The sequence below is a fragment of the Ranitomeya imitator genome, chromosome 2 (assembly GCF_032444005.1).
Source record: "Ranitomeya imitator isolate aRanImi1 chromosome 2, aRanImi1.pri, whole genome shotgun sequence".
Lineage (NCBI taxonomy): Eukaryota > Metazoa > Chordata > Amphibia > Anura > Dendrobatidae > Ranitomeya > Ranitomeya imitator.
In genome coordinates, this window is record NC_091283.1 from 717,404,867 (window position 1) to 717,549,045 (window position 144,179).

The window sequence follows — 144,179 nt, forward strand, 5'->3', positions numbered from 1 at the left end:
AGATCCCCTGCTTTGATGCGTGCTTCGGAGGTGAGCCCGCATCAAAGCCAGTACATGTCAGCTGTTTTGAATAGCTTACATGTGCCCGCAATAGCGGAGGTTAAATCGCGATTCACCCCCCGCTATTAACTAGTCAAATGCCGCTGTCAAATGCTGACAGCGGCATTTAACCGGCGCTTCCGGCCATCAGGCAGGAAATGAGCGCATCGCTGACCTCCATCAAATGATCGGGGTCAGCGATGCGTCGGCATAGCAACCAGAGGTCTCCTTGAGATCTCTATGGTTGCTGATGTCGGCTTGCTGTGAGCGCCACCCTGTGGTCGGCGCTCATAGCAAGCCTGTAATTCAGCTACATAGGAGCGATCTGATGATCGCTGCTATGTAGCAGAGCCGATCAGGATATGCCAGCTTCTAGCCTCCCATGGATGCTATTGAAGCATGGCAAAAGTAAAAAAAAAAAGTTTAGATTTTTTTTTCATATTTTTTAAAGTTTAAATCACCCCACTTTTGCCCCATTCAAAATAAAACAATAAAAAAAAATCAAACCTACACATATTTGGTATCGCCTGATCAATTAAAAAAAAAGCATTAACCTGATTGCTAAACAGCGTAGCGAGATAAAAATTCAAAACGCCAGAATTACGTTTTTTGGTCACCACGACATTGTATTAAAATGCAATAACGTGCGATCAAAAGAACGTATCTGCACCAAAATGGTATCATTAAAAACGTCAGCTCGGCACGTAAAAAATAAACTCTCACCTGATCAGATAGCAAAAAATTGAGACGCTACCGGTATTGGAAAATTGTGCAATTTATTTTTTTTTAGCAAAGTTTGGAATTTTGTTTTTCCATTTAGATAAAACGTAACCAAGACATGTTTGGTATCTATGAACTCCAAATGACCTGGAGAATCAAAATGGCAGGTCAGTTTTAGCATTTAGTGAACGTAGCAAAAAAGCCAACAAAAAACAAGTGTGGGATTGCACTTTTTTTGCAATTTCACCACACTTAGAATTTTTTTCCCGTTTTCTAGTACACGACATGCTAAAACCAATGATGTCGTTCAAAAGTGCAACTTGTCCTGCAAAAAACAAGCCCTCGCATGCCCATATTGACGGAAAAATAAAGTTATGGCTCTGGCAAGGAGGGGAGCGAAAAACGAGAACGCAAAAACGGAAAAGGGCAAGGTCTTGAAGAGGTTAATCTTTATTTTCAGCCTGCCGCACCTGCGCAGTAGCAGCTATCGGTGTATATAGAGGTGATCTGATCGCTGCTACTGCGCCAGCTTGCTAGAGAAAAAAATAATTCCTCCTCCAAGATGGCGCCGCCTGCGGAATAGCAGCTATTGGATCACCATCGGACGCTATTTTCAAATAGCTTTTTTCTTAGGAATATCAGGATAACCTCAAACATATTAATTCTATACCCAGTACACATGCGATTATGCTGCAGAGCAGGTGCCACGGCCGGCGCCTGCCTGCAGAATGTTTTTTTTTCAATATTATTATTATTATTATTTATTTATATAGCACCATTGATTCCATGGTGCTGTACATGAGAAGGGGTTACATACAAGTTACAGATATCACATACAGTAAACAAACTAACAATGACGGACTGATACAGAGGGGCGAGGACCCTGCCCTTGCGGGCTTACATTCTACAGTGTATATATAATATTCATTATTATTAGGGGCAGGTCAGTGAGGGATCGGTAACATGTCAGAAATCATCAGTATGAGTATCTAATCAGATCACCACATGAAGACCCCCCACAGGCCGCCCGGCAGCACGAACATATCTCCAACTCAAAACTGAAAATAAAGATTACACAACACCAAGACAGATTTCATCAACCAAGGTATCACTGTAAATCTGATTATATAGCTCAGTCTAAAATTTTAAAAAGAAAATTCAAGGAAAAAAGATACCCGAAAAATTTGATAAATGGTGATAAATGTTTGAGGCCGGCGTCACACTGGCACTTAAAACGGCCGAGTGCAATGCGATAAAAAATCGCATTGCACTCGGACCAATGTTACCATATGGGGCCGCTCCCAGCAGCCGACTTTTTGTCGGCCGTTTTCCTCGGTCCGAGACAATCGCAGCATGCTGCGATTGTCTCGGACCGAGGAAAACTCTCAGCTCACTCGCACCCATATAAGCCTATGGGTGCGAGTGAGACAGCGCACACCACTCGGATATCATCCGAGTGATGTGCCTTATAAGCGGACCCCAGCAATGGAGGAGATGGAGAAATTAATTTCTCCTCCTCATCCGCAGCTGTGCTCCGATCCTCTCTGTGCGAGAGAATCGGAGCACAGACGCATGACACTCGGCTCCTGCTCTGCTGCGAGCAGGAGCCGAGGGTCATTAGCATATCGCATCGGATGCAATAATACGCTAGTGTGACGCCGGCCTGAAAGGAAAAACCAGGAAGGGGGACACTTTGACTACTGGTAAGGAAAAAAGTGATGATCGCTGGAAATTGAATTTTGTGACAACATTCAATAGAGGCAATAAAATCATAAGAACTGTGCTTTCTAAATATTGGTACATCTTGAAGCGTGACCCTGTCTTGGGAAAACATCTCCCTGATAAACCAGGGATTACATATAGAAGGGGGAAAACTTTGAAAAATGTGGTGGCCCCCAGTAAATTAAAAAAACAGTTGGATCCAAAAAGAAAAAAACATTTATAAAAATAAGGATCAAACTTTATGTGGAGTTCTTCAAGGCACCGGAGTTTTTAAATGTAACTCCAAAAAATGTTGTACCTGTGGGATCCTAGATCATGGGGCTAAAACTATTAAATGCAATAATACTGGTGATGTCTTTGAAATCTCACAAAGACTCACCTGTAGTAGTGATCATGTTGTATATGTCATCACATGCAGTTGTGGTTTGCAGTATTTGGGACGCACTGTACAGACACTGCGGTCCCGCATTAATGGCCACAGAAATAGAGCAAAAAATGGCTTTTTAAAACATAGTCTCTCAAGGCATCTACTACTTAAACATAATAAAATTTTTAACATAAAAGTAACTCCAGTGGAGCAGATACCCTCTGGAGTTGCAAACAGGAATGCTCTTTTAAACAGGAAAGAAACGTTTTGGATATATCGTTTGGGAACATTATTTCCAAATGGATTGAATGATATCATAGAGAGAGTTTAAAGGATATTTTATTTTTATTTTCATTTATTTTTATATTTTTTTTTCTTGTGTTTTTTTTTTCTTTCTTTGAGATATATATATATATATATATATATATATATATATATATTTATTTTTTTTGCTCTCTTTCTTGCATCAATGTTAAAGGGAACCTGTCACCTGAATTTGGCGGGACTGGTTTTGGGTCATATGGGCGGAGTTTTCGGGTGTTTGATTCACCCTTTCCTTACCCTCTGGCTGCATGCTGGCTGCAATATTGGATTGAAGTTCATTCTCTGTCCTCCATAGTACACGCCTGTACAAGGCAAGATTGCTTTGCGCAGGCGTGTACTATGGAGGACAGAGAATGAACTTCAATCCAATATTGCAGCCAGCATGCAGCCAGCGGGTAAGGAAAAGGGTGAATCAAACACCCAAAAACTCCGCCCATATGACCCAAAACCAGTCCCGCCAAATTCAGGTGACAGAGTCCCTTTAACAAGGCTGTATCAATCAGTGGGTGTTTTCCTGAACTTGGTCCACACCCCAAATCAAGGTTCTGAGACTGGGATAAAAGGTTTGATACTATATATAAGTGTAATTGAATTTTATACTAGTAGGATTTGTACTGTGTTTTTATGATACCTGAAGAAGGATATATACTGTATCCGAAACGCGTTGTATCTCTTCTATTTTAAGTTATGAAATAAAAAAATATGAAATATCATCTTTGAATGTGAGTCCTGGGAAGCGCTGCCATTCATGGGCTGGATGTGCTTTTCTTGAACTGTAAATCAGGGTAACAGCGTGGACCTGACAAAGTGTAGGTTACTGAGCACAATCCTAATGACAAGTTCCCTTTAAAAACGAGAAATCCCACTTCTAGAGTAGTGTAAAAAAAAAAAAAATACAAATTAGGCCGGCATCACACTCAGCGTATAAAAATAGGGTCCGTAATTTACGGCCGTAATACGCAGAAAAGTCCCCAAAATAGTGGTCCGTATCTCCTCCGTAGGCAGGGTGTGTCAGCGTATTTTGCGCATGGCATCCTTCGTATGTAATCCGTATGGCATCCGTACTGCGAGATTTTCTCGCAGGCTTGCAAACCCGACATACGGACATACAATGGATCCATGCTCTCAAAAAATCGTAACATCATATATACTGTCTATATATATATATATATATATATATATATATATATATATATATGTCAGTGAGACATATATATATATATATACATATATATATATTAATATTTCATCCAGCGCGAGATAGCTTTAAAGCCGGTAATTCAATTGCCGGCTTTTGCGATCTCCTTCCTAAACCCGACATGATATGAGACATGGTTTACATGTCCAGTATGAATGGAAAGTAGGTCAATGACCTGTCGTTAACTTCATTCGCGGTGATGCGCCCTCTGCTGGTTGTCCTCATATGACCAATTTTTTCCGCCATTTAACCCTTTAATTTAATATTTAGAGCGCCCAAATTTTGCACATACACACTACTAACATTAGTAGTGTGGAATATGCAAAAAAAAAAATGGGGATATGAGATGGTTTGCTGTATGTAAACCATGTCTCATATCATGTCGGGTTTAGGAAGGACATAGCAAAAGCCGGCAATTGAATTACCGACTTTAAAGCTATCTAGCGCTGTATGAAATATTAATATATATACATATATGTGTCTCAATGACATATATATATATATATATATATATATACCTATTGTATGTGTACACATTTATTCTACCTATTCTATTGTAAGCTGTCAGTGTGATTTTACTGTACACCGCACTGAATTGCCGGCTTTTCTCTCTAACACCGCTGCGTATTTCTCGCAAGTCACACTGCTGGTCCGTGTGTAATCCGTATTTTTCTCGCCCCCATAGACTTTCATTGGCGTACTTTTTGCGCAATACGGTGACAAACGCAGCATGCTGCGATTTTCTACGGCCGTAGAAGACCGGATAATACGGATCCGTTAAATACGGCTGATAGGAGCAGGGGCATAGAGAATCATTGGGCCGTGTGTTATGCATATTTTACGGATGTATTTTCTGCGCTCATACATCCGTAAAACTCGCCAGTGTGACGCCGGCCTTAGACCTAGCAGTAATTATATTTCCAGGAGTCCATCATGACAGCACGTCAGGAGGTAGTCCCGTATATCCTCTAGGGACAGGAAAGATACAAGAGGTTAAAAGCACCCCCTTCTGCCTCAACCCGTGTCTTTACCAATCACTACACCAGGATGGATGCAACTCTATTTTATTTAACTCTTACACACAAAATGTTAACTCACATTAGTTTCAAAGTTCAGGGGTGGGAATGTAATGGTGCTGTCATGATGGACTCCTGGAAATATAATTACCTGTAGGTCTAATTTGTATTTTCCCAGGACGTCCCTCATGACAGCACGTCAGGAGAAATACCAAATAAATGGCATTCTAGGGCGGGACCACTGCCTGTAGGACCTTTCGTCCGTAGGACAATTGCTGACATGACATCACATCTAACTTCTACAGAAGGTTGTTTTATTGGACCAAGTTGCTGCCCTGCAAATCTGGTCTATGGAAGCCCCTGCTCTTTCGGCCCAGGACACAGAAATTGCTCTTGTAGAGTGGGCTTTAATTTTAAAAGCGGGGATCTTTTTTTTCTCTGACTCATATGCTAATGCTATGGTAGATGTGATCCACTTAGACAAAGTTAATTTAGAGGCTTTTTTACCCTTATTTTTCCCAGCATATTGCAAGAAGAGATTTGAATCTTGCCTCCAAGAAGTTGTGACCTCTACATAGCGCATCACTGATCTTTTCACATCTAGTGTGTGAAACAGCCTTTCCTTTTTGTTTTTTGGAAGATGACAAAAAGATGGAAGAATAATCTCTTGGCTCAAATTTGACTCTGATACTACCTTCGGTAAAAAGGACGGGTCAAGCCTAAATATTAACCGATCCTCTAGGATCTGTAAGTAGGGATCCCTGACTGACAGTGCCTGTAATTCACCCTATAGGTTTCACCGAGGTAACTGCCATCAGGAATGCCGTCTTCATAAAGAGGAAGTTGATGCTGGATTCTCCTTGGGGCTCATAGGGAGATCTGCACAGTGTATTTAACATAAGGATTAGGTCCCACGGAGGCACAGTTTCTCTGCCTGTGGGTCTTAATCTGGCAATGGCTCGAGAGAACCTTGATACCCAAGGGTGGTTCCCTAAAGGAAAGTCCATGAAGGCACTAAAGGCAGAGATCTGCACCTTCAGTGTGCTAGGCTTAAGGCCCATCTCAAATCCCTGCTGGAGGAAGTCCAATATTCTGGGAAAGTCTGTGTGGGCTGTGCTTCAAGTAGATTCGCCCACGTAAGAACAGAATCTCTTCTGTATCTTGGAATAAATCGCTGATGTGATTGGTTTCCTACTCGCCTGCACAGTAGCTATCACCCTGTCTGATAATCCCCTGGAACTTAGGATTTTCCGCTCAGGGTCCAGGCTGTCAGGCGCAGAAGATGAGGGTTTTGGTGCCAGAGGGGACTTTGCGATAGCAGATCGGGTCTGTCTGGAAGTGGAACTGGATCTTCTAGAGTCATGCGGTGCAACATTGGAAACCAACTCCTCTTCGGCCAGAAGGGAGCTACCAATATCACTGTGGCCAGATCTTCTTTGATTTTTCTCAGTATTCTTGGTATGAGGGGATAAGGAGGGAATGCTTACAGAGGACCTTCTTCCCATGCATGAGATAGGGCATCTATGCCTTTTGGGCTCTTGGCTGGATTTATGGAGAAGAATCTTGCCACTTTCGCGTTCTTCTGGGTTGCAAACAGGTCTGCATGCGGCGTTCCCCATCTCCGGGTCAGCTGGCGGAATACCTCAGGGTTCAGTTCCCACTCTGAGGAAAACAGTTTCTCCCTGCTGAGATAATCTGCCGTTATGTTCTCAGAACCTTTCAAGTGCACGGCGAAGATGGACCAAACGTTTCTTTCCACTCACTGAAATATATTTTCAGCTAAGGTCTGCAGGAGTTGGCCTCTTGGACCTCCCTGGCATCGCAAGAAAGAAACTGCTGATATTGTCTGACAGGACTTTTACAAGTCGATCTCGGACCGTGTCCTGACAGTGTTGCAGAGTCTCCCATACAGCTTTTAGCTCTCTGTAATTGGAGGATCTTCTCCGGTACTCCGGGCCCCATGTGCCCTGTAGAAAACGACTCTCTACCTCTGCACCCCATCCGCTCAAACTTGAATCGGTGGTAATCCGGATGCGGGGGAAAGGATCCAAGACACTCCTATTCCGAGATTGTCCCTGGATGTCCACCATGACAGGTAATGTTTTAGACCGGTGGGGACCGCCATCTTTTTGTCTAGGCCTGGGGGATGCCTGTTCCAGGACTTAAGGACTGCACTTTGAAGGCGTCTTGAGTGGGCCTGACTCCAACGTACATTTGGGATGCAGGATGTCATCAGTCCTAGGATCCTCATGGCGTACCTGATGGAGTTCATCTTCTTCCTCTGTAACGCACAGATCCTGCTTCTGATCTCCTGCTTCACATGGGGTAGGTAGGACATCCTGCGATGGGAATCTAGGAGGACCCCTAAGAACACCTAGGTCCCTGGATGTAAATCAGATTTTTCACAGTTTATTTGCCACCTTAGGTCCTCCAGAACTTTTATAGTGCGGGATAGTGGTTTGAGGTGTATAGTCGAGTCTGCTACCAGCAGGATGTCGTCCAGGCAGGGTATCACGATAATCCCTTTGTCACAGGGTCCTTCTATGGTATCACACAATCAACAGAGCAAGAGAAAAGTGAACAATCCCAAGACCTTGATTTAGGCAAAAATACGAAAGGTCCATATACAATCCACCAGACAAAGGATAAAATAGTCCAGAACCTGAATGCAGTTCAGTAAGAGGATAAAAGCCCTGGGAGATGAGAATCCAACAATCCAGCAGACAGAGGGTAACAGTCCAAATACGCTTCTTTCTCTCTGAGGTGCTGTGTTCACATCATAGTTCCACACATGATCTCAGATTGTCTCAGCTCCCTGATATTTTTAAAAGTACCCCTCCTCACTCACAGGTCAGGGGGGAAGGTTGCAGGGGCTCATTGTTTCAACAAGCTAGGTCAAGCATATTAGCAAACAATACAGTACTGTGGGGACCAATATCAGATGGCAGCAACAGCCATTCATCAATTAGCAAATAACTCATCCTACAAGAGAGCACCATGAAAATAAGTAAAATAGAAATGTACACAAAAATGATACCCACATAGCATATCACACCATCACACCCTTGTTTCCTCAGAAAGGTCACCACCTCAGTCATTATTTTCGTAAAATGATGGTTTAAATTGTGATAGTATAGAGTGAACCTCAGATATTGGTGGTGGTCTGGGTGAATCGGCACATGATAATACGCATCTCCTAGATCTAATGTGCACATGGTGTTGTCTCTATTTTGAATCTTTTGTATCTTACCCACTGATTCAGGGGTTTTAAATTTATGATGTTGCGATATTTGCCCGAAGGCTTTTTTATGGAGAATAGGGAGTAGTAGTGGCCCTGATGTACTTCTACAATAGGTATCGGCTGGACCACCCCCATTTCTAAGAGATTTCTGACATCTGTCCAGAGCCTGCTTTGCACAGAAAGGGATTGGGGTTTGGTGATGTAAAGCCGATGGGGAGGGAGATGGGTGAAATCTATCCTGTAACCTTCTCTTATGGTTCACAGGATCCATTTGTTGCCGGTTATGGCTCCCCACTGTTTGAAAAAACTGCAATCTTCCTGCTAATTTTCTGGTGTCAAGACCTTCAATGTGTGGCGGAGGACAATTGGGTGTCTGTACCTTTACCTCCCTTGGGGTAACTCCATCTGCCCGTATTTCCCTTTTCCTTACAGTCCTGCCTGGATGGCTGACGGGGCCTACGAAAGGAACATTTTTTTGTTTTTACCTCTGGAAACCTCTTTTTGTCATCATCATTCCTCTCTAAAATGTCATCCAGTACAAGACCGAAGACATGTGCTCCTGAAAAAGGGATGGATCAGAGCTTGCTTTTTGATTGGCTATCCCCTGACCATGTTTTAAGCCATATGGCCCGCAGCACCCAGTTGGATAGTACGTGACTTCTAGCTGCAAATCTTACAGACTCTGCTGAAGCGTCCGCCATAAACTGTGCCACCATTTTTAACATGTCTATAGATTCTGCTATAACCTCTCTAGGGGTGTTATTTTATCTGGGTGGACAGTTCGTCAATCCAGACGCACATGGACCTAGCTACCGAGATGGCTACTATGTTGGTGTTAATAATCGCCGCCGTGGACTCCCAGCTTCTTCTCAACAGACCCTCTGCTTTTCTGTCCATGGCGTCCCGCAGGCAGGAAGTCCTCAAATGGTATAGCGGTCTTTTTTGCCACTCTGGCGATAGGAATGTCCACCTTAGGTATTTCCTCCCATTCTTTGATTTCTGAAGGATCAAAAGGAAGACGGGCTTTAAAGTCACGAGGGATGACCAGGCACTTCTCCGTATTATTATTATTTATTTATATAGCACCATTGATTCCATGGTGCTGTACATGAGAAGGGGTTACATACAAGTTACAAATATCACATACAGTAAACAAACTAACAATGACGGACTGATACAGAGGGGCGAGGACCCTGCCCTTGCGGGCTTACATTCTACAGGATTATGGGGAAGGAGACAGTAGGTTGAGGGTTGCAGGAGCTCTGGTGTTGGTGAGGCGGTAGCTCCGGTGTTGGTGAGGCGGTAGCTCTGGTGTTGGTGAGGCGGTATCTTCCCATTCCTCCAGAATCATGGCTCTAATATGCTGGTTGACTGGGAACACTATTTCTTTTTGTTCCGAGACTGCCGAACATCTCGTCCTGAACCGAGGGACCTCTGTTTCTTCAATCTTTATGGTTGCTCTCACTACTTTCAATAGGTTGTCTGTATTTTCAGATGAGAAAACACGGGTATTACATACCTGGTAATGTGTTTTCTCATGAGACATGACAGCACCATGAGAGAGGGGGGCTCCGACCATCAAGGACAGGAAACCTTCAAGATAAAAGGGGCGGCTCCTCTCTCCACATCAGTTGTTTTACAGAGTACGAGAGGAACTCCGCTGGTTAGTGTACACATAAATAATACATCCTATACGGTTCTATTCACTGACACCCGAGGGAGTGTATAATACAAATAATGCTAATAATGCGATCAAAAGAGTGGGAATATAAGGGTGCAGTCATGTCTCATGAAAAAACACATTACCAGGTATGTAATACCCGTGTTTTTCCATCATACATGACGGCACCACAAGAAAGTTACAGAGATTTGTATTTTCTTTTAGGGAGGGATCACTGATTGTAACACTCTTCTCCCAAATGTGAGATCAGAGGTAGCAGATAGGTCTAGCCTATAATGTTTAAAAAATGTAGACGGAGAGGAACAAGTGGCCGCCTTACAGATTTGGTCGATGGCAGCATCTGCTCTCTCCGCCCACGACGTCGCCATGGCCCTCGTGGAGTGGGCTATAAGACCCTGTGCAACAACCCTGCCTGCACTACTATACGCTAGAATATTGGCCTCTCTCACCCATCTAGCAATAGTTTGTTTTGAGGTTTTAAGGCCCTTCCTTGACCCTTGAAACGAAACAAATAAAGCCCTCTGTTTCCTCCAGGATTTTGTCATCTCTAAATACTGTAGGATACATCTTCTGACATCTAGGCAATGGAGTCTCTCCTCTTTCTTGTTACTAGGATTGGGACAGAAAGAGGGTAGGGTTATATCCTGAGCCCTATGGAATCTTGATACCACTTTGGGGAGATATGCCGGATCTAATTTTAATACAACCCTATCGTCCATAATTTGTGTGTAAGGGGGGTCAGCTGACAACGCGTGTAAATCCCCAACCCTACGGGCCTATGTAAAGGTACCGTCACACTAGACGATATCGCTAGCGATCCGTGACGTTGCAGCGTCCTGGCTAGCGATATCGTCCAGTGTGACAGGCAGCAGCAATCAGGCCCCTGCTGTGATATCGCTGGTCGGGGAAGAAAGGCCAGAACTTTATTTCGTCGCTGGCTCTCCCGCTGACATCGCTGAATCGGTGTGTGTGACGCCGATTCAGCGATGTCTTCGCTGGTGACCAGGGTAAACATCGGGTTACTAAGTGCAGGGCCGCGCTTAGCAACCCGATGTTAACCCTGGTTACCATCGTTAAAGTAAAAAAACAACCACTACATACTTACCTACCGCTGTCTGTCCCCGGCGCTCTACTTCTCTGCTCTGGCTGTGAGCGCCGAGCAGCCGGAAAGCAGAGTGGTGACGTCACCGCTCTGCTTTCCGGCCGCTGTGCTCACAGCCAGAGCAGAGAAGCAGAGCGCCGGGGACAGACAGCGGTAGGTAAGTATGTAGTGGTTGTTTTTTTACTTTAACGATGGTAACCAGAGTAAACATCGGGTTACTAAGCGCGGCCCTGCGCTTAGTAACCCGATGTTTACCCTGGTTACCGGCATTGTTGGTCGCTGGAGAGCGGTCTGTGTGACAGTTCTCCAGCGACCAAACAGCGACGCTGCAGCGATCCGGATCGTTGTCGGAATCGCTGCAGCGTCGCTTAGTGTGACGGTACCTTTAGTGCCACTAACAAAGCTGTTTTTAATGTTAGTACTTTATCTTATGTTGTATTTAACGGCTCAAAGGGGCTTTCTGTTAAAGCTGTCAATACTAAATTTAGATCCCATGCTGGAGGAGTAGGGGATGGGACAGAGTCAGCTCTACTACAGGCTCGGATAAACCTCATCACCCATCTATTGCTTGCCAGGTCATAGTTAAATAAGGCTGCTAAAGCTGAAATGTGTACTTTGTGGCTGCGTGCACACGTTGCGTTTTTTTCCCAATAAAAACGCTATAAAACCGCAAAAAAACGCATACAATAAGCATCCCATCATTTAGAATGAATTCTGCATGGTTTTTTTTCCGCGAAAAAAACGCATCGCGGTAAAAAACGCAGCATGTTCATTAATTTTGCGTGTTTTTTTGCGGATTTCCCACTAGAAAATGCATTGGGAAGTGTCCAGAAAAAAACGCGGCAAAAACGCATCAAAACCACGGCAAAAACGCATGCGGTTTTTTGTCGGATTTCTTGCAGAAAATGTCCTGTTTTTCTCAGGAATTTTCTGCGAGAAATCCTGAACGTGTGCACATAGCCTGAGGGTACTAACAGCTAATCTCAGATCTAAGCCGTTTTGCAGGAACTCCAGTATTGCCACTATCGGGACCTCCCCTTCCCGTATTGGCCGTGAGCTGGACAGGAATTTCTTCCATATTCTCCCATAGATCTTGGTCATTACTGGTTTTCTGCTACTGAGCAAGGTGGATATTAAACCAGCTGAGAACCCTTCTTTCTCTAACAACGACCGTTCAAATGCCAGGCTGTCAAATGTAGCCCGGAATTCTGCGAGTGATTGAAGGGACCCTGTGTTAAAAGGTCCTGGTCTTCCGGGAGTACCCACGGGTCCATCACTGACATCACTCTCAGCCAGTAAAACCATGGTCTTTTCGGCCAGAAGGGAGCTATTACAATCACTCTGGCCTTGTCCTCCCTGATCTTCTTCAGAACTGCTGGAATTAGACATATCGGTGGGAAGGCATACAAGAAACCGGACGTCCATTCTATGCTGAAGTAGTCTACTGCCAACGGCCTGTCTGCTGGGTTCAGGGAGCAGAAATTTTGAACTTTTTTGTTGGGTTTTGAGGCAAAGAGATCTACACTGGGTCTTCCACACATGTGTACTATCTGTTGAAAAATTGACTTTTTTTTAGGGACCACTCCCCTTGCCTTAAATGGTTCCTGCTTAGAAAGTATGCCTTTATGTTGTCCACATCTCGAATATGCAGGGCCGATAATGAAAGGAAATGCCTTTCGGCTAGAGTCATGAGTCTTTTGGTTATGTGCACCAGTGACCGAGAACGGGTGCCCCCCTGGTGGTTCACGTATGCGACCGCTGTTCGGTTGTCTGATAGGAATCTCACATGATGCCCTGTCAAGTGTGGAAGTAACCTCCTTAGCGCTTTTTTGATTGCTAGGAGTTCCCACTCGTTTGAGGATAGATTCTTCTCCTCTTGAGCCCAGGGGTCTTGGACCCATAGTGTGTCTGAGTGAGCTCCCCATCCCCATGAACTGGCGTCCGTTGATTACTTTGGAGGCTGTGTATGTCCAGGGAACTCATTTGTTTGATTTTTTCTCTTTTTCCTCTGGGAGGCGACTCTCCTGCGCCACGGAGTCTACTGTGATCCCTAGGAAATTCTGGACCATTGCTGGCTCTAGTTTGGATTTTTTGAGGTTCAGTTGCCATCCTAGTGTCTGTAGAGTGTCCATCACTATTCTGACCTGCTCCTGACAGTAAGAAAAGTTTTTCCCCACTATCAGGAAGTCGTCTAAGTAGGGTATTATCAGAGTGTCTTTTTCTCTGAGATGTGCTGTGACCTCTGCAATAAGTTTTGTAAATACCCGTGGGGCTGTTGCTATCCCAAAGGGCAGAGCCCTGTACTGAAAGTGACGCAACTGGGACTTCATCTGAACTGCCACTCCGAGAAACTGACGTTCTTGTTGTCTGATTGGAACGTGATAGTAAGCGTCCTTTAGGTCTGGGACTGACATGTAACACTGAGGATATAGAAGTGTCACCGCTGATTTTATTATTTCCATTTTGAAAGATGGAATTATTAGATATTTGTTGAGGCCTTTTAAATTTATTATTGTCCTCCAAGAATTGTCCGTTTTTTTTATGAGAAAAGGGGGGGAATAAAATCCTTCCCTCTATAGGAACTTCTTCCAAGACGTGCTTGTCTAGGAGTGATGTTACTTCCCCTTCCAGACTGTCTTGTTTATCTTGGGAGGACTGTACTGGGGTCTGCATGTATCTTTTTGGAGGCCAGTGGTGGAATTTTAATTTTAGGCCTGATCCTATAATCTGACTACCAAAAAATGAGTATAAAATACCCACAGACCACTGTAGCACAAAATGTCATAAAATCAATAAAGTTTATTGAAAATTAATTTAAAATTTGTACATAGTACCATATGAAAATCTTCAAAGAGAATAAGACAATGTTCCATGTACAGTGGAAATATCACATATAGCTGTAATGTTTAACATTGAAACCCATTATAATAAATCAGTCCAATATGAGGTTCCCAAAAACATCCTATAAGGTGATTATATATATTTAGTTCCCGGACGATGAGAATTATAACATAAAGGGCATTGTAAAAGTATAAGAAATAGTTTCAATGCTTACCCATTGTGGTGTGCCGCTGTGGCAACTCTGCTGGCGTTGCAGCATGGCCTCACGTCTCTCGCGCGGTCTTGCCCACTGCTCCGGGCCATGGTGTGGTTTGTTTCGTGCCAGCTCCGTGTTCTGTGTCTCTGCTCTGTGCATGCTTCATGGCTGTGTGTGTGGGGGGCCGGCGCCTGAACTCTCTGGTTCTTGTGGGAGTCAGGTGCATCTGTTTGGTCGGTTCCTGGCCAGTTGCCAAGAGGCCTCCTGTGTATGGTGCGGCTCCACCCTGTGGTCTGGGCCTGTGCGGTGTGTTAGCTCAGTTAGTGTTTAGCTGCTGAGTTTGCCTGGCCTTGCTCTGAGTTACTCCCTCTCTGGAGGCTTTTCTCTATGCTATTGCCTTGATCTTGTAGTCCACCCTCCAGGAGGCAGAATATCCTGGTCCCTGTGTCTTTGTCCCTGTGTCTTGTTCCATTGCCTTGTCTGTACTTTGTCTTTTCTCGGTCTCCTTGTCTGTGGCTTCCTTCCCTGCTTTGTCTTTCCTTGTGATCTCAGTCTGCTTACACTCCGCACTCTTGCGGCTCTGCACTCAGACCTTGCTTCGCACTCTCTGGCTTTGCTCTGTCGCTCCGCTCTTTGCGGTTCTATCTGGCTCCGCCTCCTGTGTTTCTGCACTTGGCTCTGTCTATGCTCTTGGCTCCGCCTCCAGCGTCTCCGCTCTTGGCGTTACCTCCAGCGTCTCCACTTTTGGTTCCGCCTCCAGCGTCTCCGCTCTTGGCTCCGCCTCCAGCGTCTCCGCTCTTGGCGTTACCTCCAGCGTCTCCGCTTTTGGTTCCGCCTCCAGCGTCTCCGCTCTTGGCTCCGCCTCCAGCGTCTCCGCTCTTGGCTCCGCCTCCAGCGTCTCCGCTCTTGGCTCCGCCTCTAGCGTCTCCGCTCTTGGCTCCGCCTCCAGCGGCTCAGCTCTTGGCTCCGCCTCCAGCGGCTCAGCTCTTGTCTCGCCTCTAGCGGCTCAGCTCTTGGCTCTGCCTCCAGCGTCTCCGCTCTTGTCTCCGCCTCCAGCGTCTCCGCTCTTGTCTCCGCCTCTAGCGTCTCCGCTCTTGTCTCCGCCTCGAGCGTCTCCGCTCTTGTCTCCGCCTCTAGCGTCTCTGCTCTTGGCTCCGCCTCCAGCGTCTCCGCTCTTGTCTCCGCCTCTTGCGGCTCCGCCCTTGGCTCTGCCTTCTCTTCGTTCCACCTTCTACTCGTACTCAGCCTCCTGCGTTTCTGTTCTTGTGCTTTCGCTCTGCATCCGCTCTTGCGGTCTTTCTCTACTTGTTACTTAGTCCTCCTGTCTGAACAGGTTCCAACCTGTTTCTCATACCTGCCTGCAGACCGGTCCCTACCGTTTCTTCCTATGTTCCAGCCGTACCTGCCTGCCTACCAGAGAGCCAGTCGTGTCCGCCAGTGTCTGTTGTACCCGTCTGCCTGCCTGTGTCCCAGCCATGCCTGCCTGTCAGCCAGAGTGCCAGCCGTGCCCGCTCCGTTCTTTAGTGGGATCAGCAGCCACAGCCAGACATTACCCTGGAGTGGCACCTGGTAGCTTCCTATTGCACAAGTCTGACCTCACCATCAGAGGCTCCAGCGAACACCTAGGAAACTACTTAGTTACGGCCCTTCCAGGGAAGTTTGGTCTGTGGTCCAGTGGGGCCACACCCCCGTATGCCCGCGCCAACCAGTCTGGGCGAGTGCGTGACAGCCGCTGCAGCGGCACACCACAATGGGTAAGCATTGAAACTATTTCTTATACTTTTACAACGCCCTTTATGTTATAATTCTCATCGTCCGGGAACTAAATATATATAATCACCTTATAGGATGTTTTTGGGAACCTCATATTGGACTGATTTATTATAATGGGTTTCAATGTTAAACATTACAGCTATATGTGATATTTCCACTGTACATGGAACATTGTCTTAGTACCATATGAAAATCTTCAAAGAGAATATGTACAAATTTTAAATTAATTTTCAATAAACTTTATTGATTTTATGACATTTTGTGCTACAGTGGTCTGTGGGTATTTTATACTCATTTTTTGGTAGTCATATGTATTTGTCCACTATTCTTTATACGGTTGGATATTATTAATGGAGAAGTGATTATGAGAATGCTTCTGGCCGAGATTGGTTGTTTCTGCCTTTTGTATCTGTATTTTGACTGATCTGTCGGATCCATCCGCAGGAGGAGATCCTCTCCCAGGCTGGAAGGAAGTGAGAGAGCCTCCCTCCCATCTGAGAAGGACCGTCACTGGGAGGGTTTCTTGGTGTCCCTGGGGGACTTGCCAAAATAAAAACCTTTTCCTCCCCTGGATTGCTTGTCCAAGTTGCTCCTGTCTCGGTCTCTAAACTGCTGCTTTCGGAATTTTCAGCCTCTCTGAAAGGAGCTCCGAAAGGGCTGAAATGGTTGCTTTGGAAAATTTTTCTTTTTGTCACCGGCTTTTTCCAACACCTCGTCTAATGCCGGACCAAACAGGAAGTTCTCACGTAGCAAAGAGCAAAGTTTCATCTTTGCCTGTGTATCTCCTGGCCAGCATTTAAGCCATACCGCACGGCGTCCTGTGTTGGGTAAAGCTGCTGACTTTGCTGCCAGTCTAGCCGAGTCTGCTGATGCTTCACCTAGAAACACTGCCGCTGCTCTCATGGTTGGTATTGCCTCTAGGATAGTTTCTCTGGGAACTTTTTGTTCTACCTGTTCCTCCAGGTTGTCTATCCAGATTTTTAGGGATCTGGCTACACAAGTGGCCACGATAGCTGGCCTTAGTGCCCCTGCTGAGACTTCCCATGCTGTTTTCAGGGAACCGTCCACTTTTCTATCCAGAGGTTCTTTTAGAGAACCTAAATCCTCGAATGGCAGGGAGGATTTTCTGGCAACTTTTGAAATTGCCACATCAATTTTTGGGGCTCTATCCCAAGATGAGGACGCCTCCTCTTCAAAAGGATATCTTCTCTTTAGGGAGGTGGTTATTTGGGACCTTTTTTCAGGTTTTTGCCATTCCCTTTTAATCAGTTCTTGTAAATGTTCATTAATAGGGATTGACCTCTGTTTTTTCTTTTGTAGACCACTGAACATAAGTTCTTGGGCTGTCTTTTTTGCCTTCTCGTCTACCAGCCACATGGTAGAACAAACAGCTTTTATAAGCTTATCCGTAGCCTCTGCTGGAAATGTATCCTCCTCCTCTGAGCTACTATCTGAGCAGCGAGCTCTCCTCTGACTCCGAGGAATCCCTTTGGGATGCTACTGAGGGGCTGGATCTGTCCCTAGACCTGGTATCTGTGTCAGCTGTCTGTAATGCTTTTACAGTTAAATAAATAGGGCAGCACACTGCAGCGCCAAAACATGTAAACTTGAAAAAACGAAATTTGAACTGCATTACTGCACTAGAAATATGAAAAATGAGAGCTTTTAGCGCACAAAAATGGCCAATTTTATGTGTACCTCGTAGCCACGTTAAGGCATCTCTCTTATACGAGGTCCTAAGTTTGACCTACCTCACTGAGAATAAACGTCTCCATCTGAATGGGTACATGCAAAAACCTCTTCTTGGACTCAAATTCTCTCTCTATGTGGAGGGGTATTGGACCTACTATAATTAAAACACCTGAAGCTAGGAGGCGGGGAGTGCACGATCAGAAATGTAATGCTTTTACAGACCTAGAGACCTCTGACTGGATCAGTGATCTTAGGCTCTCCGTAAAGGAGGGTGTTTCCTCCGCCACTGTCTTGTTGATACACTCCTGACACAGTCTTTTACTCCAGGCTGTTTTTAAAGGCTTTTTACACAAGGGACATTCCTTATTTTTAATTTTTGCCTTATACTTTTTGGGGACCTCCTATACTCCACCCCGCCAATGTATGTAAGAAAAGAGGGGAGAGATGGAGATAAGAGAAAAGAACAGACATTAGCGTGCTGGACTTTCTCACAGTTCACTCTCCACTCAGACGCTTTCAAAGTACGGGTACCAGATCCGGAGGTTGGTTGGTTTTCTCCGTGCCTCCCTTAACAAAAAAAAAAAAAAATGCATTTGCGCTTTCATTCCATGCGTGTCACCAGTAGCCATGTCCGGTGCGCGCTACTTAATCAACTATTCACCTGCATCTGCAATCCTGACGCAACGCCTGCGCTGCATAACTATGCCAGAGCGCACACCCGGCAACCACTTCCGGTGCACGCTATTTGATCCACCATTCACCTGGTTCATCCTGCCACTGTCCGAGTGCTGCCGCCGGGTCCTGCGCGTGCATACGGCCATTATTTCCGTTGCATGCTCCTTCAGCGCCCATGCGCGCTTTACTTCCAGGCGCGCCAAAGTTTCTGGCCCCCCTGCCCGCATCAAACATTCCGAGTGCTGCCGTAGGGTATTGTGCGCACGCGCTTACCTCCATTTCCGGGTTCACGGCGCCGGCTGGAGGGAGGCTTGCAGCGCCGGGAGTGTTCACGCAACGGATGTCAGGAAGGCAGCGCAGCACTTACCCTCAGCGTCCCTCAACACTGCCAGACACTGTCCATACTTCTCAGGTACCGACCAGGAAGGAAGGAGGGGGAGGCCTGCTCTTAATTCTCAACAGGGAGGCTCCCAACCTCCGAGGAGACTTACTCAGCCCGGGCACCGATGTGCCTTACGGGCTGCTTGGCCACCTTTGGTCAACAGGGGGGCACCATGTAGTGACCCCCGAGGACAGCAGGATTTTTAATCAACAGGGGGGGAAACGCTATCTGCGGCCCCCGAGGATAATTTTCTATCTGGGCATTGCGTCATGGGTTGTGCCAATGCTTCGCTCGGGGGGACATGGAATACATGACCCCCAAGGTCGACTACCGGTACCTGGTGACGGGTGCAGCAGACCAGCGCCTGCCCAAATCCACCCGACCCAGGCATCCTCTTCTGTCTTCATCAGAAGTCTTCATCTTGAGGGTTCGAAGTCAAGGACAGGAAACCAACTGATGTGGAGACAGGAGCCGCCCCCTTTTATCTTGAAGGTTTCCTGTCCTTGATGGGCGGATCCCCTCTCTCGTAGTGCCATCATGTATGATGGAAAAAATACATTTTTTCCTCTCCTCGGATGGCCTCTGGGAAAAATCTTCTTCCTCGGCTTCAGCCTCTTCCTCTGAGTAGTACGAGTAAAGGTACACTTCCTCTGAGGATTCCACCATCTCCCATCGGGCTCTCTTGTGACGGGAGGTGCTCAGATCTGGCTGTGGCGGCACAAGATTAGCAACGGTGTTCTGGACTTCTTCCCTGATAGTGGCCCGCATATCCGTAAGGAAGGACTACTGTTCCTCTTTTAGGTGTTTTGCAATACATTCCGGACATAATCGTTTTGTGCACGAGTCTGCTAATTTAGTGTTGAATAGTGGGCATCTCCGCATCCTTTTCCGGGAAGAAGAACTGGATCTTAAGGGGTTCCCTTTATCCTAACACACAAAACTGAACTTTTCCCCTTTAACGGACTACTAACATGAGACAAAGCAGGCCTATTGGGCACTTACACTGGCCAAGGACTGCTCAGCTGGTGCTTCTGATCGAGATGGATATACCTCCATTTCAGACTGTGCACATCACCAGTCTAGTGAGTACCCTTTTTAAAAGGGTCTTACCTTGTCCAGATGGCCTCCAGATTATCCCCATAGCTCTCTCATGTGTTCCTGATTGGAACAAAAGCTACGCCGTCCCGATCGGAAGTGTCACTCTAAACCGGAAGTGTGCATCCTCTAATGGCGTCCGACCAGAAACACGTTCCCAGGTGGAACGCATGTTCCGGCGGCGTGGAGCAGAGAACCCTCCGGAGAAGGAAGCGGCAACATTGGGAGCTCCCCCGACACAGAGGCACCCCCGCCCAGTGAGGCATCATCGATGGAGCCTCTTGACAGCGGGAAGGGAGGAGATCCAGTCCCCTCCGATCCCACTGAGCCCCGGTAAGTGTCGCGCTCCTGCGATCCTCTTGTGCGCTCTGTCCTGCTAGGGACAGGAAAAACACTGCATTTCCTGTCCCTAGAGGATATACATGACTTCCTCGTGACGTGCTGTCATGACGGACAACCAGGGAAAATCACAATACAACATTACTGTACTAGCCCATTAAAAAAGACACGAGACAAAATGTAAGAACTTTGCTTAGTTTTTTAAATAATATTGTGGTCTTATTTCTCTTGTAAAATCCAATACTACAAATCTAAAACAGGTTTTTTTTTAGCTGTCATAACACTAAGTCTAAAATAATAAGACAGGAAACGTAAGAGAAGACATTGGGAACAACATCCTTAAAGAAACAAAAAAACAACATGGTTGATTATTACAGAGGGGTATATTTTTCAGGTTCTATAAAAATGCAAATAGGGTGCTGGCTTGGTACAGAAATAGGAGAATCAGCCCAAATATACCTCTTCAACCATGGGAACATAAACTTAAAATCAGTCCTCAAACCACAACATTTCATACATGTTTCAACACCTTCTGAACAACAATTCATCATCTCTAGGTCTCCAGTCCTCTTCTACTTGTGTACAACCACATGCGTGGAGCTGCTCTGTGTGCTCTGGCTTCTACTTTGTGTCGAGCTTGGCCATTTCCTGCACATAGATTCCAATGCTTTCACTGTCAAACAGCAGGAAGTAAATATTCTTCACAGTGGAGGAGTTGGAGGAGCCGAAATGGCTGGAGATGGCTCTCAGAATGACCTGAGCCGCTGTCTGCTTGGGAAAGCCGTTTCTACATGGCATGAGACAAGTGGGAAAAATGTTTAGTCATATTTGTAACATCAGTCCGGTATACAGCAATGTAGCTTTATCCTCATTATATAGGAAAACATAGCTTCCCACACAGTCTTAATAAGCAGCATACAAAAATAAGAGAACATTGGGCTTTAAAAAAACAACAAAAAAAAAACCTTGGAAGCCAGTGTGGCATATGCACATGTACAACTATAGAGTGGCATACGTTACGGCCTTCTAACATGAGCAAGGTTTCACAAGGTATATGTCTGACAGAGGACAAAATCATTAAAGGGTTCATCCAAGACAAATTAATACTTGGGCTCATAGTAAAAAAAAAAAAAAAAAAATTTACCGGGCAGGTAGTTGCTACCTACTTGCCTGATGTGCCTGGCGACGAACTCTGCTGGCACAGTGATCACAGACCGCTCCTGCCGGCAATTCATCGGCTTCCGCTGTGGACATCATGAGCAGTGGCTTCCCTTCTACTCTGCTCTGTTGACACAATGTGACTGCCAAGGTCATGCTGATAAGCAGCAGGGGGCTGGTTGTCAAACTGCGGGAGTCAATTGTCAATGAGTGTGACATCGGCAGTCATACCCTGTAGACAGAGCTGCGCTTTTGAAGTGGAGCAGCTGAATGGCTGGCAGGAGTGGAAAATGGTCTTTAAGCCCATATTAAAAAAACAAACAAAAAAAAACAAACAAAAAAAACAGTTAAGTCCAAGATACACCCCTTTAACTAAGTGAGAATCTGCATATACCTGCCACTGGGGAAAGAAGGAAAGGCCACAGACTTGAGCTTTTTCTCTTCTGCGACCGATAAACAGTTCTTGATGGTCTTTTCCAGCTGTTCTTCACACTTATCTGATCCCCACTGTGGGATGTGGCAGTGGATGATGAACTTGGCTGCCAATCCATTTGCTTGACTAAGGGCAGCTATTAAAGAAAGGGGGAACATACATATAGATGAATGAAAACTATACATTTCCAAATAATAAAATAAATTATTATTGCCGTAATTTCTTAATAAAAGAAAAAAAAATGTGTAACAGTAATTAACACATTTCACAGAAAGTGTTGGGAAAATTTATAGATACTTTACTTGTTTTGCATTGATTTTAAGCTACAAGATGTTTTCTTTTCCGTTAAGATAAGAAACTGAGTTCAGTAGTCTACTGATTTCCTGTTACCACCAATGTACATTGTGTGAGCCGAGAGAAAATAAGTGGCCTAATAACTCCGTTCTATGTAGATTTATTTAACCCTTCAAATATTAGTATCAAATTAAAATTGTGCCACCAAACCAAAGAGGCCTGATCACACAGTGCTGATTCAATGAATTTAGTAGATTTTATTTTCATGTGTTTTCTTTAACTCATAACTGGCAATGGATGGAATTCTTTATATAGGATCTGTAATGGGACTCAACAATCTTATGTGTGTGGTCAGCTCATGTGCATCAGCCAAAATGCTGCAGATCAATTGTGTCAGATCATTAGTATGAACGATCTGACCATGTATGTGGTGAAATAAACTGGGAGCTTGTGTATATTGTTTTTATAAAGCAAAAAGACATACACTTGCATTTATGGCCTCAAAAAAAATCCAACCTCACAGATCAAAATTCTGGCAGATAGTAGTTGTCTATCATAAGTGATACGGTAATTCTCAGATTATTTCCATTTCGGAAAACTTTTACTCCCATGTGAACATGCAGCTTTATACTATTTTGGATTGCAAATGTAAACTATTAAACAGAGTTTGCATCAGCTGTTTCTTTTCAGTATCCATTGACCTTATTAAACACGGAATTAATAAGGCATCACAGAAATAATTAAACATATAATGCATAGAACAACAAGTGTGAATTTACCAAACAACACTACTAGGGCTCATTCAGACATCAGTGTTTTCTGTTGTTTGCAAAAAACTGTCCGCGTTCCATCAGTGATTTGATCAGCAAATCAACAGTTTGGTTATAGTGTCAGTTTTTAACATCAGGGTTTCATCAGTTTTTTTGTGGATGAAAAAGAAAAACCCAACAAAAACAAAACAAACTGATGACGATTTCTTGACCTGCTCATATTAAACAGTCCATGAAATACAGGCAGCACATGAATGGGATCCGAGTGCTGTCCGATTATTTTCACGGACCCATAGACATGCATTGGCAAGTTTGATCTGACACTAGGACCAAAATAGGACTGATCTCTGATTTGGTGAGGACTACTTGGTCCACAAAAACATATGGACATGTAAACAGCTCCATAGACTATAATAGGTATGAGTTATATCTGTTACAAACACAGGATTGCACTTGCACATGAAAAAATGACGTCTGAATGAGCCTTTATTGTGTGAGGCAACATGGCGGGGACTTTCACTCTGTGGATGCTTTACTCTGCATTGCTTTTTGGGGAACTCTGTTTTGCACAATTTTGTGTGGCATGGGTTTATTATAGAAATGATAGAAAAAAAAAGAAAAAAAAACCCCCATAGAAATGGCAACATAAAGGCGTGTGCAACTAGCGTAGTTATGAAACCTTTGCAATGTGCTCACCGATTTGTTTAAACTAAACTTTCTGTGTTGTCCTAAAACTTCAACATAACATCCGTCCACCAATATATAAGTCAAAGACAAGCGGGCAAAAACTCATTTTCTGGTTTTGTGTACAGATATATAGGGCAATTAATTGCACAGCGTTTTACAGACACATCATAATCTCTGTCCCCATTAGGGCTCATAATCTAAATTCCCCATCAGTATGTCTAGTGTGGGAGGAAACCAGAAAACCAGGAGAAAAACCCACGGAAACATGGCGAGAAAATACAAGCTCCTTGCAGATGTTGTCCTTGGAGGATATGAACCCAGGACCCAAGCGCTGTGAGGGTATGTTCCCACGGTCAGTAAATGCTGCGGATTGGATGCTGTGTACAGCCGCAGCAGCCTGATGTTATGGCATAGTGAATGGGATTTTATGAAATCCCATCTCCACTATGCGTGCAGGGACACCCGCGGCTTCCCTTGCGATGACGGACATGCGGCACATCTTTCTAGACTGCAGCATGTCTATTTATCTTGCGGAGACGCTCAGTCTCCGCAAGATAAATATCACAATCTCTGTATAGGATGCGGTGATTACGCATGGTGTAATGAACACATGTGGACTCAGCGCGCATACAAAAACCGTCAGCGCTTTGGACAGAGCGGACATGTGCTGTGTCCAAAGCGCTACCGATACGGACCGTGGAAACATACCCTAAGGCTGCAGTGCTAACCACTGTGCGGTTGCCCCGTAATAATAAATAAAGTGTTAACATTGTGTACGAGTCAGGGAAATGAACATTATTTTACCTCCAGTCAACTCCAAGGGTCCATGGGTTTTACGGAGCTCTTTCACAGCTTCAAGGAACTCTTTTCCTCCAGCTTTTTCCATGGCATTCCCTATATACATGAGAAAAATTATGGCATGGCAGGATCAAGGTCCACACATTACATTCACTGCACTATGCAGTGGCTGTCAGATGAATGACCGTTAAAATGCAAGAACGACATGATAGTGGCTCTCCACTTTAAAGGGGTTGTCTGTCTTTAGGGTACAAATCTGCAGTCACTATGACTGCAGACTTATGAATCCTGACATTGCAATCACTGTGCGTTGTGGGGATAGGTGCAGCCTTGCCCAATGAAACTGTATTGAAGGAGGCCATATACAGTCTAGATGAAATGTGGCCGAAAGTATGAAATCGCATACTTGTGGTCATATGACCGCTCCTGGTGCCTGGGAATGTGCACTGTGAGGATTCGCAAGTCTGCAGTGACTGCAGATTTCCAGCCTAAGGATGGGCAACCCCTTTAAGTCATGCAAGTGGGTCCAAAGTGGGAAGAAACCCCCTGTGATGTCCATGTCCTATTAACCCAACCACATTTCATAAAAAACAAAATGCATTTGTAACAACATAAGAACATAACCGGTAATTCCAGGCTCTATTCTTTAAGACTAAGCAATTTTTATTTATTTTTGTGCATAGCTAATTTGTTTTGGTTCAAAGATGAGCTGAAATCCATTTATTATATAGATCTTAGATAGAACAGGTTAATAACAAAAAAAAAAACAAACACATTTATATTGCAGCAGAGAAGACTTGATTAGTAAATTCCCTGCAGGTCCAGATATGTGATCTCACAGCAATAGTCCATTAGGTTGTGTACATCAGAACATTCCCAGTAACCACACATTTAAGGTACCTTCACACTAAGCGACGCTGCAGCGATACCGACAACGATGTCGATCGCTGCAGCGTCGCTGTTTGGTTGCTGGAGAGCTGTCACACAGACAGCTCTCCAGCGACCAACAATGCCAGTAACCAGGGTAAACATCGGGTTACTAAGCGCAGGGCCGCGCTTAGTAACCCGATGTTTACCCTGGTTACCATCGTAAAAGTAAAAAAAAACAAACACTACATACTTACCTTCGCTGTCTGTCACCGGCGCTCTGCTTTCCTGCACTGACTGTGAGCACAGCGGCCGGAAAGCAGAGCGGTGACGTCACCGCTGTGCTTTCCGGCTGGCTGGCGCTCACAGCAAGTGCAGAGAAGTAGAACGCCGAGGACAGACAGCGAAGGTAAGTATGTAACGTTTGTTTTTTTTAACTTTTACAATGGTAACCAGGGTAAACATCGGGTTACTAAGCGCGGCCCTGCGCTTAGTAACCCGATGTTTACCCTGGCTACCAGTGAAGACATCGCGTCTATTCAGCGATGTCTGCAGGGAGTCCAGCGACGAAATAAAGTTCTGGACTTTCTGCAGCGACCAACGACATCACAGCAGGATCCTGATCGCTGCTGCGTGTCAAACTGAACGATATCGCTAGCCAGGACGCTGCAATGTCACAGATCGCTAGCGATATCGTTCAGTGTGAAGGTACCTTTAGAGTATCCCATTTCCATACTACCTCATCTCACCCACTCTGTTGGTGTCCCTCAAGATTCTGTCCTGGGACCCCGACTCTTCTCCATCTATATCTTTAGCCTGGGACATTTCAAAGTCCCATTGCTTCCACTATCACCTATACGCTGATGGCACTCAATCTCTCTCTCGCCCAAATGTCACCGCTCTGTGACCCAGAATCCCAAAGTGTTTATTAGCCACAGCCTCCTCCTTCTCAAGAGCTTTTTAAAACTCAATGTGGACCAAATCAAACTAATAGTCTTTCTTCCATGTGACTCACCCCCACCTCCCAGATCAATCACAATAAATTAAATGATATCACACTTTTCCATGCATCATAAGTCTGTTGCCTCAATGTAACCCTTGAGTCTGCCCTGTCTTACAACTACACGTCCAATCTCTTCCCAACTCCTACTAAACCCCTTAAGAACAGGGGGTATTTCCATTTTTGCGTTTCCATTTTTTGCTCCCCTTCTTCCCAGAGCTCTAACTTTGTTATTTTTCAGTCAATATGGCCATGTGAAAGCTTCTTTTTTGCAGGACAAGTTTTACTTTTCAACAACACCATTGCTATTACCATGTCGTGTACTGGAAAACGGGAAAAAAAAAACTCTAAGTGCATTGAAATTGCAAGAAAAGTGCAATCTCGCAATAGATTTTTTTTTTCTTAAACCATGTTCACTAAGTGCTAAACCTGACTTGCTATTATGATTCCCCATGTCATTGCCAATTCATAGATAGCAAACACGTGTAGGTTCTGCTTTATTTAAGTAGTGAAAAATAAAATGACGCCATTTTCCGAGACATGTAGCGTCTACATTTTTCAGTATCTGGGTGAAGGCTTATTTTTTTGCGCGCCAAGCTTACATTTTTATTGATACCTTTTTGGGATGGATACAATGTTTTGATCGTCCGTCATTGCATTGTATTGCAATGTTGCAGCGACCAAAAAAAAAAAAACTTAATTGTGGGGCTTTGATTTTTTTCTCGCTACGCCGTTTACCGATCAGATTATTTTTATATCTTAATAGATTGGGCGATTCCAAATGTGTACTTTTTTTATTCTGCACGGGGCAAAGGGGGTGATTTGAACTTTTATATTTGTTTAATACATTTATTTTTTTTACTTGCTTCAATAGTCTCCATGGAAGACTAGAAGCTGCGATCATCCGATTGCCTGTGTTACACACAGTAGGGCGGGGGCCCTGCTATGTGTAAACAAAATGATCATCTGCTATGTGCATCAACCACCGGGCGGTGCTCATAGCAGTTCAGCAATGACAACCACAGGGATCTCCTGCAGACCCTGGGTTGTCATGCCAACCCATCAGCGACCACGGTACTGTGTGACGGGCACCAATGGGCAGAGCTACGATGCACATCCAGTTTACATGAGAAATGCCACTGTCAAAGAGTGACAACGACATTTAACTAGTTTACAGCCGCGGGTGGATCGGAAAAGGTGCGGGCTCATCACCGGAGTTTGCACAAAAGAGGGGGAGGGGACTTATGACGGACATAGTAAGTCTTAGATCGTTAAGGGGTTAAAAAACATTTCCTGAATTTTCCTTTTCTCAAGCCCAAATCTACTAAAATGTTGTATGTGCATGTCCTCATCATCTCCCACCTCAACTACTCCATATCCTCCTCTGTGTCCTCCTAACACTCTATTAATAATCTGTTGCCAGATTAATAAGTCTCCCCTGCCTTCATTTCTCCCCTCTGCCAATCTTTCCACTGGCTTTCAATTACCTGGCACATCCAGTATAAATTACTAAGTAGTCTGTCTCTGCAGTACATCTCCAAACTGATCTCCTGAAACTTCCGCACACGTAATCTCACGTCCTTACAAGATCTCCTTTTCTTCGCCACCCTTGTACATTCATACCCAATCACCTCCAAAACTTCTCCAGCGTATCCCTCATCTTCTAGAATTCTGTGCTCCAACACATGCGATTGTCTCCCACATTCGGAACCTTCAGACATAACATGAAAACTCATCTCTTTAGGAAAGCCTACAATAACCCCGCTGTCATCTGACCACCACCGAAGCTGCTGCCACCCCCCAACCTACGGTCTCCTTCCTCATTACCCTGTGAGCCTATGAGAGCAGGGCCCTCTCCTTCTCTGTGCCAGTCAGTTCATTGTAATTTATATAGAGATTTTGCATGTAAACCCTTTTCACACGTTCACCACCATGGAATCAATGGTGCTCTAAAATAAAGAATTACCCTCTTCCTCAGTATTAGGCTGCCGTCACACTAGCAGTATTTGGTCAGTATTTTCCATCAGTATTTGTAAGCCAAAACCAGGAGTAGGTGATAAATGCAGAAGTGGTGCATATGTTTCTATTATACTTTTCCTCTATTTGTTCCACTCCTGGTTTTGGCTTACAAATACTGATGGAAAATACTGACCAAATACTGCTAGTGTGATGGCATCCTTAGCCAGCAATTATGGAGTTTATGGTTTATGTACCAAAGATACTAAAAGAAGTGTCATAAAGGTTTTAATTTAGAGTCTCCTCATTTGTCGAATGGAAATTTCCTTCTCAGTCTGGATTTCCTGGTCAGAAAATCTGCAGCATATTACAGCACCAGTATTATGGATTGTATTTTATGATTTTTCTCTGCAGCTGAATTTGACAGGTGCTGCAGAATAGACATCCACTGCATGACAATTATGCTGTCAATTTCCACCATACACTTGATTTATCCTTTGTGATACTAATAGGTCACAACATTTCTGTAACAAAATCAGCAGCGGTTTTTGCAGCTGCAGAAAGTTTGTGGCGGATCAGCCTCACAAGGACAATGCCTACAGATATACTGACAACTCAACTTTCTTCGCAAGAAATATGCACGTGTAAATGTTCCTTCAGAATATAAAATTGGAGAACTTAGATTGTAAATTTCTGTGCAGAACAGTCAGGGGAGATTGAACACAATTGACGTTTTGCAATGATCGGCGTATATCTGAGCCTGAATGAACAGCGAGGGATCTTCATTCTACAGGTAAAAAGGGTTTTGCTTGAAAATGCAGAGTGTTGAGTATAAGCGATTGCGGGCACTCCTTCTATGTTCTGTAACCATTTGATTTCCTGGCCAAATTAACAATTTCATTTTTCATTGGCTTCCTATGGATCAGCACTGTTGGATAACAAATTGAACCAAACAGATATATCTCTTTTTAACCTCACTAAATATGTAACTATGTAAATAGCAGTAAAAGACTCATCAATGACTATAAAACCTACCTATATCTTCCTTCAGGTCGATTTCAGCTGTTGTTGGATGTATAATACCTTCAACTTTCATTGAGCCTATATGACCGAGATCACTTTGAGTCAGGGACAACTAAGTGAAAAAAAAAAAACACACAAAGCAAATGTTTTTAGTATGTTGTCTTTAGACGTGTGGTGCCATGCCAACAAGTATGTCTCCCACTGTCATGATACAAAATTATACGGATGATTAAAGGGGTTATACCTATAGTGTCTTTCATAAATAGCCATCTTTACACATTAAAGACTTCTGTAATGTGTTTTTTTTTATAAAATTTCGCTAGTATTTGCGATCCAGCTATTCACCACATTTGCATTTGATTTTTATTTTGTTTCTGTGACGTTCCGACGTCTAAGGCATGTGCACATGATCAGTAAACGCTGCAGGTTGGATGCTGCGTACTTGTGCAGCGTCCAGATGTTACAACATAGTGGATGGGATTTCAAGAAAACCCATGTCCACCATGTGTCCACAGACGCCTGCGGATCACCCGTGGAGATAGACACGTAGTGCGTCTCTCCAGACTGCAGCATGTCAACCTCTCTTGCGGAAACGCGAGTCTCCGCAAGAGAAATTTCACCAATAGAATGTATTGGACGCGGTGAATCCACACGGTTCAGTGATCACATGTGGATTCACCTGCGTTCAATAGACGGCAGCGCTTTGGACTTCCAAAGTACTGCCACTTCCGGATCGTGTGCACCCGGCCATAGGAAGATGGCCCTACAACTTTTTTCAACTCCTCCCTGAAACAGGACATTATCAGGAGGTGTCACTGTGGTCACTTATCACAGCTTACGTCTCCTCATGACATCTTGTTTCAGGGAGGGTGATGGAGAGGTGACCGCAGCTTCGGTCCCTGCTGCCACACTTCTTCTGTCTCTACCTCCAGCATTTTTAGTGGTCGCCGTCACAATCTACAGTGGGTACGGAAAGTATTCAGACCCCTTTACATTTTTCACTCTGTTTCGTTGCAGCTATTTGGTAAATTCAAAAAAGTTTTTGTTTTTTTTTAATTTGAGCAAACTTATTACCATGTGATATTTCAGTTTTCCTTTTTTAAGAAATTTGCAAAAAATTCTACATTTCTGTTTTTTTCCCCAGTCAAGATGGGGTGCAGAGTGTACATTAATGAGAAAAAAATGAACTTTTTTGAATTTATTAAATGGCTGCAATGAAATAAACAGTGAAAAATTTAAAGGGGTCTGAATACTTTCTGAACCCACTGTATGTTTCGTAAGCCACCTCTTTCTTGAAACACATCGTTATTGAGGGCGGTGATAAAAGGAGGTGAGTGACACTAGTGCCGTCCCGCTGATGGCAATCATGTGATGGCGGTGATAGAAGCTGTGCAGCACAGTGGCGGCCATTGAAGATGCAGTCACTTCTACACTTTAGTAAGATTTATCAAAGCCTATTACAGTAATAAAGTATTTAATGTCAAATTTAAAGTAAAAACTTACCTTCTGCCCAAGCAAAAGACTCTTTGAGGAAAGGATGGTAAACCCATCTCCTGGTCCATCGTCTGATGTGGCACTGGACGCACCTTCCTTTCCATCTGCCTGTTTTTCCTATTAGGAGGTAAAGACAATCTTGTTTAGTGAACATCACTAAAAGAATACTATACAAGTGGAAAGAGCAGATTAGCCCCTTGAGAATTACAATAATAAAAGATAATTTTTGCCTTTGCACAAAATTCACGAACCACATTTCACAGTGACACAAAGAACAGCAACAAATACCACAGGACAAAAAAGAAAAGGGACTTAAAAAAACCTGCAGATGATGAATAGGGGCCTAAACATCTATACCCCTAGTGGCAGACACCCAAATGTACTTGGCTATAATTACAGCTATTATTATAGTTTGCGCAAATTATCTACAATATTAATAAAACCAGACCAAATTGGCGTAGTATTCTGGATTTTTTTAGGGTTTTTTTCCCACGAACAAAAGCAGATTTAAAAAAAAAAAATAGATCTTGGAATAACAACTTCCACAATTGGATGTTGTTAACCCCTTTCCAACATGTAGCATAATAATACGCCCATGTTGGACTCCTTATTTGGTGGGGGTTCAGATGCGGAGCCCGCACCTTTCTAGGCACATGACAGCTGACATGTGCCCACAACAGCCTGCGGATGGAATCGCGATCCACCGGCGGCTATTAACTAGTTAAATGCCGCTGTCAATCTCTAACAGCGGCACTTAACTCATGCTTATAAGAATCTCGTCGCTAATCCCATCACATGATCGCGGGTCACCGATGGGTCGGCATGACAACCAGAGGCCTACAGCAGACGTCTATGGTTGTCATTGCCAAATTGTTATGAGCACTGCCTCAGGTCGGCGCTCATAGTAAGCGAGCATTTCTGCTACAGAAAGACGATACGATCATCGCCTGTGTGTAGCAGAGGTGATCAAATTATTGCAGCTTCTAGTCTCCTATGAAGACTATTAAAGCATGCGAAAAGCAAAAAACAAGAAAAAAAAAGTTTTTAAAATTTTTTTAAAAAATAAAACAAATATAAAAGTTCAAATCACCCCTCCCCTTTGCCCCATTCAAGTGGTATCAATAAAATGTCAACCAGGCACACAAAATATAAGACCTCATCCAACCCAAGCTCACAAAAAAATGGTGAAGCTAAAAGGGTCTCGGAAAATGGTGCTTTTTTTTTAACCCCTTCAAGTCGCGGCCCTTTTTCGTTTTTGCGTTTTCATTCTTCACTTCCCTCCTTCCCAGAGCCATAACTTTTTTATTTTTCCGTCAATATGGTCATGTGAGGGCTTATTTTTTGCGGGACGAGTTGTACTTTTGAACGACACCATTGGTTTTACCATGTCTTTTACTAGAAAACGGGAAAAAAATTCCAAGTGCGGTGAAATTGCAAAAAAAGTGCAATCCCACACTTGTTTTTTGTTTGGCTTTTTTGCTAGGTTCATTAAATGGTAAAACTGACCTACCATTGTGATTCTCTAGGCCATTACGAGTTCATAGACACCTAACATGTCTAGGTTATTTTTTATCCAAGTGGTGAAAAAAAATTCAAAACTTAGCTTAAAAAAAAAAAAAAAAAGTGCCATTTTGCAATGTCGCGGCGACCAAAAAAAACGTAATTCTGGCGTTTCGGAATTTTTTCTCGCTACGCTGTTAAGCGATCAGGTTAATGCTTTTTTTTTTATTGATAGATCGGGCGATTCTGAGCGCGGCGATACCAAATATGTGTAGGTTTTTTTTTTTTTTAATTGTTTTATTTAGGATGGGGCGAAAGGGGGGTGATTTAAACTTTTATATTTTTTATATTTTTTTCATATTTTTAAAAACATTTTTTTTTTTTTTTACTTGTGCCATGCTTCAATAGTCTCCATGGGAGGCTAGAAGCTGGCATAGCCTGATCGGCTCTGCTACATAGCAGCGATCACCAGATCGCTGCTATGTAGCTGAAATGCAGGTGTGCTGTGAGCGCCGACCACAGGGGGGCGCTCACAGCAGGCCGGCATCAGTAACCATAGAGGTCTCAAGGACCTCTATGGTTATCTTCCTGATGCATCGCTGACCCCCGATTATGTGACGGGGGTCGGCGATGACATCATTTCCGGCAGCTCGGCCGGAAGCGCCGGTTAAATGCCGCTGTCTGCATTTGACAGCGGCATTTAACAGGTTAATAGCGGCGGGTGAATAGCGATTTCACCCGCCGCTATTGCGCGCACGTCAGCTGTACAAAACAGCTGACATGTCGCGACTTTGATGTGGGCTCACCGCCGGAGCCCACATCAAAGGGGAGACACGACACGCGCCGTACTAGTACGGGGCATGTCGTGAAGGGGTTAAACAAATGTTTTGTATCTGAACTCGTAATGGCAGGTCAATTTTAGCATTTAGTGAACATTATAAAACAAAACAACCCAACAATTTCACCGCACTTGGAATTTCCCCCTCCCCCCATTTTCCAGTGCACCATATGTTAAAACCAATAGTGTTGTCTAAAAGTACAGTTTGTCCCAAAAAAAAACAAGCCCTCACATGGCCATATTGACCCGAAAAATAAAAAAAAGTTTTGGCTCTCGGAAGAACGGAAGCAAAAACCGGAAATTCAAAAACTGAAATACCCCTGGTCGTTAAGGCGTTTAATAAAATGTTCTTGTGCCGAGATAATCTAATAAATGTGCCCCTTCCGTGTACTGTGTAATGGCCTTGTCTGACCGTACAGGGAACATGGTCTGATCATATCACATCTACTGGGTAGGGAAGGAAGCAAAAGAGGATACAGATTTTACAGCAGGGGATCACAGCGGATTCTTTCTTCTTTTTTTTAAGTAAAACAATAAAAACAGGCACGGAAATGTTTTTCCTCACAAAAAGAACCATTAGTGATCCTGTGCTGTAATGTCAGTATACTCTTTTGCTTCCTCCCCTGCCCAGGAGCTGTGATATGATCAGACCATGTTCCTGCACGGTCAGACACAGCCATTACACAGTGCACAGCAGGGGCATTTATAAGATTATCTCAGCACAGGAACATTTTATTTAAACACATCCAATTGTGGAATTTATTATTATTCCAAGATCTATTGATTAAAATTAACTTTTGTTCGTGGGGAAAACCACTTTAAGTGCACTCCTATTTCAATTCTGAGGCTGGGTGCACACGATCCGGAAGTAGCAGTATTTGGATACATCTATTAATTGTACTTACCGTTTCAGTGTTGATCTGGTTAGAAATATTTGCTTACTTCCTGTTAAGCCCTCTTTGTAGTAGCTTAGTTGGGAATCATAATTAATATGAAACCATGCAATGAAGAAAATAGAAGTGTCTGAAATAGCAGAGCATCTACTGCGCATAACCTGAGCGCCATAGTACGGACATGTCACAGCCCCAGGTAATGATGCTCACCTTTCTGAGTACTTTGCTCTTCCCAGCTTTTGCCTTCTTTGTCCCTTTGTCCAATGCTTTGCCACCCTTTTTCTTTTTTTTCTCTACAGGCTGAGAAAGGATAGTCTCTTTGCCGCGGGAGCCGCGTTTTTTAGCCAAGAGTTCAGGGTGAATTCTTGGTAGGACACCTCCACTTGCAATGGTCACCCCTCGGAGTAACTACAACAGAAACATATAAAATATAAAGTGAACAGCTTTGGGATCAGACTAGGTGAAACTAACTGAAAATTGCGTGTGTAAGAAAATACTTTTAGGCCATGTTCACACAGTGCGTTTTTTACCGCGGAACCGCGGCGGTTTTGCCGCTGCGCTTCCGCAGCTGTTTTCCATGCAGGGTACAGTACACTGTACCCTATGGAAAACAGGACACACTGTGCACATGGTCCGGAAATTGTAAAAAAAAAGACGCGCTGAATAGCTCCCGGAAAAAAGAAGGAGCATGTCAATTCTTTTTCCGGAGCCGCAGCGGTTCTGCACCCATAGACCTCCATTGTGAGGTCCAAACCGCAGTAAAACCCGCAGATCAAAAATATATCTGCGGGTTTTACTGCGGTTTGATGTGCAGAACCGCTGCAGCAGGAAGTGCGGGGAGCGGGCGGAAGTGCGTGGGCGGAGTGTGGCTGCCCCCCCCCCCCCCGTGTTCCGATCCCGCCCCCCCGTGCTCCGATGCCCTCCCCCAGTGCTCCGATGCCCCCCCCCAGTGCTCTGATGCCCCCCCCGTGCCCTAATCTCCCCCCCTTATACTCACCCGGCGTCCCGGTGTCCGTCCGGCCGTCTTCTCCCTGGGCGCCGCCATCTTGCAAAATGGCGGGCGCATGCGCAGTGCGCCCGCCGAATCTGCCGGCCGGCAGATTCGTTCCAAAGTGCATTTTGATCACTGAGATATAACCTATCTCAGTGATCAAAATAAAAAAATAGTAAATGACACCCCCCCCCCCCTTTGTCACCCCCATAGGTAGGGACAATAAAAAAAATAAAGAAATTTTTTTTTTTTTTTCACTAAGGTTAGAATAGGGGTAGGGGTAGGGTTAGGGGTAGGGTTAGGGGTAGGGTTAGGGGTAGGGTTAGGGGTAGGGTTAGGGGTAGGGTTAGGGTATTTTCAGCCATTTTAACCCTAAAAAAATTCCTAGAAAACACACAGACTCTGGCTAGAAAACTGCATCAAAAAAACGCATCAAAAAACGCATCAAAAAACGCATCAAAAAACGCATCAAAAACGGACCAAAAAAGGACCAAAAAAAGGACCTGCGTTTTCTGCCAAGAGCTGCAGTTTTTTAAAAAACAGTCAGGAAAAAAAAAGGATGGAAATCCTGAACGTGTGAACATACCCTTAAGGCCAAGTTCACACAAGGCGTTTTTGCTGATTTTTTTATGCTAATTTTCAGCTGCTTTTTACAGTACCAGCAAAGCCTATGAGATTTCAGAAATCTCCTGCACACACATTGGTCTTTTTATCATCAGTATTTTGTGCTTTGCTGCATTTTTTGGACATAGAGCATGTCACTTCTTTCAGCGTCTTTTCAGCGTTTTTCACCTATTGACTTGAATGGGTGGTGAAAAAACGCAAGTATCAGGTTTTGCTGCGCTTTTTGTGTCAAAACCTAATTCTATAGAATATGACTTTTTTTTTTCAACACTAAACTTAATCCGTATGCAAAGGAGACAAGTCTAGCATGCCAAAACCGGCAGAAAAAAAATGCAGAAAAAACACCTCGTGTGAACTTACCCTAATTGTAGCTAGCGCTATAGGATGATCTATCGTCTGCAGCCCAGTCACCGCACAGAATTATTTGTTTCCAATGATAAACTAAATCTGTCACAACCCACAGGGAAAAATCCGGCTACAGTTTTGAATGCAGCTTTTCAAGAAAAAGCCAAAATAATCCAAATAAGGCTACTGCGCCTGCGCTGTTATTGTTTTTTTTCGGGCATGCGCAGTTGAGCTGCACTTTGAACTTACAGCGCAGGCGCAGGGGACGCTAATGAAGGAAGAGGAAGCGGCACACAGATGCCATGCGTGACGGCTGTGAGGCGTCTGGATTAGGGGGGAAAGACCTGCCCCCGTGGCAATTTTGAGGTATGAGGGACAAATTTCAAAAACTATTCTTTCAGCAGTGCCAGGGACCCGAACTAAAAGAGCCACCTTATCAGAATGCAGCATTACTGCTGCACAAGGTGGCTCTTTTAGTTACAAACGCCTGGGTGGGTGACCGGTAACAAAGCAAAAAACAAACAAAAAAAAAAAAGCACCAAAAGCTGCGTATGAAACCATTCACCATTTATATTATATCAATCTAATGTATAGACTGCTGGGACCAACAAAGCCTTTTCCCGTTTCCAGCAAAGATTTGGCCACATATGTATCTATGAGAGATAATAAAATAGATGCACTTGACTGTTTCCATAAGCCCCTACAGATCAGTACTGACTTGTGCCACTATCCAATGGATACTAGCCACAAGGTAAACTTCTTTCAGTACAATGTCCATAGGTTTAACTCCATCCTATGTGCAAGGAAAAATTCTACATGTACCTGATTGAGTTCTTCATCATTGGCAACTGCTAACAGAATGTGCCGCGGAGTAATTCTCCCTTTCTTATTGTCTCTGGCGGCATTCCCTGCCAGCTCCAGGATTTCAGCTGCGAGGGGAGAAAATAGCAGTTTATACAAATTACTGTCCATCATATTAATAACTAATGTAGCAATAGTCATACAAACATTTAGCCAAAAATATTATTAGGCATGCAACGAGCAATTACAGTTAAGTCCATATATATTTGGACAGGTACAACATTTTTCTAATTTTGGCTATAGACATTACCACAATGAACAACGAGCAATTACAGTTAAGTTCATATATATTTGGACAGAGACAACATTTTTCTAATTTTGGTTATAGACATTACCACAATGAATTTTAAACAAAACAACTCAGATGCAGTTGAAGTTCAGACTTTCAGCTTTCATTTGAGTGTGCCACCCTGTTTTTAAAGGGACCAAAAGTAATCGGACAATTGACTCCAATGCTATTTCATGGACAGGTGTGGGCAATCCCTTCGTTATGTCTCATTATGTCATTCTCAATTAAGCAGATAAAAAGGCCTGGAGTTGATTTGAGGTGTGGTGCTTGCATTTGGAAGGTTTTGCTGTTTAGTAAACATGCGGTCAAAGGAGCTCTCCATGCAGGTGAAACAAGCCATCCTTAAGGGTACTTTCACACTAGCGTTTTTTGTAAATCCGTCACAATGCGTCGTTTTGCAGAAAAAACGCATCCTGCAAAAGTGCTTGCAGGATGCGTTTTTTCCCCATAGACTTCTATTGGCGACGCATTTGCGACGGATTTGCACACTTCGCATCCGTCTTGCGACGAATGCGTCGTGCTTTGGCGGACCGTCGGGAAAAAAACCCCTACATGTAACATTTTTTTTTCCCGACGGACCGCTTTTTCCGACCGCGCATGCGCGGCCGGAACTCCGCCCCCACCTCCCCGCACCTTACAATGGGGCAGCGGATGCGCCGCAAAAATGCATCCGCTGCACCCATTGTGCAAAGCGTTAAACGCTAGCGTCGGAATCTCTCCCCGACGCACTACGACGGGGAGATTCCGACGCTAGTGTGAAAGAAGCCTAAGATGCGAAAACAGAAAAAAAAAACATCTGAGAAATTGCTACAATATTAGGAGTGGCAAAATCTACAGTTTGGTACATCCTGAGAAAGAAAGAAAGCACTGGTGAACTCATCAATGCAAAACGACCTGGGCGCCCATGGAAGACAACAGTGGTGGATGATCGCAGAATAATCTCCATGGTGAAGAGAAACCCCTTCACAACAGCCAACCAAGTGAACAACACTCTCCAGGAGGTAGGCGTATCAATATCCAAATCTACCATAAAGAGAAGACTGCATGAAAGTACCGTATATACTCGAGTATAAGCCGACCAGAGTATAAGCCGACCCCCCTAATTTTGCCACAAAAAAATGGGAAAACTTAATGATTCGAGTATAAGCCTAGGGTGGAAAATGCAGCAGTTACCGGTAAATGTCAAAAGTAAAAATAGATACCAATAAAAGTAAAATTAATTAAGACATCAGTAGGTTAAGTGTTTTTGAATATCCATATTGAATCAGGAGCCCCATATAATGCTCCATAAAGTTTGATGGGCCCCATTAAATGCTCCATATTAAAATATGCCCCATATAATCCTGCATAAAGGGTAATAAGGGCCCCATAAGATGCTCCATAGAGATATTTGCCTCTTATAGTGCTGCACAATAGTTATGGCCCCATACAGAAGCTCCATACAGTCACTGCCCCTTATAGTGCTGCACAAGTGTTATGGCCCCATAAGATGCTCCATACAGTCACTGCCCCTTATAGTGCTGCACAAGCGTTATGGCCCCATACAGATGCTCCATACAGTCACTGCCCCTTATAGTGCTGCACAAGCGTTATGGCCCCATACAGATGCTCCATACAGTCACTTGTCCCATATGCTGTGGCTGCGATAAAAAAAAATAAAAAATCATATACTCACCTCTCCTTCGCTCAGGACCCCGGCACTTTTACCTGCTCCTCGTTCGGGTGCGGCTCCATCCTCAGCACTGACGTTCAGCAGAGGGCGCGCACTGACGTCACCGCGCCCTCTGACCTGAGCATCACAGCCAGAGGACGCTGATGACGGAGCCGCACCCGAACGAGGAGCAGGTAAATATCGCGTTGCCCCCTCCCACCCCGTATACTTACCTGCTCCTGGCGCGGTGCAGTCCCTGCTTCTCCCGGCGCTGCATATTCTTCCTGTACTGAGCGGTCACCGTTACCGCTCATTACATTAATGAATATGAGGCTCCACCCCTATGGGAGGTGGAGCCGCATATTCATTACTGTAATGAGCGGTACCATGTGACCGCTCAGTACAGCAAGAATCTGCAGTGCTGGAAGAAGCAGGGACCGCACCAGGAGTAGGTGAGTATAATTAGATAGACCCCGCTCCCCCTCCCCTGCCGACCCCTGCGTATGACTCGAGTATAAGCCAAGAGGGGGACTTTCAGCCCAAAAAAATGGGCTGAAAATCTCGGCTTATACTCGAGTATATACGGTAAATACAGAGGGTTCACTGCACGGTGCAATCCACTCATAAGCATCAAGAATAAAAAGGCTAGACTGGACTTTGCTAAAAAAACATCTAAAAAAGCCAGCACAGTTCTGGAAGAACATTCTATGGACAAATGAAACCAAGATCAACTTCTACCAGAATGATGGAAAAAGAAAAGTACGGCGAAGGCGTGGTACAGCTCATGATCCAAAGCATACCACATCATCTGTAAAACACGGCGGAGGCAGTGTGATGGCTTGGGCATGCATGGCTGCCAGTGGCACTGGGTCACTAGTGTTTATGGATGAAGTGACACAGAACAGAAGCAGCCGAATGAATTCTGAGGTATTCAGAGCCATACTGTGTGCTCAGATCCAGTCAAATGCAGCCAAATTGATTGGTCGTCGTTTCATACTACAGATGGACAATGACCCAAAACATGAAGCCAAAGCAACCCAGGAGTTTATTAAAGCAAAGAAGTGGAATATTCTTGAATGGCCAAGTCAGTCACCTGATCTCAACCCAATTGAGCATGCATTTCACTTGTTAAAGCCTAAACTTCAGACAGAAAGGACCACAAACAAACAGCAACTGAAAACCACTGCAGTAAAGGCCTGGCAGAGCATCAAAAAGGAGGAAACACAGCGTCTGGTGATGTCCATGAGTTCAAGACTTCAGGCAGTCATGGCCAACAAAGTGTTTTCAACCAAGTACTAGAAATGAACATTTTATTTAAAATTAATCTGTCCAATTACTTTTGGACCCTTTAAAACAGGGTGGCACATGTTAAGGAGCTGAAACTCCTAAACCCTTCATCCAATTTTAATGTGGATACCCTCAAATGAAAGCTGAAAGTCTGAACTTCAACTGCATCTGAATTGTTTTGTTTAAAATTCATTGTGGTAATGTCTATAACCAAAATTAGAAAAATGTTGTCTCTGTCCAAATATATATGGACTTAACTGTATTTTAGCAACATACAAGGGCAAGTTTCAGAAATTACTTTTCATATTTTTCTTTATTATAAATTAAATGGATTTTCTCAGGTTGAATATGTAAGCGGACATACCGCATTAATGGACACTTATCAGCCACGAAGGTGGTGAGGATGGCATTCCACGCCTCTGCCATAGATTGGTTAATGTTTTTTCCTTTAATTGCTAGAATTTGTTCTTATAATGCAGGGGGGGGGGGGGGGGGGAGTTTGGATACATGAGCTACATTTGCTGTAAATGGTATAAAAAAAACTGCCTCTTGTATGGTTAAACAAGAAAAGCGATTTGCTCCCAATCTATATGCATTCCAATTTGAGGGTGTAACCTCTTAATTTGGCCTCACTGGTGATCTGGCATATCTGACTTTGGGTCACAACGAAAACAGCTATAAACACATCCATTGGTGATTAAGTGTATGAAAATGTAGTTTACATGTATTTTTAATGTATTTATTTGAGAGTTATCCTTCTGTAGCTGCAGTTTCCTGTTAATAGTGTAGACAGGGTTAACTCTAAGGCCGGCTCAGGTCAGGGAGGAGGATTGGGGACTGTGGGTTAGTGATAGGAATAGGAAAGTTCAGTTAGCAAGTTCAACGAGGCAAGAAGGACATTCCTCTGGTCAATGTAATCTTCACCGGAGTGTGTATGGAAGAGAAGAACAGAGAAGGAAAACAACTAGAAAGAGCTTGAGTTGTGGCAGTGGAGTACTCCTAGCAGGCGAGTTGGCGGAAGGGAACTTTGGTTCAGCAACTTTGTGACATTCCCTATGGGCCTCCTTCAGCCAAGTCTTTAGAGCTGTGGGTCTGAGAACAGAAGTCAGCGAGACTAGGGGCACAAACAATAAGGGAGTTAGTCACAGAGTCTTCATTTATGTGGTTTCTGAGAAAGTGGGCTGAAGATGGAAAAAACTGGAAGGAGCAGCTAAGGTGTCATAGCTGTCTAGGAAGCTTTAAAGTCCCTCTTCGCTAGTAAGAAGTTTCTCCAACTGTGCCACAGAAGAGGTTTGTTGAAGACATGCCACTGTACTGTAACCCAAAGGAAGATGTCTGCATCTCCTGTTGCGCTTTCTAGATAAATGAAGCTGACACTAAAGTTGAACTTATTTTTATAGACTGTGGCGGTTTCCCATTTGTGGAGTCGCAAGGAATCACAGCCACACTAAGCGTGGTGAGCCAGACAGTCGGAAAGTGTCCACAGTAACACACAAAATGGAAGCAGTTTTCTGTAATGTGCCGGACACGTCACTCGCCTACAGCTACCGTGTCGGGAACGTTTACAGGAGGATGAGTGGAGTCTCTGTGGTATGCTTTGTACTGATCAGACTTATTTTGCATGTTAAAGGTGTTTTCATATAACTACAAATGGCCTTTATAAAGTTTCATTTCATTTCAAAAGTTTTCTGATTGGGTCTTGCTCCTAGTCAAGTCGGTGCAGTGTGAACTGCACTCTTCCTTCCTGATCTGCTGCTTTTGTTGTGCATGCTTGACTATAGACTTGAATGGGTTCTGCTATAGTCAGTGGAGCCTTCTGTGCAGGAAGCATATGGTGCCAGCAGCGTTGCTCGCACAGACGGAGACAAATTATTGCGCAATTGATTATTTTTAAAAATCCATTATTTACCTTGAAATTCTCTTCTGCAATAGCTAACAATACATTATCAGCTGCTGGGTTACTCTTGCAATGGACCAAAATAAAAAAATAAAAATGTAAGGCCTGCTTCAGACTTACAGTATGGAGTTACATGCAGATGTAAATTTAGTTGAATAGAGTAAGAATACCTACTGTGACTTACCAGCCAAATACTCTATGACAGCAGCCATATACACAGGGGCACCCATGCCTATCCTGTATTTGTGTGTGCCTCTTCTTAAGTAACGCATCATCCTACCAACTGGAAAGATTACTCCAGCCTTGGATGAGCGGGACAGTTTGGTGGTTTTCTTCTTCCCCCCTCGTGCAGACATCTTTGTTTTATCTTGTGCCCGTTTCTATGAATTGTACAAACTGTTTATAAATAGAAATCACTGAAAGAAAAAAAAAAGATAAAATAAATTAGATATGCAACATTACACACTATGATGCTGCTTGGATCTTCATAAAGCCATTTCTGTTTGGAAAATGTATTAAAAGGAAATTGTCAGTGAGGTCCACCCTCCTAAGCCATCTTATGCAGGTTGTAGGAAGCTGAATAAAATGGCACCTTGATATCTCTGAATGTGTTATTCCAGAGAAATCCACATTTTTCTTAGCAAGGAAATCATCTGTAAAGATCTGTGGGTCGTAACAGATCTCACTGAGATTCAGCCTCCAGAGCTCATCTTAAATACAAGGAGGTGTTATCAGGGTGAGACATGTAGAGCAGACTGTCCGTCATTACATGTCTCACACTGGTAACTCTCCCTTTCATTTACAATAATCTCTGGAGGCAGATTCCCATGCAGATCAGGGTCCGGCACATAGTCTTGAACAGCTCATTTGCATATTAAGAAAAATGTGGATTTCTCTCGAATAAGACATCAGATCACAGCTCTATGGGTATCATTTTGTTCAGCTTCCTATGAACTACATGTCCATATTGGCATCTTAGGAGGGTTAAGGTACCGTCACACATAACGATATCGTTAACGATATCGTTGCTTTTTGTGACGTAGCAACGATATCGTTAAGGAAATCGTTATGTGTGACAGCGACCAACGATCAGGCCCCTGCTGGGAGATCGTTGGTCGCTGAGGAAAGTCCAGAACTTTATTTTGTTGCTGGACTTCCCGCTGACATCGCTGGATCGGCGTGTGTGACACCGATCCAGCGATGTCTTCACTGGTAACCAGGGTAAATGTTAAAAAAACAAACACTACATACTTAGATTCAACTGTCTGTCCCTGGCGCTGTGCTTCTCTGCACTCCTCCTGCATCCTGTGTCAGCGCCAGCCAGCCGGAAAGCACAGCGGTGACGTCACCGCTCTGCTTTCCGGCTGACCGGCGCTGACAGTGCAGAGGAAAGCAGAGCGCCGGAGGACAGACAGCTGAAGGTAAGTATGTAGTGTTTGTTTTTTAACGTTTACGCTGGTAACCATGGTAAACATCGGGTTTCTAAGCGCGGCCCTGCGCTTAGTAGCCCGATGTTTACCCTGCTTACCTGGGACCTCGGGATCGTTGGTCGCTGGAGAGCTGTCTGTGTGACAGCTCTCCAGCGACCAAACAGCGACGCTGCAGCGATCGACATCGTTGTCGGTATCGCTGCAGCGTCGCTTAGTGTGACGGTACCTTAAATCCTACTGACAGATTCCCTTTAAACATTCTGTGCTTCAAGGTTACAAAAAACAAAAACAAACAAAAAAGCTTTTTACAACTATGGCAATGAAGTAAAACATTTGGAGGTCAAATTATTTTTTAGTCACAAAATTGAAAAGCAATATTATTGATGTGCAGTCCACGTTCCACTCTACTGTACAGTGACAGGTTAAAACGAGACTGCATAGTACACATGATGTTGCAGCTGCAGGGACAAGGAGCTGGCTGTCAAACACAACTGGACTCCCCATAGAGAAAACAGACAGCTTATCACCAGAAGTACCAGGTGTTCAGTGCTCAGAGACATGGCCAAGATAAGGAATGCTGAAACCCCACCACCACTGAATGGGACACAGAAGTGCAAATGTAAAGAAGAGACAAAAAATAGAATAGACCAAAAATATCTGAAAGCAGATTTTTGAAAGGTTTTATGGACTGATGAAATGAGAGTGACTCTTGGCAGACCAGATGGATCCATACCAGGCACAGATCTCCACTTCAACTCAGGTGCCAGAAAAGTGGAGGTGGGGTATTGTTAAAGCGGAGCTAGTTGGATATTTTTAGGTTGAAGATGGACTTAAAATCAACTTCCAAACCTATTGTCAGTGTTTAACAGACATTTTCTTTAAGCAGTAGTAAAAGGAAAAAAAGTCAGCATCTTTCAGGAAAGCTACGATTTTTATGCCGGACAATGCTCCATAGCAGCATCAAACTCTCCACTGCTTTGCTGCCAGTAAAGGCCTTAAGGAATCACCCCAGTTAGTGATGATCCGAGCATCGGGATGCTCATGCACCCTCGTTACTCAATTGAGTATCATGGGTGCTCGAGGCCACTCCCTGCATGTTTTGCGGCTGTTAGCTAATAAATCTGCAGGGATTGCCCATAATACTCTGTAATGCTGTGGCCATGTTGGCCAGTGGCATTACTGTGATTTGCTGGCCGCATCGTGTCATGGGGTCTTATATAGGACACGATGCTCAGTACACTCTCCTCTGTACACTAATTATGCTGCATTCAAATCCATGTACCATCCATTAGTCTCACTAATCAGGGATGTCGGCAAGTTTTTTCTGAAGGAGGCGGGCGGGTAACCGCTATATAAGGGGAGGGCTCCATGGGGAACTCCAGTCCTGACGAAGAAGGATCGTAGCCTTCGAAATGCGTTGGATTGGTTAATCCTCATACGCGCCCACCCATTAGCCGTGTGACATCACACTACTCGCCACGCCCCTTCCACACTCCGCCACCGCTTCGGCGTTGCTTCCGGCCGGGGCACGCTAGAAGTTGGTGGTTCCTGCCTACCCCCGGTGCTCGTCCAGCAGAGCTGCTTTGCGGGAACTAAGGCGCTACCTCCATCTCTCGATCTCACGATCCTGCAGCACGGAGCCGGTCATCCAGCAATAGGAGGATTCACGCTTGCAAACCACCTTTATTTCAGCATCTAGTAAGTGCACAATTACATTTATTATAAGCCTCCTATATTTACAAGGTATTGCCCTCATGCACAACTCCAAGTGCAACTGTAGGAACCCACATCAGCGCAGGTGATTTATTACTCATTTCGCTATTTCTACATCACTTACAGGGTGGTACACAGACCCTGTTTATCACCAGCAGCTGTACTTGTCTTCCTTCCCCTCCCCTCCCCTTTTCCTTCTATTTTCTGAGTGCCAGTGTATTCTTTTTTTCTGATACTAAAGGGTGTTTAACCTTTTTTTTAAACCTATTAAAATAATTAAAAAAAAAAAAAATCACATGGGGTCCTCCCCTATTTTTTTTTTATTTTTTATTACCAACCAAGTTTAAGTAGACAGCTGGGGGCCGATATTATCAGGCTGGAAAAATCACTGGTTATTGGCAACCTAAAATTTGCAGCATCACATAGATGCACCAATTCTGGCATTTTGACTGTCTCTTCCCGATTGCCCTGATGCGGTGGCAATCGAGGTAATATTTTTGGGGGTTGAAGACTGCTTATATAGTGTCAAATGACATCAAGACCCCAAAAATATTACCCAGATTGCCACTGCATCAGCGCAATTGGGAAGAGCCAGGCAAAGTGTCCTAATGATGCACCAATTCTAGGGAGGCTGAGGGTTGGTATTTTTAGGCTGGGAAAGGACAAATATCCATGGCCCTTCCCAGTCTGATAATATCAGCCCCCAGATGTCTGCTTTACTTTGGCTGATTTTTGATTATCAGAGGGAACCCACGTCATTTTTTGTAAATTATTTTAGTGACCAGCAGGGACATGGGAGTCAGAGATGCATCCAGGCTTTTTCCCCACTGCTGTTCCCATTCCATTTGATCGCTGTTTCCAGCCATTTTCCTGCCCCTTCCTCTAGGGGCTTTCAAGAAAATGCTTGAGTTTCCCATTGACTTCCATAAGGCTAGGTTCACATTGCGTTAGTGCAATCCGTTTCGCGCATACGCTAACGGAATGCGCTAACACAATGTCCAAAAAGATGCCTGATCTGCGCTAGCGAAAAACAGACCCTGAACGCTGCAAGCAGCGTTCAAGGTCCGTCCGAAAATAACAGGACATCGCTGACGCATGCCAAAAAAGGCATAGTTAGCGATGCGTTGTTACATTGCGGTCAATGGGTGCGCTAACGGATCCGTTACATAGCGTTAATTGCGCCATGTAACGGATTCCGTTAGCGGACACCCACTAACGCAATGTGAACCCAGCCTTATACTCGTTACTTTGGTCAAAGCTGCCCGAGAGTCCAACCTGTTCAATTTGAGCAGCAAGCAAGAGCATTTTAGTGTTCGCTTATCACAATTCAGTGTTTTGTTTTTTATTTAAGTTCAGTGCTTGAGTGGTATGTTCCTGCCCCTAGCAGTATACTATAGTCTTCTGCTCTTCCTGGCTCCGCGCTGGTCCTGCCGTCTTGTAACAACTTCTAACTTGACTGGAAGTCCAAACTAATTGTCACAAGCTCTCAATGTTCGATCTCGCTGTCATAATTACATTGAGAAATGACTTGCAGCTTGTCCAGCAAACACTGGAGCAGTCAGGTTAGTTACAACCTGCAGAAGACAACTGGAGCAGAGCTAATAACAGAAGAAGATGGTGGCTAGTAAGGCCTCTTTCACACTTCCGTCTTTTTCCTCCCGTCGAAATCCGTCCTGTTTTTTCCCATAGACTTGTATTAGCGACGGATTGTGACGGATGGCCATCTGTTTCATCCATCGTGCACTGGATCAGTCGGAAAATAGCGGTCCGTCGTGCGGAGAAAATGTTCAGAGGAACTTTTTTTTTTTGCACGTCGGAAAATCGCTCAAAAACGGGTCCTGCGCTGTCCATTGTTGGCTATAATGGAAGCCTATGGACGCAGGATCCGTCGCTGACCGTTTAACACTGGAATCCAGCGACGTATACCATTTTTTCATTCTGAGCATGCCTGGAAGGATTTTCCAAATCAGGGAAAAATTCATTCTTATTCTCTTTCATTCTCTCGAATTTTATACCTTAAAATTGAGGCTGAAACTCGTTCGACGCATCCGTCATAACACTGGATGTGTTACACACGCTTTTCCCTATTTTCACAACATCCATCGATACGTCACTTCACTGTATTAGGACGTAGCCCGGACAACGGAAGTGTGAAAGAAGCCCAAGTGTATTATTAGGGACAGAGGACGTACATTAGTGATTGGCCACACTCCTGGTTTTGGCTTACAAATACCGAGGTAAAAAACTGACCAGATACTGAATGTGTGAACATAATCTAAAAGGTGAAAGAATAGTGGCACGGCCCCTTCCTCACCATACCTAAATCCTATTGAGAACTTGTGGGCGCGTCTTAAAAGTGAGATTTACGATGGAAGAAAACAGTCACCTCTCTGATCAGTGTCTGGGAGGTTATGGTTGCTGCTGACAAAAGTTGATAGTCAGCAAATTAAAAACAAGGATGGAAGCCTTAGGACTGTTATAGAAAACATGCGAGGGTATGTATAGTGGTTGCTTAGGGCATATGCACACATTGCAGCTTTGCCTGTTGAATTTTCTGTGCAGATTCTTTCCTCTATTGCCAGAAAAAGCAGGTGCGGATTTGATGCATTTTTCCTGAAGATATGTATGTGTTTTTGAAAGCTAAATAAAGATCCATTATTGAAAAAAAAAAAAAAGAATTGTCCATTGAAGAATAATGTTTACACACACAGATAGATCTATCTATAGATAGACCAAAAAAAGGGAAAGCAGCACTCCAGTTGGAGTGCTGCTTTCCGTTTTTTTTGTCTTCTATATATTAGCAAGTATGGATTGATTGCTGGGAGGTTTTGCACCCATCCAATAATAGTGCTGCTGTTTTCTAACTATATCTATGGAGAGATGGGTCGATCGATGGAGAGATGGGTCGATCGATGGAGAGATGGGTCGATCGATGGAGAGATGGGTCGATCGATGGAGAGATGGGTCGATCGATGGAGAGATGGGTCGATCGATGGAGAGATGGGTCGATCGATGGAGAGATGGGTCGATCGATGGAGTGATGGGTCGATCGATGGAGAGATGGGTCGATCGATGGAGAGATGGGTCGATCGATGGAGAGATAGATAATACCAAGCCCGATGTTTAGTAATAAACATAATAAAATGGTACATATAGAGTTAAATAAAGACACAAAATCTGCGTTGGCCGGGGTCACACTTGCGAGAAACTCGCACCTCGATACCCGGCACTGGGAACAGAGCATTCAGCTACTTAGAAATACATGCAGCCGCACACTCTGGTCCCAAGTGCCGGGTATTGAGGAGCGTATTTTTGCACCTGCAAAAAATAAAAAAAAATAAACCAACTGTACACTCCCTGTCTAGGGCAGTCCAATTAATAACAAGTGTCCCACTACGATCTCGCTTATAGAACAGTGACATTGGGTGATGTCTCGGCTCTATAGGCCTCCTGTGATGCACTGACAGGAGACAATGGCTCCTGCAGTGCATCACTGAAGAGGTTACCCGAGTTCATTGTCTTGCTTTATGGCAATGTTGCGTGGGAATTCTCTCACACAGCGTGGCGAGAGAATGAACTTAAGTGACCTCTCTCCCGGCAGCGGCGGAGTGATATACAGTTAGGTCCATATATATTTGGACAGAGACAACATTTTTCTAATTTTGGTTATAGACATTAGCACAATGAATTTTAAACAAAACAATTCGGATGCTGCTGAAGTTCAGACTTTTCGCTTTCATTTGAGGGTATCCACATTAAAATTGGATGAAGGGTTTAGGAGTTTCAGCTCCTTAACATGTGCCACCCTGCTTTTAAAGGGACCAAAAATAATTGGACAATTGACTCCAAGGCTATTTCATGGACAGGTGTGGGCAATCCCTTCATTATGTCATTCTCAATTTAGCAGATAAAAGGCCTGGAGTTGATTTGAGGTGTGATGCTTGCATTTGGAAGGTTTTGCTGTGAAGTAAACATGCGGTCAAAGGAGCTCTCCATGCAGGTGAAACAAGCCATCCCTAAGCTGCGAAAACAGAAAAAACCCATTCGAGAAATTGGTACAATATTAGGAGTGGCAAAATCTACAGTTTGGTACATCCTGAGAAAGAAAGAAAGCACTGGTAAACTCATCAATGCAAAAAGACCTGGGCGCCCATGGAAGACAACAGTGGTGGATGATCGCAGAATAATCTCCATAGTGAAGAGAAACCCCTTCACAACAGCCAACCAAGTGACCAACACTCTCCAGGAGGTAGGCATATCAATATCCAAATCTACCATAAAGAGAAGACTGCATGAAAGTAAATACAGAAGGTTCACTGCGCGGTGCAAGCCACTCATAAGCATCAAGAATAAAAAGGCTAGACTGGACTTTGCTAAAAAACATCTAAAAAAGCCAGCACAGTTCTGGAAGAACATTCTTTGGACAGATGAAACCAAGATCAACCTCTACCAGAATGATGGAAAGAGAAAAGTATGGTGAAGGCGTGGTACAGCTCATGATCCAAAGCATACCACATCATCTGTAAAACACGGCGGAGGCAGTGTGATGGCTTGGGCATGCATGGCTGCCAGTGGCACTGGGTCACTAGTGTTTATTGATGATGTGACACAGGACAGAAGCAGCCGAATGAATTCTGAGGTATTCAGAGACATACTGTGTGCTCAGATCCAGCTAAATGCAGCCAACTGATTGGTTGTCGTTTCATACTACAGATGGACAATGACCCAATACATAAAGCCAAAGCAACCAGGAGTTTATTAAAGCAAAGAAGTGGAATATTCTTGAATGGCCAAGTCAGTCACCTGATCTCAACCAAATTGAGGAGGCATTTCACTTGTTAAAGACTAAACTTCAGACAGAAAGGCCCAAAACAAACAGTAAGGGTACCGTCACACTATAACATTTCGATCGCTACGACGGTACGATTCGTGACGTTCCAGCGATATCGTTACGATATCGCTGTGTCTGACACGCAGCAGCGATCAGGGATCCTGCTGAGAATCGTACGTCGTAGCAGATCGTTTAGAACTTTCTTTCATCGCTGGATCTCCCGCTGTCATCTCTAGATCGGTGTGTGTGACACCGATCTAGCGATGCGATCCAGCGATGCGTTCGCTTGTAACCAGGGTAAACATCGGGTAACTAAGCGCAGGACCGCGCTTAGTTACCCGATGTTTACCCTGGTTACAAGCGTTAAACTAAAAAAAAAACAAACAGCACATACTTACATTCTGGTGTCCGTCAGGTCCCTTGCCGTCTGCTTCCCGCACTGTGACTGCCGGCCGTAAAGTGAAAGCAGAGCACAGCGGCTGTGCTTTCACTTTCACTTTACGGCCGGCAGTCACTGAGTGCGGGAAGCAGACTGCAAGGGACCTGACGGACACCAGAATGTAAGTATGTGCTGTTTTTTTTTTTTTTTAGTTTAACGCTTGTAACCAGGGTAAACATCGGGTAACTAAGCGCGGTCCTGCGCTTAGTTACCCGATGTTTACCCTGGTTACCCAGGGACCTCGGCATCGTTGGTCGCTGGAGAGCTGTCTGTGTGACAGCTCCCCAGCGACCACACTACGATTTACCTACGATCACGGCCAGGTCATATCGCTGGTCGTGATCGTAGGTAAATCGTATAGTGTGACGGTACCCTAACTGAAAACCACCGCAGTGAAGGCCTGTTAAAGTATCAAAAAGGAGGAAACACAGCGTCTGGTGATGTCCATGAGTTCAAGACTTCAGGCAGTCATTGCCAACAAAGGGTTTTCAGCCAAGTACTAGAAATGAACATTTTATTTAAAATTATTGAATCTGTCCAATTACTTTTTGTCCCTTTTAAAACAGGGTGGCACATGTTAAGGAGCTGAAACTCCTAAACCCTTCATCCAATTTTAATGTGGATACCCTCTAATGAAAGCTGAAAGTCTGAACTTCAACTGCATCTGAATTGTTTTGTTTAAAATTCATTGTGGTAATGTCTATAACCAAAATTAGAAAAATGTTGTCTCTGTCCAAATATATATGGACCTAACTGTACATCGCGGGGCCCCTGTAGAGCGCTGACATCGGCCGACACTCATTAACTGGACTATGGCGGAAAGGTAAGCATAGGTTGATTTATTATGTTATTTTTATTACAGGAGAATCGAGGACTTCGGGAACTAGGTGATTGGTAAGAATGCACTCTATGTTATGTGTTGTATGTTATGTGGATGTACTGTATATTATAAGTTGTATGTTCTGTATTTTTTTGTTTTTCTTTACTACTGAACACAGCCATTGTCTGTTGGGACTGTGAGCTGTCACTGTGAGCATTCATTGCCGGATGGGAGCAGTAATCTCATCAGACAGCGGCTGCTTACACAGGGACTCACACCCGCACACAGACACAGATTGACGCGGACACCAGCACGCACATAGCTCCGCCCACACTCGTCCCCCTCCCGATCTGCAGTGTTTCATCCGCAGCAAAACCGCAGATCTTTTTGACATCTGCGGGTTCGCTGCGGATGTGCCTGACACGATGGAAGTCAATGGGTGCAGAAACGCTGCAGATCTGAAAAAAAATTGACATGGTCCTTTTTTTAACCCCTTTCTGACATCGGACGTACTATCCCGTCGAGGTGGGGTGGGCCCCCATGACCATGGACGGGATAGTACGTCCAGCGCGATCGGCGGCGCTCACGGGGGGAGCGCCGCCGATCGCGGCCGGGTGTCAGCTGCCTATCGCAGCTGACATCCGGCACTATGTGCCAGGAGCGGTCACGGACCGCCCCTGGCACACCGCGATCAAAGATGATCGCGATGTGCCGGCGGTGCAGGAAGCATGTGCCGGCGGTGCAGGGAGGGAGGTGGCTTCACAGAGCCTGCTCAGAGCAGGCACTGTGAAGCAGCCTGCACTGCTATCAGATCGGTGATCTGACAGAGTGCTGTGCAAACTGTCAGATCATCGATCTGTGATGTCCCCCCCGGGACAAAGTAATAAAAATTTTTTTTCAAATGTGTAAAAAAAAATAAAAATATTCCAAAATAATGAAAAAAAAAAATATATATTATTCCCATAAATACATTTCTTTATCTAAATAATAATAAAAAAACAATAAAAGTACATATATTTAGTATCGCCGCGTCCGTAACGGCCCGACCTATAAAACTGTCCCACTAGTTCACCCCTTCAGTAAACACCGTAAGAAAAAAAAACAAAAAAAAACGAGGCAAAAACCGGTTTTTACGTACCGGTAATAGGATTTTACAGAGTCCACGACAGCACCCACAACGAGAGAGAGGGGATCCGCCCACCTTCCGGACAGGAACCTCGCCCTCCAGTTTGTGTTCCAGAGTACAAGGGATACCGCCAATGAATCAGTACATGACAATATTATCTTAAACACTACTAAATACCACCACCTCTATAGAGTGATCTCTAAGGCACACCTTCCAACAGAGTGCAAGAATAAGTAATTAAATACGGGGGGCAATGTATGGGTGCTGTCGTGGACTCTGTAAAATCCTATTACCGGTACGTAAAAACCGGTTTTCCTATCGCCACGACAGCACCCACAACGAGAGACTTTCAAAGACTATTTAACTGGGAGGGACCACAGCACTAAGTACTGAACGGCCAAACTAAGCTGGAATTAGCAGATAGATCAAGGCGATAGTGCTTATAAAAGGTGGAAGGTGATGACCAAGTTGCCGCCTTACATATCATTTCAATGGGGACATCTGCCTTCTCCGCCCAGGATGATGCCATAGCCCGAGTGGAGTGCGCCCTGATGCCTTCTGGTGGTGTTACTCCCCTGGCAGAGTAGGCAAGACATATCGCTTCTCTAATCCATCTAGCGATAGAGTTCTTAGTGACACCAGAACCCTTTTTCCGATTCTGGAAAGAAACAAACAGAGCCCTACTCTGCCTCCAGCTATGTGTCCTATCCAAGTATTCTAATATCGCCCTCTTTACATCTAGGGTATGATATTTTTTCTCCTCTTCTGAACCTGGATTTTCATAGAAAGATGGTAAATAAATCTCCTGACTTCTATGAAATTTAGTTGCTACTTTTGGCAAGTATGCAGGATCAGGTTTTAAGACAATCTTATCCTGGAGAATTATTAGATAGGGAGGATCTACTGACAACGCATGTATATCACTGACCCTCCTGGCAGACGTTAATGCTAAAAGTAGAGCTGTTTTTAAGGTTAAATTTTTCATTGAAATAGAGTCTAATGGCTCGAAAGGAGGTTCAGTCAATGCCTCAAGCACCAAATTTAAATCCCAAGGGGGTATTCTTACAATATGGATTGGGTTAGAACGCTGACATGCCTTAATAAATCTAGCAACCCATCTATTACCAGCTATATCACTGTTATACAGAGCCCTCAAGGCCGAAACATGGACTCTTAGAGTGTTGACTGCTAAACCCAATTCCCAGCCCTTCTGAAGGAATTCTAAAATAGCTGAAATCGGAACCGTATCTCCTAATGGTTGCTGATAAAACATAAGGAATTTTTTCCAAATTTTTGTGTAGATCTTTGTAGTGACCTCCTTCCTACTTTTCAATAAGGTGGTTATCAAAGCATTAGAGAACCCCCTCTCCTTTAGAAGCTCCCTCTCAAGTTCCAAGCCGTTAAGAGTCTCCAAATTTGGATGATGAAATGGACCTTGAGAGAGGAGTCCCGGAACCACTGGCAACACCCAGGGATCGGTCACAGACATTGTCCTGAGGAGAGAGAACCAAGGCCTCCTGGGCCAGAAGGGGGCGATTAAGATCACTCTGGCTCTTTCCTCCCTGATCTTCCTGAGAACTATCGGAATCAGACACATTGGGGGAAAGGCATATGCCAGCTGGAAGTCCCAACGGACACGAAGGGAATCCACTATAAATGGTTGGTCTGCTATGTGTAAAGATGCGAACCTTCTGACCTTCCTGTTCTTCCTCGTAGCAAATAGATCTATTATCGGCAATCCCCACAGATTGACTATCTGATCGAATATCTGTTGGTTTAGGGACCACTCTCCCTGACGAAGGGAATGGCGACTGAGGTAGTCCGCCTCTATATTGAGTTCCCCTTTTATATGAACTGCCGACAGGGATTGTAAGTGTTTCTCGGCCAGAGACAATAGCTGTGCTGTAGTGGTCATCAGGGATCGAGACCTTGTCCCCCCCTGATGATTGATGTAGGCTACCACAGTCATATTGTCTGTTTGTATCTGTACATGCATATTCCTCAGGGATGGTAGTAAGGAAAGAAGAGCCTGATTGACTGCAGCAAGCTCTCTTAGATTTGAGGAATTCTGGGACTCTTGAATCGACCATCGCCCTTGGGATAGAATGTCTCCCACATGGGCTCCCCAACCGAACGGACTGGCATCTGTTGTAACTACGTTGTCCGGAGTGATGGTCCAGAGAACTCCTTTTGACAAATGTGCTAGATTGAGCCACCATCTCAGATCGTGAAGAGTGGCGGGTGATAATTTGAACTTTCTGCTCAGAGCACCGTGAAGATCTTTTTCTGCTTGAAGAACTTCGTATTGAAGCATTCGGGTATGAGCCTGAGCCCATCTCACCGCCGATATACACGCAGTCAAAGATCCTAGTAGAGACATTGCGTCTCTTAAACTTAAGTTTGTAACTCTCCTTACTGCCGTGATCCTTTGAATGATCTTCTGCTTCTTCTCTTCTGGTAGGAAGGATGATTGATCTTCTGAGTCTAGAAGAACTCCTAGGAACATTTGACGTCTTGTGGGTTCCAGTTTTGACTTTTCCCAGTTGATTATCCATCCGAGTTCCTGTAGGGATGATATTATGGCATTTACCCTAGACGTACACTGAGCAATTGAATTTCCAACTATCAAAAAATCGTCTAGATAGGGCACCACAAGGGTTTCTTTTTCCCTGATATGGGCCATTACTTCCGAAACAACCTTAGTAAAAACTCTAGGTGCCATGGACAGGCCAAAGGGCATTGCCAAAAATTGGAAATGTTTAATCTGATGGTTTACCCATACTGCCATCCTGAGGAATTGCTGGTGATTTCTGTAAACTGGAAGATGGTAGTACGCATCTTTTAGATCCAAGACCGACATGTAGCACCTAGGAAACAAAAGCTTAGTTGTTGATTTAATGGATTCCATCTTAAAAGCGTGGTACTGAAGATATTTATTCAATTTACGTAAATTTATGATAGTCCTAAAGGACCCATCAGGTTTAGAGATTAAGAATAGCGGAGAATAAAAGCCCGTCTTCTCCTGATGTTTTGGTACTTCTTCAATAACTCGCTTTGTAAGCAATTGTTGAATCTCTAATTCTAAGGCCTGTTGTTGGGCCGGAGTGTCCAGTGATGTTATCACAAAATGATCTGGGGGAGTTCTCAAAAATTCTAATTTTAATCCTGACTCAACCACCCCCATTATCCAGGCACTAGAAGTAATCTTTTTCCATTTATCTGAGAAGAACTTTAGTCTTCCCCTTACTGGTAGATCTGTTTTATCTGTAATTACGCCTACGTCTTGAGAAAGATGAAGGGTTCTTATAGTATCCACCTTTCTTCTTTTGATCCGATGTTTCCCAGTCGCGATTATATCCCTGCTGGTCTGACTGGAATCTTCTGAAGGGCATGCATCTTCGGAAGGCGTTCCTAAAAGTGGGATTAAACGTTTTAGGAAATCCCTTCTTCCTATCTTCTGCCTTTGCAAGGATGTCATCCAGCACCGGGCCGAATAGGTACTCACCCCTACATGGAATGGAGCACAGTTTAGCTTTAGCCTGAGCATCCCCCTTCCAGGTCTTTAGCCATAGTGCCCGTCTGGCTGCATTCGAAAGACCTGCCGATCTTGCGGCCAATTTCAGAGAATCAATCGAGGCATCCGCTAGATAAGCTGCTCCTTCTCTGACCTGAGACAGGGAATTCAACAATTTATCCCTGGGTACCTTTGCTTTGAGCTGTTCCTCCAGCTGAGTCACCCAGACCATGATTGATCTAGCCGTACAGGTGCCTGCGATAGCGAGCTTAAAGGCTCCAGATGATGACTCCCATAGTTTTTTAAGGAGCATGTCAGCCTTTCTGTCTGAAGGATCCTTGAGGAGCCCTACATCTTCTAACGGAAGTGAGGCTGTTTTCGAAGTAGAGGCTACTGCCGCATCTATTTTCGGAACCTTCATCCACTGGGATAAAGTGTCATCCTCAAAGGGGTACCTTCTTTTTGCGGCTGAAGGTAAAAACCTGTTATCCAGCTTGTCCCACTCCCGTCTGACCAGATCTTTAACTGAATCCACCACTGGGAAAGCTTTCCGACTTCTCTGGCTCAGCCCTGCGAACATGATCTCCTGGGTTGTTTTCGGTTCTTTACTCTCTGCAACCCCCATAGTTGCACGGACTGCCTTAATTAAGGTCTCCATACCATCCGTGGAAAAGCAAGGCCTTCCCTCCTCATCTGAAGAGGATGCCGAAGAACTTTCCGAGCATTCGCCCTCTTGTACCGAAGGGCTGGAATCGGACACCAACTCCACACTGCTTTTTTCATGCCGTCTGGTTTTAAGGGATGATTTTATTTCTTCCCTAATTACCTCCCTCAAATCCGATACCCGGAGAGGGGCCTCTTCTTCAAACATACGGCATATGCATGTTTGGCATAATTTCTTTACATAGGTGTCAGGTAGTGGCTCCGTGCATAATGCACACTGCTTATGCTTAGATTTGGAGACCTTTTTCCCCTATAACAAAGCATAGTATAGAAAAAACAGCTGTATCAGGCAATGGCTTACATATTACACTCACCACTGCTGACAAATATAGAGTACCAGTTTTTGAGGGGGTGAGGTGCGACGTGACGTCGGGTTGCCAGGGTCCTGCTGCCCACGTTCACCGCTATGAGACCTGTGCTCTCCTGTCGGTGTTCGGCGTCTCCTGCCGAAGACATGTTGCCGCACACACACTCACCTGAGCGCTGCTTCCTTTCAAAAGTCCCGCGCTCCTCCTCCCGGTCTCCTCCGGAAGTTGTTACCTCTACTTCCGGGTCATAAGCGCCGACCTGCTCCTGCAGCGTCGCGCGCGTGTGAACGACCCAGGGCGGCGTGCCTTCCCACGGGAACGTAACCGCTCCTTGCCAGACGAGGGGGGAAGCTGGACACAGGACTTCCCCGACGCTGCTTCCGGGCCCCCGACTCTGCCGTTCTCCCCGGACACCGCACAGAGGCTTGGCGGACCCGGGTAAGACGAACGAAACCTGTAGGCTCCCGCCGTCCGGACAGGAACCCAAACTGGAGGGCGAGGGGGACCACCCCTTTTTAACCTGTAGGTTCCTGTCCGGAAGGTGGGCGGATCCCCTCTCTCTCGTTGTGGGTGCTGTCGTGGCGATAGGAAAAACAATGCTTTATTATCATACCGCCGAACAAAAAGTGGAATAACACGCGATCAAAAAGACAGATATAAATAACCATGGTACGGCTGAAAACGTCATCTTGTCCCGCAAAAAACGAGCCGCCATACAGCATCATCAGCAAAAAAATTAAAAAGTTATAGTCCTGAGAATAAAGCGATGCAAAAATAATTATTTTTTCTATAAAATAGTTTTTATCGTATAAAAGCGCCAAAACATAAAAAAAATGATATAAATGAGGTGTCGCTGTAATCGTACTGACCCGAAGAATAAAACTGCTTTATCAATTTTACCAAACGCGGAACGGTATAAACGCCTCCCCCAAAAGAAATTCATGAATAGCTGGTTTTTGGTCATTCTGCCTCACAAAAATCGTAATAAAAAGCGATCTAAAAATGTCACGTGCCCGAAAATGTTACCAATAAAAACGTCAACTCGTCCCGCAAAAAACAAGACCTCACATGACTCTGTGGACCAAAATATGGAAAAATTATAGCTCTCAAAATGTGGTAACGCAAAAAATATTTTTTGCAATAAAAAGCGTCTTTCAGTGTGTGACGGCTGCCAATCATAAAAATCCGCTAAATAACCCGCTATAAAAGTAAATCAAACCCCCCTTCATCACCCCCTTAGTTAGGGAAAAATTAAAAAAATGTATTTATTTCTATTTTCCCATTAGGGTTAGGGCTAGGGTTAGGGCTACAGTTTGGGTTGGGGCTAAAGTTAGGGTTCGGGTTGGGGCTAAAGTTACAGTTAGGGTTTAGATTACATTTACGGTTCGGAATAGGGATGGGATTAGGATTAGGGGTGTGTCAGGGTTAGAGGTGTGGTTAGGGTTACTGTTGGGATTAGGGTTAGGGGTGTGTTTGGATTAGGGTTTCAGTTATAATTGTGGGGTTTCCACTGATGGGGCACATCAGGGGCTCTCCAAACGCGACATGGCGTCCGATCTCAATTCCAGCCAATTCTGCGTTGAAAAAGTAAAACAGTGCTCCTTCCCTTCCGAGCTCTCCCGTGTGCCCAAACAGGGGTTTACCCCAACATATGGGGTATCAGCGTACTCAGGACAAATAGGACAACAACTTTTGGGGTCCAATTTCTCCTGTTATCCTTGGGAAAATACAAAACTGGGGGCTAAAAAATAATTTTTGTGGGAAAAAAAAAGATTTTTTATTTTCACGGCTCTGCGTTATAAACTTTAGTGAAACACTTGGGGGTTCAAAGTTCTCACAACACATCTAGATTAGTTCCCTGGGGGGGGGTCTAGTTTCCAATATGGGGTCACTTGTGGGGGGTTTCTACTGTTTAGGTACATTAGGGGTTCTGCAAACGCAATGTGACGCCTGCAGACCATTCCATCTAAGTCTGCATTCCAAATGGCGCTCCTTCCCTTCCGAGCTCTGCCATGCGCTCAAACGGTGGTTCCCCCCAACATACGGGGTATCAGCGTACTCAGGACAAATTGTACAACAACTTTTGGGGTCCAATTTCTTCTCTTACCCTTGGGAAAATAAAAAATTGGGGGCGAAAAGATAATTTTTGTGAAAAAATATGATTTTTTATTTTTACGGTTCTACATTATAAACTTCTGTGAAGCACTTGGTGGGTCAAAGTGCTCACCACACCTCTAGATAAGTTCCTTAGGGGGTCTACTTTCCAAAATGGTGTCACTTGTGGGGGGTTTCAATGTTTAGGCACATCAGGGGCTCTCCAAACGAAACATGGCATCCCATCTCAATTCCAGTCAATTTTGCATTGAAAAGTCAAATGGCGCTCCTTTGCTTCAGAGCTCTGCCATGCGCCCAAACAGTGGTTTACCCCCACATGTGGGGTATTGGCGTACTCAGGACAAATTGTACAACAATGTTTGGGGGTCCATTTTCTCCTGTTACCCTTGGTAAAATAAAACAAATTGGAGCTGAAGTAAATTTTTTGTGAAAAAAAGTTAAATGTTCATTTTTATTTAAACATAAACACATTTAAACACAAAAAATTCCTGTGAAGTACCAGAAGGGTTAATAAACTTCTTGAATATGGTTTTGAGCACCTTGAGGGGTGTAGTTTTTAGAATGGTGTCACACTTGGGTATTTTCTATCATATAGACCTCTCAAAATGACTTCAAATGAGATGTGGTCCCTAAAAAAAAAAATGGTGTTGTAGAAATGAGAAATTGCTGGTCAACTTTTAACCCTTATAACTCCCTAACAAAAAAAAAATTTTGGTTCCAAAATTGTGCTGATGTAAAGTAGACATGTGGGAAATGTTACTTATTAAGTATTTTGTGTGACATATCTCTGTGATTTAATTGCATAAAAATTCAAAGTTGGAAAATTGCAAAATTTTCATAATTTTCGCCAAATTTCCGTTTTTTTCACAAATAAACGCAGGTACTATCAAAGAATTTTTACCATTGTCATGAAGTACAATATGTCACGAGAACACAATGTCAGATTCACTGGGATCCGTTGAAGCGTTCCAGAGTTATAACCTCATAAAGGGACAGTGGTCAGAATTGTAAAAATTGGCCCGGTCATTAACGTGCAAACCACCCTTGGGGGTAAAGGGGTTAATCTGCTGCGTTTTCCGTGTGGATTTTTCCGCACCATTAGCACAGCATTTTTTCCCCCATTGATTTACATTGTACTGTAAATCACTTGTGGATCTGAAGCGTTTCTGCGTGGAATAAAAAAGCTGTGGATCTGCAGGAAATCTGCAACATGTGCATATATCCTTATATTTTTGTTGAACTATCAGGAATGTATTTTTGTACATTGAGTTGTGTGGTTCTTATGCTTAATTTAACACAGGAAAATGGAAAACCTACGTTTTTCATTTAGTTGCATAAAAAAAAAATGGGAAGGAATTTTTCTAATAAAGAAAAAAATACCTCACTTAAAATATTTAGGTTTATGGTTTATTCACCTATTGGACTAACGGACAGCACTGTAGGTGTTGAATAATAAAATTATTCATCAAAAATACAAATTGCCTAATTGTCTACACAGAGTAAGCCTCAAAACACTCATTTAACTGTGAATCTTGAAATAGGATCAGTGAGTCAGACGCCACCAAATGATATCTTATATGCCGTGTCAGGTACGACTATATCTTATATGCCGTGTCAGGTACGACTATATCTTATATGCCGCGTCAGGTACGACTATATCTTATATGCCGTGTCAGGTACGACTATATCTTATATGCTGCGTCAGGTACGACTATATCTTATACTAGCTATTGAACCCGTTCTACACCCGGGTGGCGAGCATTTATATTGGTATATGGTCTCCATCCTGGTATGTGCTGCTCCATCCTGCGTCCCCATCCTGTCATGTGCTGCTCCATCCTGCGTCCCCATCCTGTCATGCGCTGCTCCATCCTGCGTCACCATCCTGTCATGTGCTGCTCCATCCTGCGTCCCCATCCTGTCATGCGCTGCTCCATCCTGCGTCCCCATCCTGTCATGTGCTGCTCCATCCTGCGTCCCCATCCTGTCATGCGCTGCTCCCATCCTGCGTCCCCATCCTGTCATGTGCTGCTCCATCCTGCGCCTCCATTCTGTCATGTGCTGCTCCCATCCTGCGTCCCCATCCTGTCATGCGCTGCTCCATCCTGCGTCCCCATCCTGTCATGCGCTGCTCCCATCCTGCGTCCCCATCCTGTCATGTGCTGCTCCCATCCTGCGTCCCCATCCTGTCATGCGCTGCTCCATCCTGCGTCCCCATCCTGTGATGCGCTGCTCCTATCCTGCGTCCCCATCCTGTGATGCGCTGCTCCCATCCTGTGATGCGCTGCTCCCATCCTGCGTCCCCATCCTGTCATGTGCTGCTCCATCCTGCGTCCCCATCCTGTCATGTGCTGCTCCATCCTGCGTCCCCATCCTGTCATGTGCTGCTCCATCCTGCGTCCCCATCCTGTCATGTGCTGCTCCCATCCTGCGTCCCCATCCTGTCATGCGCTGCTCCCATCCTGCGTCCCCATCCTGTCATGCGCTGCTCCCATCCTGCGTCCCCATCCTGTCATGCGCTGCTCCCATCCTGCGTCCCCATTCTTATGTGCTGCTCCATCCTGCGTCCCCATCCTTATGTGCTGCTCCCATCCTGCGTCCCCATCCTTATGTGCTGCTCCATCCTGCGTCCCCATACTGCCTCTGACCCGCTCGGCGCCGAGTGCTGGGGGGCCTGAGCAGGCGGGGACACCGGCACGCTGTGGGGGTCAGGTGCCGGTATCGCCGCCAGCTCAGGCCCCTCAGCACTTTCTATACTCACCTGTCTGTCCCGTTCCAGCGCTGCGCGCCGCCATCTTCCCGGTCTCCTGTCTGTGACTGTTCAGTCAGAGGGCGGCGTCATCGCGCCCTCTGAACTGAAGGTCACAGGCCGAAGACCGGGAAGATGGCGGCGCTCAGCGGTGGAACGCAGGACAGGTGAATATGGCCGATACTCACCCTCCTGGCGGTCCCTGCTTCTCTGTTGGAGATCGCGGTGTGCGTTCAGTCTGAACGCACACCGCGATCTCCCGGGAGCGTCACTCTGAGGCCCAGACTGCGCCGGCGCTTGCGCCTGCGCAGTCTATAAAGGCTTCGGACAGAGTGACGCTCCCAGCGTTATATTATAGATGCCGTGTCAGATACGACTATATCTTATATGCCGTGTCAGGTACGACTATATCTTATACAGTGGGGCAAAAAAGTATTTAGTCAGTCAGCAATAGTGCAAGTTCCACCACTTAAAAAGATGAGAGGCGTCTGTAATTTACATCATAGGTAGACCTCAACTATGGGAGACAAACTGAGAAAAAAAATCCAGAAAATCACATTGTCTGTTTTTTTTAACATTTTATTTGCATATTATGGTGGAAAATAAGTATTTGGTCAGAAACAAACAATCAAGATTTCTGGCTCTCACAGACCTGTAACTTCTTCTTTAAGAGTCTCCTCTTTCCTCCACTCATTACCCGTAGTAATGGCACCTGTTTAAACTTGTTATCAGTATAAAAAGACACCTGTGCACACCCTCAAACAGTCTGACTCCAAACTCCACTATGGTGAAGACCAAAGAGCTGTCAAAGGACACCAGAAACAAAATTGTAGCCCTGCACCAGGCTGGGAAGACTGAATCTGCAATAGCCAACCAGCTTGGAGTGAAGAAATCAAGAGTGGGAGCAATAATTAGAAAATGGAAGACATACAAGACCACTGATAATCTCCCTCGATCTGGGGCTCCACGCAAAATCCCACCCCGTGGGGTCAGAATGATCACAAGAATGGTGAGCAAAAATCCCAGAACCACGCGGGGGGACCTAGTGAATGAACTGCAGAGAGCTGGGACCAATGTAACAAGGCCTACCATAAGTAACACACTACGCCACCATGGACTCAGATCCTGCAGTGCCAGACGTGTACCACTGCTTAAGCCAGTACATGTCCGGGCCCGTCTGAAGTTTGCTAGAGAGCATTTGGATGATCCAGAGGAGTTTTGGGAGAATGTCCTATGGTCTGATGAAACCAAACTGGAACTGTTTGGTAGAAACACAACTTGTCGTGTTTGGAGGAAAAAGAATACTGAGCTGCATCCATCAAACACCATACCTACTGTAAAGCATGGTGGTGGAAACATCATGCTTTGGGGCTGTTTCTCTGCAAAGGGGCCAGGACGACTGATCCGGGTACATGAAAGAATGAATGGGGCCATGTATCGTGAGATTTTGAGTGCAAACCTTCTTCCATCAGCAAGGGCATTGAAGATGAAACGTGGCTGGGTCTTTCAACATGACAATGATCCAAAGCACAACGCCAGGGCAACGAAGGAGTGGCTTCGTAAGAAGCATTTCAAGGTCCTGGAGTGGCCTAGCCAGTCTCCAGATCTCAACCCTATAGAAAACCTTTGGAGGGAGTTTAAAGTCCGTGTTGCCAAGCGAAAAGCCAAAAACATCACTGCTCTAGAGGAGATCTGCATGGAGGAATGGGCCAACATACCAACAACAGTGTGTGGCAACCTTGTGAAGACTTACAGAAAACGTTTGACCTCTGTCATTGCCAACAAAGGATATATTACAAAGTATTGAGATGAAATTTTGTTTCTGACCAAATACTTATTTTCCACCATAATATGCAAATAAAATGTTAAAAAAACAGACAATGTGATTTTCTGAATTTTTTTTTTCTCAGTTTGTCTCCCATAGTTGAGATCTACCTATGATGTAAATTACAGACGCCTCTCATCTTTTTAAGTGGTGGAACTTGCACTATTGCTGACTGACTAAATACTTTTTTGCCCCACTGTATGCCGCGTCAGGTACGACTATATCTTATATGCCGCGTCAGGTACGACTATATCTCATATGCCGTGTCAGGTACTACTGTATCTTACATGCCGTGTCAGGTACGACTATATCTTACATGCCGTGTCAGGTACGACTATATCTTACATGCCGTGTCAGGTACGACTATATCTTACATGCCGTGTCAGGTACGACTATATCTTACATGCCGTGTCAGGTACGACTATATCTTACATGCCGTGTCAGGTACGACTATATCTTACATGCCGTGTCAGGTACGACTATATCTTACATGCCGTGTCAGGTACGACTATATCTTACATGCCGTGTCAGGTACGACTATATCTTACATGCCGTGTCAGGTACAACTATATCTTACATGCCGTGTCAGGTACAACTATATCTTACATGCCGTGTCAGGTACAACTATATCTTATATGCCGTGTCAGCGTCCAAATGTTACAGCATAGTGGAGGGGATTTACAATGCTGAAACAACGCAAGGACAACGCAGGTGACCTGCCAGTGACCTCAGGAGCAGATTTGGTCAGGATTTTACCCGAGTAAAATCCTGATGCAATCCGGAATGTGGACACATACCCTAAGGGGCACTTCCATCTGTTTGTCTGTCTGTAACCAACTTCCGTAACGGAAATCCCGTGTCGCTGATTGGTCGCGGCTGGCCACGACCAATCAGCAACAGGCTTAGTCCGGCCGCAAATTGGCCCCTCCCTTCTCTCCTCCAGTCAGTGCCAGTGTGTCGCCCCATCCCGGACCAACTTTTTACTATTGATGCTGCCTATGCAGCATCAATAGTAAAAAGATATGTTAAAAATAATTAAAAAAAATAAATTAACAATTGTGCTATTCTCACCTTCCGCTGTCCACCGATGCGCGCGATACTGCCTCCAGCTTCCGTTCCCAGTGATGCATTCTGAAATTACCCAGATGACTTAGCGGTTTCACGAGACTGCTAAGTCATCTGGGTAATTTTGCAATGCATCACTGGGAAGGGAAGCTGGAGGCAGCATCGCGCGCATCGAAACTTCTTCGGTGAACACCGGATGGTGAGTATATAACTATTTTAAATTTTATTTTTTAACAGGGATATGGTGCCCACTGCTATATACTACGTGGCTGTCTGTTATATACTACGTGGCTGTCTGTTATACACTACGTGGCTGTGCTAAACGCGACGTACGTACGTACATACATACATACATACATATTCTAGAATACCCGATGCGTTATAATCGGGCCACCATCTAGTATCTTATATGCAGTGTCAGGTACGACCATATCTTATATGCAGTGTCATATATGACTGTTATATGCCGTGTTATGTATCGCTGTTATATGCAGTGTAATATATGACTATATCTTATATGCCGTGTTATGTATGACTGCTATATGCCGTGTCAGGTACGACAATATCTTATAAGCTGTGTCATATGACTGTTGTATGCCGTGCTATGTATGACTGCTATATACCGTGTTACGCATGTCTGTTATATGCCATGTTATGTATACTCTATATACAGTATCTTATGTATGATTTCATTGTTCTTGTGTTCTGTGGGTCAATATTAAGACATCTTATCAGTGTTGTGTCCATTACAGACAAATCAGACACAGACTCTCCCACCTTCCCTGCCTGTGATGGCTCCTTGGACACTCACCTTCACCAACTGACACCTTTATAAAATGGAGGTTGTTACTATGGCAACCACATGTCTCAACCTGTTAAGATAATTAAATTTACAGGAGGCAGAAAGAAATACAGGATCAAGATCCTGGACTTGTGCACACACTTAGTGATATAATGTTATACATACTCTTACAGCACAAAGATTTGGGCACGGGAAAAAAACAATTACCCTTCTCAAGAGATAAATCACAAATTGTGTTAATTTTCTTCTCTTGTGCCCACATATGTTGGCCATACACAGAAAACACACCTCCGAATGTCCTGGTTATTATTTCTGGAAAACTGGACTATTAAGGCACTGGACCATTTGAATACAAAGTTCCGGTCCAGTGTCTGAACTGTTCAGAGAACCGGTCACCTGAAAAAGACGCTATTAACCAGCAGAATAGGGGTTAATCTGCAGCTTAATTTATGTTCAGAACCTGCCGGTGCCAGCACCTAGACCCCCGCTGCTGGAGTTAACTTTATTTTTCCCGGCAGTGTCCCAGTCTCATTTACGGGGGCGATGGTGGCGTGGGTTGAATCACTGCTCTGTATATAATGAGAGGCGACTAACAGCGCTCCCCCCTGCACTGACTGACAACAGCAGGGCCAGCTTTCAGTCAGTGTGGGGGGCTTGGTTACAGCTATTGCTCTATATACACAGAGCGGTGACTGAAACCGGGACACTGCCAGGGGGGAATAAAGTTCATTGCTTCCCAGCAGCAGGTGTCTAAATGTGGGTGCTGGGCAGATGAAGAACACAAGTAAGGGTACCGTCACACAGTGGCATTTTGATCGCTACGACGGCACGATTTGTGACGTTCCAGCGATATATCCGTGACGTTCCAGCGATGTCGCTGTGTCTGACACGTTCCTGCGATCAGGGACCCCGCTGAGAATCGTACGTCGTAGCAGATCGTTTGAAACTTTCTTTCGTCGTCTAGTGTCCCGCTGTGGCGGCATGATCGCATGGTGTAACAAAGGTGTGCACGATATTGTATACGATGTGCGCATAGTAACCAACGGCTTCTACATCGCACATACGTCATGAAATTATCGCTCCAGCGTCATACATTGCAAAGTGTGACAGCAGTCTACGACGCTGGAGCGATATTGTTACAATGCTGGAGCGTTACGGATCGTGCCGTCGTAGCCATCAAAATGCCACTGTGTGACGGTACCCTAACCTACAGATCAGCCCCATATCTGCAGGTTATTATCCTTTCTTCAGGTGACAGGTTCTCTTTAAAGCTTCTCCAGAGGTGGGGTAAAATATCCCAGACATTGGGAGGTATGATTAAGAACACTTGCACAACAGGTCATCAAGTTGGTATTATCTCCTTGTGTTGATCCCAGGAAACTTAAAAAGCATTTGGGAATCTGTTCTTTTTTTCTACCGCACCCTCCCCAAACCTCAATAATAAAAAAAACTAACAAAAACCTTACCGTAAGTCTTTCATTATACATTTCCAAAAATTGTGGCATTAAAAGTACAATTTATCACAAAAAACAATCCCTTATACTACATCACTAAATAAGAAATCATTATGAAAAATAAATGTGTATATTAGAAAAGCCTACGTTCTGAGAAAGCAGTAATGAGAAATCTCAAAACATGCTGCTCCTAAATTGCAGCATCTCAAAGGAATTCAATATTAGGCTTGCGGGAATAGGACAAATTTTTATACAGGGACCAATCTCTTGTAAAGTATAGGGGCCGGTTTGTATCACATTGGATATTCAATGTCTAATACATATCCAAAATAAAGCCAAATGCAGGATATTAAAGGGAATCTGCCATGTTATTAGATGTCATGCTCACACTGACTGGTGGGCATGAGCTCGGGGGGTTTGTGGCCCCACTGAGCCACAAACCAGAAGGGGCATGACTGACAGCTGCCTGGGTTTTCACTGGAGCCTCTGATGGTGAGGTCAGGCTTGTGCGGCAGGCAGCTGCCAGGTGCTACTCCAGGGTGGTGTCTGGCTGTGGCTGCTGCATGGGAAACAGGAACACAAGGATTGGTGTGGGCATCAGGCAGGACAAGCAGATGAGCATGGATGAAACTCAGACGAGTGGGCTGGCAGGCAAGGCAGAGACACAGTTCTGGCAGGCAAGGCAGAGACACAGGGCTGGCAGGCACAGCAGAGACACAGGGCTAGTTGGTGTGGTGTATGAAGGAACAGGTAAGGATCTGTTAACACAAAAGGTGCAGGTACGGACATGTAGTATGAAGAAACAGGTAGGGACCTGTTCACACAGGAGGTGCAGATAAGAAAACAAGCAGAAGGAAAGGAGAATGAAGGAACAGGTTGGGACCTGTTCACACAGGAAGAGAACCGCAAGGCTGCGGATAGGAGCAATAGAGCAGCAAGAGATAGCGCAGCAGCTAAGCAGAGTGGAACCGCAAGGAATGTGGAGCTGCAGCAAGAGATATCTGCAGGAGCAGAGTAAAACGGAGCAGAGGCAAAGCTGCAAGAAAGCGGAGCACAGGCAAAGCCTCAAGACCAGCAAGAGTGTGGAGCACAAGCAAACATGACACAAGGAAAGAAACAGCAGGGAGAGAAGCCACAGACAAGGAGACAGAGGTAGGACAAAGTTCAGACAAGGCAATAGAACAAGGCACAAGAACAAAGACACAGGGACCAGGATATTCTGCCTCCTGGAGGGCGGACAACAAGATCAAGGCAAGAACACTGAGAAAAGCCTCTAGAGAAGTAGTAACAGAGCAAGACCTGGCAAACTCAGACGCTAAACACAAACTGAGCTAACAAATTGCACAGGCCCACTCCGCTGGGTGGAGCTGCACTAAATACTGGAGACCTTTTGGTAATTGGTCAGGAACAGATTAGACAGGTGCACCTGATTCCTATAAGAACCAGAGTGTTCAGGCGCCACCCCCTATGCACACAGCCAGGAAGCATGCAGAGAGCAGAGGAACAGAATATGGAGCTGGCAAGAAACAGAAACCACATCATGGCCTGGAGCAGTGGGTAAGATAGTGTGAGAGATGAGAGGCCATGTTGTGATGCCAGCAGAGTTGTTACATTAGATCAGCAAGTTGTAGGGACAGAGACCATGATTCTTGTGAAGTGTCACTTACAGGGCTACATGCTACAGTTTTGATCAAACAGTGACTATGAGTTCTCTGAATGCTGAGCTCCATGTAACCCCGCCCACATCAGTGATTGGCAGAACGCTGCCAATCAGGGGTTAGGGCAGAGATACACTAAGCAGGAGGACTACATGGCACTAGACAACTAGTCCTCTAGAGAATCTTCTGGTGATAAACTAATTTTATTGAAACTACAATACACATCACAGCAAGTGACACATTACTGGAATCAGGGTCTTTGACCTTACATCACGCTGCTCTCAGATTACATAGCAAAAAGCCTAACAACTGTTTAGTTACACATTTCCTTAAGCATACTGAGTTAGGAGATGATGCCCTTATCACTATGCCCTCTATTAGCTATATAACTGCCCATCCTGTGCAGCATTTATCGCTGGGGGTTCTTGGACACACTTTCATTTCAATGGTTGAACTGCAGTACCCTGTCCTTCCACAAGTAGTGTTGTATGAAGAAGAAAAGTTATCACACTGAATCTAAGGCCTCTTTCACACTTCTGTTTTTTACAATCAGTCATAATCTGTCAAAATGTTGAAAAGACGGATCCTGTGCAGATAGGAAAAAAACGGATGCACTGGATCTGTTTTTTCTTTTTTTGACGGATCCGTAGCGTTTTCTAAGCGATCTGTAGCATCGCTTGGAAAACTGATTAGACAGGTTGGTCACACTTGTCAAACATAGTGTTTGACAAGTGTGATCAACTTTTTACTATTGATGCTGCCTATGCAGCATCAATAGTAGAAGATAGAATGTTAAAAAAATCTTGATATCCTCACCTTCCGGCGGCCCCCGATGCTCCCGTTCCCAGTAATGCCTTGCGAAACGACCTGATGATGTAGCGGTCTCGCGAGCCCGCTACGTCATCACAGGTCTGTTGTCTCGCAAAAACGTGCACAAAAACGTTCCTCTGTGCGTTGTCTCTGCCCGACGGACAGCGATTTTATGACAGATCAAGTGCACGACGGATGAAACGGAAGGCCATATGAAACAATCCGTCGTTAATATAAGTCTATGAGAAAAAAACGGATCCAGCAGAAACATTTGCTGGATCCGTTTTTTCACAAAATGACGTATTGTGACGGAAAAAGTGACGGAAGTGTGAAAGTGGCCTTAGCATCCATCAATGCAGTCCAGCAGTGGGGTGCCCTTGCCTTGGAGTTGGGGAGTCCCACTGGACCCTGGAAAGTGCTTGGAGATTGACCATGCAGAGTACAGCTATAAGGCAGATCATCCACATGCTGGCTCTGTTCACACTTAAGGCTATGTTCACAGTAGGCGTTTTGTCCTGCAGCAAAATCTGCTCTCTTAGGGTATGTGTCCACGTTCAGGAATACATCCGGATTAGCTGCGGATTGAACACTGCATACAGCCGCTACTTACAACCGCATAGTGGAGGGGATTTTATGAAATCCCGTCTCCACTATGCGTACAAAAACACGCATCCGGCGGCCCTGCGTTAACGGACATGCGGCGTGTCTTTTTAGAATGCAGCATGTCTGTTTACCTTGCGGTGACGCTCCGTCGTCACAAGGTAAATCACAGGGCCCTATGTATGGGGTGCGGTGAATCCGGATGTGTTCACTGAACACTTCCAGAAACATCGCAGCACAGAAGTGGGCGGCGCTTTGGGCGGAGCTGGGTTTCCGCTCCGTCCAAAGCGCAGTCATTACGGAACGTGAATACGCACCCTTAGCAGTAAAGAAACTGTAGAAAAAAAAAAGCAGGTTTCGTTATGCTACATTTGTCTCTATCTCATGCTGATAAAGTTAAGTGCAAAAAAAAAAAATCTGCTTCTACTTTATCAGGTTTTGGCACAAAAAAAAACTCAGCACAAACTTCTTATACCTGCGTTCTTTTTGCGTTTGTTTTTTTTTCACCATCCCTTACGTTCAATATGTAAACACAGAGAAACACAGAGAAATGACATGCTCCATTCTGCAAAACCCAAGGTTTTGCACAAAATACTGAGGATAAAAAAAAACAAGCTGTGTGCACAAGATTTCTGAAATCTCATAGACTTCACTGTAAAAAGCACAGCTGAAAATCTGCATAAAAAAACACAGCAAAAACGACGTGTGAACATAGCCTTACCCTAAACAATAATTGTGTTACACAGATCAATAATGCACAAGCTACAGGTATACCTGAAACATGGCACATAACCATCCAATTTGAAAAAGAAAACCGACGTCTCCGGTAAAAGACTTTTTTTTTTAACTTTATTAATCTCCCACAAAATGGCGCTGCCCTGTGATGCTACTCTTCATTCTGCCCCAGGGATACTAGAACACCCAAAAGAGAGGGACATGGTGATAGCAGCAAAATTGGGGCAGTAATTGCTGACAACAGAAAAGCTGGTAAGTCTTACTATACCTGCTTGAGGTCTAAAACTGAAAATGCTCCCCCTATTGGTAAATATATATATTTGTAAGAAAATATATAATATTTTTCATATAGAAATGTTTGCAGTGAAAACATTGCATTAATACATTTTAATTACTATTTTAAGCTTAATTTCACAAAAAAAAACTACAAGAAAACTGGTGGCACCTTCCCTTTAAAGAGGGAGCCCCCACACTGTTACGCATTTATATGATGTAGTCACTTTTGACAGCAGCATTTAAAGGGAACCTGTCACCTGAATTTGGCGGGCCCTTTTTTCGGTCCGATGGGCGGTGTTTTCGAGTCTTTTATTCACCCCTTCCTTCCCCGCTGGCCGCAATTTTGTCTTGAAGTTGATTCGCCTTCCTCCGTAGAACACGCGTGCGCAAGGCAATCTTGCCTTGTGCACGCGCAGTATGCAGCGGCACATGCAGCGGCACACTATGTCCTGGAAGTATTTTGCTGTGTTCCGAGACATAGTGTGCCGGCGCATGCGCACTAATGCTTTTCGGCTTTGCCCGCAGTTGGGCAAAGCATACTGCGCAAGACAATCTTGCCTTGTGCACGCGTGTTCTACGGAGTATGGCGAATCAACTTCAAGTCAATATTGCGGCCAGTGGGAAAGGAAGGGGTGAATAAAATAAAAGACCCGAAAACACCGCCCATCGGACCGAAAAAAGGGCCCGCCAAATTCAGGTGACAGGTTCCCTGCTATGTTCACACATTGCGGTTTTTACCGCGGAACCGCAGCGATTTTGCAGCTGCGGGTCTGCAGCAGTTTCCATAGCGTTTACAGTAACATGTAAACCCTATGGAAACCGCTGTGCACATGCTGCGGGAAAAATCGTGCGGGAACGCAGCGGTTTACAACCCGCAGCATGTCACTTCTTTGTGCAGAATCGCAGCGATTCTGCACCCATAGGAATGCATTGATCCGCTTACTTCCCGCATGGGGCTGTGCACACCATGCGGGAAGTAAGCGGATAATGTGCGGGTGGTACCCGGGGTGGAGGAGAGGAGACTCTCCTCCAGGAACCATATTTGAGTAAAAAAAAAAAAAAAAAATTAAAATAAAAAATCATGATATACTCACCTCTGAAGTCTCAGCGCTGCACACGGCCGTCCGGTCTCAGGTTTGCTATGCGACCAGGACCTGCGGTGACGTCGCGGTCACATGACCGTGAGGTCACAAAGGTCCTTCTCGCACAGCATCTTTGGAACCGGACCGCCGCCTGCAGCGGCGAGGAGATCGGGACGTCAGAGGGTGAGTATATCATGATTTTATTATTTTTAACATTACTATTGATGCTGCATATTGCTGCATATGCAGCATCAATAGTAGGGGTAAAATCCCGCAGCGGAACCCGCAACACAAACCGCGATAAATCTGCAGGGATAACCGCAGCGGGTTTGCCCTGCAGATTTATCAAATCCGCTGCGGGAGAACCCGCAGGGACAGGACGCTATGTGTGAACATAGCCTAAGACGTTAAGCAGATATGGAGGGCACCAACACTGATCGTGGCTGATGCAGCAAGTTGTCAGCTATAGTGTACAGCCGACAGCTGCTGGATTGTCTCCTGTATGGGGATGCTGTTCTCTTACATCTCGGGTCAGTAAAAAGACGTACTGGCAGTCATTAAGGGGTTAATACATTTAAAAAAAATCTTTTACCGGAGACATCAGTTTTCCTTCCCATAGATAGTGTCTCTGCCCTGGCTGCCAGCTTGCTGGATCTCTGGACTTGTTTGCGGTTGTGGAGATATTACAGCGGTGAGAAAACTAACTTTTCATAAGCTAATAATGTCCGGTGATAACAGACAATGAATAAGTGCTTAAACAGGTTCTGGTGTTCTCGGGGTGCTTTGTATGTCTATTAGTCATGAAAAATTATTCCTTTCCTGAATAATCAATTCCTTCAGATGGTCACTTGTCAGAATTTAATGCGATTCCCTTTCTCACTTAATTGAATTCCTCTAGTGTCAGGGGACAATTAAACGTGAAATAATGGATCTCAGTCAGAATAGACTGACATATTAAATGCGGCTGTTCAATAAATGATGATCTGGTGTTTTAGTGAAACATTCATGGCTAAACTTTGCTTATAATTGTACTTAAATACCCATTTACCTATTAAGTTATGTCATTAGATTTCATGTTCACCACCAGCTTTTCAGAAGGCCGATATATACAATGTATACTGGTAGCATAGGTTTTATTTGGTAATGGCCACTTATTTCTATGTGTGATCATCTTTACATAGACTTCTTCTGAGACATGGCACCTCCAGGGGCCATCCTTCACTGACTCGCCACAATGTCGTCACTACTGTACCAGTAGCGTCAGAGCACCAGGATCCAGTCTATTGCTCGACTGAGGGACTCGTCAGAAATCTAAGTACCTTCAGAATTACTTAGTTTAAGGCTATGTGCACACTTTCAGGATTTCTAGCAGAAAATTCCTGAGAATTCCAGACATTTTCTGCAAGAAATCCGCAAGAAAACCGCATGCGTTTTTGCCGCGTTTTTTTCCAGACATTTCCCAATGCATTTTGGAGTGGAAAATCCACCAAAAAAAACGGAAAATTAATGAACATGCTGCGGTTTTTACCGCGATGCGTTTTTTTCGCGGAAAAAAACGCATCATGTGCACAAAACATGCAGAATTAATTCTAAATGATGGGATGCTTATTGTATGCGTTTTTTTTGCGGTTTTATAGCGTTTTTATCGGGAAAAACTGCGAAAAAAACGCAACGTGTGCACACAGCCTAAAAGGGGTTGTCCCACAAACAAAGTTAATTTTAATCAATAGATCTTGGAATAATTATAATTTCCACAATTGGATGTGTTGAAAATGTCCCTGTGCTGAGATAATCTTACAAATGTGCCCCTGCTGTGTACTGTGTAAAGCTAGGTTCACATTGCGTTAGTGGGTGTCCGCTAACGGAATCCGTTACATGGCGAAATTGGCGCAATTAACGCTATGTAACGGATCCTTTAGCACACCCATTGACTGCAATGTGCTAATGGATCGTAACGCATCGCTAAACGTATGCCTTTTTCGGCATGCGTCAGCGATGTGCTGTTAGTTTTGGACGGACCTCGAACGTTGCTTGCAGCATTCAGGGTCCGTTCTTCGCTAGCGCAGATCAGGCATCTGCGCTAGCGGGATTGCCAAACGCAATCCCTTTTTGGACATTGCGTTAGCGCAATCCGTTAGCGTATCCGCTAAACGGATTGCACTAACGCAATGTGAACCTAGCCTAATGGCTGTGTCTGACCGTACAGGAACACAGGGGGAGAAAGCAAAAGAGTAAACAGACAGGACAGCATGGGATCACATTGGATTCTTGTTATGAGGTAAAACATTTCCCTGGCTGTTTTTAAGCACTGTTTTACCTGATCAGCTGTGATCCCTGCTCTCCTGAGCTTTGATGTTGTAGATTTTCTGTACCTATTGTAGATTTTCTGCACCTATTAGACCACGTTCACATGTTCAGTATTTAGTGAGGTTTTTTTTACCTCAGTACTTGTAAACCAAAACCAGGTAGAGGAACAATAAGAGGAAAAGTATAAGGCTATGTGCACATGATGCGGATTTTGCTGCGGATCAGCAGCTGCGGGTCCACAGCAGTTTCCCATGAGTTTACAGTACAATCTAAGGCTATGGGAAACCGAAAACGCTGTGCCCATGCTGCAGAAAAAAACGCACGGAAACGCAGCGGTTTACATTCCGCAGCATGTCAATTCTTTGTGCGGAATCCGCAGCGGTTTTACACCTGCTCCATTATAGAAAACCGCAGGTGTAAAACCGCAGTAAAATACGCACAAAAGCCGTGGTAAATCCGCAGGAAAAACGCGGCAAAATCTGCATAGGATCATTCTATGTATGCACATACTGTGGTGCAGTAAAAGGTGTAGTGCTGGACGGATTATATGTTTCTCCCAGCAGGATAAGTTTTGGCCTGTTATTTCCCTAAGGTTGAGGACCTGCAGTGATGTCACGATCATGTGATCAGCCCATGTGATGGATACCTCACCTGTGGGTGTGGCTATAGACTATGTAATGGAGTTTCTTTTGTTTGGCACATGTTATTCTGGAGATGGAACTAGGCTGGAAGGAGCCTGAACTGTTTTCTCTCCCACACGTCACAAAGGTTGGTGACACGACTGTTAGCAGCCCTGGGAATGGCACCTGGCGGAAGCCGCTGACCTGGCAGCCGCTTAGTTAAGCCCGTCCCGTGTAAGGGTGAGTCTGAGATCGGTGGTTCTCCAAGCTGGAGTATGTTTGGTTTTTTTTCTTACTTTCTGTCTCGGACTGTTTAAAGTGACAATAAACCACTGAAGTTTGGACTGGAAGCCTGCGTGTTGCCTCATTACTGCGGCCCTGCCATTGCTCACCTGAGCTAATCCCTACAATACCCTAAGGCCGCCGTCACACTATCAGTATTTGGTCAGTATTTTCCATCAGTATTTGTAAGCCAAAACCAGGAGTGGGTGATAAATGCAGAAGTGGTGCATATGTTTATAATAATAATAATCTTTTTATATAGCGCTAACATATTCCGCAGCGCTTTATAGTTTGCACACATTACCATCGCTGTCCCCGATGGGGCTCACAATCTAAATTCCCTATCAGTATGTCTTTGGAATGTGGGAGGAAACCGGAGTACCCGGAGGAAACCCACGCAAACACGGAGAGAACATACAAACTCTTTGCAGATGTTGTCCTGAGTGGGATTAGAACCCAGGACTCCAGCGCTGCAAGGCTGCTGTGCTATCCACTGCGCCACCGTGCTGCCCATATACTTTTCCTCTATTTGTTCCACTCCCGGTTTTGGCTTATAAATACTGTTGTAAAATACTGACCAAATACTGCTAGTGTGACGGCAGCCTTAGGGTAAGTTCACACAGGGCGTTTTTGCTGCAATACCTGATCTTCTTGGCAGGAAAGAAGCTGTGGCAAAAATGCAGGTTTAAGTGCGTTTTTGGTGTGTGTTTTTTTTTTTTTTTCCTCTTTGTCCATGCTAAGGTCTTGACTTTTCAGCAGCAAAAACGCAGCAAATAATGATACACCTGCAGGGTTTTTTCAACACCCATTCAAGTTAATGGGTGAAAAACGCTGCAAAAACGCTGAAAGTGACATGCTCTATGTCCAAAAAATGCAGCAAAGCACAAAATCCTGATGACACAAAAACCAATGTGTGTGCATGAGATTTCTGAAATCTGCTGGTAGAGTAAAAATCAGCTGAAAATGAACATAAAAAAAAAAAGCAGCCAAAAACTGCAGCAAAAGCGCCCTGTGTGAACTTACAGGCCCCTTTCACACATCAGTTTTTTGCTATCAGTCGTAATCCGTCAAATTTTGAAAAAAAAAAAACAAAAAAAAAAACAGATCCAGTGACTGATGCTGCCGGATCAGTTTTTTTTCTCATAGACTTGTATTAGCGACCGATGGCCTCACGTTTCATCCGTCGTTCACTGGATCCATCGAAAATTGTTTGTCCGGCGGCCGGAGACAACGGACAAAGTAACGTTTTTTGTGTACGTTGAAAAACAGACAGTGACGGATCCGTCGCCGTCAGTCGTTTGGTAGAATGGAAGCCTATGGAGCCGGATCTGTCAAATGACAGAATCCAGTGAAGGATTAAGTTTTTTTTTTTTTTTTTTTTTTTTTTTTTTTTTTTTAACTGAGCATGCTCTGATCCAATTAGCCAGATCCGTCCAAAAAACGGATCCGTAGCATCCGTTTTTCACAATCTGCGACGGATCTGTCGAGCCAACAGATTGTGACTGACAGCAAAAAACTGGTGTGAAAGGGGCCTAAGAGAAATAGACACGGTGTGGCTCATAAACCCGCACCGCATCCCAGTGTCCGTGGGTGATCCGCAGGCGCACATGCACGCATAGCGGACATGGGATTTCTGGAAATATCATCCACTATGCTGTAACATCTGGACGCTGCGTTGATTTACACTATTTAAATACGCTTCGTCAAACCCTCAACAATTCCCGATCGTGGTCGCGTACCCAAATAGAAACACATCATCACGCCCGTATTTATCACCCACTCCTGGTTTTGGCTTACAAATGCTGAGGTAAAAAACTCAAATACTCAATGTCTGCACATGGCCTTAAAGGCTCACTTCCCACCATGAGTTCTTTACGCTGCAGATTTTCAAAAGTAACCTATTTTACTTAATGAGTGCAGAAAATCTACAGCATAAAAATTCACCAAAAGCTCGTCGTGGGAACAGAGCCTTAAGTAAATTAACCTGTGGAATTTCTGCATCTAATGCAAGTCTATTGGAAAAATCCACACATAACAAGTGTGCTTGCAGGAGAAATTGACAGGATGCCGATTTTAACCCCTTTCTGCCATCGGACGTTCTATTCCGTCCATGTGGGGTGGGCCTTAATTCCCACGGACTGAATAGTACGTCCAGCGCGATCGGCCGTGCTCACGGGGGGAGTGCAGCCGAGTGTCAGATGCCTATCACAGCACATTAACCCCCGGCACACCGCGATTAAACATGATCGCGGTGTGCCGGCGGTATAGGGAAGCATCGCGCAGGGAGGCGGTTCCCTGCGTGCTTCCCTTACCCCCCGCAGCAACGCGATGTGATTGCGTTGCTCCGAGGGTCTCCATACCTCCCTCCCTGTAGCAGGCCCGGATCCAAGATGGCATCCGGGTCCTGCAGGGAGGGAGGTGGCTTACCAAGTGCCTGCTCAGAGCAGGCGCTTGGTAAGCCTGCAGTGCTCTCAGACAGATCGGTGATCTGACAGTGCTGTGCAAACTGTCAGATCAGCGAACTGTGATGTCCCCCCCCTGGGACAAAGTAAAAAAAAAAAAAATTTTACACATGTGTAAAAAAATAAAATAAAAAAAAATTCCTAAATAATGGAAAAAAAAATATTCCCATAAATACATTTCTTTATCTAAATAATAAAAAAACAATAAAAGTACACATTTAGTATCGCCGCGTCCGTAACGACCCAACCTATAAAACTGTCCCACTAGTAAACACCGTAAGAAAAAAAAAAAAAAACGAGGCAAAAAACAACGCTTTATTATCATACCGCCAAACAAAAGTGGAATAACACGCGATCAAAAAGACAGATATAAATAACCATGGTACCGCTGAAAGTGTCATCTTGTCCTGCAAAAAAAGAGCTGCCAGGCAGCAGCATCAGCAAAAAAAATAAAAAAGTTATAGTCCTCAAAAACTATTTTATAGAAAAAAATAATTATTTTTGCATAGATTTATTCTATCTTATAAAAGCGCCAAAACATAAAAAAAAATGATATAAATGAGATCTCGCTGTAATTGTACTGACCCGAAGAATAAAACTGCTTTATCAATTTTAACAAACGTGAAACGGTATAAACGCCTCCCCCAAAAGAAATAAATGAATAGCTGGTTTTTAGTCATTCTGCCTCACAAAAATCTGAATAAAAAGCGATCAAAACATGTCACGTGCCCAAAAATGCTACCAATAAAAACGTCAACTCGTCCCGCAAAAAACAAGACCTCACATGACTCTGTGGACTCAAATATGGAAAAATTATAGCTCTCAAAATGTGGCAACGCAAAAAATATTTTTTTGCGATGAAAAGCGTCTTTCAGTGTGTGACAGATGCCAATCATAAAAATCCGCTAAAAAACTCGCTATAAAAGTAAATCAAACCCCCCTTCATCACCCCCTTAGTTAGGGAAAAATTAAAAAAATGTATTTATTTCGATTTTCCCATTAGTGCTAGGGTTAAGGCTACAGTTAGGGTTGGGGCTAAAGTTAGGGTTAGGGTTTGGATTACATTTACGGTTGGGATTAGGGTTAGGGGTGTGTCAGGGTTAGAGGTGAGGTTATGGTTACTGTTGGGATAAGGTTAGGGGTGTGTTTGGATTAGGGTTTCAGTTATAATTGGGGGGTTTCCACTGTTTAGGCACATCAGGGGCTCTCAAACGCGACATGGCGTCCGATCTCAATTCCAGCCAATTCTGCGTTGAAAAAGTAAAACAGTGCTCCTTCCCTTCCGAGCTCTCCCGTGTGCCCAAACAGGAGTTTACCCCAACATACGGGGTATCGGTGTACTCAGGACAAATTGGACAACAACTTTTGGGGTCCAATTTCTCCTGTTACCCTCGGGAAAATACAAAACTGGGGGCTAAAAAATAATTTTGGGGGGAAATTTTTTATTTTCACGGCTCTGCGTTAGAAACTGTAGTGAAACACTTGGGGGCTCAAAGTTCTCACAACACATCTAGATAAGTTCCTTGGGGGGTCTAGTTTCCAATATGGGGTCACTTGTGGGGGGTTTCTACTGTATAGGTACATTAGGGGCTCTGCAAACGCAATGTGATGCCTGCAGACCATTCCATCTAAGTCTGCATTCCAAATGGCGCTCCTTCCCTTCCGAGCCCTCCCATGCGCCCAAACGGTGGTTCCCCCCCACATATGGGGTATCAGCGCACTCAGGACAAATTGGACAACAACTTTTGGGGTCCAATTTCTCCTGTTACCCTCGGAAAAATACAAAACTGGGGGATAAAAAATAATTTTTGTGGGAAAAAATTTGTTTAATTTTTACGGCTCTGCATTATAAACTTCTGTGAAGCCCTTGGTGGGTCTAAGTGCTCACCACACATCTAGATAAGTTCCTTAGGGGGTCTACTTTCCAAAATGGTGTAACTTGTGGGGGGTTTCAATGTTTAGGCACATCAGTGGCTCTCCAAACGCAACATGGCGTCCCATCTCAATTCCTGTCAATTTTGCATTGAAAAGTCAAACAGCGCTCCTTCCTTTACGAGCTCTCCCATACGCCCAAACAGTGGTTTACCCCCACATATGGGGTATCAGCGTACTCAGGACAAATTGTACAACAACTTTTGGGGTCCATTTTCTCTTGTTACCCTTGGTAAAATAAAACAAATTGGAGCTGAAGTAAATTTTTTGTGAAAAAAGTTTAAATGTTCATTTTTATTTAAACATTCCAAAAATTCCTGTGAAGCACCAGAAGGGTTAATAAACTTCTTGAATGTGGTTTTGAGCACCTTGAGGGGTGCAGTTTTTAGAATGGTGTCACACTTGGGTATTTTCTATCATATAGACCCCTCAAAATGACTTCAAATGAGATGTGGTCCTTAAAATAAAATGGTGTTGGAAAAATGAGAAATTGCTGGTCAACTTTTAACCCTTAACTCCCTAACAAAAAAATTTTGGTTCCAAAATTGTGCTGATGTAAAGTAGACATGTGGGAAATGTTACTTATTAAGTATTTTGTGTGACATATCTCTGTGATTTAATTGCATAAAAATTAAAAGTTGGAAAATTGCGAAATCTTCAACATTTTCGCCAAATTTCCGTTTTTTTCCCAAAAAAAACGCAGGTAATATCAAAGAAATTTTACCACTATTATGAAGTACAATATGTCACGAGAAAACAATGTCAGAATCACCGGGATCCGTTGAAGCGTTCCAGAGTTATAACCTCATAAAGGGACAGTGGTCAGAATTGTAAAAATTGGCCTGGTCATTAACGTGCAAACAACCTTTGGGGGTAAAGGGTTAAACAAACCGGATATCAGTTTACGCAAAGTAGAAAAAAAACAAAAAGACAGTGGGCACCACATTTCTATAAATCCCATCCACTTTGCTGGAACTATAAGACGCTGTGTTTTTGAGGCAGGGAAAATACGCAGTCAATAAGGGTACCGTCACACTGAAACGACGCTGCAGTGATACCGACAAAGATGTAGATCGCTGCAGCATCGCTGTGTGGTCGCTGGAGAGCTGTCACACAGACCGCTCGCCAGCGACCAACGATCCCGAAGTCCCCAGGTAACCAGGGCAAACATCGGGTTACTAAGCGCAGGGCCGCGCTTAGTAACCCGATGTTCATCCTAGTTACCAGCGTAAACGTAAAAAAAACAAACACTACATACTTACATTCCGTGTCTGTCCTCCGGCGCTGTGCTTTCCTCTGCACTGTCAGCGCCGGTCAGCCGTAAAGCAGAGCGGCGACGTCACAGCTGTGCTTTCCGGCCGGCCGGCGCTCACAGCCAGTGCAGAGAAGCACAGCGCCGGAGGACAGACACTGGGAATGTAAGTATGTAGTGGTTTTTTTTTTTAACGTTTACGCTGGTAACCAGGGTAAACATCGGGTTACTAAGCGCGGCCCTGCGCTTAGTAACCCGAGGTTTACCCTGGTTACCAGTGAAGACATCGCTGAATCGGCGTCACACACGCCGGTTCAGCGATGTCAGCGGGAGATCCAGCGACGAAACAAAGTTCCAAACGATCTGCTACGACGTACGATTCTCAGCGGGGTCCCTGATCGCAGGAGCGTGTCAGACACAGCGAGATCGTAACGATATCGCTGGAACGTCACGAATCGTGCCGTCGTAGCGATCAAAATGCCACACTGTGACGGTACCCTAATTCACCACAAATTAATTATGGGCACACAGACTTGGTATTACAAATGTAGTATAGTTTTTTTCTGATTTAATATGTCACTTACCCCATGTACCTTGCAGGACCTTAGGTATCCATGTTTACAACCACTAGCAGCTAACTGTCACTACTGTATATCAGTGGTTATAATCAAGGATACCTAAGGTCCTGTAATGCTTGCAAAAGATGGAAGAGACATAGCGAATCAGAAGAACTATACTACATTTCTAATATTACACCTACTACATATTGGGATAAGATCTTGGAGATGGGTATACCCCTTTAGGCTATGTGGCCCCTTTATACAGTTTTTTTTTTTTTTGCTTTACATTTGAAAAAACAAACAAAACTTAGGTATAACATGAAGTGAAAGTGTGAAGATTACTGTATTATAAAGGAAAACGCTCTGTACAATAGGCTTCCTCTGCCATTGCCCAATGCTTGGGTGCAGGAGCTCAGGATGTGGGTGCGGTTAAATTTGGGCAATACTAACACAACTCACAGGGCAGGTTTCCCTTATAAGTCCAAGTCTAGGTTCTCCTGACCCAGAAAAGAGCAGCAATAGCAGTGTGCTGTAAGACGTTCGACAAATTCTAATTGGCCTACACAGGCTCTACTGTAAGGCGTGCCGAGCCCTTCGGCTAATATGGCCTAATTAGTAGCGATTCTGAAATACAGGAAAGGCAAGATGGGAAGAGGAATAATTACACCAATCTTAATGCCTCACACCTGAATTCACAAATGTACATTCACCTTACATATGCAATATATTACTTCCGGTATTGTAATATATATATATATATATATATATATATATATATATATATATATATATATATATATATATACATATATATATACACACAGTATATACATATCAGTTTAAATCACCCCCATTCACAATAAAAATACACATATTTAGTATTGCCACGTTCAGAATCGCCCGATCAATATATAAAAATAATTAATCTGATCTGTAAATGGCGTAATGCGAAAAAAAAAAATCAAAACACCAGAATTACTCTTCTTGGTCGCCGCAATGTTGCATTAAAATGCAATAACGGGCAATCAGAAGATTGTACCTACACCAAAATGGTATCAATAAAAAAAGTCAGCTCAGCGTACAAAAAATAAGCCCTAAGGCCAGTCTCACATGTCCAGATAATTCAGGTACCGATTTTTCCGTGTGTCCATGTGTTCACGTGGCACATCAGTGTGGCACACGTGCGGCATCCGTGTGCCGCCTGGGTACCACACGTACCCTGTCCCCAACCCCTATGGGAGGTGGAGCCGCATATTCATCACTGCAATGGGCGGGACCACGTGACCGCTCATACAGGAGAAGCTGCGGCGAGGAGAAGAAGCAGCGAGGGAGTCGGGTAAGTATTTTATTAACAGCAGGGGGGGGAGGGGGCACACAGGGGGTGGGAGGAGGTTGGGGACAGGGATCTTTTTTTTTAACCCCTTTCTGACATCGGACGTACTATCCCGTCGAGGTGGGGTGGGCCCCTATGACCACCGACAGGATAGTACGTCCAGCGCGATCGGCGGCGCTCATGGGGGGAGCGCGGCCGATCGCGGCCGGGTGTCAGCTGCCTATTGCAGCTGACATCCGGCACTATGTGCCAGAAGCGGTCACGGACCGCCCCCCGGCACACCACGATCAAACATGATCGCGATGTGCCGGCGGTGCAGGGAAACATCGTGCAGGGAGGGGGTTCCCTGCGGGCTTCCCTGAGCCCCCCGCAGCAACGCGATGTGATCGCGTTGCTGCGAGGGTCTTACCTCCCTGCTCAGAGCAGGCACTGTGAAGCCTGCAGTGCTCTGAGAAAGATCGGTGATCTGACAGAGTGCTATGCAAACTGTCAGATCACCGATCTGTGATGTCCCCCCCCGGGACAAAGTTAAAAAAAATTTTTTCCAAATGTGTAAAAAAAAAAAAAAAAAAAAAAAAAAAAAAAATCCTAAATGGAAAAAAAAAAAATATTCCCATAAATACATTTCTTTATCTAAAAAAACAAAACAAAAAAACAATAAAAGTGCATATATTTAGTATCGCCGCGTCCGTAACGGCCCGACCTATAAAACTGGCCCACTAGTTAACCCCTTCAGTAAACACCGTAAAAAAAAAAAGAGGCAAAAAACGCTTTATTATCATACCGCCGAACAAAAAGTGGATTAACACGCGATCAAAAAGACAGATATAAATAACCATGGTACCGCTGAAAACGTCATCTTGACCCGCAAAAAACGAGCCGCCATACAGCATCATGAGCAAAAAAATAAAAAAGTTAGTCCTGAGAATAAAGCGATGCAAAAATAATTTTTCTATAAATTTTTATCGTATAAAAGCGCCAAAACATAAATAAATGATATAAATGAGGTATCGCTGTAATCGTACTGACCCGAAGAATAAAACTGCTTTATCAATTTTACCAAACGCGGAACGGTATAAACGCCTTCCCCAAAAGAAATTCATGAATAGCTGGTTTTTAGTCATTCTGCCTCACAAAAATCGGAATAAAAAGCGATCTAAAAATGTCACGTGCCCGAAAATGTTACCAATAAAAACGTCAACTCATCCTGCAAAAAACAAGACCTCACATGACTCTGTGGACCAAAATATGGAAAAATTATAGCTCTCAAAATGTGGTAACGCAAAAAATATTTTTTGCAATAAAAAGCATCTTTCAGTGTGTGACGGCTGCCAATCATAAAAATCCGCTAAAAAACCCGCTATAAAAGTAAATCAAACCCCCCTTCATCACCCCCTTAGTTAGGGAAAAATTTAAAAAATGTATTTATTTCCATTTTCCCATTAGGGCTAGGGTTATGGCTAGGGTTAGGGCTAGGGTTAGGGTTGGGGCTAAAGTTAGTTAGGGTTTAGATTACATTTACACCAGGGAATAGGGTTGGGATTAGGGTTAGGGGTGTGTCAGGGTTAGAGGTGTGGTTAGGGTTACTGTTGGGATTAGGGTTAGGGGTGTGTTTGGATTAGGGTTTCAGTCATAATTGAGGGGTTTCCACTGTTTAGGCACATCAGGGGCTCTCCAAACGCGACATGATGTCCGATCTCAATTCCAGCCAATTCTGCGTTGAAAAAGTAAAACAGTGCTTCTTCCCTTCCGAGCTCTCCCGTGTGCCCAAACAGTGGTTCCCCCCAACATATGGGGTATCAGCGCACTCAGGACAAATTGGAGAACAAGTTTTGGGGTCCAATTTCTCCTGTTACCCTAGGGAAAAGACAAAACTGGGGGCTAAAAAATAATTTTTGTGGGAAAAAATTTGTTTTATTTTTACGGCTCTCCATTATAAACTTCTGTGAAGCCCTTGGTGGGTCAAAGCGCTCACCACACATCTAGATAAGTTCCTTAGGGGGTCTACTATCCAAAATGGTGTCACTTGTGGGGGGTTTCAATGTTTAGGCACATCAGCGGCTCTCCAAACGCAACATGGCGTCCCATCTCAATTCCTGTCAATTTTGCATTGAAAAGTCAAACGGCGCTCCTTCCTTTACGAGCTCTCCCATACGCCCAAACAGTGGTTTACCCCCACATATGGGGTATCAGCGTACTCAGGACAAATTGTACAAAAACTTTTGGGGTCCATTTTCTCCTGTTACCCTTGGTAAAATAAAACAAATTGGAGCTGAAGTAAATTTTTTGTGAAAAAAAGTTAAATGTTCATTTTTATTTAAACATTCAAAAAATTCCTGTGAAGCACCAGAAGGGTTAATAAACTTCTTGAATGTGGTTTTGAGAACCTTGAGGGGTGCAGTTTTTAGAATGGTGTCACACTTGGGTATTTTCTATCATATAGACCCCTCAAAATGATTTCAAATGAGATGTGGTCCCTAAAAAAAAAAAATGGTGTTGTAAAAATGAGAAATTGCTGGTCAACTTTTCACCCTTATAACTCCTTAACAAAAAAAAATTTTGGTTCCAAAATTGTGCTGATGTAAAGCAGACATGTGGGAAATGTTACTTAAGTATTTTGTGTGACATATCTCTGATTTAATTGCATAAAAATTCAAAGTTGGAAAATTGCGAAATTTTCATAATTTTCGCCAAATTTCCGTTTTTTTTTCACAAATAAACGCAGGTAGTATCAAATAATTTTTATCATTGTCATGAAGTACAATATGTCATGAGAAAACAATGTCAGAATCACTGGGATCCGTTGAAGCGTTCCAGAGTTATAACCTCATAAAGGGACAGTGGTCAGAATTGTAAAAATTGGCCCGGTCATTAACGTGCAAACAACCCTTGGGGGTAAAGGGGTTAAACACAAACAAAAAAAAAAAAATAATTTTTCATATCTTCTCTCCAGCGAACGCTGCTGGAGAGAAGAAATGAATGGGGCTTCAGCACAGCAACACGCTGGGGGGACAGCGCTTACAGTAGCGCTGTCTCCTGCACGGCACAGGGACTGCACACGGACAACATCCGTGTGCGGTACGTGTTTTACACGGACCCATTGACTTTAATGGGTCCGTGTAATACATGCGCTCCCACGAACACTGACATGTCTCCGTGTTTTTCAAACGGACACACGGTTTTGTTTTTGATTTTAATGTCTACATGAGTCAGTGTCTCCGGTACGTGAGGAAACTGTCACCTCACGTACCGGAGCCACTGACGTGTGAAACCGGCTTCACCTAGACCCAGAGATATTATGGGTTTTGGAAAATAGTTTTTTTTTCTTCAGCACTTTAATAAAAAAAAAAAAACAAGAACCTATACAGGTTTGGTATCTGTGAACTCAATGACCTTGAGAATCATAATGGCAGGTCAGTTTTAGCATTTCGTGAACATGATGAAAAACAAAAAACAATTGTAGAATTGCATTTTTTCTGCGATTTCACCGCACTTTGGAGTTTTTTTTCTCCATGTTTTCCAGTACACTATTTGGTAAAACCAATGGTGTCCTTCAAAAGTACAACTCGTCCTGCAAAAAAATAAGCCCTCGCGTGGCATATTGACGGAAAAATAAAGTTATGGTTCTGGGAAGAAGGGGAGCGAAAAACTGAGATGCAAAAAGGGAAATACCCCTGGTTCTTAAGGGGTTTAAAACATGAGCAGGTCTACAACAGGAAAGTGTGGCTGTAGAGAGAAAATGTACCAGTCATTCTCCATGCAACTGCTCACTACAGAGGGGCCGGATGCAGAGGGAGTCATGCTGCCCCATAATTGGAAGCGATCAGTTGCAGGGAGAACAAAACTTCATCTTCTCCCTGCTGTTGAACTTCCAATTTGACACTTGCATGTTTCAGATGGTATTTACATGCAGATTGCCCCTATGGCTGCAGATAAATACCATTTTCTGTTACCGCTCATGGAGATGACCATATTATCGTTCCAAGTGTTCTTCAACAAACCATAACATCGCCCTTGGACCAAAAAAAAAAGTTGCAGCATGGTAGAGTTTGACTACTGGGCCATGCAAGTCAATGAGTCCATGGAAACCATTGGACCACACTCGGATTACATCTGAGTGCAGCCTGATTTCCACAGACGGACAGAATGGAGAATATGGAAAAATCAATCTTCTCTTCATCATTGAAAATCGGATCCAACTATGATGATTTGCATAATTGACCTGATTCTCTCTGAGAGACTATGTACTTGGGTGACCCCAGCCTTAATATCAGCAGAACCTCCCAATTTTGACAGAACTGGCAAACCATCTAATATCTATGGAGACCTGCCCCAGACAGATGAGGTCATGGAAATTAAGAAATGGACTTCATTTCCTTTTGTTTTTAAAGGGAATCTGTCACCCCAAAAATCGTATCTGAGCGAAGCCCACCAGCATCAGGGGCTTATCTACAGTATTCTATAATGCTGCAGATAAGCCCCTGATGTAAACTGAAAGATGAGAAATAAAGGTTATATTATACTCACCCAGGGGCGGTCCCGATGCGGTCCGGTCCGATGGGCGTCGCGGTCTGGCGCCTCCTATCTTCATCAGAGGATGTCCTCTTCTTGCTGCGGCTCCAGAGTACTTTGTTTGCCCTGTTGAGGGCAGAGCAAAGTACTGCAGTGCGCTGGGCCTCTCTGACCTTTCCCGGCGCCTGCGCACTGCAGTACTTTGCTCTGCCCTCATCAGGGCAGATAAGTACGCCTGCGCCAGATCAAGAAGAGGACGTCATCGTATGAAGATAGGAGACACCGGACCGCAGCGGGACCGCCCCTGGGTGAGTATAATCTAACCTTTATTTCTCATCTTTCAGGTTACATTGGGGGCTTATCGGGAGAAAGGTCAGAGAGGCCCAGCGCACTGCAGTAGTTTGCTCTGCCCTCAACAGGGCAGACAAAGTACCCCGGAGCCGCAGCAAGAAGAGGATGTCATCTGATGAAGATAGGAGGCGCCTGACCGCATTGGGACCGCCCCTGGGTGAGTATAATATAACCTTTATTTCTCATCTTTCAGTTTACATCAGGGGCTTATCTGCAGCATTATAGAAGGCTGTAGATCAGGGGTGTCAAACTGCATTCCTCGAGGGCCGCAAACCATGCGTGTTTTCAAGATTTCCTTAGCATTGCACAAGGTGCTGCAATCATTATGTGTGTAGGTGATTAAATTATCACCTGTGGAGTACACGGAAATCCTGAAAACATGACCTGTTTGCAGCCCTCGAGGAATGCAGTTTGACACCCCTGCTGTAGATAAGCCCATGATGCCGGTGGGCTTAGCTCAGATACGATTTTTGGGGTGACAGACTCCCTTTAAGGAAGATAAGTTGTGGCCAGAGAAATGAGGTAGTAGCTCACTCTTCTCTACCCCCGGAGAACACATGCACTGTTGAGCCAAATGTACATATGTATTGGGAAAGACAATCAGGAGCGATAGCTATATGGGCGTGCCCAACTTACAGCTAACATGTTAACGGACAGCAAAAAGGGATGGTCTTAAAAATCAAGATCAGTGCTCTGAATGTCTTGTTGGAATGAAGCTGTGGCAGCTTCATTTATTGTCTTTCAAGTTTCTGAAGATATCCATGGCTTTCAACAGCAGTGCTACTGAATGGAGCAATGGCGCATAAGCAGCTACCACTCCATTCTTACACGGCATTTCAGAGCCCCATTCTCCAAACAATTGGGTCTCTAGTGATCAGCAAGTCATCCCTATCCTGTGGATAAATGATACCTTGTAGAGGTCTTACAAACTCCTTTGGGGCTGTAATGTATTCCAACAACCATACGCTTTTCATATTTGATCCCACTGACACAGAAGTCACAGCTGTCTTAAATTAAGAATATCTATACTGTGTTCCAAATTATTATGCAGATGACATTCTTCTCTGATTTTCCTAAATGGTCGGTGCAAATGACAGTTAGTCTAATAAAAGTCATCACCCGTTAGAGTATACATCGAATTTTCTTGAAGAAACCTCTCAATGATAACAGTATAATCTCAAAATGAATAAAAACTCAAAATGCACTGTTCCAAATTATTAGGCACAGTAGAATTTCTTTACATTTGATATGTTTTAAAGAACGGAAAATGCTCATTTGTGGAATTTGCAGCATTAGGAGGTCACATTCACTGAGCAAAAAAGCTATTTAACTCCAAACTTACAGGCCAAGTTACATGTTAACATAGGACCCCTTTGATATCACCTTCGCAATTCTTGCATCCATTGAATTTGTGAGCGCCGGAGGACAGACAGCGGAAGGTAAGTATGAAGCGTTTTTTTTACTTTTAGGATGGTAACCAGGGTAAACATCGGATTACTAAGCGCGGCCCTGCGCTTAGTAACCCGATGTTTACCCTGGTTACCGGCATCGTTTGTCGCTGGAGAGCGGTCTGTGTGACAGTGTGACCAAACAGCGACGCTGCAGCGATCCGGATGTCTGGATGTTTACCCTGGTTACCAGCGAAGACATCGCTGAATCGGCGTCACACACGCCGATTCAGCGATGTCAGCAGGAAGTCCAGCGACGAAATAAAGTTCTGGCCTTCTAGCCCCGACCAACGACATCACAGCAGGATTCTGATCGCTGCTGCGTGTCAAACTGAACGATATCGCTAGCCAGGACGCTGCAACGTCACGGATCGCTAGCGATATTGTTTAGTGTGAAGGTACCTTAAATCCTCTTGAAGATCCTTAGGAATTATGCAAAAAAAAAAAAAATAGGAGTTAACGTCTTGGAGTATAAGGGTATGTGCACACGTACGAATGGCCCACTGTGGATTTTTCCGCACCGGATTTGATAAATCCGCAGTGTAAAAACACTGCGCTTTTCCTGCGGATTTCCCGCGGTTTTTGTGCAGATTCCACTGCGGTTTTACACCTGCGGTTTTCTATTATGGAGCAGGTGTAAAACCGCTGCGGATTCCGCACAAAGAATTGACAAGCTGCGGAATGTAAACCGCTGCGTTTCCGCGCATTTTTTTCCACAGCATGCGCACTGCGGATTGCGTTTCTCATAGGTTTACATTGCACTGTAAACGAATGGGAAACTGCTGCGGACCCGAAGCTGCGGAAACGCTGCGGATCTGCAGCGTGTGCACGTAGCCTAACTGAAGTCACTAAGAAATATGGAAGGATAAGGATAGAGTTCCTCTTTTAGTGCCAGGAAAACAATAGGAACCAATTCAGAATTAAGCAAACGTCTGTCTATGATGACAAAACGGTGCTCAGTCTTATATTTAAATAAAAAAATGCAATGAATGTACAGGAAAGGATCTCATAGAACATATAGGCACTGGGTATAATCACTACATACCCAAGAGGAAGACCATATTAAAATCAATCTCCAAGATCAAACCAGAGATTGAGGAGGATAGTAATTTAGTATCAAAAATAGCTTAATCAGACATTTGGAAAATAAGGACTCTCCAGGGAACGCCAACCACTTGGGACAGAACTTGAATGTCATAGTCAAGGCGTTACCTTCACCATGAATCCTACTAGTTTCCTGCAGTTGAAAAAATACAAAAAGCTTCTGAGGCCTTCATACGTAGCCATGTACCGCAAAGCCAGCGATCATCTCGCTACATATTTGCACCAAAGATTCTGGGTTGTCAATCAAACCAGATGGCACCATGAGGGAACCCCACCTGACCACATAAGTGATAAAGCATTACTACTTTTATTTTACAAAGTTGTCAGTTGTTTATTAAACAAATAAAAATAAAGAAAAATGTGGGCCTGGAAAATCTAGTCACTTTCCATCACAACACTGCCTATTCACATCCTAATAGAACCTACCGATTTCCAGAAGAATATGAAAAGGCAGTCCATCTTCACCCCTCATTCCTTGGCACAGACACAGCACTGTCAGTTTCTGCAGTGGCTCAATTACATGCTGCAGTCAATAGCAACCTCTGGCGTGTAAGAGAAATCGTTCCCTTGGGAACTCCACTGACTTCTCCCAACACAATGACTATGGTAACCACAGGCCTAACAATGGCCTTAAAGGGGTTGCCCACTACTAAGACAACCTGTTCTCATTCCTTATGTTTGGCCCTGATAAAATAACACCTATACTCAACTCCCGTGCCGGTGCGATTCCTGCAGTGTCGGCACTCACATGCGGTTATTGTAAGTGAGCACTGTGCCCAATCAGCACTGGTGTCTCTGTCACCGCTTTTGGACACATACATAATCAAGAGGAAGTGGAAGAGTTCAAGAGACTGTAGGAGGGTAGTACACAATGTTCACATTCTGAGCTGCTTCTGGTGATCAGGAAATTATGGAAATATATACCGTATATACTCGAGTATAAGCCGAGATTTTCAGCCCAAATTTTTGGGCTGAAAGTGCCCCTCTCGGCTTATACTCGAGTCAAGGTGGGTGGCAGGGTCGGCGGGTGAGGGGGAGAGGGCGCTGAGGTATACTTACCTAGTCCCAGTGATCCTGACGCTCCCCCTGCCGTCCCACGGTCTTCTGTGCTGCAGCTTCTTCCCCTCTTCAGCGGTCACGTGGGACCGCTCATTAGATAAATGAATAGGCGGCTCCACCTCCCATAGGGGTGGAGCCGCCTATTCATTTCTCTAATCAGCGGTAACGGTGACCGCTGATAGAGAAAGAAGCTGCAGCACAGAAGACCGTGGGACAGGCAGAGGGAGCCGGACGTCGGGACCAGGTAAGTATGTCATATTTACCTGTCCCCGTTCCAGCCACCGGGCGCCGCTCCGTCTTCCCGGCGTCGCTCCGCTCTGACTGTTCAGGTCAGAGGGTGCGATGACGCATATAGTATGAACGGTGCAGAGCATCTATGGGGGCAGTATGAACGGTGTAGAGCATCTATGGGGGCAGTATGAACGATGCAGAGCATCTATGGGGGCAGTATGAACGGTGCAGAGCATCTATGGGGGCAGTATGAACGGTGCAGAGCATCTATGGGGGCAGTATGAACGGTGCAGAGCATCTATGGGGGCAGTATGAACGGTGCAGAGCATCTATGGGGGCAGTATGAACGGTGCAGAGCATCTATGGGGGCAGTATGAACGGTGCAGAGCATCTATGGGGGCAGTATGAACGGTGCAGAGCATCTATGGGGGCAGTATGAACGGTGCAGAGCATCTATGGGGGCAGTATGAACGATGCAGAGCATCTATGGGGGCAGTATGAACGGTGCAGAGCATCTATGGGGGCAGTATGAATGGTGCAGAGCACTGTATGTGGCACAGATATGGGGGCAGTATGAACGGTGCAGAGCATCTATGGGGGCAGTATGAACGGTGCAGAGCATCTATGGGGGCAGTATGAACGGTGCAGAGCATCTATGGGGGCAGTATGAACTGTGCAGAGCATCTATGGGGGCAGTATGAACGGTGCAGAGCATCTATGGGGGCAGTATGAACGGTGCAGAGCATCTATGGGGGCAGTATGAACGGTGTAGAGCATCTATGGGGGCAGTATGAACGATGCAGAGCATCTATGGGGGCAGTATGAACGATGCAGAGCATCTATGGGGGCAGTATGAACGATGCAGAGCATCTATGGGGGCAGTATGAACGGTGCAGAGCATCTATGGGGGCAGTATGAACGGTGCAGAGCACTGTATGTGGCACAGATATGGGGGCAGTATGAACGGTGCAGAGCATCTATGGGGGCAGTATGAACGGTGCAGAGCATCTATGGGGGCAGTATGAACGGTGCAGAGCATCTATGGGGGCAGTATGAACTGTGCAGAGCATCTATGGGGGCAGTATGAACGGTGCAGAGCATCTATGGGGGCAGTATGAACGGTGTAGAGCATCTATGGGGGCAGTATGAACGATGCAGAGCATCTATGGGGGCAGTATGAACGGTGTAGAGCATCTATGGGGGTAGTATGAACGATGCAGAGCATCTATGGGGGCAGTATGAACGGTGCAGAGCATCTATGGGGGCAGTATGAACGGTGCAGAGCATCTATGGGGGCAGTATGAACGGTACAGAGCATCTATGGGGGCAGTATGAACGGTGCAGAGCATCTATGGGGGCAGTATGAACGGTGCAGAGCATCTATGGGGGCAGTATGAACGGTGCAGAGCATCTATGGGGGCAGTATGAACGGTGCAGAGCATCTATGGGGGCAGTATGAACGGTGCAGAGCATCTATGGGGGCAGTATGAACGGTGCAGAGCACTGTATGTGGCACAGATATGGGGGCAGTATGAACGGTGCAGAGCATCTATGGGGGCAGTATGAACGGTGCAGAGCATCTATGGGGGCAGTATGAACGGTGCAGAGCATCTATGGGGGCAGTATGAACGGTGCAGAGCATCTATGGGGGCAGTATGAACGGTGCAGAGCATCTATGGGGGCAGTATGAACGGTGCAGAGCATCTATGGGGGCAGTATGAACGGTGCAGAGCACTGTATGGGGCAGTATGAACGGTGCAGAGCACTGTATGGGGCACAGATATGGGGGCAGTATGAACGGTGCAGAGCATCTATGGGGCAGTATGAACGGTGCAGAGCATATATGGGGCACATATGGGGGCAGTATGAACGGTGCAGAGCACTATATGGGGCAGTATGAACGGTGCAGAGCACTGTATGGGGCACAGATATGGGGGCAGTATGAACGGTGCAGAGCATCTATGGGGGCAGTATGAACGGTGCAGAGCATATATGGGGCAGTATGAACGGTGCAGAGCACTATATGGGGCACAGATATGGGGGCAGTATGAACGGTGCAGAGCACTATATGGGGCAGTATGAACGGCGCAGAGCACTATATGGGGCACAGATATGGGGGCAGTATGAACGGTGCAGAGCACTATATGGGGCAGTATGAACGGTGCAGAGCACTATATGGGGCAGTATGAACGGTGCAGAGCATACAGGGCACAGATATGGGGCAATATGAACGGTGCAGAGCACTATATGGCACAGCTATGGGGAAATAATGAACGGTGCAGAGCACTATATGGCACAGCTATGGGGAAATAATGATCTATTTTTATTTTATTTTTGAAATTCACCGGTAAATGCTGCATTTCCACCCTAGGCTTATACTCGAGTCAATAGGTTTTCCCAGTTTTTTGTGGCAAAACTAGTGTGCCAAATGAGGCAAATTTTTAGATTTTCAAGTGGATGAAATTAATCTTCAGAGTGTAGAAAATTAAACTGTGCACAATAATAAATTAGTTCTTACTGCTTACAAGAGCTTCATGATGATTCAAACACTTAGTGATAGGGACCCTGCATATCCAACTGTATTGAAGTGTGTGCTGTCCACATTTCTCCATTTTTTTCAATTTTATATCACTTTTTGCAATGTGGCAGCGGATGCGCCGGAAAAATGCATCCGCTGCCTCCGTTGTGCGGCGCATTCACCGCTAGCGTCGGAATCTCGGCCTGACGCACTGTGACGGGCCGAATCCGATGCTAGTGTGAAAGTAGCCTTAGGCTGTGTTCACACGTTCCGTTTTTTTCGCGGTTTTTCCCGATAAAAACGCTATAAAACCGCAAAAAAACCGCATACAATAAGCATCCCATCATTTAGAATGAATTGCACATGATGAGTTTTTTTCCGCAAAAAAAACGCATCAGGCACAAAATCCGGACATGCTCTATCTTTTTGCGTTTTTTTTGCGGATTTCCCACTCCAAAATGCATTGGGAAGTGTCCGGAAAAAAACACGGCAAAAACGAGTCAAAACCGCAGCAAAAACGCGTCAAAACCGCGGCAAAAACGCACGCGGTTTTCTTGCGGATTTCATGCAGAAAATGTCCGGAATTTTCTGCATGAATTCCTGAACGTGTGCACATAGCCTTAGAGGCAGAAATGGGCCCTCTCTTTGGCCCCCGTGCAGCTGCACATGCTGCACCAATGATATGTCTGCCCCTGGATCTCTCCTTCAGTCCTCAATCTGGGCAGTGGGTCTGGAATGGAAACTGTACATTAATTGCAACTGCCATAAATTGCCCAACCCCCCCAGCTATATAAAGTGGGAAGATAAAGTAAAGCAGGTGGCAGATCTCAGAAGCCAAATCTAAGGCTATGTGCACATGTTGCAGATTATTTGCGGTTTTCTAGCGTTTTTGCGCTCTAAAAATGCTATAAAACCGCAAATAATCTGCATACATTAAGCATCCTATCATTTTTAATGAAATCCGCAATTTCTGTGCACATGATGTGCATTTTTCCGCATGAAAAACGCATTGCAGAAAAATAATGAACCTGCTCATTAATTTTGCGTTTTTTTTCGCGGTTTTCCCACTGTCTAATGCATTGGGAAATGTCTGGAAAAAAACGTGCAAAAAACGCACACGGATTTCATGCGGAAATCTGCCAGAAATGTCCGGATTTTCACAGGAATTTTTTGCATGAATTCCTGAACGTGTGCACATAGCCTAAATATTTGCTTTTGGCTATTAACTTTTTGTTTGTTTTCTATCTACGCCAATGAAAACTCTTTTGGCTACACTAGTAAAGTATAAAACTGGCTCTTAGGGCAGTCCCACACGTCCAGATAATTCCGGTACCGGAAAAATCGGTACCGGAATTATCCGTGTCCCCATGCGTTTCTGTGGCACATCAGTGTGGCACACGTGTGCCGACTGGGTACCACACGGAGCGTGCAGGAGACAGCGCTAGAGATAAGCGCTGTCCCCTGCATCTGGTGCTGAAGCCGCCATTCATATCTTCTCTGCAGCAGCGTTTGCTGTAGAGAAGATATGAAAAATCCTTTTTTTTTTTTGTTTCTCATGTTTAAAATAAAGATCCCTGTCCCCACCCCCCTCCCACCCCCTGTGCGCCCGCCCGCTGTTATTAAAATACTCACCCGGCTCCCTCGCAGTGTCCTGTCCTCGCCGCACCTTCTCCTGTATGTGCGGTCACGTGGGGCCGCCCATTACAGTAATGAATATGCGGCTCCACCCCTATGGGAGGTGGAGTCGCATATTCATGACTTTAATCGGCGGCCCCACGTGACCGCACATACAGGAGAAGCTGCGGCCAGGACGCTGCGAGGGATGATATAGAAGATTCTAAGCACAGCTTAGGAAGCTGCGAGGGAGCCGGGTGAGTATTTTAATAACAGCGGGCGGGCGCACAGAGGGTGGGAGGGGGGTGGGGACAGGGATCTTTATTTTAAACACAACAAAAAAAAAAAAGGATTTTTCATATCTTCTCTACAGCAAACCCTGCTGCAGAGAATATATGAATGGCGGCTTCAGCACCACGTGGGGGGGACAGCGCTTACTGTAGCGCTGTCTCCTACACTGCACACGGACAACGTCCGTGTGCGGTACGTGTTTTACACAAACCCATTGACTTTAATGGGTCCGTGTAATCCGTGCGCTCCCACGAACACTGACATGTCTCCGTCTTTTTGCACACTGACACACGGTCCGTGAAAACACGCTGACATGTGCAGAAACACATTGATTTCAATGTGTCTAGGTGAGTCAGTGTCTCCGGTACGTGAGGAAACTGTCACCTCACGTACCGGAGCCACTGACATGTGAAACCGGCCTTAGGCTATGTGCACACGTTCAGGATTTCTCGCAGAAAATTCCTGAGAAAAACCGGACATTTTCTGCAAGAAACCCGCAAGAAAACCACATGCGTTTTTGCCGCGATTGACGCGTTTATGCCACGGTTTTTTCCGGACACTTCCCAATGCATTTTGTAGTGGGAAATCCGCAAAAAAAAACCCCGCAAAATTAATGAACATGCTGTGGTTTTTACCGCGATGCGTTTTTTTCGCGGAAAAAAATGCATCATGTGCACAAAACATGCGGAATTCATTCTAAATTATGGGATGCTTATTCTACACTTTTTTGCGGTTTTATAGCGTTTTTATCGGGGAAAACCGCGAAAAAACCGCAACGTGTGCACACAGCCTTATACTGGGCTTATGGGCCTGAAATTCTAGTCCTGATACCGTTGTGAAAACATGTAAGAGAAACAAGATGTAGCTGCTGAAATTGAACCTTCATAGGAGGTTATAGCTTCTTATAGTGATCACAGGATTATTTACCAACTGGGAGTTCTCCACTCAGGGCTGTGGATTTGCCTCTTATAATTAAGGCAAGATTCCCAATACAGAATCAACAGATGTTAACAAAACCCAGATCACTTTAATAGCTGGCTGTGCCTCATTAGACAATAGTAAGCGTAGTGAGAGAGAAGGACCCTGTAATACCATGCTAAATGTATTATTCAGCTCTGGGCTTATGGCAAACCTGCGGTCAATTTTGCCACAGTTTGTGTGTATTGTATTGCAGATTTTATTAAAGATTTTTCGTCTACACAAGGCTCAAGTCTGATTTCTCAGAGAATATGCAACATGTACTTATTATTCTACATATAAACAACAGAAGTCACATTTTCTCCTTCTATAAGCTTGCAGTTCTCTTTCCTGTCTGCAGACTTTTGTAGATATTAACCCCTTAAGCCCCGAGGGTGGTTTGCACGTTAATGACCGGGCCAATTTTTACAATTCTGACCACGGTCCCTTTATGAGGTTATAACTCTGGAACGCTTCAACAGATCCCAGTGATTCTGACATTGTTTTCTCGGGACATATTGTACTTCATGATAGTGGTAAAAATTCTTTGATAGTACCTGCGTTTGTTTGTAAAAAAAAACGGAAATTTGGCGAAAATTTTATGCAATTAAATCAGAGATATGTCACACAAAATACTTAATAAGTAACATTTCCCACATGTCTACTTTACATCAGCACAATTTTGGAACCAAAATTTTTTTTTTGTTAGGGAGTTATAAGGGTTAAAAGTTGACCAGCAATTTCTCATTTTTACAACACCATTTTATTTTAAGGACCACATCTCATTTGAAGTCATTTTGAGGGGTCTATATGATAGAAAATACCCAAGTGTGACACCATTCTAAAAACTGCACCCCTCAAAATGCTCAAAACCATATTCAAGAAGTTTATTAACCCTTCTGGTGCTTCACAGGAATTTTTGGAATGTTAAAATAAAAATTTAACTTTTTTTCACAAAAAATTTACTTCAGCTCCAATTTGTTTTATTTTACCAAGGGTAACAGGAGAAAATGGACCCCCAAACATTGTTGTACAATTTGTCCTGAGTACGCCAATACCCCACATGTGGGGGTAAACCACTGTTTGGGCGCATGACAGAGCTCGGAAGCGAAGGAGCGCCATTTGACTTTTCAATGCAAAATTGACTGGAATCGAGATGGGACGCCATGTTGCGTTTGGAGAGCCCCTGATGTGCCTAAACATTGAAACCCCCCACAAGTGACACCATTTTGGAAAGTAGACCCCTAAGGAATTTATCTAGATGTGTTTTGAGCGCTTTGACCCACCAAGGGCTTCACAGAAGTTTATAATGCAGAGCCGTAAAAATAAAACAAATTTTTTCCCCAAAAAATTATTTTTTAGCCCCCAGTTTTGTATTTTCCCGAGGGTAAGAAGAGAAATTCGACCCCAAAAGTTGTTGTCCAGTTTGTCCTGAGTGCGCTGATACCCCATATGTGGGGGGGAACCACTGTTTGGCCGCATGGAAGGGGTCGGAAGGGAAGGAGCGCCATTTGGAATGCAGACTTAAATGGAATGGTCTGCAGGTGTCACATTGCGTTTGCAGAGCCCCTAATGTACCTAAACAGTAGAAACCCCCAACAAGTGACCCCATATTGGAAACTAGACCCCTCAGGGAACTCATCTAGATGTGTTGTGAGAACTTTGAACCCCCAAGTGTTTCACTACAGTTTATAACGCAGAGCCGTGAAAATAAAAAAAAAAAATTTCCCACAAAAAATATTTTTTAGCCCCCAGTTTTGTATTTTCCCAAGGGTAATAGGAGAAATTGGATCCCAAAAGTTGTTGTCCTATTTGTCCTGAGTACGCTGATACCCCATATGTTGGGGTAAACCCCTGTTTGGGCACACGGGAGAGCTCGGAAGGGAAGGAGCACTGTTTTACTTTTTCAACGCAGAATTGGCTGGAATTGAGATCGGACGCCATGTCGCGTTTGGAGAGCCCCTGATGTGCCTAAACAGTGGAAACCCCCCAATTATAACTGAAACCCTAATCCAAACACACCCCTAACCCTAATCCCAACAGTAACCCTAACCACACCTCTAACCCAGACACACCCCTAACCCTAATCCCAACCCTATTCCCAACTGTAAATGTAATCTAAACCCTAACCGTAACTTTAGCCCCAACCCTAACCCTAACTGTGGCCCCAACCCTAGCCCTAAAATGGAAATAAATACTTTTTTTAATTTTTCCCTAACTAAGGGGGTGATGAAGGGGGGTTTGATTTACTTTTATAGCGGTTTTTTTAGCGGATTTTTATGATTGGCAGCCGTCACACACTGAAAGATGCTTTTCATTGCAAAAAATATTTTTTGGCGTTGCCACATTTTGAGAGCTATAATTTTTCCATATTTTGGTCCACAGAGTCATGTGAGGTCTTGTTTTTTGCGGGACAAGTTGACGTTTTTATTGGTAACATTTTCGGGCACGTGACATTTTTAGATCGCTTTTTATTACGATTTTTGTGAGGCAGAATGACCAAAAACCAGCTATTCATGAATTTCTTTTGGGGGAGGCGTTTATACCGTTCCGTGTTTGGTAAAATTGATAAATCAGTTTTATTCTTCGGGTCAGTACGATTACAGTGATACCTCATTTAAATCATTTTTTTAAGTTTTGGCGCTTTTATACGATAAAAACTATTTTATAGAAAAAATTATTTTTGCATCGCTTTATTCTCAGGACTATAACTTTTTTATTTTTTCGCTGATGATGCTGTATGGCGGCTCATTTTTTGCGGGACAAGATGACTCTTTCTGCGGTACCATGGTTATTTATATCTGTCTTTTTGATCGCGTGTTATTCCACTTTTTGTTCGGCGGTATGATAATAAAGCGTTGTTTTTTGCCTCTTTTTTTTCTTACGGTGTTTACTGAAGGGGTTGACTAGTGGGCCAGTTTTATAGGTCGGGTCGTTACGGACGCGGCGATACTAAATGTGTACTTTTATTGTTTTTTTTAGTATTTAGATAAAGAAATGTATTTATGGGAATATTTTTTTTTCCATTATTTAGGAATTTTTTTTAATTTTTTTTTTTTTTACACATTTGGAAAAATTTTTTTTTACTTTGTCCCGGGGGGGACATCAGAGATCGATGATCTGACAGTTTGCACAGCACTCTGTCAGATCACCGATCTGACATGCAGCACTGCAGGCTTCACAGTGCCTGCTCTGAGCAGGCTCTGTGAAGCCACCTCCCTCCCTGCAGGACCCGGATGCCGCGGCCATCTTGGATCCGGGTCCAGGAAGGAGGTAGGAGACCCTCGCAGCAACGCGATCACATCGCGTTGCTGCGGGGGGCTCAGGGAAGCCTGCAGGGAGCCCCCTCCCTGCGCGATGCTTTCCTATACCGCCGGCACATCGCGATCATGTTTGGTTGCTCCAGCGTTTGCCGGAGCGAGCCAGAGGTCATTCTTCAATGCAAATCTATGATAGCCTAGCTCTGGCTCTCAGAATTAAATTGAGAACTTCTGACTTGCGGCCAGTTAGAAGCTACGGTCACAAGATGGCGCTGCGAGACCGGAGCCGTGCCGAAAAAAACGGAGAAAATGCCGGAGAGCGAGTATGAGGGAAGGGGCAGGTGAAGAAAGGAGAAAAAAAAAAAAGAGGCTGAAGTGGTGCTTAATAGAGATGGGTGGACCAATGGATTTTTGGGTCCGGCCCAATAATTAAAAAAAAAGTTTGGGTTCAGGTACCAGAACAGCACCTTGACCCGATTCCCTTGAATGTGAGGCCCAAACAAGAGACAAGGGCTTCAATGGAATGGGTGTTATAATCACCTGTTTCTTATTTTTAGGCTATGTGCACACGTTCAGGATTTCGCATTTTTTTTGCCGTTTTCCGCGGGAAAAACACTTAAACGCATACATAAGCATCCCATCATTTTAATGCATTCTGCAATTTTTGTGCACATGATGCATACTTACCTTCAGCTGTCTGTCCCCAATGCTCTGCTTCTCTGCACTCCTCCTGCCGCCTGTGTCAGCGCCGGCCAGCCGGAAAGCACAGCGGTGACGTCACCGCTGTGCTTTCCGGCTGACCGGCGCTGACAGTGCAGAGGAAAGCAGAGCGCCGGAGGACAGACAGCTGAAGGTATGTAGTGTTTGTTTTTTTAACGTTTACGCTGGTAACCATCGGGTTACTAAGCGTGGCCCTGCGCTTAGTAACCCGATGTTTACCCTGGTTACCGGGGACCTCGGGATCGTTGGTCGCTGGAGAGCTGTCTGTGTGACAGCTCTCCAGCGACCAAACAGCGACGCTGCAGCGATCGACATCGTTGTCGGTATCGCTGCAGCGTCGCTTAGTGTGACGGTACCCCAAGACAGATTTCATCACCCAGGTATCATTGCAATCAATATAATGGCGCCGACCTGACATTGTAGGTTACTGTGCACAATCCTGCTAATCGGAAAACCTATGTGTTTAAAAGGCAATCTATTTCAGAAATCCCTTCTCCCATGGCTGCAGTCAGACTTGGACTGGCCCACAAGGGATCAGGTAAATTCTCTGGTGGGCCACTGTGCAGCAGGAATAAGCCATTTACCCTCCAACATGAGCAGTAGTTGTCCCACTGAATTTGATTCTCTATGTACAGATATATAGAAGCTGAGGTAAATCTGTAAATGAGGGTAGTGGACTGTAACATTGCATGCAGCTCAGTGGGCCCCAGAGTTGGCGATCTCTTGAATTAAATGACTGCCGATTGGCACTTACGGCAGGGGTGTCAAACTGCATTCCTCGAGGGCTGCAAACAGGTCATGTTTTCAGGATTTCCTTGCATTGCACAGGTGATAATTTAATCACCTGCAGAGAATGATTCCAGCACCTTGTGCAATGCTAAGGAAATCCTGAAAACATGACCCGTTTGCAGCCCTCGAGGAATGCAGTTTGACACCCCTGACTTACGGTATTAGCCTACTTAGGCAGACTATGTAATATGTGCACAGAATGATCAGTAATAAACTTGTCCATTTGTATGGGCTGTAATTGTTCTCGGCAGCACAAGTCTTGTTTACACATGACAATGTGCTGCTGAGAGCAATGATTTTGCTCATTTGTCAGGTAAGGCTTCTTTCACACTTCCGTCGGTACGGGGCCGTCACAAAGTGTCGGCGCAACATACCGATGGACAGTGGTGATTTTCTGCACAATGTGGGCAACGGACGCAGTGTTTCAACACGTCCGCTGCCCATAGTAAACTCCCCGGGAGGAGGGGTAGAGTTACGGCCAGGCATGCGCAGTTTAAAATGTAGGACACGACGTACGAAAAAAAAACCGTTCCCTTGAGCTTTTTTTGCTGCGACGGTCCGCCAAATACCGACGCATCCAGTTCACGACGGACGCGACGTGTGGCCATACGTCGGCAATACATGTCTATGGGGAGAAAAGCATCCTGCAGGCACATATGCAGGATGCGTTTTTTCCCCAAAATGACGCATTGTGACGGATCTAAAAAGACGGAAGTGTGAAGGTAGCCTTAGGCCTCTTTCACACTTCTGTCTTAGCCTACTTTCACACTAGCGTTTTCTGCAATCCGTCACAATGCGTCGTTTTGCAGAAAAAAACACATGCTGCAAAAGTGCTTGCAGGATGCGTTTTTTCCCCATAGACTTGTATTGACGACGCATTTGCGACAGATTGCCACACGTCGCATCCGTCGAGCGACGGATGCGTCGTGCTTCTGCGGACCGTCGGGAGCAAAAAACGCTACATGTAACGTTTTTTGCTCCTGACGGACCGCTTTTTCCGACCGCGCATGCGTGGCCGGAACTCCGCCCCCACCTCCCCATGGGGCAGCAGCTGCGCCGGAGAAATGCATCCGCTGCCTCCATTGTGCAATGCGCTAAATGCTAGCATCGGAATCTCTCCCCGACGCATTGCGACGGGGAGATTCCGACGCTAGTGTGAAAGTAGCCTAAATCCGTCGATTTTTGAGAATGCAGGATCCAGCAAAAAGTCACTGGCTACAATGGAAGCCTATAGACTCAGGATGCGTCGCTGCCTGTGAAAAAGCAGGAATCCAGCGACGGGTCCCGTCTTTCTAACTGAGCATGTGTGGAAGAATTTCCAGTCAGGGAAATTCTCTCTCGCTCTTTTTACTATTGATGCTGCATATGCAGCATCAATAGTAGCAAGATATAATGTTAAAAAAAATTAAAAAAAATCGCAATATTCTCACAGCGTCACCGATGCTCCCGGCAGCTAGCAATTACTTCCTAGCAATACACTGCGAAATCTCGCGAGAAGTCGCATTGAGCCCGCGACTTCTCGCGAGATTTTGCAATGTAGTACTAGGAACGCTAGCTGCCGGGAGCATCGCCGCACAGGATACCGGTAGGTGAGAATACTGCGATTTTTCTTTTTTTAAGCCTGGTTTGTGTATGCGTTTTTGCAGTGGAAAACCCGCTGCTAAGACACATACACAACAGGTGCACATAGCCTCGACGGGTCCAGTGCACACGTTTTCCACAATCTGCACAGGATCCGTCATTTCAACGTCTTGACGGATCCTGTGCAGATTTGGAAGATGGAAGTGCGAAAGAAGCCTAATTGGCAGGCTGTGTACACTGCACAATTACCAGGAAACTAATAGTCCTTGAAATACTCATTTCCGATAATCGTGTAATAGTGATGTAACAGCTTGGAATAAAAACATTTATTTTTTATCTGCCACAAATAAATATATATTATTTATACAGCTGATCTCCTAAAGGTGAGGGTGTTGCTTTTTTTTTTTTTTTTACACTATGGCGCTCTTTTCCCTGCATAAATCTAGTCTTGAACACGATCTACTAGAATCACACAAATAAGATTTAAAGGGAACCTGTCACCTGAATATGGTGGGACCGGTTTTCGGTCATATGGGCGGAGTTTTCTGGTGTTTTATTCACCCTTTCCTTACCCAATGGCTGCAATATTGGATTGAAGTTCATTCTCTGTCCTCTGTAGTACATGCCTGCGCAAGGCAATCTAGCCTTGCGCACGCGCAGTATGCTTTGCCCAACTGCAGGCAAAGCCAAAAAGCATTAGCGCGCATGCGCCAGCGCACTATGTCCCGGAACACAGCGAAATACTTCCGAGACATGCGCTGCAGACAGCATTCGAAGGTCCGTCACAAAATAACGGAACATCGCTTACGCATGCCAAGAATGGCATGCGTTACAGACATTGCGGTCAATGGGTGCGCTAACGGATCCGATACATTGCGTTAGTGGCGCTATGTAACGGATTCCGTTAGCGGATACCCACTAACGCAATGTGAACTTAGCCTAAGGAAAGGGTGAATCAAACACCTGAAAACTCCACCCATATGACTGAAAACTGGTCCCGCCAAATTCAGGTGACAGGTTCCCTTTAAGGACTATGCCCCCTTGGCTAATAAGACTAAAGTTGACAAAGGAGAAGGCTACCATATCTCCAGAACAGAGAGGTGAAGAGACGAGACAAAAAAAAAAAAACTGCTCTTGCATTATATAGCAAAAAATGCTGATGTTCCCTTTCAACAAGTGACTCAATTTGAATAATAATAATAAAAAAAATCTAATGAAGCATTTCTCAAGCTTATGTAAACATGATGTCTTTTAGATGTGCAAGAACCCAACGCATTTGTAAAACGCTTCAGGATACGCCATCATCTTTTCTCCCAAAGGCCACATTCACACATTAAGTATTTGGTGAGTTTTTTCACCTCAGTATTTGTAAATCAAAACAGTGAGGGTATGTTCACACGTTGAGGATTTCCATCCTTTTTTTTTCAGGACAGTTTTTTTAAAAACTGCAGCTCTTGGCAGAAAACGCAGGTCTTTTTTTGGTCCTTTTTTGATGCGTTTTTTGATGCGTTTTTTGATCCTTTCAGTTTTCTATGCAGAGACTGTGTGTTTCCTGGGAAGCTTTTTAGGGCTAAAATGGCTGAAAATACCCTAACCCTACCCCTATTCTAACCTTAGTGAAAAAAAAAATTCTTAATTTTTTTATTGTCCCTACCAATGGGGGTGACAAAGTGGGGGGGGGGGGGGGGTGTCATTTACTATTTTTTTTTATTTTGATCACTGAGATAGGTTATATCTCAGTGATCAAAATGCACTTTGGAGCGAATCTGCCGGCCGGCAGATTCGGCGGGCGCACTGCGCATGCGCCCGCCATTTTGCAAGATGGCGGCGCCCAGGGAGAAGACGGCCAGACGGACACCGGGACGCCGGGTAAGTATAAGGGGGGAGATTAGGGCACGGGGGGGGGGGGGGGCATCGGAGCACGGGGCGGTGGGATTGGAGCACGGGGGGGCGGGATCGGAGCACGGGGGGCAGCCACACTCCGCCCACGCACTTCCGCCCGCTCCCCCGCACTTCCTGCTGCAGCGGTTCTGCACATCAAATCGCAGTAAAACCCGCAGATATATTTTTGATCTGCGGGTTTTACTGCGATTTTGACCTCACAATGGAGGTCTATGGGTGCAGAACCGCTGCGGTTCAGGAAAAAGAATTGACATGCTCCTTCTTTTTTCCCGCAGCTATTCAGCGCGGCTTTTTACACGAAATTCCGGATCATGTGCACAGCAGTGACTGTTTTCCATAGGGTTACATTGTTATGTACCCTGCATGGAAAACAGCTGCGGAACCGCAGCGGCAATACCGCTGCGGTTCCGCAGTAAAAAACGCACTGTGTGAACATGGCCTGAGTGGGTGATAACTACAGAAGTGGTGACACGTCTATTATACTTTCCCTATGATTGTTCCACTCCTAGTTTGACAAATACTGAAAGGTGGCCTTAGTATCTTTTTTACATTTTTTCAAGTTTCTTGTGATATCTGTGGATGCCCGCTTTGTTTTAGACTTGCATTGGATAAAATAGTGAGCGACTTCCAAAAATGAACTGGTCACTGGTTTTAATCACTTTGGCTGTTTGGAAACCTGAAGTGGTTAAAAGAAGCTCAGAAGACTGAAGATGGGAACTGCAAGTCATTTTCAGGTTGCTGTACATATGTTCATTCAGCAGTTCTCAGAATGTGCCTGCCTGAAAAAAAAAAAAAAAGAAAAAAGTACTCTGAAAGGGGTTACTCGCTGCCACTTCTGAACAGACTGCAGCGGTGACACGACTACACTGCAACCAATCACTGAGCTCAGGGCTTTCGTGGTATCTATAGTGACATTACCGCTGAGCCTAGTAACTGACTCCTGTGTCCCAAGTGGTTTAATCATAATGTCACCTTTGCAGTCTGGTTAAGTGACACTCGGAGCAGTGTTTACACCCTGCACAGTCGCTCCACGGTGCGTCAAGTTATTTATATACACCTTCCCACCTATCTCCACCCTTCTCTAGCTCTATGAAGCCAGAGCTGTCAATCAATGAAGAGGGGGTAGAGATGGAGGGAAAACAAGCAGGTAGCAAGGTGTATAGAACTGTTTAGCCCCACCATGATGCCCCAAGCGCCTGTAATGGGTTTAGTCATTGTGTGCTGACAGTGCCTATAAGTGGCTGGGACAACAGCAGAGGCTTCTCAGATGGAGTACAGCTAATTTGGTCATTTTTAATCTGTCAAAGCTATAAAAAAACAATTGTAGAAGGATGGAAGCAGCAAGAGTGCACATGGCTACAGAAACTCATTCTATTGTGCACATATCATTGTTACAAGCAAAAACAACATGACGGGAAACATTGTATTTTAATGTAATTATTTGTATTGAAAAACAGATGCCATAATAGTAAACACTGCATATATAACACTAGATGGTGGCCCAATTCTAACGCATCGTGTATTCTAGACTAGAGTATGTATGCGTAGTGTGTAACAGCCCACGTAGTGTATAGCGCAGCCCAAGCAGTATATAGCAATGTGGAAATCATCCCTGTTAAAAAAAAAAAAAAAATCAAAATAAAAAATAGTTACAGTATATACTCACCTTCCGTTGGCCCCTGGATCCAGGAAGCGGTTACCGACGCTCCTTGCGCGCTCCGGTCTCAAGGGTGCATTGCGGTCTCGCGAGACCGCTACATCATCATCTCGCGAGATCGCAACGCATGGCGCGGTCACCGAAGCGTCGCGAGGAGGGGCCGACGGACGGTAATGATTTATTTATTTTTTAAATTATTTTTAACATTAGATCTTATTACTATTGATGCCGCATACGCAGCATCAATAGTAAAAAGTTGGTCACACAGGGTTAATAGCAGCGGTTATGGAGTGCGTTACCCGTGGCATAAAGCGGTCCGTTACCGCCGGCATTAACCCTGCATGAGCGGTGAGTGGAGGGGAGTATGCAGGCGCCAGACACTGACTGCGGGGAGGAAGGAGCAGACATTTTCTTCTGGACTGTGCCCGTCACTGATTGGTCGCGGCAAAACAGCCGCGACCAATCAGCAACTTGGATTTCCATGACAGAGGCCGCGACCAATGAATATCCGGGACAGAAAGACGAAGTGACACTTAGGCTACTTTCACACTAGCGTTTTCTGCAATCCGTCACAATGCGTCGTTTTGCAGAAAAAACGCATCCTGCAAAAGTGCTTGCAGGATGCGTTTTTTCCCATAGACTTGTATTAACGACGCATTTGCGACGGATTGCCACACGTCGCATCCATCGAGCGTCAGATGCGTTGTGCTTCTGTGGACCGTCGGGAGCAAAAAACGCTACATGTAACGTTTTTTTGCTCCTGACGGACCGCTTTTTCCGACCGCGCATGCGCGGCCGGAACTCCGCCCCCCACCTTACAATGGGGCAGCGGATGCACCGGAGAAATGCATCCGCTGCCTCCATTATTATTATACATTTTTATAGCGCCATTTATTCCATGGCGCTTTACATGTGAGTACGGGGCAAATATAGACAAATACATTAAACATGAGCAGATAACAAGGCACACGAGTACATAAGGAGGGAGGACCCTGCCCGCGAGGGTTCACAGCCTGCAGGGGATGGGTGAGGATACACTAGGAGAGGGAAGAGCTGGCTGTGCGGCTGTTCAGTAGGTTGAGGATCACTGCAGGCTGTAGGCTTGTCGGAAGAGATGAGTCTTCAGGTTCTTTTTGAAGGTTTCTATGGTAGGCGCAAGTCTGATGTGTTGGGGTAGAGAGTTCCAGAGTATGGGGGAAGCACGGGAGAAGTCTTGGATGCGGTTATGGGAAGAAGAGATGAGAGGGGAGTAGAGAAGGAGGTCTTGGGAGGATCGGAGGTCGCGTGTAGGTAGGTACCGGGAGACCATGTCACAGATGTATGGAGGAGACAGGTTGAGGATGGCTTTGTATGTCAGTGTGAGGGTTTTGAACTGGAGTCTCTGGGCGATAGGAAGCCAGTGAAGGGCTTGACACAGGGGAGAGGCTGGGGAATAGCGGGGGGACAGGTGGATTAGTCGGGCAGCAGAGTGTAGGATGGATTGGAGTGGTGCCAGAGTGCTAGAGGGGAGTCCAGAGAGTAGGAGGTTGCAGTAGTCGAGGCGGGAGATGATAAGGGCATGCACTAGCGTTTTTGCAGTGTTGCGGTCAAGGAAAGCACGGATCCGGGAAATATTTTTGAGTTTGAGACGACAGGAGGAGGCAAGGGCTTGGATATGTGGCTTGAAAGAGAGGGCAGAGTCGAGGATCACCCCGAGGCACCGGGCGTGTGCAATACGTTAAACGCTAGCGTCGGAATCTCTCCCCGACGCATTGCGACGGGGAGATTCCGATGCTAATGTGAAAGTAGCCTTAGACAATTATATCGTAGATGAGGAGCCGCCCGCGCCCATCACCCTGCTCCTTTCTATGTGATCTGGGAAAATCATAAAGGCGTTTTCAAGTGGCCGGGATTAGTTATAAGACACCAAGAAAGTGAGCGGATTAAAGAGTAAGTGCATAGGGTGAACTACAAAAACTAGACGACCCTGACAAGGTGAGGGAAGGCCTCCAGGTACGGGGGTATGGCTGGCGCACACTGCCAACACAGGTGAGAATGAATGACCAGGTCAGGGGCACAATGCCGCCCGCCTGAACATATGATCACCACATAGGCTGGCACCGAGCCACGGGAAACCCAAGGAGACTGTAAAGTAGCGGGCCCTTTAAGTGGCCTAACTTCAAATCCGGATTATCCAAAAATATAAATCTACAGAAGGGGAGAGAGCCCTGACAGGTAAATTGCACAGGCCTGCCTACCCAGACACCCCCCACCTCAGCCTGCCCCCACCCAGGTGCCCCCTTATACATAGATCATATATTACACACTGTGAGATTACATACACGGTATAATATATGTAGGAGGACTGATGGCGGCCAGAGAGGAGGCAACTGAGGGACAAGGACCTCATTACCGGAGCCCAGCACAGGCTGCAGCGCCCCCTCCGGCCATTCCTCCGCTTCCTGCGGTCATTGTACCCGAGGGCGGGAAGCGCGCGGGGCCCGTACAATATTCTCTACCGTCCCACATAGGCGAGAATCCCGAGAACATGGCAGCTCCCCGCAGCCGGGCACACTGCAGCACATCCGGGGCCTCTCACCCGGTGGAGGGGAGGCAGCCATGCAGCGGGCTTGCACCGCGCTCACCTCCTAGTCAGGCGCCTGCCATGTTCCGTGCGGCGCGGAGCCGCCATTCATTGCCTGCGCCGTGCTCGGCCGCTTACCTTTGTGCGCCCTCCCGGAGATACCCGGCTGCACCCGCACACGGCCGGCTCCTCGCGGCTATTGTTCCTATTGTTATTGTCGGGTCTTCTGTGGCCTTTTCTATTATTTTCCCTCCCCCCCGCCGGTGTGTAAATGGGAGCTGTGAAAGCTGATAGTAAAAGCAGGAGGAGGCGGGAGGCAGCGAGCAGGGGACAGGGAAGGAGGGCGGGAGGAGGCGCTATGGAAACGTTCAAATCCACGGCCTCCCTGAGGTGGAGCTGTGCGGGCTGTGATTGGTGGCCGCGCTCCGGCCTCCTGCGGGGCTTGTGCTGTGGGGCTTGCGCTGTGACTACGTCCTCTGTGGCCGCTCAGCAGTGCGGGATCTGCTGGCACAGCTATTCTGTATGGCGGCCTGGGGAGCAGGAGACCTGTCGGCCCTCACTGTCCCCCTCTCTCCGCCCCATCAGCTGCGCAGGAGACCTGAGGACGCGGCCCGGCGATATCTGACAGTGGCGGCCTCCAGTCTCTGGCGCCCCGCCCACTAACAGACGTCAGCGGGCTCTCCGCCAATGCCGGCCTTTATTCTCCCACGCTCCGCCCTCTGGCGGTGACGGCTGGTACACTCATTGCTTCCTGCCAGACGGTGACCGGGAGCTGAGCAGAGAGCAGGGAGCCAGGTACCGCCGGGACTGTGACTGTGGCCGCTTCCATTGTCTGCATAGAATAGGACATTGCCCCGTGGAAGGACAACACTGTACCGCTACAGGCCTCTGTGTGTCCACTATACTGTGTGAGGTAGTGGGGGCGCTGCTGGGAGTTGTAGTGTCTGCACAGCTGGACAGGCCATGTCTATTACTGATCCCCCTGCACTGTCTGGGGCTGCTGGGAGTTGTAGTGTCTGCACAGCTGGACAGGCCATGTCTATTACTGATCCCCCTGCACTGTCTGGCGTTGCTGGGAGTTGTAGTGTCTGCACAGCTGGACAGGTCATGTCTATTACTGATCCCCCTGCACTGTCTGGCGTTGCTGGGAGTTGTAGTGTCTGCACAGCTGGACAGGTCATGTCTATTACTGATCCCCTGCACTGTCTGGGGCTGCTGGGAGTTGTAGTGTCTGCACAGCTGGGAAGGTGATATTTATTACTGATCCCCTGCACTGTCTGGTGTTGCTGGGAGTTGTAGTGTCAGCACTGCTGGGCATGTCACATCTATTACTGATCCCCTGCACTGGCAGTCGCTGCTGGGAGTTGTAGTGTCAGCACTGCTGGGCAGGTCACATCTATTACTGATCCTCTGCACTGTCTGGGGCTGCTGGGAGTTGTAGTGTCAGCACTAGTGTTGAGCATTCCGATACCGCAAGAATCAAGTATCGGCCGATACTTGCGGTATCGGAATTCCGATACCGAATTCCGATACTTCCCGCGTATCAGATACCGGAATCGGAAGTTCCCAGAATTCAAACTGCACGCAGCAGCCAATGAGGAATGAATGGAAGTGTGGGCACATCCTGTTTAGCATGGTGGGCATGTAAGTACTGGCAAGGCTGTGATTGTCTGCTGAAATGATGTCACTCTGCACTATAAAAAACGCTGCCGCCATTTTGCGCTCACTCTGCTGTGATTTCAGTTAGGGACAGGACGCTGTGTTCTAACTGAGGGCCAGTTGAGATAGCTAATTGCTTTATTTTGCTTTTCCAAGGCTAATTTAGCAAACGCTGTGTTCACTGTTCAGTTCACCTTGCTCTTGCCTTGCAGCGCTGTTTTAACAGCGTTCTGCAAGGTCTGTGTGTGTGTGTGTGCAGCTCACTCTGTAGTCTGTGTGCAGCCATATACCAGGTTGTATTCAGCTCAGGGGGGGTTCACACTGCCTCACACAGTTCTATCCATTGTCCTTTTTTGCTCATAGTGCAGCCTGCTGCACATTTTTTCTAAAATTTCCTATTAGTGTCTTTCCACCCGTCACCAGCTAAATTGTGGAAAAACACTAGATAGGATAACCTAGAGGAGGGTTTTTGGGCCTTGCAGCGCCGTTTACGGCTGTCTGCACGGTCTCCGTGTGAGCGCAGCTCGCCCTGTAGTCTGTGTGCAGCCACAGCCGGTTGTATTCAGCTCAGGGTGCGTCACTGCCTCATACCGTTAAATAACTTGTCCTTTTTTTCAACTAGTGCAGCCTGTTTAAACATTTTTTTAAAAATTCCTATTAGTGTCTTTCCACCCGTCTCCAGCAAAATAGTGGAAAAACACTAGATAGGATAACCTAGAGGAGGGTTTTTGGGCCTTGCAGCGCCGTTTACGGCTGTCTGCACGGTCCCCGTGTGAGTTAAACTCGCTCTGTAGCCCGATCTGCCCAAAAAAAAAAAGTAAAGTTCACCAAACACCACTTAACACTTGTGTAGGCCACATTTTATCAATAATAAAGTCTAGTCCACACTTTACAACATTAGTGTTTCTTACACCTGTTAGGAGGAGCATTTCAGGAATAAGCACACTAAGGCCTTAGTACTTTTCTGCTTATCTTTATCTGTCAACCAAGATGAAGAGGGCAGGGAGTAAGGGGCGTGGAGCAGGGAGAGGACGTGGTGATTCTGTGCCTGCTGCGGGCACCGGTGACTCATCATCACCCAGTTTCAGCAGGGAACAGTCCTTCATGCGCAGCTTTGTTGGAGAGCGCTGTGCACCGCTGCTGCGTGAAGATCAAATTGAAGCCGTTGTCGGATGGATGGCAGCTAACGCATCGACTTCAATTAGTGCCACATCCTCAGGCACAGACCACTGGAGAGCAGCCATCTGTCTCTTCACCACCTGCCAAATTGGCCAGGCAGTCAGAGAGCGTCTCTACTTCTGTTCTCTGAATCTCTTGGCTTGGAAACAGGGGGCCAGCCAAGCAGCATTGGAGAAATGGAAGAAGAGGCAGTGTGCAGTGATGCCCAACACCTTTGTCTCTCTGACTCTGAAGAGGCGGGTGGGCCAGTGCCTCCGGTGACCACAGCACAGTACGCATCTGATGATGAAACTCAGGTGCCGCTTTCTGGTGCGTACTGTTCTGCCGAGACTACCCAGGAGGAGCAGTTGGTGGCAGAGGGTAGTGGAGATGATGAGGTCCTTGACCCATCGTGGCGTGAGGAACAGGAAGGTGGTGGGAGCAGCTCTGAGGAAGAGATTCCCCAAACGGGCCAAAGAGGGAGGGGGAAGACTGCGGAGCCTGTAGCCTCCACTTTGGCACCCGTTAGGAGCCTGTCTCTTCCACAAGCCAAAAAGGGCGCTCCCAAGACTTGAAGTGCCTGGTCCTTTTTGACACAGTTGCAGATGACATTTGTTTTGTCAAATGCAAGCTGTGTTATCAGAAAGTCAAAAGAGGGAAAAGTGTCAGCAACCTCAATACCACAAATATGTGGAAACATGTGCGGACCAGGCACGCGGTGGAGTTACAGAAACACACTGAAGATGTAGGCCAACCAACAGCGGCAGCTACCACCTCTTCAGCTCGTGTTGCTTCTTCCTCCAGCTCACGCACAGCTGGTTCGGCTTCCTCCTTGGATCGCCATGGAAGAACCTCTGGCACTGTTGTCCAGAGACCTAGTGTAATTCCACCCACAGCACCACGTTCCCAGTCATCCTCACACTCCCAGCCTAGTCTACAGCCATCGGTAGTACAGGCATGGGAGAAAAGGCGGGCATTCTCGGCAAACCACCCCCGAGCACAGGCTCTGAATGCAGGCATTGCCAAACTTCTGTCGCTGGAAATGCTCTCATTCAGGCTGGTGGAGACTGACAGCTTCCGTGACTTGATGGCATTGGCAGTCCCACAGTACAAGGTGCCCAGCCGCTTTTACTTCAGCAGGCAAGCCGTCCCTGCCCTGCACAAGCATGTGGAGGGACAAATAAAACACGCGCTACTGAACGCCGTCAGTAGCAAGGTCCACCTCACCACCGATGCGTGGATGAGTCAACATGGACAGGGGCGATACCTTTCCGTCACTGCCCATTGAGTTAATGTTGTTGAGCCGGGTACAGACCGTGCGAGTGGCGCAGGACGTGTCCTGCCCACTCCAAGGATTGCAGGAATCCAGTCCGTAAGCATTGACTCCTCGTCTTACACAAGTTCCTCAGATTCATCGCGGCAGGATCCGTCACAGTCCACCTCCACATGGACCCGTGAACGTTTACCTGTTACGACTGACATGAGCACAGCCGTGGCCAAACGTCAGCAGGCCGTCTTGAAATTAGTTTCTTTGGGGAATCGAAGCCACACAGCGCAGGAGCTCTGGAATGCCCTAAAGCAGGAGAGCGATGTGTGGTTTGTGCCAGCGAATCTCCAGCCAGGCATGGTAGTGTGTGACAATGGCCGAAATCTGGTGGCAGCTTTAGCCCTTGGCAACCTCACTCACATCCCATGTCTGGCACATGTGCTCAATTTGGTTGTGCAGAGTTTTCTGAGGGACTATCCGGATCTTGATGCACTTCTGCACAAGGCCCGCCTAGAGTGTGCTCACTTGCGGCGTTCCAGCTTGGCAAGATCCCGCATTGCTGCTCTGCAGCGTCGGTTTCGCCTTCCTGAACATTGCATCATATGTGTCCTACCTACCAGGTGGAATTCCACGTTACATATGTTGGAGCGGTTGTGTGAGCAGCAGCAAGCAGTAATGGAGTACCAGCTGCATCAGGCGCAAAGAAGTCGCAGTCAGCGCCGATCAGACTTCACAACCACAGAGTGGGCCACTATGAAGGACGTCTGCCAGGTTTTGCGTCCTTTCGATTATTCCAAGCGGATGGCAAGTGCAGATGATGCACTAGTCAGCATGACTGTCCCCCTTATCTGCTTGCTTCAAGAAACTCTGCAAAGGATAAGGGATGATGTGGAAGAGGTGGAGGATGAGGAGTCACCTTTTCCATCAGCTTCTGGACAGTCAGCGCCACGTGGTTCCTCACAAAGGGGTCGGCATACCCTTTGTGAGGAGGATGAGGAGGAGTCAATGGACGAGGAAGAGCTACGTCCAGAGGAGGGAGTTACACCATTGTCCAGTGGTCAGTGTGTACAGCGAGGGTGGGGTGATGAAGAGCGGGCAGAGATCATGTCTCAAGCAGGGGACAGCGTTTCTGGGCCAGTTGGCAGTCTGCAGCACATGGTTGATTTCATGTTGCAGTGCCTGAGAGACGACCGCCGCATCGACCACATTCTCAACGTGCCTGATTATTGGGTGTACGCCCTCCTCGATCCTCGCTACCGTGACAATGTCCAAAACCTCATCCCGGCATTGACACGGGAGCGTAAAATGCGGGAGTACCACGACACACTGGTGAATTCCATCATCTTCTCCAGTCCAACTGAGAGGAGTGCTGCTAGTGCTTTACAAAGCAGCTCAGTGCGTCGAGGCAGTGGAGGAGGCTCTGCACAAAGAGGGAGCAGAAGCAGTGCCTCTGCCCAAGGCAAGCCCAGTATGGCACAACTGTGGAAAACTTTTGTGTGCCCGCCCCAAATGTCTACACCATCACCGGCGGCTCCAGTCAGCAGGAGGCAACGGTTCCGTCAGATGGTGACAGACTACATGGCTTGCCCTCTTACTGTACTCCCAGACGGCTCTTCCCCGTTCAAGTTTTGGGTCTCTAAGCTGGATACATGGCCAGAGCTAAGCCAGTATGCATTGGAGGTGCTGGCTTGCCCTGCGGCTAGTGTCTTATCGGAACGTGTCTTTAGTGCCGCAGGTGGTGTACTAACAGACCGTTGCATGCGACTATCCTCCGATAACGTTGACCGGCTTACTTTCCTGAAAATGAACCAGGCCTGGATCTCGCAGGAATTTGCCACTCCTCTGTTTAAGTAATTGGGTGTCATCCAGGTCTCCTGATGTGTTCATCTTTCTACCACCTGAACTGCTATTCCTGGGCTTCAACACCGCCAGTTGCGGCTCAGAAGTGCAGGCTGCACAGTCAAAACATACGACCCAGTGTTATTGGGTTTCAGTAATGTCAGCTGATCCCCAGCTGTGTAGCCGGCAATGTGTCCTGCAACCGCCACGCTGGCACAACAACCTAAATGTACTAGCCTCTCACTCCCCTTCTTCACGCTTCTTCAGACTAGGCGGCGTCAGCTGATCCCTAATAGCATGCCACGGCCGTGACGCCACACAGTCTGAAGAAGCAGGAAGGAGGGGAGTGAGAGGCGATGATCTGCACTGCGCATGCCCATGGATCCCTGGCCCGCAGTGGGATTACATTAGATGACACTGCGAGGTTGGATCTCGGGCAGCTTTGACGCACAGGCACTGCCAGCCTGACACCTAAATGATGTCAGAAGATGGGCACCGCTAACTGTGCATGGCCAAGGGATAACATTACAGCGCGGGCTCCGTGACAGAACCAAACAACGTTGAGGAGGTGGCGCACGGCACGAAGGGGGTTGGAATGACGGCTGTGCTGTGTCACATTACAAAGGAAAGTCCCACTTCCGTGACGGTTTTACGGTGTGAGGGGACACATTATATGAGTGTGTACTTCAGCGTTTGCAAGGAGCATAATTTTAGGAGCCACCATTTTCCATGTGCAGTATTACTGCTGTACAAGATGGCTCTTTCAGCAACAAATGCCTGGAGGGGGGGGGGGTTAAAGGTTCCCTTTCAACTTGCTCCACTGCAGGCTTCGGCCTACACTCTGCTCCTCTTTGATTCCCTGGGTTTCAACACTGTCAGTTGCCACCTGGAAGTGTTGTCTACACAGAAAAAACACTAGCTGATGTGTCAGTGGGGTTCAGCACCGCCAGCTGTTCCCCTGCTGTGTAGTCGGCAACGTGTCCAGCACAAGCCACGCTGGCACAACAGAACAAAAGCTGCCACCAGTGCAGGCTTCGGCCGACACTCTGCTCCTCTCCTCCTCCTGCTGACCCTGGGCTCTAACACCGCCAGTTTTTGCCCGGAACTGCTAGCTGCACAGAGAAAAACACCAGCCAATGTGTTAGTGGGGTTCATCACCGCCAGCTGTTCCCCTGCTGTGTAGCCGGCAACGTGACCTGCAAACGCCACGCAGGCACATGAACTGAAATTAAAGGGACCCTGCCACCCACCCCAAGGTGTTTCTATGTATAACAGCCACCTTGTACAGCAGTAATGCTGCATTTGTACAAGGTGGCTGACTTTTTCTCCTTGCCCACGTGGAACTCAACACGTACAAAATGTGTCTCATTGAGACCATTCCACTGTCCCTGAGGTGTGACTTTCCTTTCTAATGATACGCAGCACCACCCTTGGTAGCGCTGCCCGTCTTCTGACATCATTGGTTGGCTGCCTGTGCCTGTGCGTCCGCCCTGCCCGACACAACCCCCCTCGCTGTCTCATATATTTTCGCTGCGAGGGTGTGATTGATTGGCATGTGCAGTGCATATGTTCGCCTGTCTTAACTCATCTCCTTCCGCCTTCTTCAGACTGTGCGGCCTCATGGCCGTGGTAGGCGATAAGGGATCAGCTGAGGCCGCCCAGTCTGAAGCAGGTGTAAGGACATGTGTGAGCGGCAAACATATTTACTGCACAAGGCCACGAATCCCAGCCACGCAGTGTGAATTTTTGAAAACACACTGCGGGTCTGGGATTCATGCCCATTGCTAACCGCACCGGCCAACATGAAATGAGGTGAGAAGACAGGCAGCGCTCACAGCGCATGGCCAAGGGATCACAATAGCGCAGACTCCTGTACAGCAAATAACAACGCTCAGGAGGCTGCGCCCAGCACCAAGGCGTTATTTATGTGCACCTGTGCTGCGTCTCCTTAAAAAGACAAGTCACGCCTCCAATACAGTTCTACTGTACAATGGGCTAAATTGTGTACGTCTTTCATTCTGCGTGTGCAATGAGCAAAACTTAAAGAGCAACCTTTAACTTGTGGAGCTTTACTGCTGCACAAGGTGTGGCTCTTCAACATTGTAACACCTGAGGGTGGGTTAAAGGTTACCTTTGAAATTGGTTCAATTAGGCTTCGGCCTACACTCTGCTCCTCCTGCAGACCCTGGGCTCTAACTACGCCAGTTGGGGCCCGGAAGTGCTGGCTGCACAGAGAAAAACACCCGCCATTGTGTCAGTGGGGTTCAGCACCGCCAGCTGTTCCCCTGCTGTGTAGCCGGCATCGTGTCCAGCACAAGCCACGCTGGCACAACAGACCAAAAGCTGCCACCAGTGCAGGCTTCGGCCTACACTCTGCTCCTCTCCTCCTCCTGCTGACCCTGGGCTCTAACACCGCCAGTTTTTGCCCGGAAGTGCTAGCTGCACAGAGAAAAACACCAGTCAATGTGTCAGTGGGGTTCAGCACCGCCAGCTGTTCCCCTGCTGTGTAGCTGGCAACGTGTCCTGCAAACGCCATGCAGGCACCTGAACTGAAATTAAAGGGAACCTGCCCCCACCCCCCAGGTGTTTCTATGTATAACAGCCACCTTGTACAGCAGTACTGCTGCATTTGTACAAGGTGGCTGACTTTTTCTCCTTGCCCACGTTGAATTAAACACGTACAAAATGTGTCTCATTACAGACCATTACAATGTCCCTGAGGTGTGACTTTCCTTTTTAATGACACGCAGCACCCCCCTTGGTAGCGCTGCCCGTCTTCTGACATCATTGGTTGGCTGCCTGTGCCTGTGCGTCCGCCCTGCCCGACACAACCCCCCTCGTTGTCTCATATATTTTGGCTGCGACGGTGTGATTGATGGGCATGTGCAGTGCATATGTTCGCCTGTCTTAACTCATCTCCTTCCGCCTTCTTCAGACTGTGCGGCCTCATGGCCGTGGTAGGCGATAAGGGATCAGCTGAGGCCGCCCAGTCTGAAGCAGGTGTAAGGACATGTGTGAGCGGCGAACATATTTACTGCGCAAGGCCACAAATCCCAGCTCTGCAGTGTGACTTTATTGAAAGACACTGCGAGTCTGGGATTCATGCCCATTGCTAACCGCACGGCCAACATGAAATGAGGTGAGAAGACAGGCAGCGCTCACAGCGCATGGCCAAGGGATCACAATAGCGCAGACTCCTGTACAGCAAATAACGCTCAGGAGGCTGCGCCCAGCACCAAGGCGTTATTTATGTGCACCTGTGCCGCGTCTCCTTAAAAAGACAAGTCATACCTCCAATACAGTTCTACTGTACAATGGGCAAAATTGTGTATGTCTTTCATTCTGCGTGTGCAATGAGCAAAATTTAAAGAGCAACCTCTCATTTGTGGAGCATTACTGCTGCACAAGGTGTGGCTCTTCTACATTGTAACACCTGAGGGTGGGTTAAAGGTTACCTTTGAAATTGGTTCAATTAGGCTTCGGCCTACACTCTGCTCCTCTCCTCCTCCTGCTGACCCTGGGCTCAAACACCGCCAGTTTCTGCCCGGACGTGCTAGCTGCACAGAGAAGAACACCAGCCAATGTGTTAGTGGGGTTCAGCACCGCCAGCTGTTCCCCTGCTGTGTAGCCGGCATCGTGTCCAGCACAAGCCACGCTGGCACAACTGACCAAAAGCTGCCACCAGTGCAGGCTTCGGCCTACACTCTGCTCCTCTCCTCCTCCTGCTGACCCTGGGCTCAAACACCGCCAGTTTTTGCCCGGACGTGCTAGCTGCACAGAGAAGAACACCAGCCAATGTGTTAGTGGGGTTCAGCACTGCCAGCTGTTCCCCTGCTGTGTAGCCGGCAACGTGACCTGCAAACGCCACGCAGGCACCTAAACTGAAATTGAAGGGAGCCTGCCCCCCACCCCCAGGTGTTTCTATGTATAACAGCCACCTTGTACAGCAGTAATGCTGCATTTGTACAAGGTGGCTGACTTTTTCTACTTGCCCACGTGGAACTCAACACGTACAAAATGTGTCTCATTGAGACCATTCCACTGTCCCTGAGGTGTGACTTTCCTTTCTAATGATACACAGCACCCCCCTTGGTAGCGCTTCCCGTCTTCTGACATCATTGGTTGACTGGCTGTACCTGTGCGTCCGCCCTGCTCGACACAACGCCCAACGGTGTCTTACTTATTTTGACAGCGAGGGTGTGATTGATGGGCATGTGCAGTGCATATGTTCGCCTGTCTTCACTAATCTCCTTCCGCCTTCTTCACACTGGGCGGCCTCATGGCCAAGGCATGCGATAAGGGATCAGCTGAGGCCGCCCAGTCTGAAGCAGGTGTAAGGACATGTGTGAGCGGCGAGCATATTTACTGCACAAGGCCACGAATCCCATCCCCCGCAGTGTGATTTTTTGAAAACACAGTGTGTCTGGGATTCATGGCCATCGCTAACCGCACCGGCCTACATGAAATGAGGTCATAAGACGGGCAGCGCTTACAGGGCATTGCCAAGAGATAACGCAAGAGCGCAGACTCCTGTACAGCAAATATCAACGCTCAGGAGGATGCGCCCAGCACCTAGGTGTAAATTTTGACACCTGTGCTGCGTCTCCTTAAAAAGACAAGTCACGCCTCCACTACAGTTTGACTGTAGAATGGGCGGAATTGTTTAAGTGTTTCATTCTGCGTGTGCAAGTTAAAAAATTCATAGAGCAACCTTTTACTTGTGCAGCATTAATGCTGCACAAGGTGTGGCTCTTGTACTTTGTAACACCTGAGGGGGGGTTTAAAGGTAACCTTTGAAATTGGTTCAACTAGGCTTCGGCCTACACTCTGCTCCTCTCCTCCTCCTGCTGACCCTGGGCTCTAACACCGCCAGTTTTTGCCCGGGACTGCTAGCTGCACAGAGAAAAACACCCGCCAATGTGTCAGTGGGGTTCAGCACCGCCAGCTGTTCCCCTGCTGTGTAGTCGGCAACGTGTCCAGCACAAGCCACGCTGGCACAACCGAAAAAAAGCTGCCACCAGTGCAGGCTTCGGCCTACACTCTGCTCCTCTCCTCCTCCTGCTGACCCTGGGCTCTAACACCGCTAGTTTTTGCCCAGAAGTGCTAGCTGCACAGAGAAAAACACCCGCCAATGTGTCAGTGGGGTTCAGCACCGCCAGCTGTTCCCCTGCTGTGTAGCCGGCAACGTGACCTGCAAATGCCACGCAGGCACATGAACTGAAATTAAAGGGACCCTGCCACCCACCCCAAGGTGTTTCTATGTATAACAGCCACCTTGTACAGCAGTACTGCTGCATTTGTACAAGGTGGCTGACTTTTTCTCCTTGCCCACGTTGAATGTAACACGTGCAAAATGTGTCTCATTACAGACCATTACAATGTCCCTGAGGTGTGACTTTCCTTTTTTAATGACACGCAGCACCCCCCTTGGTAGCGCTGCCCGTCTTCTGACATCATTGGTTGGCTGGCTGCGCCTGTGCGTCCGCCCTGCCTGAAACAACGCTCCTCGTTGTCTTACTTATTTTGACTGCGAGGGTGTGATTGATGGGCACGAGCAGTGCATATCTTCGCCTGTCTTAACTCATCTCCTTCCGCCTTCTTCAGACTCTGCGGCCTCTTGGCCGCGGCATGCGAGAAGGGATCAGCAGAGGCCGCCCAGTCTGAAGCAGGTGTAAAAACGTGTGTGAGCGGCGAAAATATTTACTGCTCAAGGCCACGAATCCCAGCACCGCAGTGTGACTTTATGAAAAGGCACTGTGGGTCTGGGATTCATGGCCATCGTTAACCGCATCGGCCAACATGAAATGAGGTCATAAGACGGGCAGCGCTAACAGGGCATTGCCAAGGGATAACACAAGAGCGCAGACTCCTGTACAGCAAATAACAACGCTCAGGAAGCTGCGCCAAGCACCAAGGCGTTCTTTGGGACACTGTCATGATCCCAATGGCAGGGGATCACAAAAGGACAAGCACAAAAACAAAACAAGCTCTAGGGTGATGGAACCTGAGCTGACCGCAATCCTGAACCTAAACACACAACTAGCAGTAGCCGGGGAACGTGCCTACGATGATTCCTAGACATCTCGCGCCAGCCGAAGGATTAACTTCCCCTATAAGAAGAAACACAGACCTCACTTGCCTCCAGAGAAACACCCCACAGAAATAGCAGCCCCCCACATGTAATAACGGTGAAATGAGAGGAAAGCACATACGTAGTTATGAAAATAGAATCAGCAAAAATGAGGCCCGCTAAAGCTAGATAGCAGAGGATACAAAAGTGAACTGCGCGGTCAGCGAAAAACCCTTCAAAAAACCATCCTGAAATTACTTGAACTCATGTGCCAACTCATGGAACATGAGGAGTAATTTCAGCCCACTAGAGCAACCAGCAGCAAGGAATCACATCTCTGCAAGCTGGACTAAGACAAAAATTAAGCAAAACGTGGAACAGGAAAATCAAAACTTAGCTTGTCCTGAAGATAACAGACGCAGGGAGCAGAGGTAAAAAGACACGCTGATTACATTGATAGCCGGCGAGGAAATGACAAAAAAGCCAGGTTAAATAGGAAACTCCCATAACCTGATGGAACAGGTGGACACCAGAGACCGCAGAGAACACAAGTCACCCAGTACCATCAGTAACCACCAGAGGGAGCCCAAAAACAGAACTCACAACAGTACCCCCCCCTTGAGGAGGGGTCACCGAACCCTCACGAGAACCATCAGGGCGACCAGGATGAGCCCTATGAAAAGCACGGACCAAATCGGCAGCATGAACATCAGAGGCAATCACCCAAGAATTATCCTCCTGACCATAACCCTTCCACTTGACCAAATACTGGAGTTTCCGTCTGGAAACACGAGAATCCAAGATCTTCTCCACAACATACTCCAATTCACCCTCCACCAGCACCGGAGCAGGAGGCTCAAGCGAAGGAACGACAGGTACCTCATACTTCCGCAACAACGACCGATGGAACACATTATGAATAGCAAACGATGCCGGGAGATCCAAACGAAACGACACAGGGTTAAGAATTTCCAAGATCCTATAGGGACCGATGAACCGAGGCTTGAACTTAGGAGAAGAGACCTTCATAGGAACAAAACGAGAAGACAACCACACCAAGTCCCCAACAAGAAGTCGAGGACCCACGCGGCGACGGCGATTAGCAAACTGCTGAGCCCTCTCCTGGGACAACTTCAAATTGTCCACCACATGACTCCAAATCCGATGCAACCTATCCACCACCATGTCCACTCCAGGACAATCAGAAGGCTCTACCTGACCAGAGGAAAAACGAGGATGAAACCCCGAATTACAAAAGAAAGGAGACACCAAGGTAGCAGAACTAGCCCGATTATTAAGGGCAAACTCTGCAAGCGGCAAAAAGGAAACCCAGTCATCTTGATCAGCAGAAACAAAACACCTTAAATAAGTTTCCAAAGTCTGATTAGTTCGTTCCGTCTGGCCATTCGTCTGAGGATGGAATGCAGACGAAAAGGACAAATCAATGCCCATCTTAGCACAGAACGTCCGCCAAAATCTAGACACAAACTGGGATCCCCTGTCAGAAACGATGTTCTCCGGAATGCCATGCAGACGGACCACGTTTTGAAAAAACAGAGGGACCAACTCAGAGGAGGAAGGTAACTTAGGCAAGGGTACCAGATGAACCATCTTAGAAAAGCGGTCACACACAACCCATATGACGGACATTTTTTGAGAGACAGGGAGATCCGAAATAAAGTCCATGGAAATGTGCGTCCAAGGCCTCTTCGGGATAGGCAAAGGTAACAACAATCCACTGGCCCGAGAACAGCAAGGCTTAGCCCGAGCGCAAACTCCACAAGACTGCACGAAAGAACGCACATCCCTCGACAAGGAAGGCCACCAAAAAGACCTGGCCACCAAGTCTCTAGTACCAAATATTCCAGGATGACCTGCCAACACAGAAGAATGGACCTCGGAGATGACTCTACTGGTCCAATTATCCGGAACAAACAGTCTTTCCGGCGGACAACGATCAGGTTTATCCGCCTGAAACTCCTGCAAAGCACGTCGCAAGTCTGGGGAGACAGCCGACAAAATCAGCCCATCCCTAAGGATACCAGTGGGCTCAGAATTTCCAGGGGAGTCAGGCACAAAACTCCTAGAAAGAGCATCCGCCTTCACATTCTTTGAACCTGGCAGGTATGAAACCACAAAATTGAAACGGGAGAAAAACAGTGACCAACGAGCCTGTCTAGGATTCAGACGCTTGGCAGACTCAAGGTACATCAGATTTTTGTGATCAGTCAAGACCACCACACGATGTCTAGCACCCTCAAGCCAATGACGCCACTCCTCAAATGCCCACTTCATGGCCAAAAGCTCCCGATTACCAACATCATAATTCCGTTCAGCGGGCGAAAATTTTCTAGAAAAGAACGCACATGGCTTCATCACCGAGCCATCGGAGCTTCTCTGCGACAAAACCGCCCCCGCTCCGATCTCGGAAGCATCGACCTCAACCTGAAAAGGAAGCGACGTATCTGGCTGACGCAACACAGGAGCAGAAGAAAACCGGCGCTTAAGTTCCTGAAAGGCCTCCACAGCCGCAGGAGACCAATCAGTAACATCAGCACCCTTTTTAGTCAAATCCGTCAAAGGCTTAACAACACTAGAAAAATTAGTTATGAAGCGACGATAAAAATTAGCAAAGCCCAAGAACTTCTGTAGACTCTTAAGAGATGTAGGCTGCGTCCAGTCACAAATAGCCTGAACCTTGACGGGATCCATCTCAATAGTAGAAGGGGAAAAAATATACCCCAAAAAAGAAATCTTCTGGACTCCAAAGAGACATTTAGAACCCTTTACAAACAAAGAATTGGCCCGCAGGACCTGAAACACCTTCCTGACCTGCTGAACATGAGACTCCCAGTCATCAGAAAAAACCAAAACATCATCCAAATACACGATAATAAATTTATCCAGATATTCACGGAAAATATTGTGCATAAAAGACTGGAAGACAGAAGGAGCATTAGAAAGTCCAAAAGGCATCACCAAATACTCGAAATGGCCCTCAGGCGTATTAAATGCGGTTTTCCACTCATCACCCTGCCTTATGCGCACAAGATTATACGCACCCCGAAGATCAATCTTAGTGAACCATTTAGCCCCCTATAATTTTGCCGTTCACTTCTGGACTGAATTCTATCACATTGCATTATCTCAGGTACCTGTTCAGAAGACACCGCCAAATGGTGCACAGGTTTGCGCTCCCGTAAACGCCGATCAATCTGAATAGCCATAGTCATGGACTCATTCAGACCTGTAGGCGCCGGGAACCCCACCATAACATCTTTAATGGCCTCAGAAAGGCCATCTCTGAATTTTGCAGCCAGAGCGCACTCATTCCACTGAGTAAGCACCGACCACTTCCGAAATTTCTGACAATATATTTCTGCTTCATCTTGCCCCTGAGAGAGAGCCAATAAAGCTTTTTCAGCCTGAATCTCTAGGTTAGGTTCCTCGTAGAGCAAACCCAATGCCAGAAAAAACGCATCCACATTGAGCAACGCAGGATCCCCTGGTGCCAATGCAAATGCCCAATTCTGAGGGTCACCCCGCAGGAAAGATATAACAATCTTGACCTGCTGAGCAGGGTCTCCAGAGGAGCGAGATTTCAAGGAAAGAAACAACTTGCAATTGTTCCTAAAATTCAGAAAACTAGATCTATCTCCAGAAAAAAACTCCGGGACAGGAATTCTAGGTTCAGACATAGGCGTATGTACAACAAAATTTTGTATATTTTGAACCTTAGCAGCAAGATTATTCAGGCTGGAAGCCAAACTCTGGACGTCCATGATAAACAGCTGAGGTCAGAGCCATTCAAGGATTAAGAGGAGGAAAGAAGCAGTCAAGCTGCAATTAAGGCTAGGCAGCAAACACTGAGGAGGAGAAAAAAAAAAAACTTCCTCAGACTACTTTTCCTCCTACTTCAGCCAAAACGATGACCAATTTTTTTTTGGCCGGCTATACTGTCATGATCCCAATGGCAGGGGATCACAAAAGGACAAGCACAAAAACAAAACAAGCTCTAGGGTGATGGAATCTGAGCTGACCGCGATCCTGAACCTAAACACACAACTAGCAGTAGCCGGGGAACGTGCCTACGATGATTCCTAGACGTCTCGCGCCAGCCGAAGGATTAACTTCCCCTATAAGAAGAAACACAGACCTCACTTGCCTCCAGAGAAACACCCCACAGAAATAGCAGCCCCCCACATGTAATAACGGTGAAATGAGAGCAAAGCACATACGTAGTTATGAAAATAGAATCAGCAAAAATGAGGCCCGCTAAAGCTAGATAGCAGAGGATACAAAAGTGAACTGCGCGGTCAGCGAAAAACCCTTCAAAAAACCATCCTGAAATTACTTGAACTCATGTGCCAACTCATGGAACATGAGGAGTAATTTCAGCCCACTAGAGCAACCAGCAGCAAGGAATCACATCTCTGCAAGCTGGACTAAGACAAAAATTAAGCAAAACGTGGAACAGGAAAATCAAAACTTAGCTTGTCCTGAAGATAACAGACGCAGGGAGCAGAGGTAAAAAGACACGCTGATTACATTGATAGCCGGCGAGGAAATGACAAAAAAGCCAGGTTAAATAGGAAACTCCCATAACCTGATGGAACAGGTGGACACCAGAGACCGCAGACAACACAAGTCACCCAGTACCATCAGTAACCACCAGAGGGAGCCCAAAAACAGAACTCACAACAGGACACCTGTGCTGCGTTTCCTTAAAAAGACAAGTCACGCCTCCACTACAGTTTGACTGTTGAATGGGCTAAATTGTGTACGTCTTTCCTTCAGCGTGTGCAAGTTGCAAAAATCATAGAGCAACCTTTGACTTGTGCAGCATTAATGCTGCACAAGGTGTGGCTCTTGCACTTTGTAACACCTGAGGGGGGGTTAAAGGTTTCCTTTGAAATTGGTTCAACTAGGCTTCGGCCTACACTCTGCTCCTCTCCTCCTCCTTCAGACCCTGGGCTCTAACACCGCCAGTTGGTGCCTGGAAGTGCAGGCTGCAAAGAGAAAAACACCCGCCATTGTGTCAGTGGGGTTCAGCAACGCCAGCTGTTCCCCCACTGTGTAGCCGGCAAAGTGTCCTGCAAATGCAACGCAGACACAAAGCTGCCTCCAGTGCAGGCTTCGGCCTACACTCTGCTCCCCCTGCTTACCCTTTGCTCCAACACCGCTAGTTGGGGCTGTAGGAAGACAATCTTTAATAGGCAACGCATCCTGGTTCCAGCACCGTCAGCTGGTTCCGGGTAGTGTCAAGGTCACTGAGACGCCTATGCTTGCCCCGTCGTGTTGCGGTCGGGTTAGCCAACTCCAGGGTGCCTCCAGTTTAGGAGCTTCCTATGTGGGCTGCATGAATTGGTAGTCAAGGCTGGTTCTGTAGTGCCAGTAGGCCAAGCTCCCCCTGTAGGACTGTTGGGGTTCGGTAACTGCGGCTGCCTCGCGGCCTAGCTGTTCTCTCCTCTCCTGTGGACCTTCTGGTCCACCACCTGGTTCCAGCACCGTCAGCTGGTTCCGGGCCGAGCCTTTGGCTTAGGTACCTCCTCCTGGGTATCCGAGTTCCACCAACGCCAGGCGGTCCTTGGTAGTGCTTTTAAGCGCGGGCACCTACAGCTTAGTAACCGGGTTCCAGCACCGTCAGCTGGTCCTCGGTCGTGCCATTGGCTCTTGCACACTGGGGCAACGCATCCGGGTTCCAGCACCGCCAGCTGGTTCTCGGCAGTGTTTTTGTCACGGGAACTCCCTCTTGCCCAGCCTGGTCCCAGCACCGTCAGCTGTTTCCGGGTAGTGTCAAGCTCACTGAGATGCCTATGCTTGCCCCGTCGTGTTGCGGTCGGGTTAGCCAACTCCAGCATGCCTCCAGTTTAGGAGCTTCCTATGTGGGCTGCGTGAATTGGTAGTCAAGGCTGGTTCTGTAGTGCCAGTAGGCCAAGCTCCCCCTGTAGGACTGTTGGGGTTCGGTAACTGCGGCTGCCTCGCGGCCTAGCTGTTCTCTCCTCTCCTGTGGACCTTCTGGTCCACCACCTGGTTCCAGCACCGTCAGCTGGTTCCGGGCCGAGCCTTTGGCTTAGGTGCCTCCTCCTGGGTTTCCGAGTTCCGCCAACGCCAGGCGGTCCTTGGTAGTGCTTTTAAGCGCGGGCACCTACAGCTTAGTAACCGGGTTCCAGCACCGTCAGCTGGTTCTCGGCAGTGTCTTTTGCTCTTGTACCTTCTGCTCCCCATCCTGGTTCCAGTACCGTCAGCTGGTTCCGGGCAGAGCCTTTGGCTTAGGTGCCTCCTTCTGGGTATCCGAGTTCCACCAACGTCAGGTGGTCCTTGGTTGTGCTTTTTAGCACGGGTACCTCCTGCTTAGTTACCGGGTTCCAGTAACGTCAGCTGGTCCTCGGTAGTTCCATTGGCTCTTGGACCTTCGGCTACCCATCCGGGTTCCAGTACCGTCAGCTGGTTCGCGGCAGTGTCTTTTGCTCTTGTACCTTCTGCTCCCCATCCTGGTTCCAGTAACGTTAGCTGGTTCCGGGCAGAGCCTTTGGCTTAGGTGCCTCCTTCTGGGTATCTGAGTTCCGCCAACGTCAGGCGGTACTTGGTAGTGCTTTTTAGCACGGGTACCTCCTGCTTAGTAACCGGGTTCCAGTAACGTCAGCTGGTCCTCGGTAGTTCCATTGGCTCTTTGACCTTCGGGTAGCCATCCGAGTTCCAGTTCCATCAGCTAGTTCTCGGCATTTTCTCAGCCTTCTTGTACCTTCTGCTACATTTCCAAGTTCGAGACCCTAAAGACGACGACCCAGAAGACCACGCCTAAGATGACGACGGCGGAGACGACGACGATGGCGGAGTCGACGACCCTGGAGACGACGACATGGAAGACCGAGAAGCAGAAGAACAAAAGGCTGCAGAACAAAGAGCAGAAGAACATTAAGCATAACACTTAATATCAGAGCAAAAGATATTATCTAAATTATATGCAGAAGAAGACTAAGCAGTGTATGGGGGTGAGCCGTTCCTCCTCGTGGTGCCCCTGGATAAAGCCTGATGCTGCAGGCCAAACTGAACGCGGACAAATGTAACTTTTGTGACAGGCAGAACGGAAGGTGTAATCTTCAAACTTTTATAGATGACAACTACGGCAGTGCCTGTCACAAATGAGGATATGATGAAGAAGTAGAATAGGAAGAATAATAATAGTTGAATAAAATTAACATGAAGAATGTAATCCAAAAAAATAATAGGTAGAAGATGAAGAAGAAGATGAATAAGGTGAAGAAGAAGTTGATGTCAAAGATGCTGATGATGATGAAGATGAAAGTGTGGGAAAAGTAAAAAAAAAAGGGGAAGGGCGTGGAATAGTGAAACATCAATATCGGACAAAATAAAAAAAAATTTACATAGTCAATATCTTTGTCACTCCGAACGTCTTTAAAAAAAAAAAAAAAATCATGCTATTCTATTTGATTGGGCTAAACCTCTATGCCTTTAATGTCTCCGCCACCTCCCCAAATACATCCTACATTATTCTTAGTTGTTTTCCTTCATGTAGAATGAACCTACAAGGAAAGAAAGGGTTTATTTTAATTCCGATATTTTGGTCCCATTGACTTGCATTGGGATCGGGTATCGGTATCGGCGATATCCGATATTTTTTGAATATCGGCTGATCCAATCCGATACCGATACTTTCCGATATCGGAAGGTATCGCTCAACACTAGTCAGCACAGCTGGACAGGCCATGTCTATTACTGATCCCTGCACTGTGTGTGGCTGCTGGGAGTTGTAGTGTCAGCACAGCTGGACTGGTCACATCTATTACTGATTCCCTGCACTGTCTGGCGCTGCTGGGAGTTGTAGTGTCTGCACAGCTGGACAGGTGATATTTATTACTGATTCCCTGCACTGTCTGGGGCTGCTGGGAGTTGTAGTGTCTGCACAGCTGGACAGGTCACATCTATTACTGATCCCCCTGCACTGTCTGGGGCTGCTGGGAGTTGTAGTGTCTGCACAGCTGGACAGGCCATGTCTATTACTGATCCCTGCACTGTCTGGGGTTGCTGGGAGTTGTAGTGTCAGCACTGCTGGACAGGTCACATCTATTACTGATCCCCCTGCACTGTCTGGGGCTGCTGGGAGTTGTAGTGTCAGCACTGCTAGGCAGGCCATGTCTATTACTGATCCCCTGCACTGTCTGGGGCTGCTGGGAGTTGTAGTGTCTGCACAGCTGGACAGGCCATGTCTATTACTGATCCCTGCACTGTCTGGGGCTGCTGGGAGTTGTAGTGTCTGCACAGCTGGACCGGTCACATCTATTACTGATCCTCTGCACTGTCTGGCACTGCTGGGAGTTGTAGTGTCTGCACAGCTGGGCAGGTCATGTCTATTACTGATCCCCTGCACTGTCTGGGGCTGCTGGGAGTTGTAGTGTCTGCACAGCTGGACAGGTCATGTCTATTACTGATCCCTGCACTGTCTGGAGCTGCTGGGAGTTGTAGTGTCTGCACAGCTGGGCAGGTCATGTCTATTACTGATCCCTGCACTGTGTGTGGCTGCTGGGAGTTGTAGTGTCTGCACAGCTGGGCAGGTCATGTCTATTACTGATCCCCTGCACTGTCTGGGGCTGCTGGGAGTTGTAGTGTCACCACAGCTGGACAGGCCATGTCTATTAGGCCGGCGTCACACTCAGCGTATGAAAATACGGTCCGTTTTTTACGGCCGTAATACGCCACAAAATTCCAAAAATGGTGATCCGTATGTAATCCGTCGGCAAGGTGTGGTCGCGTATTTTGCGCATGTAATGTTGCGTATGTAATCCGTATGACATCCGTAATGCGTTTTTTTTCACGCAACCTGACAAAATGGACATTTAACGGTTTTTGAGGCTGAAATTAATTTAAATCAGCATCAGCAACCCTATTTAAGGCCTCTACAACAGGTGGCACCCACCCATATGGCCATTTTGTGGTTGTGCATCTGTTGGAGTGTTGTGGTAACGTTTGCACCATGTCTGACCTACTGCACTTCACCCCAACGCAGCGGGTTTTGTTTAACTGGGTCTTGTCGCGTCGGTTTGGCCAGCCATACCCTGTGATAGTAGATCTGCGAAGGAGGAGAAGAATGTGGGTGCATCCTCTTCTGACTAAACGCCTCACTAAAGGCCATTTTTATAGGCTTTATACAGCTCTGCGGGCACATCCTGATAAGTTCTATCTGTACTGTCGCATGACCATCAAAACCTTTGATATATTGTTGGAGATATTACGTCCAGGCATCACCTATCAGGACACAAGGATGCACAAAGCCATATCCGCAGAGGAGCGTCTTCTCGTTACCTTACGGTATGTATTCAACATCCTCACATACTGTATGTTGATGATATTTTTTTTTTATGTGTTTGTTTCTATCAGGTATTTTCATGTATATGTGTACATTAGGTCACAAGCAGATCTAACAAAGTTTGGGAAATGTTATAGTTAATCACCCTAAGGACATTTTTCAGTTTACAGCGTTAAGCATGTTTTTGAAAATCTAAAATATGATTGTGCTTCTTCATGTTTTGTGTGAACTCTTGTAACCTACTTAATATTTTTTTTTCACTTTCAGCTTCCTGACCACTGGATTGGCGTTTGCGGGACTCCACCTGGAGTTTTTGATTGGGCGCTCAACAATTTCTGGCATTGTGCGGTCAACCTGTAGGCAAACATGGGATAGACTCAAGGACTTTGTGATGCCTGAGCCAAAACGGGCTGATTGGAAAAAAATAGCCCGTGGGTTCCAGGACAATTGTGACTTTCCAAACTGCATTGGAGCGGTGGATGGGAAACATATCAGGGTGCGTAAGCCGCCAAACTCTGGCTCCCAATTCTACAATTATAAGCAGTTTTTCTCTGTAGTTCTGTTAGTTGTAGTTGACAGTAACTACAGGTTTATAATTGTAGATATTGGGGCCTAAGGGCGAACTGGAGACTCTAGGGTCTTCAATTCGTCCATTATGGGTCGGCGGCTACATGACAACCAGTTAGATCTCCCACCACCACCACAACTCCCAGGCTCCACAGCAGAAGCAGTGCCTTTTGTTGTTGTTGGAGATGAGGCCTTCCAACTGACGAGACACGTCATGAGGCCTTATCCCCGGCGCAACCTGGACCACCGGTGGAGGATCTTTAATTTGCGCCTTTCTAGGGCGCGGAGACTGGTGGAGTGCACCTTTGGTATTCTGGTGGCCAAATGGCGTGTCCTCCAGTCTGCCCTTCAGCTCAGAGAGGCTACAGTGAATGAAGTAATCAAAGCCTCTGTAATTTTGCACAATTATACCCGCATGCATGATTGCTTCTCAGATGATAATGATGAACACATGTTGAGTACTGTAATTAGGCCAACACCACATGGCCCTCCTCCGCGCCATCCCCTTTCTGGCATAAAAGGCTACTTTCACACTTCACAGTGCAGTTGAAGTCGTGGCCCCATCAGTTCGGGGTGGAAACTGGGATAGGACTATTTTACAGAAGGAGGTCAAATGGATCCATAGATTGGACACGGTTTTCCCTAGGGGCCTTAATGAACAGATGAATTTTGGGTGCTATTTGTAAGTTATTCCCTGTTGATAAAATATTGGTCACCAGATTCTCCTGTAGTATTGTTCCTAATGGGACAAATGCAGACATACTTTTTAGTCCATAGATGAGAAGAAAATAAGGGCACTCACCAATCTTCACAGGATTCGATACTTTATTGCTAAAAACCTTCACATAGAAATCATGGCCGGAGCCTACAGCGGTACAGCTTGTGTGAGCAGGGGAGCGTCTGGACGACGGCCGTTTCGCGCTGTGCCTGCGCTTCTACGGGTCCATCAACGGTCAGGTGAGGCAGCGGAAATATAGCGCAGACACAGCTGCACCTCCCCTCTTCAGCTGCCTGCCCCTCCCGTACAAAAAACACAATACATTTAAAAGCACATTTAAAAACCAAAACTCCAATGCAAATACATGAAATGCATGAGAATACATGAAAGCGCCGAAATCGCCATATGTTTGACTTAACGCGAATGATGTAAAGTAACTTTTTTTGTTAGTTGCTGAAAGCTCTAATGATGCTAAATCTGTAATTGAGATTTCATCTACAGGTGGAACTATTACCACCAACACTAAAAAAAAAAAAACTACAAAAAGATGGACAAATCCACTCTATCATTGAACCCCACCGGGCCCGTAGCATTGGCACGCATAATCCATCTGGCTTCACATTGCAAAAGCAAGTTATCTAGATCTCCCCCCTTAGTAGGTAAATTAACCTTTTGGATGCCAGCAAAGGTCATTAAGTCCACCCTCCCTCCATGCTGTTCTTTCATATGGGTGATTAAACGCGGCACTCCTTTGCCTGTTACTAGAGACCTACAATGCTCCCGAAAACGAATATATAGCGGTCTAATCGTTTTCCCTATATAGAAATATCTACACGGGCAAAAGATCACATATACCACATGATCTGTTCGACATGTGATAAAATCTTTTACTGTATGTTCTACTGCTCCTATATGTAATACTCGATCTACTATATGTTGTTGACAAAACGAGCAATGACCGCACTTAAAGTTTCCCTTTGGTATCATTGCATTTAACCAACTTTGGCCCTGTTTTTTGATCCGATTCTGAACCAACCTGTCCTTTAGTGTGACACTGCGTCTATTAGCTATCATCGGACCTCTTGCTACCACATCTGAAAGGTCTTTGTCTCGACCCAAAATGTGCCAATTTTTCTTAATAGCCAATCTGATCTGCTGGTCCATATTATTAAACGCAAAACAAAAAGTAAATCTCTTATCTATCTGTTTTTTCCGACTAGACAACAATTGCTTTTTATCTGTCTTTCTCTCGTTAGTGACCTCATTTTTAACTGTTTCCAGCAATTTACGTGGATATCCCCTTTGTTCAAATCTATGTAACATCTCTTCGGACTGTGATAGAAAACCCTCCTCAGTGTTATTAACTTTACTCACCCTCAAAAATTGGCTGCGAGGCAATGCTTTTTTCACATGGCCTGGGTGGAAACTATTAAAATGCATCATTGTATTTGCCGCGACAGGTTTACGGAACAAGGACGTACAAATCCCTTCATGTTTGATTTCAACGAGAACGTCCAAAAATTCCAACCGACGTCCACCAAACACTGAAGTAAACGCCATATTCATCTCATTTTTAACATTTAGATGGTTTACAAACTCATTAAACTTTTCCTCCGTGTCGTCCCAGATCACTACTATGTCATCAATATATCTCTGATAGAGTTTAATATGACGTAAAAAACTATTACTCTCAGAGTAAACATATTTCTCTTCAAATAATGCCAAAAACAAATTAGCAAATGTACATGCTACCGGAGTACCCATCGCAGTGCCCACCTGTTGAAGATACCAAACATCCATAAACATAAACGCATTATGCGTGAGAATAAAATCTAAACTCTCACAGACAAATTGTACAAAATCTTGACATTTATCTGTTGTGTACAAAATCTCTCTGACAGCCTCCACCCCCATTTTTTGGGGAATTTTAGTGTAAAGGCTTTCTACATCAATTGAGGCAAGAGAATAATGTTCTTGCCATTCAAAATTTTGAATACATTCCAAAAAGGACTTACCGTATATACTCGAGTATAAGCCGACCCGAGTATAAGCCGACCCCCCTAATTTTGCCACAAAAAACTGGGAAAACTTATTGACTCGAGTATAAGCCTAGGGTGGAAATGCAGCATTTACCGGTGAATTTCAAAAATAAAAATAGATCATTATTTCCCCATAGCTGTGCCATATAGTGCTCTGCACCGTTCATATTTCCCCATAGGTGTGAACCATATAGTGCTCTGCACCGTTCATTGTGCCCCCTAGCTGTGCCATATACGGTGCTCTGCACCGTTCATTGTGCCCCATAGATGTGCCATATACGGTGCTCTGCACCGTTCACTGTGCCCCATAGCTGTGCCATATACGGTGCTCTGCACCGTTCACTGTGCCCCATAGCTGTGCTGTGCCATATACGGTGCTCTGCACCGTTCACTGTGCCCCATAGCTGTGCCATATACGGTGCTCTGCACCGTTCACTGTGCCCCATAGCTGTGCTGTGCCATATACGGTGCTCTGCACCGTTCACTGTGCCCCATACATAGCTGTGCTGTGCCATATACGGTGCTCCGCACCGTTCACTGTGCCCTATAGCTGTGCTGTGCCATATACGGTGCTCTGCACCGTTCACTGTGCCCCATAGCTGTGCCATATACGGTGCTCTGCACCGTTCACTGTGCCCCATAGCTGTGCTGTGCCATATACGGTGCTCTGCACTGTTCACTGTGCCCCATACATAGCTGTGCTGTGCCATATACGGTGCTCTGCACCGTTCACTGTGCCCTATAGCTGTGCTGTGCCATATACGGTGCTCTGCACCGTTCACTGTGCCCCATAGCTGTGCTGTGCCATATACGGTGCTCTGCACCGTTCACTGTGCCCCATAGCTGTGCTGTGCCATATACGGTGCTCTGCACCGTTCACTGTGCCCCATAGATGTTCCACATAAATTTGTGCCGCCGCTGCCGCAATAAAGAAAAAAAAACACATACTCACCTCCCTTGATTGCAGCTCCCGGCGTCTCGTTCAGAGACGCCGGGAAGATGGAGGCGCCGGCCGGGAAGATGGATCGGCGCCCGGCGGCTGGAACGAGGACAGGTGAATATAACATACTCACCTAGTCCTGGCGATCCTCGCGCTGTCCCCTCCTGTCTTCGGTGCCGCAGCTTCTTTCTCTATCAGCGGTCACCGGCACCGCTGATTAGAGAAATGAATAAGCGGCTCCGCCCCTATGGGAGGTGGAGCCGCTTATTCATTTCTGTAATGAGCGGTCCCACGTGACCGCTGAAGAGAGGAAGAAACTGCAGCGCCGAAGCCCGTGGGACGGCAGGGACAGCGCGAGGATCGCTGGGACTAGGTAAGTATACCCCAGCGCCCTCACCCCCTCACCCGCCGACCCCACCGCTACCGTGACTCGAGTATAAGCCGAGGGGGGCACTTTCAGCCCAAAAATTTGGGCTGAAAATCTCGGCTTATACTCGAGTATATACGGTAGTATCTTTTAGATATGCTGGAACATCTTTCAGTAATGGTCGAAGTAACCAATCGATGAACTGGGACAGGGGCTCAGTGAGCGACCCTATCCCAGCCACGATTGGTCGGCCAGGAGGATGAATAACAGATTTATGTACTTTAGGGATGTGGTACCAGTGGGGTTTGGATGGGTACTCCGGTAGCAACTTTTCCGCTTTTCTGCGGGTAATTATTCCTGCTTCTACATGTTTTCTCAGAAGCGACCTTAAATCAGTCTTAAATTTAACCAACGGACTGCTGGCCAATGGTAAGTAAATTTCCTTATTCAACAATTGTCTTTCGGCTTCGGCGACATAGTAGGATCTGGGAAGCAACACTATTTTACCCCCCTTGTCAGCGGCTCTTACAACTGTGTCCTCCCAAGAACAAATGTCTCGCATTGCTTTATTTTCGTCAACTGTTAAATTTTTTTGAGATTTCTGATAAATGAGAGCTTCAACGTCTTTGATAACCTGGGCCTCGAATAAGTCCACTAGATTGCCCGGAGAGACTGGTGGCATAAATTTAGATGGAACTCCTCCTGTAAACGGGGTACTGATTTCATCATTATCATTGATATCCTCGTTGATGCCCATTAATAGTCTGGCATCTTCACTGAAATCTGCTAAGGACCCCGTCCCAGCCATAAATCCTAAAGGGCCGATGGTACACGGGATTTCTCCTTCCGGCGCGGTATCAATATCAACTTTATTAATAAAAGATTTGAACAAGTGAATTTTCCGAATAGATTTGAATAAATCGATTTTAAATTCAGTCATATCGAAGTCTTGTGGGATACAATACCCCAAACCTTTAGATAATAATGAAAAATGCGCAGCAGTCAGAACATGATCGGACAGATTGATCACTGCCTCTTCAACTACTGGGCTCTGACTTATTTCCGATTCCAAGCCACATGTTTCCTCTTTTGTTGTTTGTTCCCACCTTCTCTTCTTTCTGCCCCTCCTGGTCTTCCTCCTAAAGGGGTCGATATATTCATATTATCGCTTGTCGTGGGTAGCAGCTCTAACGAACTCATGGACATTCCAGCCCCATCACTCATGCTTGATTCGGATTCTGTGGTCAAATAGTCTCTTCTTTGGTGCTGATTTTTATACACACTCTTTTTTTCTCCACCGGGGGTTAGATCTACCTCCTCCACTACTTTCTTTAGCACTAGACCAATTAAAAATACGTCCTGTATCAAAATCAATCTTGTCGCGGACAAATTTGTCACGCTTCCTCTGTTTCACAGTGATCTGTATAGGAGTTAATTTACTTTCTAGTTTTTTATTAAAATCAGTCCATTGATTTGTTGATAACCTCGATTTTAACTCCATCTGTGTTTTATTCATCTCACTATTTAACGTATCGTAATTTTTCATATTATTTTTTAGAACCAGAGCCAACAAATCTTGCGAGCACTTTAACATAATACTTTCCCATTCTTTGCGGAAAGCTGCATCATCGCTATGTTGAGAAATCTGCTTCCAGACTCAGTCCCCGTGGGACTCTTCCATTATCACAATATGATTTTAAGGATTTATTAGTCCAAAATAATTTTATCTCCTTTTCAGCCAGATTAGTCATTTTCAATTCCAGCGCTTTGGTGCTTAATGACTGTATTCCCTCCACCTGCTCACACTCCAAAAAATAGCTGTCCACATCTTCTCGGCCTGCTTGCAATCCCACTAAGGGAAGTGAAGTTGCTGTGTCCATCTGTTCCATTTAATTCACAGATCGTATTATGCACAGTCTATGGGTAAATGCCTCAAGCGTGCTCACCTCGTGAAAAAACCATACAAATAAGTCCAAATGAAGAGAAATCCGGGTGGCACAGCTTGTCCACAGCATAAAATTCCCACTAATATAGAAAGTGTGCTGATCAGACACAAGGAACCACAGCTATCGACCTCCTGACTCGGGTGCTCCTTTAAACAAGAAAACCATATAGTGCGGTCATTGCTCGTTTTGTCAACAACATATAGTAGATCGAGTATTACATATAGGAGCAGTAGAACATACAGTAAAAGATTTTATCACATGTCGAACAGATCATGTGGTATATGTGATCTTTTGCCCGTGTAGATATTTCTATATAGGGAAAACGATTAGACCGCTATATATTCGTTTTCGGGAGCATTGTAGGTCTCTAGTAACAGGCAAAGGAGTGCCGCGTTTAATCACCCATATGAAAGAACAGCATGGAGGGAGGGTGGACTTAATGACCTTTGCTGGCATCCAAAAGGTTAATTTACCTACTAAGGGGGGATATCTAGATAACTTGCTTTTGCAATGTGAAGCCAGATGGATTATGCGTGCCAATGCTACGGGCCCGGTGGGGTTCAATGATAGAGTGGATTTGTCCATCTTTTTGTAGTTTTTTTTTTTTAGTGTTGGTGGTAATAGTTCCACCTGTAGATGAAATCTCAATTACAGATTTAGCATCGTTAGAGCTTTCAGCAACTAACAAAAAAAGTTACTTTACATCATTCGCGTTAAGTCAAACATATGGCGATTTCGGCGCTTTCATGTATTCTCATGCATTTCATGTATTTGCATTGGAGTTTTGGTTTTTAAATGTGCTTTTAAATGTATTGTGTTTTTTGTACGGGAGGGGCAGGCAGCTGAAGAGGGGAGGTGCAGCTGTGTCTGCGCTATATTTCCGCTGCCTCACCTGACCGTTGATGGACCCGTAGAAGCGCAGGCACAGCGCGAAACGGCCGTCGTCCAGACGCTCCCCTGCTCACACAAGCTGTACCGCTGTAGGCTCCGGCCATGATTTCTATGTGAAGGTTTTTAGCAATAAAATATCGAATCCTGTGAAGATTGGTGAGTGCCCTTATTTTCTTCTCATCTATGGACTATATGGTTTTCTTGTTTAAAGGAGCACCCGAGTCAGGAGGTCGATAGCTGTGGTTCCTTGTGTCTGATCAGCACACTTTCTATATTAGTGGGAATTTTATGCTGTGGACAAGCTGTGCCACCCGGATTTCTCTTCATTTGGACTTATTTGTATGGTTTTTTTCACGAGGTGAGCACGCTTGAGGCATTTACCCATAGACTGTGCATAATACGATTTGTGAATTAAATGGAACAGATGGACACAGCAACTTCACTTCCCTTAGTGGGATTGCAAGCAGGCCGAGAAGATGTGGACAGCTATTTTTTGGAGTGAGCAGGTGGAGGGAATACAGTCATTAAGCACCAAAGCGCTGGAATTGAAAATGACTAATCTGGCTGAAAAGGAGATAAAATTATTTTGGACTAATAAATCCTTAAAATCATATTGTGATAATGGAAGAGTCCCACGGGGACTGAGAGTCTGGAAGCAGATTTCTCAACATAGCGATGATGCAGCTTTCCGCAAAGAATGGGAAAGTATTATGTTAAAGTGCTCGCAAGATTTGTTGGCTCTGGTTCTAAAAAATAATATGAAAAATTACGATACGTTAAATAGTGAGATGAATAAAACACAGATGGAGTTAAAATCGAGGTTATCAACAAATCAATGGACTGATTTTAATAAAAAACTAGAAAGTAAATTAACTCCTATACAGATCAATGTGAAACAGAGGAAGCGTGACAAATTTGTCCGCGACAAGATTGATTTTGATACAGGACGTATTTTTAATTGGTCTAGTGCTAAAGAAAGTAGTGGAGGAGGTAGATCTAACCCCCGGTGGAGAAAAAAGAGTGTGTATAAAAATCAGCACCAAAGAAGAGACTATTTGACCACAGAATCCGAATCAAGCATGAGTGATGGGGCTGGAATGTCCATGAGTTCGTTAGAGCTGCTACCCACGACAAGCGATAATATGAATATATCGACCCCTTTAGGAGGAAGACCAGGAGGGGCAGAAAGAAGAGAAGGTGGGAACAAACAACAAAAGAGGAAACATGTGGCTTGGAATCGGAAATAAGTCAGAGCCCAGTAGTTGAAGAGGCAGTGATCAATCTGTCCGATCATGTTCTGACTGCTGCGCATTTTTCATTATTATCTAAAGGTTTGGGGTATTGTATCCCACAAGACTTCGATATGACTGAATTTAAAATCGATTTATTCAAATCTATTCGGAAAATTCACTTGTTCAAATCTTTTATTAATAAAGTTGATATTGATACCGCGCCGGAAGGAGAAATCCCGTGTACCATCGGCCCTTTAGGATTTATGGCTGGGACGGGGTCCTTAGCAGATTTCAGTGAAGATGCCAGACTATTAATGGGCATCAACGAGGATATCAATGATAATGATGAAATCAGTACCCCGTTTACAGGAGGAGTTCCATCTAAATTTATGCCACCAGTCTCTCCGGGCAATCTAGTGGACTTATTCGAGGCCCAGGTTATCAAAGACGTTGAAGCTCTCATTTATCAGAAATCTCAAAAAAATTTAACAGTTGACGAAAATAAAGCAATGCGAGACATTTGTTCTTGGGAGGACACAGTTGTAAGAGCCGCTGACAAGGGGGGTAAAATAGTGTTGCTTCCCAGATCCTACTATGTCGCCGAAGCCGAAAGACAATTGTTGAATAAGGAAATTTACTTACCATTGGCCAGCAGTCCGTTGGTTAAATTTAAGACTGATTTAAGGTCGCTTCTGAGAAAACATGTAGAAGCAGGAATAATTACCCGCAGAAAAGCGGAAAAGTTGCTACCGGAGTACCCATCCAAACCCCACTGGTACCACATCCCTAAAGTACATAAATCTGTTATTCATCCTCCTGGCCGACCAATCGTGGCTGGGATAGGGTCGCTCACTGAGCCCCTGTCCCAGTTCATCGATTGGTTACTTCGACCATTACTGAAAGATGTTCCAGCATATCTAAAAGATACTAAGTCCTTTTTGGAATGTATTCAAAATTTTGAATGGCAAGAACATTATTCTCTTGCCTCAATTGATGTAGAAAGCCTTTACACTAAAATTCCCCAAAAAATGGGGGTGGAGGCTGTCAGAGAGATTTTGTACACAACAGATAAATGTCAAGATTTTGTACAATTTGTCTGTGAGAGTTTAGATTTTATTCTCACGCATAATGCGTTTATGTTTATGGATGTTTGGTATCTTCAACAGGTGGGCACTGCGATGGGTACTCCGGTAGCATGTACATTTGCTAATTTGTTTTTGGCATTATTTGAAGAGAAATATGTTTACTCTGAGAGTAATAGTTTTTTACGTCATATTAAACTCTATCAGAGATATATTGATGACATAGTAGTGATCTGGGACGACACGGAGGAAAAGTTTAATGAGTTTGTAAACCATCTAAATGTTAAAAATGAGATGAATATGGCGTTTACTTCAGTGTTTGGTGGACGTCGGTTGGAATTTTTGGACGTTCTCGTTGAAATCAAACATGAAGGGATTTGTACGTCCTTGTTCCGTAAACCTGTCGCGGCAAATACAATGATGCATTTTAATAGTTTCCACCCAGGCCATGTGAAAAAAGCATTGCCTCGCAGCCAATTTTTGAGGGTGAGTAAAGTTAATAACACTGAGGAGGGTTTTCTATCACAGTCCGAAGAGATGTTACATAGATTTGAACAAAGGGGATATCCACGTAAATTGCTGGAAACAGTTAAAAATGAGGTCACTAACGAGAGAAAGACAGATAAAAAGCAATTGTTGTCTAGTCGGAAAAAACAGATAGATAAGAGATTTACTTTTTGTTTTGCGTTTAATAATATGGACCAGCAGATCAGATTGGCTATTAAGAAAAATTGGCACATTTTGGGTCGAGACAAAGACCTTTCAGATGTGGTAGCAAGAGGTCCGATGATAGCTAATAGACGCAGTGTCACACTAAAGGACAGGTTGGTTCAGAATCGGATCAAAAAACAGGGCCAAAGTTGGTTAAATGCAATGATACCAAAGGGAAACTTTAAGTGCGGTCATTGCTCGTTTTGTCAACAACATATAGTAGATCGAGTATTACATATAGGAGCAGTAGAACATACAGTAAAAGATTTTATCACATGTCGAACAGATCATGTGGTATATGTGATCTTTTGCCCGTGTAGATATTTCTATATAGGGAAAACGATTAGACCGCTATATATTCGTTTTCGGGAGCATTGTAGGTCTCTAGTAACAGGCAAAGGAGTGCCGCGTTTAATCACCCATATGAAAGAACAGCATGGAGGGAGGGTGGACTTAATGACCTTTGCTGGCATCCAAAAGGTTAATTTACCTACTAAGGGGGGAGATCTAGATAACTTGCTTTTGCAATGTGAAGCCAGATGGATTATGCGTGCCAATGCTACGGGCCCGGTGGGGTTCAATGATAGAGTGGATTTGTCCATCTTTTTGTAGTTTTTTTTTTTGTGTTGGTGGTAATAGTTCCACCTGTAGATGAAATCTCAATTACAGATTTAGCATCATTAGAGCTTTCAGCAACTAACAAAAAAAGTTACTTTACATCATTCGCGTTAAGTCAAACATATGGCGATTTCGGCGCTTTCATGTATTCTCATGCATTTCATGTATTTGCATTGGAGTTTTGGTTTTTAAATGTGCTTTTAAATGTATTGTGTTTTTTGTACGGGAGGGGCAGGCAGCTGAGGAGGGGAGGTGCAGCTGTGTCTGCGCTATATTTCCGCTGCCTCACCTGACCATTGATGGACCCGTAGAAGCGCAGGCACAGCGCGAAACGGCCGTCGTCCAGACGCTCCCCTGCTCACACAAGCTGTACCGCTGTAGGCTCCGGCCATGATTTCTATGTGAAGGTTTTTAGCAATAAAGTATCGAATCCTGTGAAGATTGGCGAGTGCCCTTATTTTCTTCTCATCTATGGACTATATGGTTTTCTTGTTTAAAGGAGCACCCGAGTCAGGAGGTCGATAGCTGTGGTTCCTTGTGTCTGATCAGCACACTTTCTATATTAGTGGGAATTTTATGCTGTGGACAAGCTGTGCCACCCGGATTTCTCTTCATTTGGGCAGACATACTTTTACTGATCTCAATTCTGAGATACCGTATCTATTTGCGTTTTGTGGAAATATTTTCCCTGACATAGAAACTACAATGAAAATTAATAGTGACATGCGCTTTGAAATACATAGCCATAATGTGATTATGGGTAGTTAAAACAGTGTATATGCAGTACTAAGGTATTATTGTAATAAATAGATCAGTAGTTTTTGACTTTACCAGATCTGGTTACAAGAACACTATCGTTGGATGTTATTATCATGTATGGATATGTTGTAGATCTGAATGTATACACTGTATTAATATCTTATTCTTATATATATATTGGTAAGAACCTTTCCAGTGTTAATAAAGGTGCAACAGTACTTGTGTGTATTCTGTGGGTAGCTACAGCGTAGGTGCAATGGTATAATTATATTTGCGGCATAATCTATGTCCGGATTATTAACAACACATGGAATATGAGATATATGCTATTATTGCTGTATGTGCATTAATTTCAACGGCACCCTCTATATTTGTAAATAATTGTGGTACCTTAGCTCTAGGTCTGTAACGCTGTGCGAGCGCTTCCCATAGATGTAGAGTTGCGCGGGCACAGTGTTTTTAATACATCTACTGATCATTGGGGCTTCTGCGTTCCCCATACTGATGGGGACGCATGCGCAGTTGTTGTAGCGCTGGGATAGCTGCGCGTTACCACGCAGGCGCAGTATTTGGAACGCATCAGTGGAACGCTGGGGTTTCAGCGCGTGCGCAGGATTTCTTCACATGCGCACATCACACTGTAGGCTCCTGTGTCATGTGAGCGATATCATGACTCACATCCGGAGCGCTGAGAGCTTACCGGAAGTTTATGCCGACATGCACGCTGAGCCACAATGTGGGAGTGACAATTTAGAAGTAAGGTATAAAGCGCATGCTTTTTAGCACTTTCTCCGAGGCACCATATCGAGAGGGGACTTGCCCTGGGATGCTGTACCATGTATCGGTTTGGGTTTGACATTTGACATAAGCTAAGTAACCCCTTATTGTCATGTATTGCTCCTGATGAACCTCATGTAACAGTGAGGGGAAATGCGTCGAGTTTACAAGGGAGGCTTTTGCAAATATAATGTGTGTATAGATATACTATTTAAAATACCAAATGGTTTTTTGTATGGATTCCCAATAACAAGGGTACTGATTGTCTGTGGCCTTTTTCTTGGGGTTTGACTGGGTATTATGCTCAGTGGTCTCGGATTATGTATTTTGGTGTCCAGTCAGTGCATCAGGCTGAACTGGATGAGCATTAGACCAGATATTCATATCTTTCGTATATCGGACTACATTTTGTTTGGAGTACCTGGTGTATGAATGTGTGTTACACTAAGAGGATCCATACATGTATGTTTAACCCTTGGGAGTGTTTAGACATGGTTTACAAGCACTACAGCACTTTATTACAACTATAATATCCTATTTCCATAAACATCCAATAAGGGACAGGCTAGTGGACAGTCGTCGTTGAGCGGGGGCGCCACTGTCGTACTATAATAGGGTGCCAACCTCCGCTGACAGGCAGGGGTAGAGCAGTTAGTAATATAGACTCCCCCTTTCTTTCTATCATATTTACTATATCATTTCTGTATGATTGTTTATGTGTTTCCATCCCATCCTATTAGGGCCCAATAGGGGTAGGAGGGAGAGTCGACGG

At 45.6% G+C, this 144,179-nt stretch overlaps 1 protein-coding gene across 1 annotated transcript; it reads right to left on the minus strand.

The window, feature by feature from the left end:
- Positions 1-20,588: 20,588 nt before the first annotated feature.
- On the minus strand, positions 20,589-110,100 carry MACROH2A2 (macroH2A.2 histone). Its single transcript, XM_069753160.1, has 9 exons — positions 109,578-110,100; positions 42,244-42,475; positions 36,897-37,003; positions 34,325-34,522; positions 30,893-31,000; positions 29,402-29,501; positions 24,550-24,639; positions 21,956-22,130; positions 20,589-21,190 (listed from the first exon to the last, which is right to left on the minus strand). Exons 2-9 carry the CDS (start codon positions 42,413-42,415, stop codon positions 21,025-21,027), a joined length of 1,116 nt encoding a protein of 371 aa, XP_069609261.1. The 5' UTR covers positions 42,416-42,475; positions 109,578-110,100; the 3' UTR covers positions 20,589-21,024.
- Positions 110,101-144,179: the final 34,079 nt, after the last annotated feature.

What these genes read in the sequence shown, in the direction of transcription:
- MACROH2A2 (XM_069753160.1), bottom strand. Translation starts at nt 42,415, where the DNA reads ATGTCTGCACGAGGGGGGAAGAAGAAAACCACCAAACTGTCCCGCTCA. An exon ending in TGTCATAGAGTATTTGGCTG is followed by an intron (nt 37,004 to 42,243) that starts GTAAGTCACAGT and finishes CTCCCCTCGCAG; the next exon opens with CTGAAATCCTGGAGCTGGCA. An exon ending in GTCTTTTGCTTGGGCAGAAG is followed by an intron (nt 29,502 to 30,892) that starts GTAAGTTTTTAC and finishes TTTTTCACTTAG; the next exon opens with TTGTCCCTGACTCAAAGTGA.